This window comes from Scardinius erythrophthalmus (assembly GCF_964197995.2).
Source record: "Scardinius erythrophthalmus genome assembly, chromosome: 8".
NCBI lineage: Eukaryota > Metazoa > Chordata > Actinopteri > Cypriniformes > Leuciscidae > Scardinius > Scardinius erythrophthalmus.
The window spans coordinates 6,884,654-7,028,832 of NC_138228.1; the positions used below are offsets into that span (position 1 = coordinate 6,884,654).

Sequence of the window (144,179 nt, forward strand, 5' to 3'; positions counted from 1 at the left end):
GTCAATTAGAAGCACTCACTTCCTGATGGTAGAGCGTACTGCGCAGACTCAAACTGAGCTTGACGACGTGGATGTGACGTGAGCAACCCGTCTGTCTTCTAGTAGCTGTGCCATGAGATATCTGAATCATTCCCTTCCGAAACTTGCAGAGACAGAGAGTGTGAGTAGGAGGTGTCCATGAGCTAGGAGCAGGAGCAACTTTTGCTAGGTATTGTGATTAATTAATTTGTCATTTTGCCTCCACGTCCCCCCGATTGCCTGTGAGCTTCTCCTCCTGTCCATACGGTAATTTCTCTACTGTGCGACAGAGAGTTGTTAGCCTAAATTGTTAGCCTATTTTTACAAAAACTGCTTCTATGGGGCCATAATGTAAAATACAAAGTAATGGAGCCTTTTATACATTTTCGTGTTTCTTTAGAAATAAATACTGGAAAAATTGAGTCTTTAAATGCCTCAGATGACAGCAAAGTTATTCGCTGTCAAAGTGACGCCAAAATGAATGGGAGTCAATGGAATGCTAACAGCAGGTGATGGTCTGCTAATCAATGGCGGCGCCCGGGAAAGCTTAAATTTTTCACGAATGATTGCCCCCCTGCTATAGACTGAACACGTAACATGCATGCGCATGACGTCACCATTTTTATAAACTTGTATTTTTGTAGTTTACACGTTGAAACCCCTTTTCAAAAGTTTGTGTTTTCAAGCACCATAAAAATGCTACTGTCGTGTTCCATTTATAATTGAAAATGGTGACACCGTTTAAAATAAAAAACTTTTGCAAAAAGGGGTTTCAAAGTGCAAGTTTTTGAAAACAGTAGGCCTACCGCTATTGTCTCCTTGTCATAGTTGTTGTGTGAACATTCCCTTCATGTTGACATGGATGACGGTGAATTGTAGCCTAGAAATCTAGACGCACCCTAGCGGCAGCAAAATGTATTTTGCAGCCAGGGTAGTCTAGCAACTCTCCGTTGACTTTCGGAGCTGTAAAAACCTAAATTGGGTCAGGCCAATCACATTGTGTATAGAGTAGGCGGGGCGGGCTTAACATAATACGAACAGCGGTCTTTCGAATCGGCTTTGGCCGCGACTCTGGAGGACATGGAGTTAAGTTTTTCTTTGAGAAAAGAGCAAAGAACGGCACTTAAGTCATTCTTAAAAAAGGAAGATGTGTACGTAGTTTTGCCGACCAGATTCAAAAGTTGAATCTATCAACTAACGTTAGCTCCGCTGTTGGGAAAATGCTCTGGTTGGTTGAAGCGCTGTCCTATTGCGTGGAGAGTGAATTTGAAAGACAGCCGTTTATCCCGCCCCTCGGATTGAGCTGTGTCCTATGGTGAGTTGCCAGACCTAACATCTTGCTGTAGGTCTGGCTTGCCAGGCTAGGTGAATTGAATATTTTAGAAAATATCAGACTGCTGGATCGTTTCATAAGTTTTCTGTCTTTTCAAAATTGATCTTTATCAGCTGTGTCACTGTCACTCACTTCAGTAATAAAGACACCCACACTGAATTAAACCACAGCTGTCGTTACTAGCCTGGGAAAACCCAGACAACGTCCGGCAAATTCAGATTTGCTCGAGAAGTAGTCTGGCAAAGAGCTCATTCAAGCCCATTTCCATGGCCTAGAAATCGCGGCACCAATCAGAAACGTTGAGGCGGGCTTTACACAATGACGATCGCTCTGATTGGTTTTAGGTCTATCTAATTGCCCAGAGGCATTTGAGCGACGTCCGTTCAACTTTTAAATGCATTATTATATTCAAATTGCAAACACATGAGGACAGTCTCCATGAAAGACCCACTGGCAGATGAACGTGCTACTACATTTCTCTCCGAAACGGTAGGAAATTAAATTAGATTTAATAGAGGATTTTGACTGTGACACGATGATTGACAGGGCAGTTTACGTGACAGGATGCACGCGACAGATCCGTCCGATAAAGATGACGAAGTAGTAGCCTATGTCCCAAAGCTTGCCTACTTTTTTGCTACACATTCAAAAGTAAATACCTTTTCTTCACAAAAAGAGTACATACTTTTATGGCGTAGTGTAACTAAGGCGAATTGAGACGCGGCATATGGCTTTACACGATGACCATCGCTCTGATTGGTTTTAGGTCTATCCAATTGCGCCCAGAGGCATTTGAGCGACGTCCGTTGGTGACGCCCCTTTGGAAATGAGTTATTAATGAAGCTTTGCCAGACCATAACTCAGTTACTACTGAGAATGGTCTGGTTTTAACCAGGCTAAGTCGTTACTATTGTCCCTGAACAAAGCTTCAAGACATATTTTATCACATGAAAACTACATTTCGACTTATCTTCAGCTAGAATTAAAGAATCTAGACAGCTTTAACGGTGCAAGTTTGAACCAAACAGGATTTTACTGTCTGATATCATAGAAAAATACTTTTTTTATTAGTTCTTCAAAAATAAAAATAAAAATAAAATAAAAAAACACTGTTGCTGCTGCTTTGAAGAACCCAGAAACCAATACACTGGTTCTGAAGAAATATCATGAAAAGAACCATGAAGCCAACTCTAGAGCCTATATTACAGCCAAACATGATTTTGTTCTAGGCTAAAATGCAAAGAACCAGCATCCTAAGAACCTTGAAGAGGGAATGTAAAAGAGTAGATGTACTTGAACAGTAAAAGCAACTAGATTTATGTTTTCACAGTTAGATGTTTCTTCTCAGCTTTTTGTTTAACATAGCATGTTTAATGTATTCTCATGAACGTTCGAATTGCCATTTGCTGGTTGCACATTTATTACAAGTCACTTAGGTAAGAATCTGTTATGAATATGAATGTCTGAATATGAATCCGTTAACAGAATGGTTAGAAATCATCATATAGTTGTTTAAACCTTTATCAGTATAATAAGTTTTGGTTAAATTATAAATGAAAACTAACACATTTGAGCTAATTAAAAGAAACGAGGGGATTGTAAATAAAAGCAATATGTTTTTTACTGCTCCACATAAACCAAAACAGACAACATAATGACACACAATACAATATTATCATATATCATGCACAACAAAAGAAAATAACAACTTATCCTTTCTTCTTTTCTCAAAAACACCATGGCAATCATGCATTTAAATAAGGGTTTAACACTGCAAGTAACCTCTCTTCTTTAGATTAATGTCAACAGTTCATATAAATACCATATCATACTCACATAATTCAATAATGTATTTCGCCCATGTCTTATTCAGCTAATATATATAATGGATATAATGAGTAAATTTGGCTAAATGCCTACATACATTTTAAACTGCAAAAACATCAGGCACTGTTTCTCCAAGACTCAATGTGTACCTAATGTTTCCATTTGTATGGAATATGAAAGTGCAGCTATGGTTCACTTACTGGCAATGATACGCGCAAGTGTATAGATCTTCACTTCACTTATGACAGATTGACAGAAAAGACTCACTCCCCTTTCGTTTCCCTTCTGAAGTACACATTCTCGCAGGGCTATTACATTGATTTACTGAGCTTGAAAATCTGGGTCATTAAGGCCTACGTACACCCTGCAGTGACACGGCAAACACAAGAAGCACAACTACAGGATGTCACCTGACTCTCTCAGATATACAATCTCAAACATGTTGATTATTACGTATGATTCAAGCACTGTCAGAACACATAACATCACATCAACAGAGATGACAGTTTTCACCTGACATTAAAAAAAGAAAGCTTTACAGTTTGTCAGTCTCCAGTTGGACTTCAATACCCTGTGACAAAAGAAGCACCTTCCCTGAGAAGTATGATGTAAACACGTTCACCACACGCTCATGCATCCAATCTCATTTTAAAGCTAAATAGTTCTCTTTGTTGCAACTGCAAGGGACGTGATAGTATGTGTTGGCCAGAGTACAACCTTTTTCTTCATTAACATTCGTCGGTATTTGCATGTAAAGTGTGATTCTATATTTTACGTTATTTGTACATTTATTAAAGTATTGACAGCATCTAAAATTCAAGCATTGTGTGTGAACAGACTGAACTCATTTCAAAGTTTTTTGTAGGATGTTTCAAAAACGCATTACTGTTCAAAAGTTTGGAGTTTGTAAGTTTTTTTTATGTTTTTGAAAGTAGTCTCTTATGCTTACCAAGGATGCATTTATTTGATAAAAAAAAAACAGGAATAACAGTGATATTATGAAATATTATTACATTTTAAAATAACCCAGTCTTCAGTGTCATGTGATCCTTCAGAAATCATTATAATATGATATAACATTTCTTAATATATTCAATGTTGAAAACAGTTGTGGTGCTTACAATTTTATTTTTTGGAAACCATTTTCCCCCAGGATTATTTGATGAATAGAAAGAACAGCATTTATTTGAAACAGATAAATTCTAAATGTTTTGATCAATTTAATGCATCATAGCTAATAAAATTAATAGTTTCTTTTAATTTTTTTTTTACTGACCTTAAACTTTTGAATAGTATTGTATATAATAGTACATTGTGACTAAAATTATTGCCAGTGCACATTTATCTGCCTATTACGTTTCTATAATATTTTGAAGAGATTTATAGGGGTGGGCTAAAAAAGATAATTAATTGTAAAATGTACTGTACAATACATTTATAAAACCATTCTGTAAAAAATATGATTAATAAGTTATGACAAAATATGTTTTATATTGCTTTAACTCATCAAAATAAGTTAAGCAATTAAGTTACACAAGATTCAATTCATTTTTTAATGTAAGTTTAATGTAATTTAAGTTGAAATGACTTAAAAACAAAAGTTGATTGTACTTTAAAAGTTAAGTTTACAGTGTAAAAGAATTCAGAAAGATTTTTACGTTTAAAATGCTGCATGCGCATACATAAATACTTTTAGATTTTAGATGCTGTCATTACATCCATATTGCACATAACAGCCTATATGCGAGCAAACGCCACATACAGGGCGATGCAATTGATCCCCTGGCCACATATGAATAAATATAGATTCTTATGAGATCAGGCTGCCCTGTAATAATAACACAGACTTCAAATGCAGGATTCTGTGATTCTGAATCTATTCAATAAAAAGTCTACACATTAACCGATACCATCTTGAGAGGCTGGGTTAGGATTCCTGAAATGGTCCTATTGAATGTTTCCAATTAACACCAGAAAACTATTCAAAAACCATTGTGCATTAATTTGCATTTGTAATATCTCAGAACGCTAAATTCACACATCTTATTTGTTTGTAGATGAAAGTAATTTCCTCACTAACAAGCACTCCAAGAGCGATGCCTTTTATGATAGCAGGTGGAGATGCTGAACTACTTGAATTTGTACGAGATAAAACCCTTGATGTAAATGACATTTTCAACAAAAGCCACAAGTAGCAACGTTCTAATTAATCTGCAGAAACAAAACATGATTAGCATATTTATCAAAGATAAAATGATTACAAAACGTAATCACCCGAATCAAGAAAATAAATAGGTGTTAAATATAACTTGAGTAATTTACGCAGCTCATCAGTGAATGTGTTGTCTCATTGTTATTGTGAGCAGACAGCCAGTACAAGACTTGCCTTGTCACATCCGTATCTCTAATCAAATGACACTTTCAAGGCTGAATTGGTAGGGTTGCCACTATTCCTTGTTTTTACGGTCAGCTGGCTTCTTATCTTCCCCATCCACCATATTCTGCTCTGGGTCAGCTCTTGGACTCGTCTGGGTCACTCTTTTCATGTGAAACGGAGATGGTGAGCATTTCAATGAGCCCGTCAGGATGGAGTTATTTTCGGACTCTGTGAGTACAGCCGCGTTGCGACAGTAACGCTTCAGTCCTTTGCGAAAATGGATGGTGAAGACGCCATAAGTGATGGGATCCAGAATTGCATTAAAAAGTCCAAATATAAACAGCATGTGAGTCAGTGAGTGAGAAACCGTTTCTTCTAAATCATCAGGAAGGAACCAGTACCAGAGACCCAGCAAGTAGTACGGTGTCCAACAAACTATGAAAGACGTCACAATGACTATGCTCATTTTCAAAGTCCTTATACGGGCCTTTGGGATGTTGCTGTTGGAACGCCGTAAGTGGATTTCCTTTGAAGAGACTGTAAAAGCGAGAAGATTTTTACAAATGTGCAGTAAATATATTGTTTTTTTTTTACGTTTTCTGGACTTAAAGGGATAGCTTACTCTAATATTAAAATTCTGTTATCATTCACCCACCCTCATGTCATTCCAGCCCGTTCTCATCCTAGGGCGTCATATACTGACGCTTTTGACATTTCGTCTATATCAAACGCACATGGCACCCTTTAGCGTCAATATGAGACGCAGATAGAAATGGGCCAGAAGGCGCCTCCTAGCGGTCTAACCCTAACCCTAACCCTACACCAGACCTAAACCTACCCATAACCGAACAAAGCTCTGTGCGTCTCATATTGACGCTAAAGGGTGCCATGTGCGTTCGATGTAGACGAAATGTCAAAAGCGTCAGTATATGACGCCCAAGGATGAGAATGCGTCATTCCAAAACTGTATGACTTTTGTCTGTGGAGCTCAAAAGCAGATATTTTGAAGAATCTTTCAGCTGAATATTATGACTCCCTATAATGACATGATTGGACCCCATTGACTCTTAGTATGGACAAAATAACTTCCTTTTTGTTCCACAGAAGAAAATTATACAGGTTTGGAACGGCATATGGTTGAGTAAATGATGTCAGAATATATATTTTCACTTCATTCAAATGCACAATATCTTATTTTTTACTCCATTTCAGGAAAACATGTCATAGATTGTTATTTTAAGTGAAGAAATCAAGACCAGGTGGCCTGTTACACGAAGCTAGTTCAACAAACTCAGAGTTGACAAAAGCAAACAAATTCAACCCGATTTAGATCAGGTTCTGTGGGTTCACAATGCTCGCTATAAATGTTCTTTGTCAATTCAGGGTTTGATCCAGAATTCAAAGATTAACTCTGGAGCATGTGAACCTGAGAGTGTTGCAAATCACATTGAATGTTTCATCTGTAAATTTGACTGATACGACTGCAGCAGTTATCAACTCGATGATCGAATAAAAACACTCCATGATCCGTCTGGAGAGAGATAGACTTTGCTTGGAGTAATATTTTATCAGGGTATTACATTTTAGTCATTTAAACACGACATTTCTGAAGCGCAGTACTTTGAACACACTATTCGTATGGTGATGGCGCCATTAATGCAGTATGCAACATTAGCCTCTTTTCAAATGTAACTCCACTTACTGTTTCCTTTGGACATCCTTCGGGAGATCTCCACCAAGATCCTCGTGTAGCAGCAGATCATGATGGCCAGAGGTATCAGGAAGAGGCAAATGAAAGTGAACATATTGTAAATGGTCTCCTGCCAGTGTTTGACAAAGCTCCCACGGGTGGTGCACTGAGTGAAATTGGCTGGCACCGTGATGGTCACATTGTGAAACAGAAACATCTGTTGGGGAATTCAGCAAATCAGCAGATTACAATGACAACTACTGTACTCTATCAAAAAACTAAGAAACAATTACACACTAGCTCGATTTAGAAGCTGTCAAAATGACTAATTGGTTATTTGGGAAAATTAGCCCCGAACTCTAATTGACTATTCAATGCTATCCACAGCCAACTAATCAAGTGAACACTGTCAGCGTTGCAAATTAGATGTGGCATATATCCCCTTCAGCTAAAAGCTCAGGATTCAGTCAGTGTTCCCAGGATCGCTCTTTTGCAGAACATTTCATAAATATTATGATGTCTGACTACATATTCTATCTATGACAAGGAGATTGCCAATTGACAAATGCAGACTGGCATACTGACATACAAGCTAAAGCCATTTGTCTGTTTGCCTCAGAAGTGATTCACAAAAACAACTGGAAAAACAAATGACAAAAAAATATCAGTTTTGGCCCATTGTGACCTTGTATCTTCAATCATACCTTTCTGAAATGACCTCATTCAAACACAATCTGCTGTCGTAATGTGTTTCACTGTGGAGTTTTGGTGCTTGTAATATGGCCTCATTCTTTTAGCTTGCTGCCTTCTCCAAACTTGTAAGCACACTGATTTTAAATGCTCCACTTCATCAGGAGAAGCAAATTAAAGAAGTCTCTGCATTTATTACTTCAACTGCACAGTGTTTTAAAATGTGTACGCCTCCTCTGATTGAGAATCAGCCCTTATTAACAGCCCTCATTCCACAGTAATTCTTGCTGCAATCATCTTGAACATTTCAGATCTTGTAACTGAAGGTCGCAGAGCGTTTTCTTATATATTATGTTTAAATATCATTTGTGAGCTGATTTAAGAATGTCAAATTTAAAAACATCTAATTGACTTACAAACTGCATAATTTAGTGTGTGTGTGTCTCTGTGTGTGGTTCAGGTATACCCTACATCATGTGGACAAAATGTCCATAACATTTTTTTTTGGTCCCCATCAGGAAAAAAAAAAAGCGTAATCATACTAAGTTATGTTTTTTTTGAAAATCTAAAAATGCATAAAGTTTTCTGTGATCGGTAGGTTTAGGGTAAGAGAATAGAATATACAGTTTGTACAGTATAAAAAACATTATGTCTATGGAAATGTGAACGTGTGTCTGTGTGTGTGTTCATGTTTCTCTATCCCAGTGGGGTTTCAACCTGAACCTGCGTGTGTGAATGAGTGTCGGTAATGTTGAGTAACGTGTCTCCGCACCAGTCATTATGTAAATCTGAGGTGAAATTAAAGGGCTGATGAAAACGCTCTCAGTACTGTAATTGCTGAACTAATCTATGAACATCTATGAATTTTGCAACACTTTATAGCTCTGATTCTAATGTTACAACTGGTCTAGGGAGAATACTGAATACGTTACTGATTTGAAACGTGATTGTCGATATGATCTAAAAGACAATCTGCCAAGGGAAAATACAGTTGTGTGAATATGTACGGGACACAAAATACAGTAATACATTAAATGGATAGTTCACCCCAAAATAAAAATTCTGTCATCCTTTACTCACCCTGATATTGTTCCAAAGAGGAGACAATCTGCAGATTTTTCAGTTTGCAGAATGTAAAAGCAGTACCATTCATACAACCATATATGGTTTCCTTGTGTGAGGGACAATAAGGTTCGCTATTTCCTTCTGCCATGGCTTTCATGTCTTTTATGATGATTTTAATATGCGCATATTCAAATTTGGTGCATTCTGACGTATGTAGAGTATGCTATTAGATTAGTGACTACAAGGATGTTGTGAAGTGCCATTTAATGTAAATGAGATCAAAGATGGAATGAATGTGACTAATGATTTAAACACACACACACACACACAGTACTTGACGAACTTGAAACAGTTTGGACATTACTTCGTCTTTCGTGTTCCATGGAAGTAAGAAGGTCAAACATGAGGGTGAGTAAATGATGACAGAATTGTAATTTTTCGTCCGTTTTAAAAACTGCATATAGCAGACTTCAACAAAAAGAGTAAAAAATTTTGAATGCATTTTTAATTTAGAGTGAACGCATTTATGGTTTAAAATCTGATTAAATATGAACAAATATGAATATTTCAAGTCTAAGCTCAAGAAGGCAAGTAGTTCAACTGCCTGTCCTTTTCATTTTGATCTCTCTATGTGATTCAGGGTGTTACTTACGGCAGACTATGGGGGTTATTGTGAATTTGAGTAATGCACCGAGATAAGACACAAAGAAAAACATGAAAAATCACTCAAGCAGCTCCTCACCTGAGGGAGAGAGAGTACAAAACTCATCACCCAGGCCACACTCAGCATTACTTTGTTCTTCTTTTTAGCCTTATTGATGGCCAGAGGGTTGAGAATGGCCGACTGCCTGTCCAGGCTTATGACCACAGTCACGAACGCACAGGAGTACATAGCCACGAGCTTCAGGAACATTAACAATCTGCAAGCCAGGTCCCCAGCCAACCACTGAACGGTAATGTTCCAAGCAGCATCCACCGGCATCACGATGAAAGTCACCAGCAGGTCGGCAACGGTGAGGTTCATGATTAAAATTCGCACATGGGATTTGCGCTTGTTATTGGTGCTGGCAGCCCACAGCACTGCGAGGTTACACACAGCTGACACTGCGCAAAGAGTGAAGGTAATTGTCACCCTCACTTTCGCTGCCATGGAAAAGGTGGGCAGCTGCAATGCCGCTTCACCTGTGCCATTGTTACACGTGGGCATGGTATAGTCACAACTGTCGTTCAGAGCATCTGCAGTCAGCTCCTGAAACATGATGTTCTCAGATGTTGGAGAGCTGTCATTCATTACTAAAGAGCAAAGGTGTGTGTTTGCTGCATTCGTTCGGCTACCTGCTGCACAATGAGGTTTACAGACTATCCATGATGATGATGTTGATGATTCCAAGGGAGTGATAGACAGTGATGGAAAAAGCTCCTTTATTTGACAGTTCTAAAGTGGGATTTAAAAAGAAAAGAAAATTTTAAGCATTTTTATTCAGATATTAAACTGGCAATTAAGGCCAGCCCATCAGCATAATGCATTTTACAATTACAAAAATTGCCATTATAATACCATCATAATGCAAGTTTGATATTGATTAGGCTGTGTTTAAATGCATTGCTAAAACACTATGCAAGCATGCATTTTTTGATGGTTTTAGAATAAGCATTAAAAGTCGAAAACATGTCCCAATCTACTCACTTAACAGTCGCAGTATTTTGATTTTTTTGTTTCTAATTAAAATAATTTTCAGACTTACCTGATGCACTTCTGCTGTAATGATCAGAGCATTAAAATAAATCCAATGACCTTGAAATAAGTAGTTGTTTGTTCATCTCACTGTCTAAAAAAACCTCGGTTATTTTATATCATCCATATATTTCTAAAATCCGATCTTCAAGTTCAAATGTAGCTCTTGTCAAACACTTCACAGACAGATGGGTAGTTTGTCATCCAACAAGACACCTGTTCGCAAGGTGACATTCGTCTTGGTGAGAGAGTTATTCAGCCTAATTTGCAACTAAAAATGCACCAACCTCCACTTTTTCAGATAGCGGAGAAAGTACTGTTTAAATTAACGAAAATTCTGTAGAAAGTAAGTTTGAGACAATATTAATCAGTATATCTCCGACAGCAACCTCAGTTGGAGAGTGATGTGTGAATGTCCGCGCGTCTGCTGCAGCGCGCGCCTCTTCAATTCCCTCGCGCCGAGCGTCACGTGACAACACCCCCGCTCGCTCTCGCTGCGCGTGTCAGTTTGAACTGTCATCATGTATCATCCGTAGGTCAGTTGTGTTGCCGAACTTCCTGTGATCCATGTTTAGCAATGTATGTACATTCACTAATTTCAGCTCAACCAGAGGACGAATTACGGTGGTGTGGGACGGGGTGAGTTTATCTAGGGATTTGATTCCCTCATCCCCGAAGGAAACAAAGTTCTTATACAGAAGAGTTTTAATTATTCACACTGTTTCATTAGCATTTTCAAACCTAATTTTTGTAAACACAAAGATTAGATTACAAATTGGTTAGCGCATATTTTCACGCTGTGCAAAACAAATGTTCACAAATCCAATTCAATTCGCGATAACCTTGGAGGTTATAAGACCTTATTCAGAGCAGCGCCATGACAGGTACGAAAGCGAGGCTCAAAGATGGCAAAGGTCTACAATACAGGCTACTGTAACGGTTCGATTAAACTGTGTCCCAGTTCGCCTACTTATACTATGCCCTAAAATTATGCATCGTTTTTGTGAAGAAAAAGTACGTTAACACTTTATTTTAAGGTGACATAGTTACATGTTACTACATGTACTGTAACTATTTACTGTAGTAATAACAGTAAATTATGCATAATTTTCAAGTAGTTAACTACCCCTAAACCAAACCTAACTGTAACTCTATAAGTACATAATTAATTAATATTACTCAGTAGCCTACTTATTGAGTAAGTACAATTTAACTACGTCACCTTAAAATAAAATGCAACCAAAAGTAGAATACATATTTTGTGTGTAGTGTGTAGCAGAACAAGAGGAAAGAGTTGTCCCAAATTATGCACTTTATACTATAATGCACTTATGCACTACTCAACCGTGTATGAACTATAAGTATATACCTGTAAGGCTATAAGGTTAATTTGTCATTCTGATAATACTCCGCTTCATAATTAAAGCTGCAACAGTTGAGTGCATGAAGTGTTCCACACTAATTATAATTTCAAATACTATTTAGGACGGATAGTATGTGAATTGGAACACAGTATTAAAGGGATAGTTCACCCAAATAAAAATGAAAGTTATCCCATCATTTTCTCACCCTCAAGCCATCCAAGGTGTATATGACTTTCTTCTTTCAGCCAAACACAATCGTAGTTATATTTAAAAATATCCTGGCTCTTCTAAGCTTTATAATGGGAGTGAATGGTTCCCTAGATTTTGAAACCCAAAAAGTGCATCCATCCATCATAAAAGTAATCCATACGGCTCCATGGGGGTAATAAAGGCCTTCTGAAACAAAGCAATGCGTTTTTTGTAAGAAAAATATCCATATTCATAACTTTCTAAACTATAATCACTGGCTTTCGGTAATGGCCATACGCAAGTCGAGTTCCAGCGGAAGAGTGACCTCTGACCCGATGTATATACACCTAGGATGGCTTGAGAGTGAGTAAATTATGGGATAATTTTCATTTTTGGGTGAACTAACCCTTTAAGGCCCACACCAGTAATGATGACGATAAAAATATAGTTCTAAAAATCATTCTAAATATTAAAGAATAGCAGAGTCCACAACTATAACGATAACAGCACAGAGAAGAACAATTTTTTCTTGTTGATAAACGATAAAAACATTGACAGCCAATCAGAATCCATCCTGCTTTAAGAGCTCAAGCATTTATAGTGGCATGCAGAGGACAAAACTGCAGTGCGAGCTTATACAAAACAGAACGATAGTGCGTTGTTGTGGATGCCAATAAAATTATCGTTCTTGGTGTGAACGGGGCTTTAAACATTGTTTTAAATGTATAAGTCTATATTACAGTTGATGTTTGACAAACCTACAGTTTATGGAAGAAATTACCTATAGAAAAACAGACTGACCTAAGCCTCTGCTGTGTGACTATATGGATAAAAGCTTTATATTCTTAGGCATATTTGTGATGCAAATGTAAATCTATATTTCACTTCACTTCAACAATTATAATTCACAATTATAACCCTTTAATTAATTGTATAACCAAATTTTAATTATAATTTACTCACTGAGGCGTGATGTGGCTTTTGCATTGCACTCCACATTTATGATGAAGCAGGTCTCAACATTGGCACCCAGAATAAACGCAACATTTGATTGTGTAATGAGTACGGTGTGCGCTCCTGATTAATATATCTCCTAAGCGTTAGCATGACAGTAATTGATTTCAGTGAGGCTTTGTATTAAAGAGAAGGTATGAGCACTGTTGCTGCAAGGGAATTTAATTTCATAGTGACCTCAAGGTCCCTCCCACCTACCCAGACCTGGAGACAGGAGAGGGTGCTGAGGCAGAAGTCAAGCTCAATTCAGCTTCAAGAGGGTGTTGTAGACAGATCTGAGCTTTGGTCCGAGCTGGCCCCATTTCCCTGCTTCAGGGAACTGAGCTGTCTGACACATCAACACAGCAACACATGCGGCCCTTCCCTGTCTGCTCTCATTAAATCTTGCCATGTATAAACAATCACACAACCCCTCCTTCCCAAACCTACTCAGGTATAGACATCCTGTCACCGGGGAGAAGAGAAGAACTTATTAAACCCCTCTCCACATGTATAATATGCTTCGCAAACTTGCTTTGAGATCAATTGCAACCAGCTGAGAATTTGAAGGACAAGACTTTTGAACTGCCGTGTTCTGGTAGAGTATTAAATTGGAAGATTGCCTGCTATAAGAATGGGTGCTTTTGAAAATATTGTATAGCTACCTTATTCTTATTCATATTTCCTATAGAATATATGAAGAGTTCAGATGCAAAAACCTCTAAATGCCATCTGAAATTTCCTCCTAGAATGATCATTTTTATGAAGCTCGTATATTTAAGTTCAGTAATTTAACTTAAATGGCAATGAAAATTACCTATTAATTGCTATTTATGTGAAATTATTTAACTTAAATATACGAGCTTGATAAAAATGATCATTCTAGAAGAAAATTTCAGATGGCATTTAGAGGTTTTTGCATCTGAACTCTTCATATGTTTCCTCTAACCCTCATTCAGTGAGGGCAGAGAAAGTTAATTTCCTGAAACCTCATAAAAGGAAAGTTACCCTTACAGCAATAGAGGAGCATAAATTGAAATGAGCATTACTTCCCCTCACATTTCTATTGGGTAAGAGATTGCCCCAAGAGATATGTTCGCTATTTTGGTCTGTTCAAAGAGAAAACTTAATCAGTCCTTACTTTAATTGTGAATGAATGTACAGAATAAAGAGTCATGCATGGCAATGTTACATAGATAAAAATGCAAACAGGAACTTGCAAGTAGCCTATAGTTTTCACAGTCTATGTTTTCCATCCCCTTTGTGTTCCAAGAGTGCTGATATAACAGTCCAACAGCAATCGGACTATTCACATTTTTGCATCAGTCTGTGCATTAGTGGTGGGGAGTTTCAGTGACTCCTTTTGCATCCAGCAAACGAAAAACTGTGCCACCATTTTGCAAGTTTCATGGGAACATTACTTTCGAATGTTATCTGAACCATTTAAAAAAAGTAGTTAGTAACATTTAAAATTAGACTAACATCCCAACTAAAATGTTTCAGAAAAAACATACCATGAATGATTAATAAGTAACATTTAAGTTTTGTTAGGATTATTAAAGACTAAATAACTTCGAACATTCTATTAATGTTACAGGAAGAATGTCTGTCCAAATCTTTAGATAATCTTGCCAGAAAGTAAGCCAAAGCTCTAAGAGTTAAATCAACAGATGCGGGCATTCATAAATACGTAAGATCGCTGTGAAAATACAGACCGGAAGACAAAAGACAACGAGCGCAGAGCTGAAAAGGGGGGGGCTACATAAGATCTATAGCCTAATCGGTGTTGTCTACAGGGGATGTGGCTTGATAATATTGGTGGGATTTTGTGCAGCACAGCGTGATGTGACACGACAATTCCCTGACAGTAAATTGATGCCTAGTTCTATTTAAAGGCACACTATGCAAGATTTGTACCTTAATATAACAGCTTCGAGATCATTTCGATGGTAAACAAACTGGTAGGAGGGCGAATCATCCCGATAGCAAAGCGTGTCCGAAATCACCCCTATACCCTTAAAGGGTCATTTCACCCGTGGAGACATGAATGTGTATTGAAAGTGGGTCATTTATGTAGAAGAAATGTGAAATTATTTTTGAATTTGGAGCTTTCTAGACTGAGAAAAGCCAGAAAATGTATTTTTGGCTTATGTGGATGAAAGACAACAACTCCCAGAATGCACTTGCTTCGCTGCCCTACAAGGCCACTCCCAAGCCACGCCTACCGGGAAGACAGCACAGTTGAAAACAAAAACATCAAGGCAAGGCTAGGCTACGAGTGAGTCTCCGTGACGAGTTTGCCCAAAATGTCCGGGATTCGGCTTTTGCGTTCTAGTCGCCATTCATCATGTTTACTGTGGCGAGCAGGACGAGGCTGAGGGGCGCGGGAGAACGGCGCGAGTGATTCAGTGATTACTGACGACCGACACCTGTGAGGCACTGTTCTCGTATCTCGCACGGAGGAGCAGGTATTTTCTTAGCAATGGTAAAACACACATCAACCGATCACGCCACCGGCCTCGCGTCTTTCAACCGATCACACCACCGGCCTCGCGTCTTTCTCCCGCGGCGCTAGCCTCGTCCTGCTCCCTGTATTACTGTGATTACTGATGAGCGCGCCTGTGAGATGCACCGGTCTCATGGGCTATCTCTCACAGAGGTGCGGGTATTTTCTTAGCAATGTTAAAATGCAAATCAACCGATCACTTGTTTAGCATTCATGTAAACATTACATTCAGATTCACCAATCGGGGTGAATTCAGTTAGATTGAAACAAAAGGTGAGCATGTAAACAATGGATGGCGACCGCAGAAAGCAAAAGCTGAATCCCGGACATTTTTGTCGATCTCGACGGCCGGACATGTCCGGGAAATAGAGTATGGTAACCCCTACTACTCAGCTTTCTTCGTCCCTGTTTTCTGCAGGTTTCTGCCGTTGAAATCAAACGCACTCGCACTGATCTGTGATAGGTCTGTTAGCGCATTAGGTCCAACCCCCTTTGGGCGGGTTTGAAAGGGTGGATCTAGTGCTTGTAGTCTTAACAGAAATCCCCCCCTCATACACTTCCTCCTACAATGACGCAAATTGACGATTTTTGCGTCATTGTAGGAGGAAGTGTAAAGAGGTAAATACAGATTTCTCTCGTCTCGGGGGAAAATGAAAAAATGTTGCATGACCATTCAATAGTATGACTGGGTTTCTAATAATGCAAAGCTTAATGCAAATGGGTGAAGTGTCCCTTTAAATAGAGTACTATTTGAGGGGACAGTCATTTGTACTGGTGTCCGAAACCATAGTGGACATCATCGAGTGCATTCTTTCAATCCCACAATGCACTGCAATAACAAGTGTACAACCGATGTACGCTCAACGGCTAAAGAATACCCACAATGCACCGTGACTGTCGTGCCAAATGAATTCCCGCGTCTCGCCAGAAGATGGTCCCGCAGCTGAATCAGCCAACCATCCATTTTCCAAACCGCTGGTTCAGTGTGGGGACAGCTTAATAGCCTATCATTCAGGTATGAGGTATGGGTGGAAATTCATGCTTTTCTATAAAAATCATGTTTTCATATGATTCACATCATACAAATTATATTCAAACAAAATCTTTTCTTCTTTTTCTTTGATTTTCTTTGATTGGAGACAAGTGACAAGTCTTAATGAGTGAATCACTGAATCATTCATTTGACCAATTTTTTGGTTAATTCAGGAACAAAACACCCAGTACTTTTTGAATGCATCCGCTGCGGCTTTGTTTGGAACTACAGTATTTTCAACGTCATTACGTCTAAAATGTAAGTTACTCCAAATGAAATGAATTTGTATTAAACTGTTGTATAAAAGCAGTGTCACGCAATCCTACTGTGTCCTTATCACTATAATAACTTCTCAGAAATGACTTGATTTGATTTACTCTGACATTACATTTTGTAATCTTGTGTATTATTGGCAGATCCTGCATCCATAACACACTCTTTCTCGTGTGAAATTGCTTCATATATGAATATATTGTCTTATTTATGCCTTTATATCCTGTGCATCAAACTGAAGCAAATAACCTGTAAAAGCAATCAAGTGTGTGCAATCACTTGTGTGCATGTACAGTTTCATTCTCATTTGTTACAGTTAGAACAACTGAGTCTGTCATGATGTTTCAACAACAGAATTGTTTGAAATGAGGTTGAACGTTATTGTAGTAAAGGTGACTTCACTGTCAAATATTCTGACTTGTCCTTTGCACTGAAATAATACCTGTCTGCATAATCAGCATGCATGCAAAAAGAAAGCACAAGTCTTTAATTACATAACATATAATATATGTTCTAGAATATATCAGTACCATGTTGGACTTTTATGTGTTTGTGTGTTTTTTTTAATCCATGTAAATTCATGTTACAGTTCCTTTTTTTAAGTTTACATGGATTAATGCATATAAAACAACATTTACCCTAGGCTATCAGCAACAAATGCTAATATATTTTTGCATGTACATTAACTACATTATATTAATATATAAATTTATTTAAAATGTTACATCAAAGTCTAACAGTGTATGCCTTTTCACACACTTTAAGACCTCATTTAATGTGAAGAGCTCAAAGAAAAGCAACAGAGTTGCTGGTTCTGACATTATGTGTATGCCACTGCTGGACAATGTTACACACTATTTTAAAGTCATATTTCATAATATTGATTTTGATTAGTTTTAGTCCCCATGAACTCAAAATTTAATTTTTTTGGCTTTTAGTATGAATATGTTTGCCTTACTGTTATCTTTAAGCTAGTGTGCTCCAAAACAATTCACATTCAGAAGCATTAAGCATTCAATTCAATTCATATGTATAGCAGTATATGTATCCTTTCGGCCTAATAGGAGAATGGTAGGGTTGGGGCGATTTGACAGCTGATCGCAGCACTATGGCTATGTGGCCTGCCTGAACTAACGCTGCGCTCGATTTTACATCACAGCTCGGCCAGAGCCACTGAGTTCGGTAAAGCCACAGTTTCCTCCTAATCTCTGACCGTTTCTCCAATACATTATTGCTCGGAAAGCATGCTCAAACTGTTCGCAACCACTCACCACTATAAGCATCAAGCATATTACTGTGCACGCTATGGCTGTCGTCTTCTTTTGTTTCAGATTACCGAGGCTTTCAAGTCCTAGCTGTTATGGACATCACTGATCCTCATAGATAGGCTACAGTATAGACGTCCTGGGATTTACTGCCACGTCTACATGTTAACTCAGTTTTGCTTTAAAGACATTACTAAAGTGTCTTAATCGTCTGTATATCACTCAAGCTGATGGTTCTATGTGGGGTTAATGCTAAAGCTCTGTATGTTCATTAATTATGGAGCAAGAGGAACCATAAGGAACCATACCACCAAAGATAAATTGTGTTTTAATAAACTCAAAGTAACATGCCAAAGGGGTCCTGTCTGAACTAAAGGCTATTGGCTATTTTAAAAAGGGGGTGGAGCTGTTCGATCTTCCTGTTTCAGTGGAAATTACGTTAGCACATTGAATAATGCTGTACGTTTCAAGAGACTTCCGTCGGCCTTTAAGTATGCTTGCCTTTCTCGCCTCCTGGGTAAATAGAAGGCTGATGCATATTCTCATAGCTCTTGTGTCCAAGGAACCAGAAATATCAAATGCTCACAAATATGAGTTATATAGGCATTCATGTACACTGGGTAGGCAGAACATTAGGAGGATAAGCACACAGCGTAAATAGGAGAACCCATCCAGGCAAGACTGCATTTAAAGGACAAGGAGCACTCATTCACAGCCTAAGATTTTTGACCGTTAATTCGCGTGTGACAAAAATATGATTGTATAAACAAATAGCTTCCTGAATGGCATCCCCTATACCTGAAATTGCAGTTTGTGAAGCTCACAGTGTGCAGTTTGTTCTTTAGAGACCTGGATACAAAGGTGATGGTTAAATTATTTTGTTTCAAGCTGTACTTAAGCAACTGTAATTATCTTGTATTGAGCTACATGGCTTTTAGCAATTATCCTCAAGTGTTTGTCTTTCAGTTTCAAGAGATTCGGAGAATGATTTCAAGATTGTTCAACACAATATATTTGCCATTTATGAGACCAAGGCAAATGAAATTCTGTCTTATTCTGCTTTATCTCATGTGGATCAGATCTAGCTGTTACATTTGTTAAAAATGTAAAACGTACATTTTCACTGACTGACTCTGTCTTGATGGTGGTATGGAAATGAAGACCAGGTGGAAGTGGAAAGCAGTCAAGTAGGTTGAAACATGTTTGTCAGATCTAGTTAGATACACTTCCATATGATGCGTTATGAAGTGTGAAGGCAGATGTGGGAAAAGTCAACACCAGCAAGAGAGAGTGGATATGGCATTAATCAAGAGTTGATCCAGTCCATCTGATGCACCTCTTCTATTCTGAAAGCTGAGAGAGGTTTGACGCCATGGCAAGGTGCTGAATGTAAAACCTGAGATAATTGGCTAAAACATGAGTCAAAATCAAGCACAAGCACATCAGCCTGGCAAAACAAAGCAAAACCTTTGTCAGAGCAGAGGAGAGAACGCAGCCTGAGTGAAGAACACAATCAGCTTGCTTGAAACAAGCACAACCGAAGAAGACTTCAATTTTTAAAGATATTTCAGCCTATTTAATCCCAATTAAATCCCTTGCCCTACAACAGAATGGGACATAATAAATGAAGGGTGAATGTTTCACAGAAATGAACACATGGATGTTATACTTGCGTAATATCATAGGTGACAGGTACACACACACGAGAGGATATTAATATTAATGTTAATCTGACGATATTAATATTGTCAGAAGGTGCTGATGATGTAGAAGTTATACGGTCCACCTACACAGAGGACTTGGAGAGTTGTAATGGAGTTCACGTATAGAGAGCCGTATTTTTTTTAATCTTGTGTTGTAATGCTGGGGTCAAAGAGAAAAACACCCTGAACTGCATGTTGAAGTGCACCGTTCGCCCTAACAAGCAGGAAAAAGTAGAACTTAAGTCTTAAGAAGACTAAAATTAGAAATGTACTACTAGCTGCTATAACAAGCAGCATTTTACAAACACAATCGGAAGCAGAATGGCATCTCTCCAATAAATTATTTTGCAGCAAAGGGCACAGTGTGAAAAACACCAGCTTGTTACCAAATAACATAAACCAATAGATTTGAACTAACATTTCAAGAGGGTTTTTTTTTTTTTTTTTTTTGACTGTAGTTAGAGTAAATAATAAAAAAAAACAGCTCCAAATCAGCATTTTAGAATGATTTCTCAAGGATGTGACACAGACGTCTGGAGTAATGATGATGAAAATTCAATGTTTTAATCATCAGCTTTTGCATAAAAGATTTGGTTAGGAAAGAAGATATCAAAACAGAATCAAATAATCATGTAATTAAAACTGTGGGTTCATTAAATGATTGTGTGATTTGGCCGAGACAAGCTCACAGTCTGCATTTCAGTTCATTTAATTGGGCTCACTTCTCATTGCAGTGCTAGAAGAAGAAAATACATCTCTCAGAGGAGGGCAGCCACAAAGTCAGGTCTGCAAAAACTTGTACATCCATGGGCAGCCCCATAAAAAAAATATTTTAGTCCTTTTAAACCTCTTATGATGTCCTCTGTTGACTTTATCAAGCTCAGACGTCCGCAGGTGAAAACACTGGAGAGCTGCTTTATAGTAGAAACTGAAGTGTAATTCTCATTTAAAAGCAACACTGACACTGTTTGTCATGTTTAATATTGTAAATCTGTTTGGTTTAAAGCAATCAACCGTAAAAGAAAACTGTATGTGAGAAAGCAGCAGTTAAAGGGATCCCCCAAAAAAGTTTTTTTTCATCAGTAAATCATATATGTGAATAAAAGTCTAAATTAAATCTGTTCATCATATAAAGTGATCGTGTCTCTTCAGAAAATTTGGACTAAACCGCTCAATTAATATGGATTAGTTTTACCATCTCTTTATGAACTTTTTGAAACGTCAAAGTGGTAGTTGTGTAGCTGTCGATGGAGGGACAGAAATTGCTCTTCATTTGTGTTCTGAAGATGAATGAAAGTCTCACAGGTTTGGAACGATATGAGGGTGAGCAATTGATGACAGATTATTTTATTTTTTTGGGTGAACTATCCCTTTGACTGCTGCTTTCTCACCTCTGTCATTTTAGTTGGGGCCTTTACCCAGTGCTAATTAAGATTTTTTTGGGACAGAATTGCTTTCCGTAGTGGTTTGGATAGAGGATGTTTATACCTTTCAACAAGGACTTCCGCTCAGTTAGTTTGTGCGACCTATTTGTGTTTCATATCCACTTCTCAATAACAGCACTTACAGTTGACCAGCACAGAAGGAGGTCAGATATGTGTGGGGAAGGTGCATCCCATTATAGTGTCATGTTGAAAAATCTTTCAGCTCTTTCGTAATTTCATTCATTAACAGTGCATTCCAGAGGGAGAACAATCATGTTGTTACATGTTGTGTTGTTTCAAAAAGAAATGGTTAAAAATAACTACTTCAGAGCCTTTCAAAGCATCTTTTTTTGACAAACCACACCCAGGCTCACAGTTTGCCTAATGCAGTGATTCCCAAACTTTTTCGGGCCCCCCTTTTGTAGAGACAAATACTGTATTTTCAATGTTTAAGTCTCAATAGTGAATCCGAAGGCGAGATATACCTCGTCATATTTTCTTGTCTTTTCACCACACCGGATGCGATGGATGCACCGCGCCGCAAGCGACAAAGCGAACGTTGCAAATCCATTTGTCCTTTGTGTCAGAGCGCTGGAATATATCAGAAAGAGAACAGGGCGTCAGTTATTGTCAAGGAATTTCCGCTCAAGTGGGAGTCATCTTGAGGTAGGCCTAATAAAATGTCACATTAAAGGGATCATATTATGCGATTTCTTGTTTTCCTTTTTTTAAGTGTGTTATGTAGCTGTTAGTGCAAGTATAAGATCTGCGGAGTTACAAAGCTCAAAGTGCCAAACCTAAAGAGATATTTTAAGTTAAAAATACTGAACTTAAGTAAGTTAAAAGACTTCAAATTTAAGGCTCAGCCACGCCTTCCTTCCTGAACTCTTCGTTCAAACACGCCCCCACAAATCTATGTCAGTATGTGGGGGCAGAGTTTCATAACACCACCCAAATATATATGCAAAGAAAGAAGGCGTAACTTTTATTCTCGCTGTATTATTGTTGCCGCCGGCACCGCCATGTCCTGGAGATGCTGTTTTCCGTTGCGAAAGTTTACTTTATTTGGCCTTTCAAAAGAGGACACAGTTAGAAAACAGTGCGTAAGCTTTATTTACAACTCTGTTCCAGAAAAGTACAACCAAAATATTTGACTGTGTGCTGTGCATTTTTCAGAGGGCTGTTTCCAGAGAGAATAAAGGCTCGTTCACACCAAGGATAATAACTATAAAGATAACGATAAAGATACAATTCTAAAAATCGTTCTCCATATTAAAGAATAACAGAGTTCACACCACAACTATAACGATAAAGATATGAGGAACGATATCGTTGGGATCACTTTCAGAACGATTTTTTTACAGCTGTCAAACGATAAAACACTGACAGCCAATCAGAATCCATTCTAATTTAAAGGTCTCGCGCATTTAAAATGGATCTGGATCATCCGGGCGTGCTTACAATAAAAAGACCGTTATCGGTCGTTGGTGTGGACTGTGGACGCATATATAGTTATCTTTATCGTTATCTTTATAGTTATCGTGCTTGGTGTGAACTGACAGTAAAATGACAGTATAAGTCAATATAATCAGTAAGTATGTGTCCCCAATGAAATAAAACCTTACTAATCTGATATGATCTGGTCCAGTCCATTTTCTGGATCAGATTCGGGATTGAATTGATAAGGTAGTTAGTACCGACCAAGCGTGCTGCACAAGCCCTGAAAAGTGAAGCTAAAGCGTCTCGATCGATTTAGTCTCTGATTTGAACGCTCTGTTTGAAGGGGCGTGTCTGCTGTGAGACTTCAGTGTAAACGCCCACTGCTGTGATTGGCTGACATGCTTGCATATGAAATATCTAGCATTACATGTGGAACTCTCTCGAATACTTTTACTATTACAGCTATTATACGTTTTTACTATTACAGCTATCGAGATTAACGAATCGTGAGAAGTTTAAGTATTTAGATCTATTCCCATCACATAAATCACGTACAGTAAGATCTTCGTTGTGCAGTGTGACAGCGTCATTGATTTCGTAACGAGTTTTGGCAAGTGTCCAGATAAACTCACGCTGTGTGATTGACAGCTTGGGCGATTGGAAAGGGATTGTTCTTTGATCACTGTCTGTATATATATTAATCACAGTTTAAGTAAGATTATTTTCATCCTACTAAGAGAAACGACGTGAAGTTGATCGTTTAGTCACTGGCTTGATTTACTGATGCATAAACAGTTTTGAACGACTTTGAGAGAAAGATTATCTGTCTGAACTTGAACAATTACACATCAGAAATTCACATAACCCACTAATTCTTCAGAGGCTCGGATGAAGGAACTAAAAAAATACTTTTGTGTTCATTTGTACATCCAAACACTGAGCAACTGCCATGCTTCGCTCGTTTGCAAGCCATGATGTCTCTCGAGGAAAAAACAATATCGCGCCCGCGCAGCTCATTTTCTCATGGGCGGGCCAAATTCTCTTTGCGGGCAAAGAAGAGAAAGGGGAGGTGACCTTTTGAAGATTTGAAGGTTGAAGATTTCTAGATTCGCCCGTCTGAGCTTTCATTTTCTCAAAAATACCCAGGGCTTGGTTTACACCAATCAAAACGTCTAGCCACTGGGGGACCATAGGCAGGCTAGGGAAACTCATATAAAAGTTAAAAAACCTCATAAAGTGAAATGGGACCTTTAATGCTTTGGGAGCTGATGTTTCAAATATGGTAAGGGGCATGACATTTACGTTACGCGCTTAAGGTTTTTGGGCCAATCACAATGCAATGGATCACTAGCCAATCAGAGCACACCGCACTTTTCAGAACGATGAGCTTTGTAAAAATCGACGCGTTTCAGAAAGGCGGGGCATGGAGGAGCAACAATAATGTACAGTATGTGTAAATATATTGACTTTTTTAAACCTAAAACCGCGTAAACACATTGCATTAAACCACATACACAAAATAATGTTCTTTTTAGAACCATCATATGACCCCTTTAATATTTTGTGTACAATTATTTACTCCTTTGTGGCAAGTAGCCGAATAATAAGCGGGATAATTACTTCTGCATATACACACATCTCTGGTTCTGTAAACAAAAAGTTGTGAAATCCTTGATCTCTGGGGTTTTCTAAAGTTTTTTCATTTACCAAACTAACATACTAGATAGATGTATGTGTATATTATAGATAGATGGATGGACGGACGAACGGTCATTCACTTCCAGTCATTTTACCTGTACAAAAACTGTCCATTATGCTGCATTATATTGCAAACTGGTACTTAGCAGATTATTTTAACTTATTATCATAATAATAAACACACTGGTTTGTAGCACATATATGTTTACTATTTAAATCACCCTTTAACTATAGCAGCTAAAGAATATGGAAGCTTGTTTCTGCCACAGAATGAAAAATAAAAAAATGATTTGTAGGGTGTCCCTTCCCTTATTCAGAAAGGTAATCATGAGTGACTCCGTTGTGGCCGAAGTGGCTTTTGTAACTCAAACAAGAGCCAGTACCACCATATGACCTTTTATTTTATGGTTTCCCTCTACTGTAAGACTCTTGTGGTGTCCTATTATGGGAAAGTATCTGAACAACATGCAGGAGATTTATTTGTAATCACTGTGATGACAAAACATCACTTTATTTCTGTCCCTGGGGGGACCATTCATCAAAAGCAGGACTCTTTTTCCAATGTTGTCCTTGCTTTCTGATGTCTCCATGTGTTTCATTCAACTCTTCCTTACAAAAATACTGCAGTGTGTGAGCATAATATACTGTGCACATGTTTGAACACACACACACACACACACACACACACACACACACACACACACACACACACACACACACACACACACACATATTTTGAATCAAAGGCTTCTGTCAGATCTTATACAGCAACATCAATAAAATACAATTATTTTTTTTTTTTTTAATCACCTACAATTTACTGTGGTTATTCTTCCTTGAGAGATCTGAAATTATGTTGTTGAAAAGTAGAAAATTGCTTTGTATACAATAGAAAGTGTAATTACATCACAACAGGATATGAGCTTCTTTATGTTCGTTTTCACACATATGTGTTTTTATGTATTTTTGCTTCAGTCAGTGCTAGTCTTTTATGCCAGGCAGCACATGCCATTCAAAATTTTTTATATAGTCACATAACGTAGTAATTAGAAACTCTCACGACGAAGAATTCTTCAAGTAGACAGGCTTTAATATCAAATACTCAGGAAACAGGATAAAAGCAGGGGAAAAACCACATTTACGAGAACAGACCAACTGAGGGAGAACACATGGACTAAATACATGGAGCTAACAATGGAGCTTGGTGGAATAATTAATGAACACAGGTGGAGACGAATTAACTAATCAACAACAGGGAAACAACACACAGAGGGCAGAACTAAAAACACATTATATTATATTATATTATATTATATTATATTATATTATATTATATTATATTATGTCTGTGTACTCTATTCTGATTGGATGGAATCTGATTGGTGTGTGTTCAAACCGTGCAGGTAGTCTATCAGGTAGAGTTGAAGCTGATACAAATAAAAATAATCATAATTTTAACACTTTCAGTCAAATTTTGTGTTGCTAACATCAATCCTAGCTTTAATTTTTCAGTGTTGGCAACAATGGCAAGTGACCATGGTGTAAGAAGGATAATTCATGGCTAGGTGTGAATTTCAGGATTTTAATGTACAACTTGGAGGCAAAGAACCACCTGACATGAAGTGCATTAAAATCGTGAAATGCACACCTAGCCATGGATTATTATACCTTCATTATTTTATTCTTGTGATTATTAAATGGACTACGTCCTGTAATAGATTGTTTTATTCGTAATATTTTTTACATTAACATTTTTAAATGACTCCAGAAAGAAGATTTCCAAATAACATTTAGCCACTGACATGTGGAGACTGCATTTTGCTTTATTATTATTATTTTTATTATTATTATTTAAAGGGTAACTCTCACCAAATTGCAACCTAGGGTCTTTTTGTTAATCTACACGAGTCAAACATTCGTGTAAAAGCATACAGTAATTAGAATGGAAACGCCACTTTTAAGATTGACCATATATTCGTTTTCGGTCAAAATGCCTTTTGAATGGGAGTGCTTGGGGCACTACAATGATAGCATCAAAATCGCTATTTTTAAAACGCTAAGAAGGCTTGACACAACATGAAACTTTGCTTGAAGTATCACCAGGGGCTCTACACATGAACTCGAGCATTGAGAACATTGTTTGTGTACACAAAGTTTACTAAAAAGAAAGGTTTTGTACGACTCACTTTATCAGTTAGTGTTTCCGGTGGCTGGAATTTTGTCAGTCAAAAGTAGTCGATCTCCGAATGCAACTTTTGACTGACAAAATTCCAGCCACCGGAAACACTAACTGATAAAGTGAGTCGTACAAAACCTTTCTTTTTAGTAAACTTCTGCGTTTTGACCGAAAACGAAAATACGGTCAATCTTAAAAGTGCCGTTTCCATTCTAATTATGCTTTTACACGAATGTTTGATTGGTTAGATTAACAAAAATAGCCTATAGGTCGCAATTTGGCGAGAGTTACCGGTAAGCACCATGGCCTTAGTAGGTACCACACAAACTTTGGCATATTCCGCATAGACACAAGTTCAAATCCAGTTTGCATCACTTGCTGATCCTATTCTTCTCTAATTCCCTTCTCCATTGTCTTATCAATAACAAATGAAGGGATAGAGACAGAAATAAAGAGAACAACCTTTACAGAATATTGATAGTGTTATCAACAGCCTTAACATGTTCATGGATGTATTTAAAAAAATAATAATAACATATTACATCCTATATGTGAAAATCAAATTTTTTATGTTGTTTATATGTCTATGTGGTGTTTTTAATATGCTTTAAGACAAACCATGTGCATTTCATAAGTCAACACCATTGCTGTTGATATGAAAAATCGGGTACTATAGCAATTTAGTGGGTGAATTATGCTATATGATGTATATTACGTTGTTATGATGAACTATATGCCTTTCTTCTCTGACGTTCTAAGCTGTTCACAGTGTTTCTAAAGATGCTGAATTTTTAGAAGGAAGCTGTCTGACTCTGAGATGGCGAACGGGAACATGGTTTGTGTAACATTAGCTGTTTGATAACGTAGTCAAGCAAAAGGCTAATCATATTTACTACCGTTATGTGTCCGACGTTGTAGAGAGCGATACATAAGACGCATTACCATTCTGATACATCGACGAACCCTTATGAGTGGAAGCAGGGCTCATTTGCATATGTATGGGTCTGCGTATACTAAATGAAGCAAGGGTGTAGAGTTACATTCAAGCTATTTTAGGCATGAATAAAAAAAAAATACATTTCACAGGGGTGATCAAAGAGGAGTTTTAACGGATACAATTATTGACTACAGGGGCACTTTAAATGAAAAGAAAGAACTGTTAACATTGTATTACAGTCAATTGAGCGCAACAAATGCAAATATAACTCATTATAATCAGTGATGCTGTCTACACTGGATGCAGTGCAACACGACACGACAAATCCCCAACAGTAAACTGATGCAGTCAGCCTCAAGCTGTTGTGGCAGTAGCGTTCGGTGTAGACTCGGTGAAAGGGTGCAAAAATATATGATATAAATAAACAGCCCAGGGTGTAGCAAAAAGTGTGCACCTAAGCTAAACTGTCATGACAAATAACTGTGTATAAACTAGCAAGACATTCATTTGAAGATTTAGCAGAGTTGCAGTACAGTTTAAGTGTTTCTGGATAATGGAGGGGGTTAAAGGTCTTTTCAGAAAGCAGTAAAATATATTGAAAGCATCTTCCCTTGGAGCATGAGTGGTTTTGATGCACTAAATTGCTGTGAGGTACAAGGTGTTCCATTATAATCAATGCAGACCCAAGCTACAATCATAAATCTAAGGCTTTTAAGAGCTGGAAAACCAAAAAGAGTATTTTTTTTTAACTGTATTCTGGATGTATGCCAGAGAAGATCATGAATAAAAGTTAGAGTAGAGAACTGAAGAGGGGATTTAGGAGGGATTTAGAATAGGACCATTTGGTAGAAACGTGAAAGCATTTAAAAATATACAGTATTTAAATTTGGATGACAAGGAGTACAGCATAACAACAGTTGTTAGAAGACCTGGTTTTCTACCCTGCACATCATATTGCTGTTTAGATCCAGTTTAAGAGACTCGCCTGAACTGCTGATGTTGCTGGTTTTAGGACAAAAGGGCAAAAAAAGTGCAGACACATAGCAGAGGCATTAGACAGGCATCACAAAGAGTCAGTGTGGAAGTCAAGCAAGGTAAAGGTTAGATACAAATCAAGTGACATTAGGACAGAGGGACAGACATGGAGAGAAAAAGAAGGGACACAGATCTTGACTCAGATATCGGGGAAAAAATCTATGTGCTGGCTTCAGGAAAAATTGCATGCAAGTTACAATAACCTTGAGCTATTGGAAACCCAGCTTGATTTTGTTGCAAATAAACACTGTTTTTGTCAAACCTTCCATTGTAGAATGAATTTCATCAAGGAATCCTCAGAAATGACAGCTTTGCAGACTTTAGGCATATAAGTCAGTTTATTATTCTTTCAAGAGGAAGATTCATGCATGTCTCCTCACTATCACTTCCCAATGGCATGTCACCAATCCCCCTGCCATCGCCAATTTTACATTGAATCCATACCAAAAGAGTGATTTTTATTACACATTTGTCAGTTCTCTGGTATTAAAAGACAAGATAATTACAGGTGTAGCAAATTAGCTCAAAGGGAAATATGAATAATTAATCATAACTTGTTAATTAATTATAAATATTTAGATCAGTTAATCAAATTAACTTCATGTACTGAATTAATATTACCATCAATTAATCTGTTCGTCCATCAAACAGTCAGTATTGATCGTCTATCAACTCTTCAGAAAGGATATTTTCCATGGCCATAGAATTAATTAATTAATTAATTATAAATATTTGGATCTGTTAATCGAATTAACTTCATGTTGCTGAATTAATATTACCATCAATTAATCTATTCATCGAGCGAACACTCCGTATGATCGTCTATAACTCTTCAGAAAGGATATTTTCCATGGCCACAGAAAAATAACTTTCTTAGCATGTAGCTGTGATCATAATCGTAAAATTGACATCGATTTATAAGCAGACCAGAATCAACTCGCGTGAATGTGCACAAAAGTTTTATTTAACTAAATCACGAACACATATCTAATCTAAACAAACACATACACACAATCATGCACACGTGGTTAGAATGGAAAGTGAAAGATACAGAAATACCGAAACAGAACAGAGGAATGAAGCTATGTAAAGAGTCATTTAACAACCTGGAAGAACCATTAGTTCCTTACTACAAAGCTCCTTTGTTAACAAAGGGGTTCACAACTTTAGCTAAACGGCGATTTAGTATATTGCACGACACTTGCATTTGCCTTAGCTGTAGAAGAGTGTCTGGACATAGAGTCGCAAGGAGAAAGTGTTGATAGTTCGGTCCGATAGTGCTGAAGTTGCAATCGATTTCTTCCGCGTTGAATGAAGAAGCGATGGTGAACTTGTGGAGTTAGTTCACTCTGTTATGGTTGAGGAAGGTACACATGGCTCGATGTGTGTGGAGCCTGTCGGCCATTGTGAAATTTGGTGTACCACAAGGCTCAGTACTAGGACCGTTGCTGTTCACTCTGTACATGCTACCCTTGGGAGATATCATTAGGAAGCATGGCATTAGTTTTCACTGTTATGCTGATGATACGCAGCTCTATATTTCTTGACACCCTGACGAAACTTACCAATTCACAAAATTAACGAAATGCATAGCTGATATAAAAAACTGGAACCGGGAACACTCCCCATAAATCCTGATGTACTTGTTACATCATAAGAAGGATGGCGTCTACGCTAATATTATTCTCTCTATTTATCCAGATCTGATGAAGGACCTGCGCCTGGACGCGATGACAACGCAGTCCTGATGTGTCAACCAGTCCCTCCCCTGTGAAGGCTTCCTTCCCTTCCCTTTACCTCAGTACAGATAAAATGGGATGATACGGGATAATACCGGTTTGTGTGGCTACGCAGACGTGACAAAAAATTCTGTATTTTTAAGGCCAGACAAGTAGTTTATTGAGGGTTGATTTGTAAATAAGGACTACATGCCTGCACACTTAATATATTCAAACACGCATACCTTTGGACTAAACACGTAATGCGCATATGCGCGACGTCTGCATTTTCGCTGGTTTGCGTTTGACTTTGAGCAGAGCGCGTTAAGGATTTTCCTGTTAGAATGGTGTTGTGTTTGCGGCCCCTATGCTAATAACTAATGATCTTCGCAACAGAAGTGAATCAATCAATCAAAACTAACTTTAGCTGGACGATAACTTTATCCTAGAGCTGTTGTAAAGCCTAAACAATCTGTTACGGTAATTTCCTATTATCACTAAAGCTGCTTTGAAACAATCCATATTGTTAAAAGTGCTATATAAATAAAGGTGACTTGACTTGACTAGGCTTTTTTTATGTTCCACAGAGTTTTGGCTTGACCAATGAGAAAAGTTCAAAATTTTTGGTTTGAAAAGCTGACTCATTTGGCGTAAGATGGCAGTTTGTGTCCATTTATACTCTGATAAATATAACAAACACACACAGCATTATGAGAAGGCGAGTTCCACCAAAGTATGAGTCATTAAACAAGGGATAATTTGATAGGAGACACCACATCAGGCATGCATAGCACTATACAATTTAAAAAGACAATATACAAACAGTATAAATACACAAAATGTACTGGGGAAATGCATGTTCATTCATTGGACAGATTTGTCAGAATTCCATTTCTAGGAATTCCAGAGAATTCCATTTCTATGGGACTGCATGTCAGTTTCTTGTAGCCTGTACTGTTCTCTCATTGAGAACAATCAATGTCCCAAGTGTCTTTGAAGTGTATGAGTGTAGCAAAAGGGTGATAATTCACAGCGGGGGAATCAGACATCATGTAGCCTGCCTGGGTGAGGGGTTTGAAGATTAAGTGAAACAATAGTGTGTTTGATCGCTCCAGTCGTTACACAAGGCATGGAATGACAGTTAGCATTGTTTCCATGACAACATTTATAACATCAAGCAAGGTAGTTTTCATGTAGTATATGGATGATTATAATGATTAATAATTGGTTACATATTTCTTTTTCAGCTTTATTTTTTTGTGTTTTTTGGCAATAAAGAATTGTCAGCTAAGTCCTATAACAATGTTTGTTATTATTGCTGTATGGATGTACTGTATATGTGTGTAGATAGATAGATAGATAAGTGTAATTCTTTAAAGCATAACATGTTTTTATAATATAACAAATACTTTTTAAAAATGTCTTAAGAAATATATTCATGAACAATTAAGTGGCCTTTTATTTCATTCACATTATTTTATCTGCAAGTACAATTTTTATATACCTTTAAGATTTGAAGACTACTAGTGCACATTCAATAAAATTAAGCACACATATTTTTCACAAGAGAAATTACAGTTTCCTTAAAGTTTGTGCTCCTTATTGCAGGTTATGTGAATGTTATGTTGTTTAGTGTGTACTGATTCTGCCTGCTGACGACCTGACGCATTTTTCATACTAGAGACTCTGTTGTTCTTGTCTCTTCTTGTTTGGCATCTGGGCCGTCCACTTCTCTCTCTGTCCTGATGTCTGATCCAGTTTGCTGTCTTCTCTCAAGACAGAAGCGCACACCCATGCCTGGAATGGAAACGCTAGTGTAATCAAATAATATTTTGTAATTTCCACACTTTATTAAGTAGAAGTGAACCGTTCAACTCTGCAAAGGCGATAAGAAAGGTGTTTCTATCATATTACAGTGATTTTAAAAGATGTGGTGATGGAGTCTTTCAATGGTGGACTGAAGTAACCTTCACGTTTAGTCTGAGTTTGAGTTTTGTTTGAGCTGTATTCTTGGGGCCTATAACATGAAGCCGGTTTAGGTGGATAGCCAGATATGTTTCAGCTTAGTTAATGACACCATGAAAGTGGCTCAGCTTTTAGTGGTGTTCATCGCCATTGTTACATGTTCAAGTCTCCTTATACCTACATTTAACTATATAAGCTAACTTTTCAACTTTCACTTGCACAATATATTTCGTCTTGCTGTGCAAGTGCATTTATATATTTTATATTCTTCAATCTTTGGCAGAATAGAGAATTGAGTCATGCTGACTGTCGTGAAAAGTGAATTGCATCTTTCAAGGCATTTGATTGGCTGTTTTCTACTGATGTCACTTTCATGTGCGCACACTCCGGATCAAAGCCTGAGTCGACAGAGAAAGCTGATGATCAAAGTCATGGTACCAACGAAGCTTGATTGGATTGGTTTGGTTTTATCAACTTGAAACTAATCCTGTAACCCCAAGTTTGCCCCCAAACTACCATCATGGTATGAGCAGCAGATTTTATTCTTTCCTGTTTTGTTTCCTGTGCTAGTATTTGTTACCAAGGTTATTCATTGTTTGATTAATGCACTGCACCTGTTTCTCGTTTCTTTTCATTGGTCTACGTTTGTATATAAAGCCTTGTGTTTGTAGTGTCCTTCGTCTGATCTTCAAAGTTAAGAGGTTGTTCTTTTTGCTGAGTTTTTGTATTTTGAGATTCTGAGTTTGTCTTTATCTCAACTGTTGCGACTAGATCCAGCCTTTATTTTGAATCTCAATATCTTATTTTTATCTTCAACCAGCCGTGACAGTAACAGTAAAATAGGACTTTTCTTTGTGTACACATGAATATACTGTAGATAGACAGGGTCACCATGATTTTGCCAAGAAAGACATGTTCCTTTGTCAACATATTGTAGCCGGGCTTGGGGAAAAAGGAGAGAAAACACGCAAGTTGTTAAACCCAGAGGGTGTGCTTTATTTCTTGTGCAAAAAGTGAGGATTGAAGGAGTATTGGTGCTCTTGTGCTTCTGTTGTGAGAGTGCTGGAGAAAGTGGAGTGAAGACGGCAAACTTCAGCCAGACAGCAGGGAGTTAGCTTGACCAGCAGAGAGTTCTATCAAGGCTTCTAGGTTCCTTCTCATTAATCACTCTCTGTAAGAGAAAAGGGTAAACAGACATTAGTGAATGGAGAGCATAAACTCTACTGGCCTTTCTTCACTTGTGTTTATATGGCCGCAGTGATGAGTTGGTCGATGGCCGTCAGGTGTGTGCATTGATTGCTGGTCAGCTGCTCTGTATGTGTTGCCTGGGGCGATTGATGTCAGGATGAAGGGAGATAGCTGTCAGGTGTGTGTGTTGATTGCTGGTCAGCTGCTCTGTGTGTGTTGCCAGGGGCGACTGATGTCGGAACGATGGTAGTCCGCCACATTATATTGTAATTATTTAGTCCTAACCATATCCCTACCCCTAATTCTAACCCTACACATAATTTATCACTAAAATCAGTGAGAAATGATAGGTGAATAACACTGATGTTGAAGCACTAACCTGATGGTAAGCCTAAACTTGACATAAACTGTAAACCTTTCCCTCAAATCTGATTGGTTGTTTGGAATGTTGGTCCAGGATCAAGAAAGACGTTGATCCAGGAACATGTTGAACTTGGTGAAATCACGACAGACAGAAAAACAATTTGTACAAAACAAACAGGGCAGAGGTCATGATGAGATGGGATGTTTGGAATAGAGACTGAGTAGTACTTACCTGGTGATTGTAATCTCTGGGGAAATGGGTTTTTATACCCATACAAATATATATATATATATATTGAAATATATTTTAAAGTGTCAAAAATATATGTGGCATATATTCCAAATACATTGAAATATATTTGCATTGTTGTTCACTTATATTTATCATTTTGAATTCTGAAATATAACAAAAATATATGATGTTAAGTGTGAAATATTTACATTTATAACATGTAATGTAAAATATGACAAAATATATTCTGAAAATATATTTCAAATATATTTCTTTTGTGTATGGGTAAGAAGATATTACCACAGAATACAATGCCCTCTTTATGTCCCTCTATTATTTCCATCATCAGAACTTTCTCACCCACTTACTGTCCTCCTGTCTCCCTCTCAATGTAGTTTGTCTTTTTTTATTTAAAGCTCTCAGAGAGTTCACTGCAATCCACCCTCCAAGAAGGTGTTCACTATTCTTTGGTGAAAACTAGAAAACAAGCAAATGACACAATATCAATTAGGTTTAGTGTATGTGGAGGTGGGCGATGCATAGAGGCTTAATGATGAGAAAAAAAGCCTAGAATTCCTGATTAGTTCCTCTGACCATGAAATGAACTACAAATGAAAAAATTCCCGTTATATTTTTTTGCTCATTATCACCAAGGAGTGGGTTTCAACCTGCGGCTGTGCGGCAAATATAAATTGTGATTTTTTTCCGATAAACACGGCCATTTGTAATTTGAATGTGTCTGGCTCGTTATGCTGCCTGATATTGCAAACTGGTATTTCTTACCATTTTCTTTAAATGTATATAAACACGCTTGTTTGTAGCACAAACAGTTTTACAGTTTACTGCACTTTGATGCATTCTTCTCGTTATTTTACTATAGCGGCTAATAAATTGGAAGTCTCGCACATTCACAGAATACACCTTACGCCGTCGGTGTATGAATGAGTGAATGAATGGGTGAATGTGAGACAACATGTAAAGCGCTTTGGTGGCCATGGGTCTGTTGAAAGCGCTATATAAATGCAGTCCATTTACCATTTACTTCCGCATTGAAAAATAAGGTGGATTGGTGACACTTTCTTTTTTCAGAGAGGTTTTTTGGTTTTTAAAGGAGTAATTATAACTGTACATCATCAGACAGCTGCTACTCAATACTCAAGGTTGATAATTTGCACAAGCCGGATCCTTTGTGGCAAACGCCATCCTCCCATTTCCAGCACCTGCCTGCCATTAATGCATAAAACTGCTGAATAGTCATTATAAGCAGTGAAATTACCATTTTCAAAATCTATTACTTGTGAATTTCCAGCTTTGAAAGTTGCACTTTTCCTCACATCCAACACATATAGCCTAGCAGTAATTTTGTGATATATTATTATAATTTTAAACAACTGTTTTATGTTTCAATATATTTTAAAGTTTTATTCTTGTGATGGCAAGCTGAATTTTCAGCATCACTACTCCAGTTTTCAGTCATCACCCCACAAAGAAAAGGCAATGAAATCTGAACAAACCCTTTTTTTTCTTTCTTACTGTTACAATACAGGTTTCCCTTAGTGTTACGAAGCCAATTATGAGCAGAGAATCAAGACTGTATGGGTTTATATTTACATTAAATTGGCAGCACTAAAAAACTAATTACATTCACACAGTGAAACAATTACATTTAAATTGTTAACATTATTACTTGAAAATACACAAACAGTGGGAACAAGCCTGGGAAACCCTGACTTCTGTGTAAGATTTTCTCCCATCTAGCGGTGAAATTGTATATGACTACCAAGTGAATATTACTTTCTATCCACTCTTACTCCGAGGGCGTTTTAACTCCTACGGTGGCCGTATTATTTCAAATCTGCCGGCAGTCGCGAGTAATCTCCCCCTCGCATTCGTCACGGTGCCACTGAGTGTAAAAACGCTAAAGGCGAAGCTTGAATTTCCAGGTATGTCCCTCTTTGGCTAATGTATTTTCAAGATGGAGGCGCAACATGGTTGCCGCCATTCGAGCGACTCGCCCGTATGTATTCTAAATGGCAGATTCTACGCTTACGAGAATACTCGATTAGTTGGTAGAAGTAATTACCCTTTAATGAGCACATATAATTTTGAAAGAACAAAGTGTTTTTTTTTTCTAAGAATCAACTTAAAAAATTACACCGTGTAGCTTTAATATAATATCTAATGCACTTCATGTTGTTGATAACAAAGAATGGAATATATTTTCTTTCTCTTTTAAATCATTATGATATAAGATTATATCCTATTCAAATCAATGTGCTAAACGAGTTTGGTCAAAAGTAATCTAAAAGTAATCAAAATAGCTAGATTATTACCTGAAATGTGTAATGTAATGGATTACGTTATTAACTACAATATTTGTCATGTAATTTGGCATCAGTAATGGACAACAATTTGTAAGAAATCTACCCAGCACTGTAGTGTATTTACTGGGAAATAAACGTCCCAAGTATCCTGAATTAAAGAATGAGAAGCAGTTTAATGAAAATCTTGTCAATCATGTTAGATTTGGGCCAAATTTTTCATCCGTGTCCCAGATTATATATAATGACAGACTTATTTTTGATGCTCTGGGGGGATATTTTCCCTGCATGCCAACAGCCTGCATGCCTCAGGACTTGCTGATAAAAGTGCAGATCTTAAGCTCTCCGGTATCAAGTAAAAAAAAATATTCAACAGCTAGATTGAAGGAGAGGGGAATGGCAGGCCAGGAAGGTAATCTGTGTGAGGTGAACCTCTCATATATGATGACTACATGGTGAGGGCAGATATGATCCCATAGGGAGTGTGGTATGGAGTACTGTGTTGTGTCTCTAGTGGTAGGCATAAAAGGTCATGCAATGTACTGCAGAATTTCAGAAGGAGAGACGTGTCATTTATGGGCTTCTTGTGATATGGCGTTGACGGATCCCCTGCTGACTGACATGAGCTGTTCCGCTTGTTAGGCTATGTGTTATTTCTAAGAACACATCATCATTTGCCAATACCGTATGGACAATTTCACCTTCACCGTTTTCACTGTGGGGCTTATCCTTAATGATGCTCTAAAATCTGTAAAGGAACATCTAAGAAAATGTTTTTTGTTGTTGTTGGTATTTTGTTTATATAAAGTTACCCATACACTGTATGAAGGATCCAGATGGACAGATTTCCCCTGGCTGCACATTGAAAATTCTGTGTAGATGCACATTTCTGTGTTCTATATATGGCTTCTGTGGTACGTTGCAGTCATATGGTGTAATCTCTCACATCAAGGGTTCAGAACTGGTTACATTGAAAAACTTACACTGCATTCACATCTGTTGGCGTCAACGCTTGACGGAGGGCATGTCTGAAGCTTGGTGCTGATGCGACTGCCATAATGACAACAGCCAATCACATTACTTTTCCAGTGTTGCATGAACGCAATTGGCTAGCGTCTGCGCTAGGGTATTTGCATAGGCGATCTGATGGGCTGACGCCTGCATTGGTGCTTGAAAAGTAAAAAAAAAATCAACTTCTGCTGCGAGCAATGCCAGTGACACGACACGACGGTAGGCCTACCCACAATTCAGTTTGGCAACGCATGATGTCACCCATTCAAAGTAAATAAGAAGCGTTAACGCAGATGGCCCGAGTGAATGCACCGTTAGGCATGGGGTCATTCTTCACTTTTAATTTGTAGCTGCTGTTCAAATGGTAGCTTGGCCATGATTAAGGTAGTTGGTACATTATCAGCTGTAGCAGTTCAAACTAATATCACCTAATCAGGGTTTGAAATTAACACCCGCCAACCCGCCAAATGCGGGTAAAAATCAACTGTGGCGGGTAACGGTCAAATCACTAGCCAATTTGGCGTGATACTTACTATGTTTACTCACTTTGCTGGGCAAGTTTGTGTAAGCTAAATCTGCGCAGATTTAGTGCAAATACTCAACTCGTGAGTCATCATGATATATGAAATACAGCGTGAACATCTTAACTTGAACATCCCCGTCACTACGCAACAAATAACGGGGCGCTTGTACATTTCCACTTAAACAATAGCAAAGATTGAAAAGCATCTGGTTAATAGAAAAGACATTGTTATTTTCCTGCATCCTACTTTTTTTTTTATGTTCTTTGTACTGTATTGATCTTTCCACCTAAAATACATTTTTGGTAAAAAATTATGGATTTTATTTGAATAAGAAATGAATGTATGAAATCCAATTTTATAATATAAACTGTGACGTAGTTAATCTAGTTTATCTTTTTTTTCCTTTTTTTTTTGGCTATGTTCTGAATGGCCGGTATCTTCAAAATTTAGTAGCCAAATTGGCAGTTAATTTCAAACCCTGCACCTAATGTACGTTTCTACGATGATTGGTTGATATATACCAAGGGAGGCTTGACTGAAAGCGAAATACTCGATGGTGATTGGCTAATTTTTTTTAACCAAAAGTATCCAGCTATGGATTTGCCTTCTCTATCCCCTCAGACTCGCCCCTCAGCACAGTTTTATATTGGCACATTCGAGGAAGAGTAGCGGTGGTTCCGATGGTAAAATTACATAAAGAAAATACAAATTCTGTGACATGACATGAAATGAATAACTGGAAATTTGATTAACTTTAGTCAGTACTACTAGCCAATTTTATGAGGGGAAAAAAGGATTTCACCTGTTTGTTTAAAACCATTACTTATTAAGGGCAATCATTGGATCACATTTATGCCATTAAAAACTTCCTTAAATGTACTAAAAGAATCACTAATGAAAGGGTTATAAATTCAATTAAATGATTCTCATCCCTAGTCAGACTAAATGATTTTCGCAGTGCAGTGGACCCATAAAAAAGCAATAATTCAGATATGTCAATTGAAATGACATATTTGTGATATTTGAAATTTGTGCATCAATCACACCACTCTTTCTGGTAGACTTTCTCCTATGGCTGTTGTAGATGTGAGATAGAAGCAAGATGGCCCCTCTTAACCCCTGCTTTGTTCGCTTCACAATAGTCTCGAATGATGGTATACAGGAGTTTAGTGAGTCACATCAGCTTTCTGTGCCCGTGGGAAGCAAGCTCAGAGGTAGGTTTGTATTAGCTTCATTATTATTCAATGACAAAACTGCTCTGTTAATAGGCTTGCAGTCATCAGATGACCTCTCTTTGACAGCAGCTGTGACTTGTATATTCCAGGAAAAGTTGTTGTTTTTTTTGTTCTATATTCATATATGTTCGTGGAATTGATAATTGCATTGATAGGCAATCACTAAATACAAATACTCTCACTGCGATCAGATCCTGGATTACATTTTTATTCTATTTATATTATTTTAGTTATCAGTTCTGCACATTAAGGTGTTTCATGTTACATTTAATGTAACATTGAGTATACAGGTCCCAAAATGCCATCTTGTAATGCCTTAAAAAGGTAACTGCAACAGTTAATGTAACAGCATGTTTTTAATAAACATTCCGTGTTTGGTGTTGGAGGTTACGATGTTCAAATAGCTAAAGATAAAGAAAACTGGCTTTTGCAACCTTACTGACTAGAAGGAGAATTCTCCTTGACAGGTTGTCCCGCTCTTGTACCAGTAAACACACAATCAGAGAAGAGATGTCACTGCAAGCAGGAGGGGAGTTATTTTGATTAAAGATGTACAGATGAATCATTTATAATAAACACTGCAATATTCAATTTAAAAAATGTAATTATCCATTTTGATTTCATGGTGACTTTAAATTAGTTTTCCCCAAAATCATCTCTGTTTTTAACTCTAAGCTAATGCTATTTTGTATCTCCAAAATCAGGCTTTCAAATCAGGCACAAAAAACATTACTGCATGTTTTTAGACTTTAACTGTGACGTTGAAACAGTTGAATTCCTCATTGATGGGGACCGTATAGGATGCTCTCCACAATGCAGCTGATTTCAGGTTGTAATGTCCTTTGTGGGAATATTTGAAGAGTTCAGATGCAAAAGCCTCTAAGTGCCATCTGAATTTTTTTCTAGAATGATCATTTTTATCAAGCTTGTATATTTAAGTTCAGTAATTTCACTTAAATGACAATTAATAGGTCATTTTCATTGAAGTTAAAATAAAGTAACTGCGGCGTATTTTGTGCTGAAACTTCACAAACTTCACAAATGCATTCTGGGGACACCCAAGACCAATATTAAATCTTCTAAAAAGGGGCATAATAGGTGCCCTTTAAGCCACATTAAAGGGGTGGTTCAGGATTTTGGACATCGGACCTCATTTCCAAGTTTGCCTGGGTGTTATTTATCAGTGGAGACAGTTTTCACCCAGTCCTCCCAGTTGCATAGTTCGCTGGTGCTAGGCTAGCGCGAGTCAACGGTAACTGCTAGCCTGCCATTAAAACAGTTTTACCCACTCCACAGTACACCAAAAGCAAATAAATTATAACGCCAGACTATCGATGTAATGTCTGTTGAGAGAATAATGTTAGAAATCAAACTACCCTTTCATCACATTGCAATAGTTATACTTTGTTCCCTGTATTTATTAGCACAGTCTTCAGCAGCGGCGGAATGATATTAAGTTAGGCAACCGAGACTACTACTAGCAAGCTAGACGTCCGACTGTAGTCCGCTTCTGTTCTGTTCTCTTAGAAAGAATGTGTCAAAAATGACACAACCTGTGTTAAATCTTAACACATCTGTGGGTGAGCTCCAGGACTACTAGATTTGTGTTAATTTCAACTCATTCACTGTGTTAATTAGTTTAACACACTAAATGTGTCAGAAAGGTTAACATAAAGATGTGTAAAATATGTGTAAAAGATGTGTAAACATGTGTAACATTACCACATTATGTGCTATCCTTGGCTACACACACTGTGTTAAGAAAGGTATCTAAAATCTTAAATCCTAAACAAAATAAGCATTTGACAAAATAAAGTCTGTGGTTGATTATCTTATTTATTATAATGACTGGCATATAAACAATTAAATTCAATCCAGAATAGAACAATACAATTTAAATCAGTCAAAAAGGAAATGTCCAACATAGGATAAAACAGTTATTTTCTCAATCTCATTAGGTAACATGACACACTTCCCCACCTTCAAAATAATTTCACTTATTTCCAAAACATTTTTGGCTTAATGTACATTGGTGGCCAAGTTTAGAAAATATGAAGCATTTAAATGTTTTTGAAAGAAATCTCTTATGCTCACCAACTATTTTATTTGATACAGTAAAAACAGTAAATATTATGAAATATTATTACAATGTAAAACAGCTGTTTTCTATTTGAATATATTTAAAAAATATTTTATTCATGTGATCAAAGCTGAATTTTCAGGATCATTACTCCAAGTTTTCAGTGTCACATGATCCTTCAGAAATCACTCTTATACGATGATTTGATGCTCAAGAAACAGTTCTCATTATTATTATCAATGTCTGGACCACCCAAGAGGACGTTTGACTGACATGTGACGCAACCAATCACAGTTCGTTTTGTTCTGCGTCATGTTTAGGGGCGTGATAATATATGATGTTGATGTCCCTACAATAACAGACTGGCTGCATCTAATAAATTATTCATTCAAGAACGTTAAACAATGGAGCCGCGAACTTCAAATACTTTTGAAAATCCAGTGTTTAGTTGATCCTGGTAAGCGCTCATTGTCACAGTTGTAAGCACAATAGCATTCTTCTTCCACGAGGGGTTTTGGTGTCACGGCATTTGTTTCCAGGTGAACCGATAAAGAACACGACACTCACATCTCCCGAACATCCTGTAGAATTCAACCAATCAGATCGCGACTTTGAAACTCCTGAAGTGTTTCCAGAAAAGTGTGACATATGCATCAGTCCCCTGTTTCCTGGATGCAAACGTGTCCACCAACACAAATGTGCTCAGTTCTTCTTCAGAGAAGATCGCAGTTCCAACACTATATAAAAATATAATAGGGAGAGAGAGAGGAGAAAATTACACAAGAATCAAATTGTTTTTAATCTCCATCATACTATAATTCAGAATATATATATATATATATATATATATATATATATATATATATATATATGCAAGTAACACCCTTTTGTCAGCACATTCAAACATTTCAGTTGAACTGTAAACTAAATTATGCCAGATTAAATTTTAATACTTACATTTCCTTAATTCTCTCCAAAAATGCTGAGATTCGTAGGCTTAACTGCAATCAGGGATTTAGGCTAGCCAATTTCAACTTGTTTGCAGTGAAGGGACAGCTGTTTGAAACAAATACACAGTAAGATACATGATGCAAGAAATCCCCATGTGATGATCTTTTTCTTTCCCTCAGTAGTTAACCTACCTGTGCGCTGATAGGCTATGCTTATTAGGCACCTTCCTGGTAAGGTCGGACTCCTTGGCCTAATAATAGATCAAAAGAATGCAAAAATAAAAACTTAAGTTGTTTAGAATGCTTGATTTGATATGAATTAATGATTTAGTGAGTTTTACTGCAATGCTTACCTGAATAAATTAAATCTGGTGAGACTGAACACGGTGGTCGGTGGAAAATGGTCCATCTTCTGATTGGTTCATTTGCTGTGTAATAAATATTAGACATAATGCAAAGGTCACTTATTTGATATAAAGTTAGCACATGTAACGTTATTGTATGCTAACAGTTACCTAGCCTGCACATCACTCAAGAGCACTTATGACATATTGCTAATCATTTCAGCAAACTTTCAAATCCACTACTACGATTACATTTTATACGTAACGTTAATCAAATTAATAAAGAGTAGACGATTTTTAAAACACCCTTACAGATAACATTTTGTGTATTGTAAATCGAGTAGCACTGTAAGTTACAATCAAGGTGCGGTCACGTTTAGCTACCATTGCTTGGCGATATTTTGCGTGTAAAATCCATTAATAAAGGTCTCTTCATTATCTGGAATTTCGTGTGAAAGTGGAAAAAAATTATGCCGATTTTGAATCGGGGTTTCCACGCAAATTCGCAGCATTGATCAACATAAAGCTGCTTGGTTTAGCCGTGCTTCACCTAACTTTAACGTTAGCTGCTAAGTTACACTATTCACAGTAGTCGAATTTTTTGCCCGCAAAATCTCGTCGTAACCTAGCTTTTAAGCCAGTATTAAAATAACAGTAGCAGGAAATATTGTTTTTGAAAATGAACATGAGTAAAAAAAAATAATTCAAGTACAGCTTACCTCAAGAACCTTCAGCATCACCGGTGATTCGGCGCGAATCATCTCCTCCCTGGTAAAGAGGTGGTTTTCACGAACAGTTTTGACGCGAGGGGTAGTCGATAACGAAGTGCATGTACATGTTTTATTTTCAACAATATATAGTAAAAACAAAATAGTTGCTGTCGTTAACAGACTTTTATCTACTAACGTTACTGAACTGCAACTGACTGGAACTGTCTGGATTATGTTCACTCAAAAGTCACCTTATTGGTTGGTTGGTTCAGTTTGACTATCTAATTTAAATAACGGTCGCATTATAAAAATTAACACATTAAAGTGTGTAAGCACATCAGTCTACTCATATTGTGTTAAATGCTTTGAGTAAATACCCAAGTTGTGTAAACTTTAAACTACACATGGATATGTGTAAAATAGATCATTTTTTTATACACAGTTTTAGTTAATATTGACACAAAATGTGTAAATTAGAGTGTTACACATAATTTGTGTAATTTTTCTACACATTCCTGCAAAGTAAAATTCCGCCGCTGCTGAGAAACTAGTTCCTGTAAATGTAATGCGATCATTGAGATGCAAGAGTAGTTTGATTTCTAACATTATTCTCTCAACAGACATTACATTTATGTATGACCTACTATTTATGTGCTTAATTTAATGTTAAAAGCAAGCAATGTGACTTTGAATAGCCTACCATTTAGTGCTCCCAGCTTTGTAGCTGTAAAAGAAACAATGGATAATTCACCTCAGATCTCGAAATTAAATAAGTGGAAACAAGAACGTTCAAACTGTGAACAAACAAGTAGGCTATATTCTTTGTTACGGCCTAAGCCTTATGAGTGTTGTATTTGTATTTTGTGTATCTGTTTCTGTGCTCTGATTAGTTTCTTTCTCTTGTTCGGCTCCGCCCCTGCGCACCTGTGCCCCGTTGCTCTAAAGGCTCCTGTTGAGAATACAAGCGAAGTGTGAAACCGAATAAGGCACGCAGCACGGCTGTAATTAGACGTGTATAATAAATGTTTAAACTGCACTTTGCCTCGCGTGTCCTTTTATGTTGCTTACCCCTTTTCCAACGAGCATTTTAAAAACAGGGGTTCATAACATCTTTGACAAAGATTGTTTTAGTTAGGCTACTCAGTAGCCTATGTATTTAATAATGTTTAAATGGTGTATTTGTGAAAAATGTTGTTCTCTCAACATAAGGATGACGTTACCTCGACAAAATGATTTTGTGGCGACGACTTACCACGTTCCCACGAGTTAATATGACGTTCCCACAAATTAATATCTCGCGGCCACAACAAAACTAATGGCGCTTTTCCATTGCATGGTACGGCTTGGTACGGTTCGCTTAAATAGTACCACGTAGGTTGAGGATCCAAGTGAGCTGTACCGATACTAAAATGTGATGTGTAAAACACTGATTGGTCAGAGAGAATCGTCACTATCAGCGTCATTGGATTTGCGACATGAGACACCAAACCCTCTAGAAACAAACTTGCATCCATCCACATGGCGAGAATCGATATGCTCCATTGCTTCTGTGTTGTGGGTTTATTTGTGTCGAGTTTGTGATGATGTCATGCAACTATAACAATCAGTCTATAATCCCACCCACTTTGAAGCGGTACTAAACTGCAGACTGGAAAAAGCAAACCATGCCAAAGTAAAGCTAGCCGAGTCGTACTACGCAGTGGAAAAGCGCCATATGTCCCCTCCCGGTCACTGTAGCTTTAATATACACGATAAAATCTTGACTTCTGTAATGTTACATATTTCCTTTCATAGAAATTTATTTCATAGAGAAAAAAAGTAGGATGTGATGAAATGACGAAGACTAATAACTGAAGCAAATCTAGAACATTCTATGTCAGAATGATTTTAAGGCTTATGTTTGTTTATTAAAGGTGATGCGCTATGTCTCCAAGTTACAGCAACAATGAGCAGTGTGTGAGAAGACAGACCAGCACACAGTGTATTTGTTTATCATTTAAAGGGACTATGTGTAGCTTTTTATGTATTGTATTATCTAAAATCAATATTTTTATTAATAAACATGCCCTCAATGGTGTACAAATACCTATGCCAATGATCAGACTAATCCTCGTAAACGAAGAATTTATTATCTTTATATACATGGGATGGGTAGGTCCACGGAGGCTTCCATGTAGTTCCGCCATCTTGAAAAACTATAATAGCAGAGAGGAACAAAAAGTACTAGGCCAACGCGTTTCCACAACGCGTTTCGTTCAGAGCCAGCGTCACGTGACTGAAGTCAGCAGAAGCGGAGGAGCAGAGCAGTGAGAGGCGCTTGTCACTGCCCCGGTAAGGCTGCACTGTACGGTTATTTATACACCGTTCATTCATACATATGCTGAGTCACAGGATGAGTCCTCGTCGTCGAAAAAGTCCAAAATAGACCGTAAAAGGAAACGTGACCGGAGATTACAAAAACAAGCTAACAAGCTAATGCAGGAGAAAGCTTTCAAAAGAGACCCTGAAGTTGCCTGCTTTCTTCTCGACAGGTAAGTCAATGTTACGGTCTTAATTACAAGCTTTTTTTTCATTGCTTGGCTGTGTACTTTATTATATAGACAGTAGAACATTTATAGTTAAAAGTTAAACAGGCTCTTTGATGAATAAAGTAACGTTAGAGAAGGCTCTGATGATGATGATATCTAACAATGCACGTACTTCAAAAAATATAACGAGTAAAGAAGGCATTACTACTAATTACCATAGTTAATGTTTTTCACAGTCAGTAATTCATACTGTAACATTCTTTTTTTCGTTGTTTCAAGTTTCATTTTGTTTTAAATAACAAACCTGTTCACCGAAGAAAAACTCGAAGTGCTATTATAAGACATCCTGTCATAGCTTTTTGGTACATAACGGCTACCGTAGATGCGACGCGCATTTGAAAAAATGAGGCGCTGGAGAGCATTATTCGTTTGAATGCAAAATACAATTTCACCACTAGATGGGAGAAATTCCTACACACAGTCCCTTTAATATTTGTTGAATTATATTATTTTATTGTTTCATAATTTATTTATTTTTTTATAATATTTAAACTGTGTTTATAATTTTAGTTCTGTATCATTAAACAACATTATCTGTGCGCCTTTGGGATCTCTATTATATTCACACAGTCCTTTGGACACAAAGATGTCCGGTGAGAGATGTTGATAGAATATTTAACCCAAAATGAAACCACACTTGTCTCTGTCAAGCTCCAAAAAGGACAAGAAGGCACACTAAAAGTGGTTCTTACAACTCATCTACTGAAAATATAAAAGTAAAAAATAACCAGTGTCAGTGAAAAATTGGACCATTTACATTTTTCGATGAGAATTTACATCATGCATTTGACATTTGCTACAGTACAGAGCTGTGTAACTATCTCTGAGTAAGGTTGATTAATTCATTCAAGTTATTAATTCGTTTTTTTTATGATATCGCAAATTATGAACCCTGCAAGGTTTTGTTCAGTTTCTAACAATTTGGTGTGGCAAGCCGAATTACTTTTTGACCATGAACCGTTTCACAGACAGGAAAAGGAATGTGAAGTGACCGTGTTATGTGCAATTTAGGGAAGGTTTTATCTGAAAGAGATAGAGCCACAATATTAGAACAGTAGGAATAATAAAAAATGAAATAATTCAGATAATGGTGATCAGAAATTCAGAGAAACAAAGTGAACACTGCGCCTGATTTTGGCAACAATTTTACCATCTGAGGATGGCTCTGAACTCACCCTTTGGTTGTCAGCTGATCAAGGTGTTTGCAATCACAGCATTCTGATTGGTTGTGTTGTTGGAAGCAGCATTGTTGATGCTACATGAATGCTTGAATATTTGTTTACACACACACACACACACACACACACACACACATGTATAATAATTCACATTGTGGGGGGGGGCGTGGGGTTCCCTCTTGGTAGAAATTGTGTTTTTAAAAAAAAAAGCTTGAAAAAACTGGAAAAAAAAGCTTGATTTGGTATCGAGTGACTTGATTGGAAGTAGCAAATAGAGGTGGGCACATTTGCACTAATGGCTTTGATACGCCACTTAGATTACTGGAGAAAAGCTTTCTGCTTTCAACAGTGTTAATAATAGTCAGTGATGAGCACCTTTTAGAAGAGGGATAATTACGGAGGTTTCTGTATTTGAGAGTGTGTGAAGATTTCTCTATTATGTGCATTTTATAATAAAGTTTACAATAAAGTATAGGACACGCTCATTCAGTTGATAAAGATGAAACAAAAAGCTACTGTTTATTTTTTCTCAATGTTCAAATGACCAATCATTTCAGCAATAGCCTATGTATTATTTTCATAACAGGAATAATTATAGCTGCATTCGATTCTGCCGTATTTATACACACATATTACTGTTCAAAATGTTGAGTTTTTTTATGTTTTGAAACGAGTCTCTTATGTAATTTAAGTAATAAAAAAAAACCTATCTATTTTAATATATTTAAAAAATATAATTTATTCCTGTGTTGTCAAAGCTGAATTTTCAGCATCATTACTCCAGTCTTCAGTGTCACATGATCCTTCAGAAATCATTTTAATATGCTGATTTGGTGCTCAAGAAAAGGTCACTTTTTACTTTTTATTTCATGCCACTTTTAAAATCTCTTGCGGTACAACAGATCAGCATAAGAGTTGACTAAGATGCAGTACACAGCATTTTCTGGATGCCTTTGAAATGATCATCCTGCTCTTAATTCTTGTCTTGCAATCTACTTTTCATCTCTATGGTATGATAATATTTATCAATTTTTTCTTCCTTTGATCTCCCACCTCTTCTTTGGTTTTTGTGTTTTGTGTATCTGTTAAGCTCCTTGGTGAGTGTTGTTTCGTTTCGAGTTATTTTGTTGCCCTTTCCTTTGGCGTTGTCTCTAATTTGATCAGCATTGGTATCACTTATTGATAATATTGGCCTTAAATGGTATCGAACACTTTATATACAGTCTTCCATATCTGTGTTTATTGGCAAAAAACTGTTTGCTTTTCTCGCCATCAGCTCCCACTGTGGCTGATCCAGGGACTGTTAACACATTTCAGATGCTATTAGAAACACGGACAGCTGGATCCACATCATTGAGAGAGACACAGTCACACACAGATTGTGTGTATCAGCTCAAGCACTCCTGTTCACCTCTGTCACGATGTGTCCCTGAAATGCATTTAGATTGGATTGACACATTTATTACAGGCAATCTAGCAAAGTCTAAACTAATTAAAGTGTTCTGTGGATAAGATAATCCTTAGGAGTCGATCCCAGATTAAATTACTAGTTCAAGGTGTTTTCCTTTCATATATATGCAATGCAGTGAGTCATAATTACCAAGCTGAATCACACTGAGGGTTTTTTGCATGGCTGTATTCATCATTCAACGCATTTGAATATTATTGAGCTGAACTATTAGGAAAGGTACAGTTTTGATAACCTCCTCAACAGTAATGAAATATGAAGGTTTTCATGATACTAATAAAGCACTTTAATATAATGCAAATTAGCTAAATTTTTTTTATTGGAAAAACTATAAACATGGTTATTATTTAAAAAAAATAATATTAAACTAAAACCATAAAAAACTGTTTTGATACTTTAAACAAAAAAAGTAAACTGAAATAAAATCAATTATAAAAAAACTTGAAGGGCCTTAGAATTTGCATGTATTAATGCTTTTTTTTGGCCAATGTGTTAACAGCTTGTAACGAAACTTTAAAAAAAAAAAACAAGACCTTCCCCCACTTCCTTTGCATATTTTAGTATCACTGATATAGTTTTTGTTAGTATTTTTTTTCTGTTTTCAATTTTTATTAGTTTTTCTAATATTTTTCTATATAGATTTTATTAACATCTTAAGCTTATTTGGTTTTAGTTATTTTAGTATTTAAACAAAAATTAGAAATGTTGCCTTTGCACCTATTAAATAAAATAATTTTAAAAGGACTATATGTTTACTGAGCAAAATTATAAACGCAACACTTTTGTTTTTGCCCCCATTTTTCATGAGCTGAACTCAAAGATCTAAGACTTTTTCTATGTACACAAAAAGCCTATTTCTATTGTTCACAAATCTGTCTAAATCTGTGTTAGTGAGCACTTCTCCTTTGCAGAGATAATCCATTCACCTCACAAGTGTGGCATATCAAGATGCTGATTAGACAGCATGATTATTGCACAGGTGTGTCTTAGGCTGGCCACAATAAAAGGCCACTCTTAAATGTGCAGTTTTATCACACAGCACAATGCCACAGATGTCGCAAGTTTTGAGGGAGCGTGCAATTGGCATGCTGACAGCAGGAATGTCCATCAGAGCTGTTGCCCGGGAATTGAATGTTCATTTCTCTACCATAAGCCGTCTCCAAAGGTGTTTCAGAGAATTTGGCAGTACATCCAACCTGCCTCACAACCTCAGTACATGTGTAACCACACCAGCCCAGGAGCTCCACATCCAGCATCTTCACCTCCAAGATCGTCTGAGACCAGCCACCCGGACAGCTGCTGCAACAATAGGTTTGCATAACCAAATCATTTCTGCACAAACTGTCAGAAATCGTCTCAGGGAAGCTCATCTGCATGCTCGTCGTCCTCATCGGGGTCTCGACCTGACTGCAGTTCGTGGTCGTAACCGACTTGAGTGGTCAAATGCTCACATTCGATGGCGTCTGGCATTTTGGAGAGGAGTTCTCTTCACAGATGAATCCCGGTTTTCAGTGTACAGGGCAGATGGCAGACAGCGTGTATGGTGTTGTGTGTGTGAGCGGTTTGCTGATGTCAACATTGTGGATAAGTAGTTAAGATAGCATCTGATCAAAATGATATGAATATGTTTGCACCAGCTGCGATTCACCAGCATCATGTCGACAGATGAGGTCGTTAAAATTACACTGTGATGACAGTTTGATAAAGTAAATTTGAGACTATAGATCTGGCTATGTAAGACTATAGTTTGAATTAATCTCTTTGCATAGCTACACATTAAAGGGATTGTTCACCCAAAAATGAAAATTAGCCCATGATTTACTCCCCCTCAAGCCACCCTAGGTGTAGCTATGAGACATTCTTCTTTCAGGCGAATACAAATCAGAGTTATAATAAAAAAGGTCCTGGCTCTTCCAAGCTTTATAATGGAAATGAATGGCTGTTTATGTTTTGAAGTCCATAAAAGTGCATCCATCCATGATTTAAAAAAAAAATGCCATTCACTCCCATTATCAAGCTTGGAAGAGCCAGGACAATTAATATAACTCTGATTGTATTCGGCTGAAAGAAGAATGTCATATACACATAGGCTGGCTTCAGGGTGAGTAAATCATGGGCTAATTTTCATTTTTGGGTGAACTATCCCTTTAATAATACAGTACAGAATATATCTTTTGGCATTATCCTGAACAACAAGCAGTTTCATGTGTCAAAGAATGGAAGAGAGGTTCTCAGGAGCGCGCGTAAAGGTCACATCCTTTTCATCGAAAATGTCCCGAGTCCTTCACATGAAAAATCAGTCTACAACAGGCTTTTCACTGCTATGAATACACCAATACATCAATCACTCATACTTATGTGAATCTGTTTGGCAAAACTTTATTTTTAAGACAATTTACACTCACAACTGTCAGCCTCTATAAACATTTCTCTTTGTGAAAATATCTCAAATGCAAGAAAGCGAATATAGAAAACATTCCTTTAATGTCCAAAAAAAAACCTTCAACCATCGTTTTATAGTATAATTGGCTCATTTTGAGGGTGAATGCTGTAGAAGCTGGAGAAACTCTGACATCTAGTGGCAAAAATTATATAGCGAAAGGAACAGGTGTTTGTGGAACAGAGACATCTAGTGGTTCTAGATGTTATTACATCACAGAACATACTAGCGGAAAACGTGCAACATGAGAGTAAAAAAGTAGTTAGTGTTAACATGACCTTAATATTTAGGCTTAACGTGCTGCATATTTCCATGAAATGTAGCCCTGTGGTGGTCACATTTCAGCCATCTTTGACTTTGCAACCCACTATCAAATAGTAGACCACTGCATTTACCCTGCTAAAAAACAACAACAACAACATCCTAAACCAGTTTAAGATGGTCTGCTGGTCTTAGTTAGCCTTGTTAGGCTGGTTTGTTAACTCTTCAAATAGTTTTCATGGTAAGGCTGTGGAGACCAGTTTTTTTTTTTTTTTTTTTCTATCTGTTGAATTGAGTTCAGTTTGACATGGTAAATACAGACTTTGGGATTTAGCAATAAAAATCACATTTGCATAATTTCGGGAGAGATTTTGAAATCATGACAGGGTTGCCAGTGTTCAGTGGGTGTAGTTCATTTCAGACTCGGAGTAGAACTGTGATTTGTTAATGTCAGTCTTATATACTGAGCTTTACTGTGAGACCTACACATTCTTTAGCCTACTCATGATCTAATAATTCTGTCACGAGACAGTTGTGTACATGTGGGATTAGACCAGCTAAAGTTTCTCTCCACATATTTCACTAGCTCATTGAAGACTATTGGAGATGGCGTCTGAAAAAAAGGACACCGGTGATCAGGTACTGTTTTAAATTTGTGACAGGCGGTGTCCTTCTGCTGATAGCTCAGTTTTTCTTTCTTAAGGTTATCGTCTTTCACTTTTTTATATGAATGCATGTGTATGTCTTTTTGAGGGTCACTGCTGTTTATCAGCAGCTATGAAAAGGTAGGGGCTAAAAAAGTTAAACTGGATTCAAACTGGTAGAAAGCTAAATAAGAAATATCGTTTATATGCATGATTGTACTGTTGTAATGCACTTTTTCATGTGAGAGTGCAAAAGTGAACAAGAAGCATGACAAGTTTTTCCTTACAGAATGTATTTCTTCGAATCCTCAATCTTCGATCTGTCAATGCTGCTGTCGAATCCATTGAGAAGACGTACATCAGTACGAAACAGTCTCATTCCATCATAAGGTGTGTGTGTGGGCTGTATGAGAAAGGTGTGAGTAGGGCTGGCAGCTTGGCTGTATGGAGTTTGCAACCTGCCCTCGATTTACTGGAGCCCCAGCGTAAGTCTTCAAATCTTCTGTATTATTATTATTATTATTAAAAGTCATTATGCTATTAAACTGGTTTAATCCTCCTAAAGCATTAAAAACTTTATACACCTTTTGCATCCCAAGGTCTGTTTGGACCCGGTGGAACATAAGCTTATAAAACGGTCAATGCAAGAAAATATATTTTATTTGAATAATATATTAGCCTACATGAAATTTATCAGAACATATAACATTATAGTTATAGTAATATTAGTAACCAAACATTATTACTCTGACATATTTTCAAACAAAATATATTCATTTTACATACTCTTTTACATTCATATAAAATGTAATGAATATAATGAATGAATGATGATGAAAAACAGTTTGAATCTCATTTTCTTTCTGTAATGTTTCATCAATACCTGTAGGTGGCAGCAAAGTGAAATGTGTTTTTTCTTTTCTTTTCTTTTCTTTTCTTTTCTTTTCTTTTCTTTTCTTTTCTTTTCTTTTCTTTTCTTTTCTTTTCTTTTCTTTTCTTTTCTTTTTTAAATTTAGTCTTGGTCTATGAACAAACACATTAAGATTATTATTTTATTTTTTTGTCATTTTATCTTAATTTCAGAATTATTGTGTGTGTATGCGCTAGCATGTAGTTTATAACAGAAATGCAGCTCCAGAGGAAGGAAAAAATGTGTGTGAGTGTAGGAAAGAAGCTAAATGCATTTTACAGAAGTAATTTGAGACAAATCTAACTAATAGACGTTAAAAAACAGCATAATTTCATGTGTAAAGCCACAGTTCACTTTCGGGTCAAAACAGACCTGAACGCAAAATGTGTAACAATTCAGTTTAAATGGCTATATCTCCTAAATTTTTTTGTTAAATAATATGAAGAAAAAAAAAAAAGTGTATTTTGACAGTCTTAACACACTACTAAAACCGAGCAGCATAATATCTTATTTTTGTATTGCAATCAAGTCTGTTTTAGTGAGACCCTGCAAAATAATTAATCTGGTGAGCCTTTAATGGTCTTAAAAATGTGGATATTGATGCTCCGGTGGGGGAGAGTCTGTCTTCTGACATGTCCACTATAGTGGATGCTGTGCTTTCAGGTCAATGTTAATCTATCAGTTTAGTGACCTGTTTATTGCACTGCATGGATGTCCCTTACTTGACAAATTCATTTACATTTAATAGTGATCTTAATTGATATTAAAAGATAACAGTAACATATCATTTATTTAACTTGAACAATACGCTACTAATAAATATAAGTGCTGTTCATTTTTTCCTGTTTTTCCCTCCTGTGTATTTTGAACAAAAATATTTGTTACATGAATTCAAATACAAGTTGAGAAATGCAATGCAGCCAGGGTTATAGACTGGAATTGCAAAACTGAACTCTGGTTTGTGATCAGATCAATAATTGGGCAATAATGTTAAATATTTGAACTCTTCAAGGACCAACTTGAGCATTACACAAGACTAATCTGCCGAGAGACGTAATTACATGTTACTAGCACTCTGACTCACCAGTGATTTCCTTCTTGTAGTGAGCTAATGGTTTGATATTTTGTAGTCTGGTATAATCCACATTCAGTATATGTAACTGCAGCATTATCAAAATTTGTCTGTTATAGATAGGCCTACAGTATTTAAACTAAATATGTTGGTTTTGTTGGGAGTAACAAAAAAATCATAGATCTGAAAGAGCCATTTTCATTAAATGAATCAGCATATGCTTGCAATAATGAAAAATGTGTTAGTAGCCTATGTTTGAATGTTTCACTCTCAAGTTATAAAATGTAAAACACATTTTTTTTTTTTTTTTTTATTCATAGTTGTAGCAGCCAATTCAATGGCCTGCAGAGGACTGGACCGCCTGGAGGAGAAGGTACCGGCCTTGCAGTCTCAGCCTACTGAGGTAATGTGGTTAAAACTGCTCACTAAGTTGTTAACTATTCCCTTTCTGTTGGCAGACATTTAAAATGCCGGTACTTTGTTTGCTTGTCCCACAACAGCTGGCAGCAAATATCAAGGAACTGATGTCTTCAACTCTGGAAACCGCCAAAGATGGTATCACCTGTCCGATCAAACAAACTTCTAACGTTGTGTTGGGCAAGGTATCTACTGGGTACCAGCAGAGCAAGAATGCCATAAGGGATGGCATACAGTATGTCCTTAACAGCAAGCTTGTGTACCTGGCCGAGCAGAGAGCCAACAGGGCTCTAAGTCTGACGGAGAACCTGGTCGAATATGTCCTTCCTGAATCTTCAGCTGAGACAGGTATTCAAATAATGTTATATGCTTATTAAAAGAAAATCATATTTATAAAATAATTTCAATGCGGCAAAGTGCATGTGCTTTTATAGCTAGACACTAGATGTCAGCGAAACGTTATTGTTAAAGTCCTGGAACATGACTTTGTATATGTGCATTATCATTTAGACATATTTTTCTCTCTATTATTGAACCATGTCTGTATGGAAGGTCATTACTGTTTTGGTAAATCATTATTATGAAACAATGACAAAATGACAAAAAGTGGTTGACTCAAATTTCTAACATAAAAAGTAAAAAAATAAACTTTTTTATGCCATAATTATCTCATAAATTTTTACTTTGATGACATAATTTCGATTCTCCAAAGCATTGTTCTCTTATGTGGCAGAAATATGCTTCCATAGTTGAACCATGCATTCAGCAATTTTGTCTATTCTGTTAAATGTAAATATTGTCTTTGCAATTCTATTTTTCCTATCAACTATAGTCATATAAAAATGTTTTATTGTGTTGTGGACTCTGTTGTTGTGTTTCAAGTCATAGTCACAGATAAAGTTAATATAAAGTTCTGGATTGAATAAGTGTTGATCTAGTCTAGTGACTCATTGCCTGGAAGAACTACTATACAGTAGTGTTGTTTCCTCTTTGCTCTCTATTTATTGTAATATTTCATCTTTAAGCGTCCACCGTGTGTCTGTTCCTCTACAGAGATGTGTCCGGAGGCACGTGTTCACATTCATGGCTTCAAATTGCATCATTTGTCAATAGGATGTTTTAAAGAGGGTGTTTCATCACATCATAATTTAGCAACTCTTCCTGTTGTACTTCACTTACTAAATGGTGTATATATATATATGTATATATATATATGTATGCATGTATGTGATTACTGAAAATTAAAATATAACAATAAAAGCTGTTTCAAAATATAATAGTATGTACATAATATTAAAATAAGACTGAAAAGGAGAACTGTCACCTCTCTGAAGACAAAGTGTGCATTAGATGTGCTCCTGACCAGTGTTAAGGGATGTTACTTTTAAAAGTAATGCGTTATAATTATGCATTTCTTTATGAAAAAAGTAAGTCTGCGTTTTAATGGAAAATATTGTATTCCATTACTTTTGCTCTACTTTTTCTCACCTAGGCTTGGCTTGCTTGCTTGTTTTTTAAAGCTTTTGGCACATTTAAAGGACCTTTCACACCAAAAGCGTGAAAGACTTCAGCTTTTGGCCCAGGATCAGAGAAATCTTTTAGGATTTTCAAAATTTGTCTCAGATGGCCGAATCATAGCCAAAATCGAACAGTGAACCCGGCTTTAGACACCTTTCTGCTCAGAGGCAATGATTCCTTTAATTGCTTAGAAACAGAAACGTTTCCTGTGTACAGCTCTTTTTGGTTATCCTTTGTTTATCAGTGTCTGTAAAAGTGTGTCAAATGTGGTAATTCCTTCCTCACGAGGCCCTAAAGAATCAGCACGTTGCCGGTTATTTCTATCCCAAAACAGTTTTCATGGTTGTGTCTTTCTGGGGCCATGTTTAATGGTACATTCAGCAGAGGGAATCTGTTTAGTGTGTGTTTTGTCTGCCTTTGTAAATTGAATTGGATTGCATTTAGTGTTGGTTATAGAGCGAGAAGGCCTGAATGCTTCTGTAGCCTGGAGCTTACTGGTTATGTGTCATAATTACATTGGGTGATGTTTGTTCTGTTTACATAGAGGAAGTGCTTCCTGAGGAATTTCTCTTTTTAACCCTTACATCATCTATGACATGAAGATTTAGTGCTCCCGCCATCTTTTTGTTTTTGTCATTTTCTAGCCCGGAGGAATTCATTTCCCCCACTATATCGGAAACTGGTGCTAGTTGTTACAGTGTTGTCACATACCGGGTAAAATGTGAAGCCTGCACAAAACAATTCATGGAAAAGCAACAGTGTAAAAGAAAATATGAAAAAAAAAAACATGAATAAAATCATAGCATTGTTATAGTTGACAAAAATTAAGTAATTAGTAATTATTTAAAATACAGTAAAAACAGTAGCAATGTGAAAAATTATTACAAGTAGAAATAACAGTTTCTATATTACATATTTTAAAATGTAATTTATTCCTGTGATCAAAGCTGAATTTTCAGCATCATTACTCCAGTCTTCACTGTCACATGATCCTTCAGAAATCATTCTAATATGCTGATTTGATGTTCAATTATTAATAATTGTTATATTATTAAATAATATATATAATATTATTTCATACAGTAATAATATTATATCAAATGTGTTATTAGGATTCTTTGATAAATAGAAAGATCAATGAACAACCTGTATTTGAAACAGAAATCTTTTGTAACATTATAAATGTCTTTGCCCACACTTGATCAATTTAATGCATTCTTACTTTTCTTTTTATAATCTTACTGAGTACTAACCCCAAACTTTTAAATGGTATCAAGGTTTCCACAGAAATATTAAACAGCACATCCATTCTCAACATTGATAATAATAAGACATGTTTCTTGAGAAAATCAGCATATTCAGCTTTGCCATCACAGAAATCAATTACATTTTTAAATAAAAAACAGTCATTTTAAATTTACATCATGTTTTTACTGTAGTTTTGATCAAAAATAAATACAGCCTTGGTGAGCATAAGAGACTTCTTTCAAAAACATGTCAAATCTTGCTGAACCCAAACCTTTTCAATAACTTATTCTGTCTGTTCATTCCATTGTTGTGTTTTATTTCTGCTGCTTAAAGGAACTGTAAGCGCTCTGTGATCCTTTTCTACGGAAGCGTATTGCATTCACATGAGAAAAAAAAAATCTACTCTGTTTTTCTGAATTAATGAGTTAATTGTCTCAGAATTACGAGATAATTTTTCATGAAAAAAAAAAGTTTTTGCTCTGTTTTTCTGAATTAACGAGTTAATTATCTCAGAATTACGAGATAATTTTTCATGAATAAAACGTTTTTGCTCTGTTTTTCTGAATTAATGACTTAATTATCTCAGAATTACGAGATAATTTTTCATGAATAAAAAGTTTTTGCTCTGTTTTTCTGAATTAATGACTTAATTATCTCAAAATTATGAGATATTTTTTTCTTGAAATAAAAATATTTGCTCTGTTTTTCTGAATTAATGACTTAATTATCTCAGAATTATGAGATAATTTTTCATAAATAAAAAGTTTTTATTATGTTTTTCTGAATTAACGAGTTAATTATCTCAGAATTATGAGAATTTTTTATTTAAAAAAATTTGCTCTGTTTTTCTGAATTAATGACTTAATTATCTCATAATTCTGAGATAATTAACTCATTAATTCAGAAAAACAGAATAAAAACTTTTTATTTATAAAAAAATGATCTCATCATTCTGAGATAATTAAGTCATTAATTCAGAAAAACAGAGCAAATATTTTTATTTCAAAAAAACATTATCTCATAATTTTGAGATAATTAAGTCATTAATTCAGAAAAACAGAGCAAAAAGTTTTTTTCCATGAAAAATTATCTCGTAATTCTGAGATAATTAACTCATTAATTCAGAAAAACAGAGTAGATTTTTTTTTCCTCAAGTGAATGCAATATGCTTCCGTACTTTTCGCAGTCACAGAGAGTGAGTGAATAAGATGTGTGTGTTTGAATCTCTATAAAAGAACATGAAAGCAATATAAATACCACCCTTCCGCTTATTATGTCCTCACATAAGATTTTTATTTTATTTTTTGCAGAGGATGATGGGAGTATGAGAGAGCAGGAGCCTGATGTTGGATCAGGTCCCAGTTTCAGCAGGCTGAGAGCGCTGGCCGACACCATCTGCAGACGTGCCTTTGAGAAGACCGCGGCACAGCTCCAGCGCTCCAAACGTCAAGGTCAGGAACTGGTCACACAGATCCCTGGCGTGAGTCCCCTGGTAAGCAGCAAACAGTATTCAAGTGTTAGTTTGTCCTTCCAACGAGTACAAAACGTGGCTTCAGTGTTGAGCACATGCTTCCTTTTGAAGTGTTTGAAGTGTACAACTCTTCACAGCCTACAGCAAATTAAGGGCCCTCGTTTTGGAAACCACAGTTGTGCATACCGCTCGCTCAATTAGCACACTTAGTACACCAAATTACTACACACTGCAAATCCAGTAGACTCAAACAGAGAGCCCAGTAAATCAGGCACATGCATTTTATTTGCATTAAAGTATATACAAAATCTATCATCTTTACTAAAACTAAAAAATGTATAAGCAATAAACAAACAAAAAAAGATGTGTGTGGTGTAAATGTTGATTTTGTGTTCTTTAAGGTTGAATATACCATGAAGACAATGAAGACTATAGGAGGTGTGATACTAGGACTCCCGAGCTCTATAGCAGCATTTCTGAAAGATGGGCAACAGCACGGTCCTCAGGAGGAGATGACCAGTAATGAGCACGAGAAGCTCCAGGTAAGTGGATCTTTTCAGCATCACTAGTTCTAGTAATGTAAGATTGTAAATATTTGCCACTTACATAAACTTCAAATATTGACCTTTTTAGCTTCACTTCAGTTCTTAATATTTTAACCAAACATTTTCTGGCTAGCTATTTATGTCCTGCGATTATACCATAAACATTCATACGCCTCATTGAACTTCTAAATTTCACTCTTTGACCTAGATTATTTGTTTGAGTGTGTAGGCATATATAGTCTTAAAGGGATACTCCACTTTTTTTGGAAATAGGCTCATTTTACAACTCCCCCAGATTTAAACAGTTGAGTTTTACCGTTTTCTAATCCATTCAGCCGAACTCCGGGTCTGGCGGTATCACTTTTAGCATAGCTTAGCATAGATCATTGAATCGGACAAGACCATTAGCATCAAAATAGGTAAATAACGCAGCGCCTGAAATAGGTCTAATAGGTTAGACAAACTTAGTCCTGGTCACGTTGGAAGTTACTGAGCTGGGGACTATTTTCAGGCGCTGCTTCATATCATTACGCCTGCTGGACTCATGGTACGGCAGCAAAGTTTCTTGATTATTACGCAGGAATGAGAGTATAGTTCCTAGCCATATCAGCCTAGAAAATCGCAACTTTTCATTTTCCGTCGGTCTTAGTACACGATGTAACTACAGAAGAGTCAAGTTTTAAATAGGAAAAATATCGAAACTCTTTGGTCATTTTTTTGAGAGAGATGCTAATGGTCCTGTCCGATTCAATGATCTATGCTAAGCTATGCTAAAAGTGGTACCGCCAGACCCGGAGATCGGCTGAATGGATTCGAAAACGGTAAAACTCAACTGTTTAACTCTGGGGGAGTTGTAAAATGAGTGTTTGATTTCCAAAAAAGTGGAGTATCCCTTTAAGGTGCGGTCACATTTACCATTGTAAATGTTGCCGGTGAAACTTTTTAAAAGGTCATTTTAATAGGAATCTGTGCAATCAGGGTAGGGTTGCACCAGCCGTTCGTAAGTTCTTTCTTAAATTGGAACGTAAAGTCCACACTAGAGGCTTAGTAACTACTAGCTAGTTTGTAACTAACTCTGAACTTTATTCCGTTGCACCATTTGTTCGTAAGGCAGAACGTAGCTAGTAGGTCGTAAGCTCTCCGTAAAGTAATGCGTAGTCGCATAATATGACGTTTAGCCTCGGTTATCCAATAGCAGCCTTCAAATACGTGAGCAGATGTTGTGTTGAAATGCTGTGAATTTCAGTTTATCCTTCATTATTTTGCCTCACGTTACTAACGGTAAAAATAAGTTTCCATTAAATACGATACTTGAATAGCATAAGTGTTTTTATATGTAACATTCAGAAACTGTATTGGAAATGAAATGAATAAGGATCAATAAATAAATATTGATACAAAAAGCATAAGAGATTACGTTTATTGATTATGACTGATATTTCACATGGACATGGACCGATGCACACAGCGACGTGCTGTTTAGAATGGGTTTGTGTTAAAGATAGCCTCTAACAAAGTAATCTTTTCACATAATGTTCTCTCTCTTAAAATGTAAGCGAGTGTAAATGTCTGCATTATCATATATGTATTAAGAATTGAAGTTTGTCAGGTAAAAGAAGAGCTTATTGATGCAGTTCAGTGTGTTTGATATTTAATACATATATGATAATGCAGACATTTACACTCGCTTTGAAAGTGACTACTGTGTGAGCAGTGCTTCATACACCGCTACACTATTGACAATGGACTGTGGACCTTTTTTACCAATGTCACCACACCTTTAAAAATGCATTGTCAATGGTCATTTTTATTGATGGGCATGGAGATTTAAGCAATATTACATAACACTTTCATTTGCAGTCCTGGCAGGAAACCATTCTGTGGTATATTATATTATTTTTACTATACATTTGGAGAGTAATAAACAGATCTCCATAAAAGCGTAAGAAAAATGTTGGATTGTTTGTTTGCTTAATCATCCTTGCACACCTATATTAAGATGCTATTTTTTCTTGCAGAGTAATGAGCTGCCGAGTCTGGTCCGTGGATTAGGGCAGCAGTTACTTAAAGTCAATGAATCTGTATTGGGTAATGTAAAGAGAACCCCTCAAACCAGTTTCAACTTGGCTAAGGATGGAGTCAACATAGTCCTGGGTTCCTTTGGCGCAGTCAGGGAGCGAGCGCTGCACAACCTTTCTTATTATGGGCTGGTGAGTGAGTCTTCAGGTTTGATTTGATTTGGCTCCTCACGTGCTTTGACACGTCTGAAATCTAGTTCACGTGGACTCTTCACATGTGAATGGACCTTCTTTAATACATACAGACACAAACAAACACACACACCTCAACCTCATCATCACCAACGCCTGCTGTGATCACACACACAGCTCTGCATAGCAGGGGAATATTTCCTTCATGGATTCTGTCTAGACTGAGAGCGGCATTGAATTATTTAAAAGTTAATTAAAGAGGTTCATAATTTAAGAAGTTAGTCATTTTACTTCACAGAGCCGAATTTAAGCATAGTTCTCAAATTTGATTAGTCGAGTAGCCGAAATACAGTACAATATCGTACTTGGATTATTCAGTTATCTGGATTTTACGGTTGATGATTTTACATGATTGTTGGGCTCTTCGAAGCTCATCCCGGAGTTGCTGTCATGGCAACTGGTCCGTAAACTCGAACTTTCTCGGGAGGAGCTTATTTTCTGTCCCAGCCACTGCTACTTAATTACAAGAGTACCCTATTCCCTATTGAACCACGGACAATAGACACAGCCAGTTTTACTCATTGAGAGATTTATTAGTGAGAGAATAATGCCATTAGAAAAATGTTCTTGACCCTTAAGAAACTTTAATGCTGTCACGCAAATCTGCTTCACAGGTCAAATAAAATGAATTGCTAATAACAAAATTGAACTAAAAATGTAAAGCTTTTACAAATAGGCTACTAGAAATAGTGAAATAATGGAAATAAATGTAATCTTAATAATTGTAGTCGCTTGGCTGTTTCCTTATAAAGCTCCAGAAATGTTTTCGTCAGGAATCGGTTCTTTCTTTCAGGAGACATGCACTTTGAATTTTGCAGACATTTTACATTTGCAAACAGCTATGTAACTCACTGCATGGAAGATAATATCTGAAAAAGCATAATAGGAGCACTTTAAGTCTATAGTTCAATAATTGGTGAAATTGAATTGATACATTTTAATCCTATTTTATAGTTTATTGTCTAGCGGGTTAAGTTTTACTTTCTTTGAGAAGACAGGGCACCCGGCGCAGCACAAGCACGTGTGCAGACATGTTTTCGACCCATTTGTGAAGTATTGTGTGAAGAGGAGATGCACACATAAGGATTTAATCAAAAACAGACGAGTCTAGATTATAGATCTGATCTGACTATTTTTGCAGGCAGACGAGGGGCTACTGTTCACTCTCAGAAAAAAAGGTACAAAAGCTGTCACTGTGGCTGTACCTTTTCAAAAGGTACACTTTTGTACCTAAAGAGTGCATATTAGTCCCTCAAAGGTACATATTGGTACCAAAAGTGTACATATTAGTTCCAAAAGTGTACATATTAGTATCTAAATGGTACATTTTTAGAGCCTTTTTGAAGGGTACTGTCCCAGTGACAGCTTTTGTACCTTTTTTTCTGAGAGTGTTCCTGTCTGGGTTTAACAACTTTTAATAATGCTTTAAATGTAAGTAGTAATTGAATAACAGGTTATTTATTTTAGTTTCTTTCTTTTTTTTAATTTATTTTATTTACTATTCAAAATAGGGTCAGTAAATTTTTTTTTTTTAAAGAAATGCATACTTTTATTCAGCAAGAATGTATTACATCAGTGGTTCTCAACTCCAGTCCTCGGGACCCGTTGCTCTGCACATTTTGTATGTCTCTCTCTTATCTGACACACTCAGTTCAGTTCATGGAGTCTCTCCTGACAAGCTGATGATCTGGTTCAGGTGTGTTAAATAAGGGAGACATACAAAATGTGCAGAGCAGTGGGTCCCGAGGACTGGAGTTGAGAACCACTGTATTAAATTGATCAATTTCAGTTTCACAGTTTTCAACATTGATAATAATCAGAAATTTTTGTTGAGCACCAAACCAGAATGATTTCTGAAAGATCATGTGACACTGAAGACTGGGGTAATGATGCTGAAAATTCAGCTTTTCCATCACAGGAATAAATTACATTTTAAAATAGAAAACAGTTGTTATTATTATACTGTAACTGTGGTGTACTCAGGAACAGGCTGAAGATGAAATAATAATAACACTCAAGAATCAGCTAACAAGCAGGGAAACACACGTTAACACGACAGTAGATATTACAGTGACCGGACAAGGAGTGCAGGAGAAGGAACAACTCGAGTAGTGAACACTACAAGGATAACCACTAAACACAGCTGACGCACATTACACAATTAATAATGACGGTAACCAAGGAGACAGACGAGTAGGGGAAACTGAACAAAGAAACACGCTGAAAGTCCGTGAACAAAACTAAACTGAACTGAATGTGACAATTTTTAAAATCAAATAAATGCAGCCTTGGTGAGCAAGAGACTTTCAGTCTTACCAACCCCAATCTTATAAACTGTAGTGTGCATTTATTGTTTTTATTATTATTATTATTATTATAAATTTTATATGTAATTATTTATATTAAAACACTAGTGTTTGTAGATTATGAGCATTTGTAATTACTATGAGATACTGAAGTTTTAATTTGGTGCAACGTGCATTGCATAACAAGTCTAAGGGCCATGTTTAGAAATATGTTTGGAAATCAGATCGGCCACTGGCCTTTTTAGGCTCCACTGGAGATCTCAGGAATGGCACAGGGATATTGGATTACTGGAATTTTTGAACAGTTACAGTGCTATGCATAAGTTTAGACACCCATAGTAAAGTTGACTAAAAAGAGGAATAAAAAATCATCTTTTGGAAATTGAACTTAATGCCTTAATTTAAAAAAATAGGAAAAATCCAACCTTTAAGGGCACCAATTTTCTTTGTGAATGAATAATGTATCGTAAATAAATAAATGTTCTTCCTTAAAATACAGGGTGCATAAGTTTGGACACCCCAATGTTAAATTCCCATAGAGGCAGGCAGATTTTTATTTTTAAAGGCCAGTTACTTCATGGATCCAGGATACTATGCATCCTGATAAAGTTCCCTTGGCCTTTGGAATTAAAATAGCCCCACATCATCACATAGCCTTCACCATACCTAGAGATTGGCATGGTTTTATTTCAGTTAGCCTAATAGCTGGTTTGATTTGCATTGAGAGATGATCTTATGGAAAGTACTCCATGCCAATCTCTAGGTATGGTGAAGGCTATGTGATGATGTGGGGCTATTTTAATTCCATTCCTATTTTATTTAAATTAAGGCATTAAGTTCGATTTCCAAAAGATGATTTTTTTATTCCTCTTTTTAGTCAACTTTAGCATGGGTGTCTAAACTTATGCATAGCACTGTAACTTAATTCTTTGTCATTTTTTATTTTTTTGCAAGAGGGTCCACTTAAGTGCCGAGTGTTTTATAGTTCACACATTCCAGACTCCCGCAAAGCTTGACAAAGTCTTTATGTGAAAATCAATGTAAGATTGTCACAGTGTGCCCTCAATGGTATTTCATATTTTAAATATCATGAGGGCACACTGTGAAATTTGTATATACTGACTTTCATATTGACTTATTTACTTTAAAATCAGACTCTCCGTGGTCTGGTAAATATTAATATTAAAAAGAAAATTGCTTTTATAAGAAGCTAATCTCTTTTGTTGTCAGTTATCTTCAGTGTTATCCATTCATCAGTTATTATTATTTTTTCTATAGAGTCCATGGCAAACATGTAGGTAATGACAATGCCAGATAACCACATATCCGAGAAGTCAGTTGACGTGGAGACACATAATTTAAATCGTGACTAATCAGTGCGTTCTTGGATGTTCTTTTGGTGACTTGTCAAACGTGGACGGATGTTATTCGGGGAATTGGGGTGTACGAATGACGTTCTGGCATTGTCTAACTGTCCTCGGCCTAACCATAAGTCAAGTTTATGCTTATGCTTTCATTGAAATATTAACAGCAGCTCAACTATTTTTAACACTGATAACAATAATAAAAGTTTATTGACCAAAACAGCAAATTAGAATGATTTTTGAAGGATCATGCGACACTGAAGACTGGAGTAATGATTCAGCTTTGCATCACAGGAATAAATTACATTTTATAAAATATTAAGATATCAAACAGGTATTTAAAATTGTAATAATATTTCATAATATAACTGTTTATTACTGTACTTCTAATCAAATAAATATAGCATTGGTGAGCATAAGAGACTTACTAAAAAATCTTCATTAAGAAAATAATACAAATAAAAAGAATATAGAATTAATAGAACAAATTTGATTTTAGTGTCAAGCTTCCCTGAGCTTAAGCAGAATTGATTTTATTTTGACGATAATGAAGTCTTTTTTATGTTTATGTAACTGCTCTAATGCAGGTCAAACTGAAATGTTAAAATGAATTCAGCCATAAAATATTTATTGCAATACATTCTCATTCTTTATCATTCATATTTTGAATAATTGCACAGTTGGCTTTCTGTCACTGCAAAATATATTATACAAAGACTCCCTAGTTTCACAGACACGGTTTAAGGCTAGTCACTGACTAAAACTCATGTTTGATGTGTTTTAACTAAAAGCAGCTCGCACTGACATCAAAATATGTGACAATGTGTATACCAGATGAGATCAGAGAGAAACGTAATGAATCATTCAAAGTTCCCCATCGCTCTTCTTGCCATATTGGTCTGGGATTCCTTGAAAAACAGCAGGCGAGTCTTGTTGGAAGATGTCCACCAGTACAAACCCTACTGGTTGCTTCTGGGAAACAAGGTCTGATATTGTAATTAGCCACAGACCGTTTGCACAAACATGTGAAGTGAAAAGACTGGGCACAGAGGTGTCGATTACATCACAATACCCAGAAAGCAGCTGGAAGATGACGTCTGTCACACAGCGAATTGCACACAGGCAATTTGACTCAATGCTTGTGAGTGCAGTTGCATAATGTCAGGATTCGATCACTTCAGTCTGGTTTATTCTCAGATTGGTAACAGAGCCCTGACTCTCAACTGTATTGTCGTTTTGTGTTTGCGGTTCAGAGTTAGCTTGAACCGTGCGCTCTTTTGTCAGTGTAATACGTTGTATGTTCGGATCCTGACACTTCTATCTAGCTCGGGTTCGGTTCAGTGTTGGGGTTCGGACATTCATGCTCCATGTTTTGTCTCTTGTTGCGAGGCACGGATTGAGTGTTCATTCACTCGCTGTGTGCTCTTGTCTTGTGTGTGCTCTTGTCTCGAGTGCCTGGTTTATGTTTTCATTGGCCAGGCGTTCTTGTGTTGTCATTTTCTACGTAGCATGTGTAACAGAGGCCAGCTAGTGAGAGTTGTGGGAGTAAACCTCACTCCCCTGATCTCAAGAGGTGCTGTAGTGACAGATGTTAGACACTGTGGTCTTTAGCCTCTTTGTTAGAGCGCCCGCTTCCCATGTCGGAGACCTGGGTTTGAGGCCCGCACAGAGAGGTGCAAAACAAGTGCTTTGTTTGAAAAATTTATTTTGACAAAATAATACTATCCAAAAGAGTGTTCACGTAACAATTTCCGGTCTCGAGTCAACACAACACGCATGCTTTGTTGTGCTCCCCCTACTGGATCGCAGGTCAATATTTTCACAAATAAAGTGGTAAATTATGTTTTTTGTGCGAACAGAACACTTGTGTTGCTTCCTAAAATTGAGGTTAAACCACTGGAGGCACATGGATTACCTTAATTATATCTTTCTTATCGTCTGGACCTTGGAGGTCTGATGGAGGGACTGAAAGCTCTCGGATTTCATCAAACATATCTTCATTTGTGTTCTAAAGATGAACAAAGTTCTTACGGGTGTGGAACGACATGAGGATGAGTAATTAATATCCCTTATCCCTTACCTGAAACCTAAAATTCACAAAACAAAACAAAAATTCTGGTTTTTAATCCTTTCCCCAGTAATTAACTAGCAAAATGCATTGATTTTGCTTTAGCGTTGTATTAAAACACATTTAGAGAGTTTTGGGAACACTTGATTGCCTTGGTATCTTTGTTACACATATGTTGTTTTAAAAATGTGTGTAGACTGAGAAGTGAGTCATGTCTTACAGATGATCTTATCATTCTATAGAGATCTGGGTTGTTTTGTCTGTTGTTGTTTTTGTTCATGAGCTATCTGTAGAAGTGAGAGGGAGAGATACGTTGACGCTTGCGTCTGCGTGTTTTATAAGGATCTGGGTGAGTTTAACTGAGTGGAAAGTCTGGAGTGGAAGATTTCTGATAGCACCACAGTGTTAAGAGCGAAGAGCGCCGAGGCCACACGTTACTTCACGTTCTAGCAGTAGATAAGGTGCTCTTCTCTGCCTGGCTACAGATCATTTCACAAAAACTTTCTTTGGCCTTTCTTTTCCAATTTTTGTGCCAGAACCACTCATTTAGGCGCTGTGCCATAAACCTTTGCCTAGTGTACGATTTTTTTTTTTTTTTTTTTTTTTTTACTTGGTTTGCTGTTCCAATTTCTTTACCAGAACCTTGCCAGTTAGGCCCCTGTGCCATAATACTTTGCCTTGTCTTTATACCTTTTTCTTTTTGCATTTTCTTTTTGATTATATTTGGCTGTGTTTTCTTTAATGTTTTCCGATATCTCTTTACACAAGTAGAAAGAAGAAAGTCCTACAGGTTTGGAACAACTTGAAGGTGAAATAAATATTGACAGAAGTTTCATTTTTGGGTGAACTATTCCTTTAATGAGGTGGATCTTAAGCCTTCACTGTTGCTCAGAGCTCAGTCACTTAGACTTTGGAGGCAATGGAGGTCAGGGAACGTGACAGAGAGTTGTAATTGGCCACAGACAGACCCATCCCTCCCTAATTAACCCCTGGCCTGGGACTGTTTGGGATCCCATAAAATAGCAAGACAAAAAGAGGAGACTCCAATAGGTCTGGCACCAAAGTTACTCTGCCCTAGAGCAGCTGGCTGTCAGTCCACATATGGGGAGATGTTGTGTGACTTGTTCCTTCCTGATGGTATTTTCAGGGACTTTTTGTATTTTAGAGAATCGTTATTCCCCAAATACTAGGTTTACAGTGTTATAGTCAAAAATGATTTTGTGTTTGAAACTAGTAAAAGAGACAGGCCAACCGCATTTAGGCCTAGCCATTGAAAACAAAGCTATTATTCCACAATATTCCACATACAAGTCCTCATTGTGAAGTACAGTACAACTCTTTGGCTTTCATTATCATTAATGTCTGACAAAGAATATGTTTTTCATTTCAGCTGTACAGCTCTAGGACATTTGCATATTTTTTACTACTCATGCGTTCATGTGAATGAACAGTAATTGACGGCCAAATTCCATAATCTCTGCTACCTTTGAGATCCTTCACATGTGGAAAACTAAAGAATGGCTTTTGTTTTCTTTCATAACAGATTCCTAGGCGATCTTCCAAGCCAGGAGGTTCCCAACTGGCTGGGAAAGATGGAGCAGAAGAATGTCTGAGTGGCTCCCTGGCGCTGGAGTCCAGTTTAGGAGACCACATGCACAGTCCCAGTGACAACTCTGAAATGCCACCTCTTAAGACTAAAGAGCCCAAAGAGATATCGGAGGAAACCCGTCAGCTGAAGAAGAAGTTAATAAAGCAGATTCCTATGCAGCAGAAAGTAGTTCTTGGGGGTAGCAACAAGAAATCCTCCAACCACTGATCCTCTAGGAAGAGTCTGACAGATTACACCAAGATCTCCTCCTCCTCTTCTAACATTCACACAGTGCCGAACGGCAGGAACGGCGAGTGAGAATGGAGCGATGGTTTTTAAAGTCTCAAGTCAGTGACCTAGTTATACATGTGGAGGCTCTGAACCGTTTTTGCATTTATTTTCTATAATAAAGCAAATGTATTTTGTTGTGCACATAAATCATTCTGGAAAACTAATATACAGTACTATTGTTTAAAAGTTTGCGGTCAGTAAGATTTTACTATACTTTTTTTTATTATCAATGTTGAAAACAGTTGTGCTGCTTCATATTTCTGTAGAAACCGTGCTTTTGTTCAGGAGTCTTTAAATGACGGTCAATAGAATAGCGTTTATTTTAAAATGATAATATTTTAAAACATTATATATGCCTTTACTGAAACTTTTGATCATTTTAATGCATCCTTACTAAATTAAAATATTGATTTTTCAATAACAAAAAATCTTCCTGACCTCAAACTTTTAGCTATAGTGTAGCTAAGAGAAATATCTTTAGTAATAATAAAATGTGTGTTGTAAGGAATATACAAATGTTTTGCATTATTTGTGACTGATTATATAATACTAACTGTAATTGCAGAGATATCATTAATGACACAGGGCAAATCCAGACTAATTTTCAATGATATTTTATTGTATCAACAGTCACAGCAATTGGTGATCATACATTTTTTCCAAAAGATTCCCTTGCAAAACCAAGATGTGAGGAATGAGATTTTATCATTACACAACAGGTTCATTAAACAAAAACTGCACAGTTGTGACTCATTAAGTACCAGTATAAATTATTTGTCATAATAATTTTTTGTTGTTGTTGTTGTTGCCATGTCACTGCCTCTATTAGTTTTTGAGTGGACAATGTGCTCGATGAAAAAGTCCTCAGTTTTTATGTAATGACAGTTACAGCAAACCATTACAGCAAAGGTTATTCAGTTCTTTTAGATGATTTATGCAACACATACAGCATAATAATTGAAGAGAATAGCCTGTGACTGTTTTGAGCCTGACTTTTTCCATATTTTAATATGAATAACAGGAATAATTACAACATTTGCTGAGCTAATCCTCTTTAGTCATTATATCAGAATGAAAGAGCAGATCAAAATGTTTACATGCATACTTGTAATGTCTATGTGGTCTATAAATATATGACAAATAAATACACATTTATCTGTCAGTTGCACACCATGTATTCACTCCATTTGTTTCACTTTATATTTCTATTGGCAATCTTTCATCCACTGAAGTTAACATACTTTGAAATCGAATACATGATTTTGGTGTAACAATGTATTCAATACAAAAACAGCATATTCATATGCTGATGATTGCTCTGTGCATTGGCATTCAAGTCTTTATGTGATTTATTATATTTTGTAGCACAATTACACAGTGTGGTCTGTTCTTCATAAAGCACTTGACCAGCCTCAGAAAATAAGCTGGGAAAAAAACACATTGTGCTGTTATCTGAATGCAATCATCAAAACGACCTTGAGCTGACGACAACTCCTCGGAATGATAATACTGTGGGAGACTTATGTATTTGATAAATGTAGCAGAAGACATTGTCGTCTTGCGTCTGCTTATATTTTTAGAACACAGCATTGAATCATGAATGACTCCCACGGCCGTCATCACCAGAGTGTTTTTACCTGTTTTCAACACTCGTCGTGATTATTTGCAGAAGCACTGAAATCTTTCCTGCTTAAAGTAAGCAAATGAGATCATACTATGGAATATTAACTCCACTTTTGATTGCTATAATCTGCTACCACATAGCATCTTAAGCATTGTATTGAGAACTCTCCACCTTCAACACATTCTCAATGGATGCCATCAGTTTAGCAGACAAACTAAGACAATCTCATTGTGGAAGGTCCAGCTGTAGTCATGTGAGAGATCCCGGACTCTCATAGGAGCCACAGCAATAGTTCGTCCCTCTTGATGGTTTAAAATAGGTCGTATCAGACCACATTTAGTAAGCTTTATTTCCAGAGCTCTCGCCAGCTTCACAACGAATCCGTTCGCTTGCGGGTGAACACTGCAGACATGCTCTTCACAATGCCCTTGATGCCTGCTAACTTTTTCACAGACACCCTGGACTCCCTGATGCGATCCACCAGCCCGTGGAAAACCATGAGGACGCTGTGGTAGTTCTCAGCAGCCGAGACCTCATAAAACTGACAGTCGGCAGAGAGCGCCAGCAGCCTGCCCTCCTCGCTGAGGACCGTACGGCGATGGTGCAGGTCTCTCTTGTTTCCCACAATAACTATGGGCATCTTCTCAAAGCCCAGAAAGTCCTTAGCGGTTTTGATTGTTTGGATGAGTCTGGAGACTGCGTTGAAACTGGCTCGGTCACAGATGCTGTAGACCAGCACAAAGCCATCTGCCCACTGGACTCTTTTCTCACACATCAAGGATTCGAAGGACAGGTCCTGATGAGAAGACAACCACCACATATTTATTCAACATTTCAGATGGTTTATTTATGATTTTTTATTGACTAACAGTAGATAACAGTAGAAACCAGCCTAATCTGAATTGATGGTCTTAGCTGGTTTAAAATGGTTTCCCTAGCCTGACAAGATCCTAACTACTTCTAAGAGTGTGTTCACACTTGTAGTTTGGTTCGCTTGGTTAATTTGCTCCGGACCAAGAAATAAGGTCACCAATTTTGAGATGGAACTTCTCAAACATCCAAAACAATGCTGTGTGCTGGGCTAAATGCGCTTGTTGTATGTGTCTAGCCTACATATGATGGTATTTTGACCATGCTAACTTGTGAAGAGCTAATAAAATGTGTAAAGAATTTAAAACAGTGGCTGGAATCCCTCCATCAGCGAGGAGATTCGGTTCTGATGCCTATACCCTTGACGAGTTATCAGCTGGTTAAATACCATCATATGTAGGCTACACAAATACAACGAGCGCATTTAGCCCAGCACACATTGTTTTGGATGTTTGGTAAGTTCCGTCAAGACCGTCATGAAATATACGTAATTAAAGCCGACCAATCAGGTTGTGAATATCCTAATGCCTTTAGGTTCTGTATCTTTAGTTTTGGTGTTAAAATGCCAATGTGAGCGTTAAGCAGACCAGGACTAAATTGATTTATTTTTTGGTCCGGACCAAACTAGGCCGGCTAAGACCAGCACGTCATCTTAGAGGTTTATTCTGTTTTCTTCACTGGGGGTATCTGAAAAGATTAAATAGTTGACAAAAAAGTTAACTTGAATGTTTACAACAGTTTCTGAAACACTGAATCACCTGTGAATATGGTGCATCCCATATATTCAGAGTTTGCTCTCGTCCATCCACAACGACATTGTGAGTGTAAAGGGACTCTGTGGAGAAAGCATAGAAGTTAGTAAAAATGTAAAAAAATGTTAAAGGTAATGTATTAGTGAATAGGGCAACATACCAATATCCCCATATTCCCCGATGAATCTACGAGTCAGGAATCGGACGATAAGTGCTACAAAACAAACTTGTATGAGCATTTGCTTAGTTATATGGCAAGATGTTAAAAAAGTTACAAAAGATGACTAAAGAAAATGAAATGCATTTTATGGATGTATATTATAGTATATAATAATAAAAAAAACTTACCAGATTTTCCAACATTGTCTGTGCCGAGTACCACGACGTTTGCATCCATTCTCTGTCCGTTTAGTCTAGTCATGTCCTTCAGAAAGATGCTGCGAGTCGAGTGATCCGATCTGGCGCGCGTCCGCAGAGACAACAAAGTTGAGGAGAAGGCGGAGCTTAGACGTGCTCGCTCCCGTGACGCTGATGTTCCCGCCGGTGAGTTTCATGAACTGAAAAGTCTCAAAACAAACACATCAAATATCCTTTTGCATGACCGTTGGCTTGAATGATATAAAAGAGATGAATGACGATAACTAAAATTTACATACTTTGCTTAAACGGAACTGTCAATACTTTTGCTGTCATTTTGTTTACATTGTTCAGAAATTGAACCTGTTTTAGGCCACAAGGTGGTGCGAGTAGGCTATTGAGGGTTAGAAAACAATTGCTTTTACTTTTATGTGAAAACACCTGGTAGGTTTTTGTATATAAACTGTATTAGAGTTCTGAGTCAAAAGTCACAGGCCTATAATAATGTTTGTGTATTCTACAAATTAAATCTAAAAAAGCATCATTTTGTTATGGCTTGCTATTGTAGGCCTATTTTAATGTCCTCCTGGGACCCAGGATAGACTTAGGTCCACTCTAGTGGACATTAGGCTATATTTTAGTGAATTTCTCTGACACCATACATGTCCTGTAAAGAGCACATTCAGGACTTTTCAGAGATACCAAATGTTTGGAGGTTTCACCATGAAAACAACTTATCCTTGGTCTTTAAAAATGTCTGACATTAATTTAGTGATCAAATATAGCACTCTAATGGAAATATGATAATATATTGTAATTATAATTTAAATCGGACTACTTTTCAAATTGTATTTCATAAACCAACATCTCAGGAAAACGTTAAATCATGTTTATCAGGCATTTTGGGAGACACAACAAGTGAATATGGAAATGAGTTATACATCAATATTCCTATGAAATATTAGATATTATTATTAAAATGATTCTAATTATTACTCCAATTATTACACTTCTTTTTTCATTAATGTTGCTCCAAGAACACATTAATGTGCAAATTATATACAGTGTATAGATACATTTCATTAAATGGGAATATTAATTTATGGCCATTTTACCCACATATTGCATAAAGTATAATGGTGTATCAATTCATTCCATTATATCTTTCATAACATAGTTGAGAATCATCTTTATACAAATTTTAGTTAAAATAAATCTTGAAACCCCAACATTTATTGGTGATTGAAAAAAAATTCCCATTGTTTTTGCCTATACATATAATTTCATGTCATTTTATTTTTTAAACAACTGAGCCCTGGTGTCCACTACAGAGGACATAGCATAACATATGAATAAAATATCATTTTCAAAAATGTTTTTTTACCATTTGTTTATTATGCTCTAAACAATGTGATGACATGGAAAAAAAACTAAATTCAAAACATATTTTTTTCTGGGTCTCAGGAGGATATTACTGTGGATAAAAAGGGAATACAATAAAAATACTTTCCCCCTGGGTAATATGATTGAAATGTTCAATATGTTATTATAGCCAAGGCAGGAAACAGAAGTTGTGTTGTTGTTTTTTGTTTTATTGTGACGTATATCTGGCGTCTTAAAAAAAAAAAAAAAAAAAAAAAGATTAGGGCGGGACTTGATTTTGTCCATCAGGAATTGATTGGATGGTCATGGTTTGCTATTGGTGGATCTCGTAATTGACAGGTTGTCCCGCCCTCACGAAGAGATTTCGCTGCAAGAGGGAGGGGAAGTTATTTTAATTAAAGATTACGATTGCATGTGAATTTAATTTAAAAATATGCATGGATAAATAATTTATAATAAACATTATAATAATATTCCATAAAAAAAATTAGAATTGCCATTTTTATTTCATGGTGAATTTAAGGCCCATTCACAACAACAACGATAACCATAACTTTTTTTTTTTTATCTTTGAAAAGAGAATAGTGAAGTCCACACCATAACTATAACAATATGGACACAGAGGACCAAAATCGTTGGATTCATTTTCAGAACAGTTTTTTTTTTCTCGACTGATGAATGACAAAAACATTGAAGGCTATTCAGAATCCACCAACATAAACGAGATCAAGCATTTAAAGTGTCAGAGACATAACATCACAGTGCACTTATGATAAAAAGAACGTCTTTGCACATTGGCATAAATACTAATATAGTAATTGTTGTTAGCATTATTGTCTTTATTCTTGTTGTGAACTGGTCTTAAAGTCACCATGAAATCAAATTGGACAATTTTATGGAATATTGCTGTGCTTATTATGATTTATCCATGCACATCATTTAAAATGAATGTTCATGTAATCTTTAATCAAAATAACTTCTCCTCTCACTTGCAACAAAATCTCTCCTCTTCTCTGATGACATTTACTGTCGTGAAAGTGAGACAACCTGTCACTCACATAAGATCACCGCAATAGCAAACCACAATGATCCAATGAATTCCTGGTGGACAAAATCAGGCCCCACCCTAATTATTTTCTAGAAGTTCGTGAAGCTGTTTCAGTTGGATGTTCTGTTTCATGCCGACTTTAAAGTTATGTACTTATTTAAATAACTTTACCCTATTAATTTTACCATGCAAATACTGTAAATGCACTGAAAAAGCCAGCTGAAGTTTGAACTAAAATAAATGTGTCTTGTTTCATGATACTTAAACGATCTGTGGATCACCACTGACATTTTTTAGTTTGATAAAATCATTATGGAAAGGTAAAAATGAAAATGTATTGTCCATATCTGGCCACTAGAGTTCAGTGTGATCAAAACAATTTGACAGTGTCCATGACAGAATTGGCATAGGACGAAAAAAGTCTACAGAACAGTGTGTGAGGTCGTCTCATATGATGTGTTGTTGACTATGAGTGTTTTTGTGTCATTTTTCTGAGTACAAGACAATAGAAAAAAAAATCTCTCCATCAAATTCGTCAATAAATGTCCCTAATATTACCAAAAATCAATTAAAATACAAAATTGATAATAATTATAGTTTTTATTTATTCTAAAATAGCACACTGAATCTGTTCTGTCTAAATTGCGCAGGGATAAATATATGCAAACAAAATTTTGAATGAATAATAATAAGCATTTGTATGCTAAGCAGTGGCATACTGATGAAGGTGCTCATCGAGTTTATAGTTTGTGTGGCTGCCGTGCTGTGTCCTCAATAAAGATATGAGTGGCCTGAAGGAAGCAGATCCACGATTGATTTATTGTGGGTTGGTATAGAACAGGCTATTGTTTGAGTAGCTGGGATCCTTAACGATGATTTTATGCTTACAAAGGCTGCATTTATTGGATCAAAAATACAGTAAAAACAAAATATTGTGAAATATTATTACAATTTGAAATAACTGTTTTTTATTGGAATATATATTTTAAGTATAATTTATTTCTGTGATGCAAAGCTGAATTTTCATAATCATTACTCCAGCATGATACTGATTTGGTGCTCAGTTATTAACCATTATTAATGGTGCTCAGACAATTATAATGTTTCAGTGTTTGAAAGGTTTCCACACAGGCACTATTTACAGCATCCCATCAGGTTACAGCCTGGCATGGGAGAAGAACTCAGGACAGCAGAGACGTGCAGCTGTTTCTTATGCTCACCCAGGCTGAATTTATTTGTGAAATATAGTAATAGTGCTGGCAGAGGTGTACTGTACGTCAACAACTTCACCAACATGAAACTCAACAGTCAGCGATTTACAAATAGTTATACATATGGAGTGTTTTTGCATCTATAGTAAAGCATAGTTATTTTGATGTGCATATCATTCTAGAGGATTGATATACACTATTTTTGAGAAGTTCGGGGTCGGTAAGATTTTTAAAAATGTTTTTTAAAAGAAGACTGTAAAACGTAATTTATTCCTGTGATCATTACTCCAGTCTTCAGTGTCACATGATCCTTCAGGAATCATTCTAATATGCTGATTCGGTTCAAGAAATGTTTCTTTTTGCTGTATTCCAAACGTGTCACACATACACTGATCATCTGCACATCTGCCGTCCCGAGTTCTTCTGCTCCCATGCCAGTAATCCGACTTGATGGGATGTACTAATAGTGCCTGTGTAGAAACTTTTCGTTAGGGGGTCCTCATAAACTTCCCCTGATCCTGAAGACACCCTGCTGTACCACCCAGCCTGAGCTGGTGTGTGTGATTCATGTCATCCGTGACTGAAGTGTGCAGTTTCTCACATGTACCAGAAATTAATATTATATGTTGATTAATATTACTCAGTAATGACACCTTAGTCCCCTTGGACAACTTCCCGACCTAAAAATGTTGTGGGCTGGGCTAAGTTCGACTGGTATCCAGGCTAACCTTATACTGTAGTAAGGTACTATAAACTATTACTCTTAGGAGTAAATAGGCAGTGATTACATGTAATCTGGTTCATTTTAAAATGCTCATAGTCAGATTACAGGTGCTTTTTTATGGATTTACATATTATTCACACCATGGCGGTAAAATTTTCCTTTCTAAAAAATCCTATGTTGGATGTCATGCCGTTTAGCTTTGACTATATTCACAATAATGGCCATGTAAATAATTTGTGATGCTTCTAAATTTGGGGACAAAAGCATCTCTCAATTAATCCAGTGACCTTCACTAATTATTGATCTGGAGCTGCTTTAAAAAGTTCATGCCACATCACATGTTTCATGTTTTTAAACCATGAATGGATTATAGTTATGAGTAATTAAGGCTAACATATGGAATCGGTCAAAACATGGTATGGCTGGTTAATTATTCATCATAGCTAATTAGCAATTTATTATTAATGTAACATCCCTTCATTTTTTATACTTAATTATTATTTTTGGATTTTTAAAGCTATTTATTTTTGTTTTGTTTTTTTACATGCAATTGTAACTTTTTAATCTAAAAGAGAAATGTTATCTCAAATGATATACTTACTCATGTTATTAACTCCATACTGACCTCATAAAAACATTATCAACCTAATTTGAGAGATCCACAGCTTAGTCTCACCTGAATTGTTGAATGTTTCCATTTTTAGCCATCTATATTTTAAAACAAATCTGGAAAAGTCAAAGCAATGTCAAGAAATGGGCCATATGAGCACATAGACAATGTGACAGCTCATTACATGCTTGACAGACAGTAAAATGTGGTTCTCTGTTCTGCCCTCTCGCTGCAGGGTTAGAAGAGCACAGCGCGGAAGGCCATTACCATTCTCTTAGGACGATGTTTTAATGTCTTATGAAATGAAATAGAGATATTGTATGCTGGTGGCACCAAAGGGAATATAGATAATATTATATGTACCCTAGGGTCAGTTCCTCAATTTCTGAGCTGTCAGGGGTTATATTTGCTATAATTGCCACACACATGTGTGAAATACTGCAGGAGTGTCTTAGAAACATCATATATCCTGCACATGTGAGCTAGTGTAATTTACTTTTACTCTTTATGAAATACATGTGTGCATCTATGAATCAACTTTAGGTGAAGGCTGAACTTAACACTTATAATGCAGTTATATACATAGTGTGTTAATTATTATGATCATTATTATTATATCGTTCATCGTTAATATTAATGTGATATATCTATGCATTTTATTAAAAAATATATATAAATAAATTATTAAACAATATATAGTATTGAACTATAAATATTGTAGTTCAGCCCTCATATATGCTATAGACGTTGGAGTAACAAAGAATTCGGAGTTACAAATCTTTATTAATAAACCAAAAGGCACACGCAGGATATCACTGGGAGGAAAACGCAAACAAATGAGAACCGACAAAGAACAACTAAAACACAGGGCTACAAATACTGGGTTAGAAAAAAGGAAACCAAACTAGACACAGGTGAAACTTATAAGTAACCAAGGAAACCGAAACTAAACAGAGCAGGTAACAGGAACTAAAGGTGACGATACACAGGGCAACTTTTTGAGCAATATTGCTGGGCAATGTTGCTATCAACGGGCAACCAGATGAGACACAGGGCCCACGACCGATCTAAATGATCCAGATAGCAATTTATTGCCCATTTTCAATGGGAAAGTGCCCAAGCAACAATCGCTCGGCAAGATTGCCCAGCAACATTGCTCAAAAAGTTGCCCTGTGTATCATCAACTTAAAGGAAACAAAACAGATGAAGTGTACCTAGAACGGAACATAAATCTGACAGTAGTTATTTAAACTTAAAGGGATAGTTCACATCGAAATTAAATTTTGGTATGTTTTGGCTTACCTCAAGGGCATCCAAGATGTAGGTGTCTTTTTTTCCGCAGTAGTTTCAATTTTTATATTTTTAGGTCAAACCGTTCTTGTCTGTCAGTCGTATAATGCAGGTCTATGGTCACTGTCTCAAAGAGCATGCACAGAGTCCAAATTAAACAATTCCCCATCGTAAGTACACATTGATGGCCTAAGACACGAAACGAGCGGTTTGTGTGAGAAAACGACCAGTATTTATATCGTTTTTACCTCTTATACACAGCCACGTCCAAGTGATCTGAGACTGGTGCATATATATATACACTAGATGTCGCCTTGTCTACGGCAGTTCATTGGAATGAATGTCTTTGTAACGAGGTATGATGTTATGGGAAGAAGGAGGCGGGAACCGGCGAACATTCAACATATTTTAATGAAAAATAAAACAAATACAAAATGAAAGTAAAAGCCAGCAGCCCCTCACGGACGACTGCTGGCAACACAAACCAAAAACAAAACATCAAATAAAACACAGGCCTGTCCTCTCTCGCTCTTCACTGTCGTCGCTCCTCCTTTATGCCTCCGCTCCTCCGTGAGAGATGCGAGACCGGAGCGTCTCACAGGTGTGGCTCATCATAATCACGCCACCGGCCTCGCGCCGTCCTCCCACGGCCCTCGACCTCGTCCTGCTCGCCACATTCCCCCATCGCCCCTCGCAGGCCGGGGGGTACCACCGAGGCTGCGCCTACTCCCCCCCCCCCCCTCCCCGGGGGGGACCGATCACGGCGGCTGCGGTACCTGGGGGTATGGACAGACGAGGCGAGAGTACAGGAGACGGAAGCATGAGGAGCGACAGAGACGAGAGAGGGGAGAGAGAAAAAAAAAAATCTTGATCCGGTTCCCGGACACACTGCCGCTCGGTCCTCAACCAGCTGAGAGTCACTCGCGGTGCCATGCGATGGTACTGGACATCCGTTGGGGAACAGCTAGACGCTCCATTCGCCTCCTGGCGGACGGCGATGGCTCCTCCGGTTGAGGGCAGCCGGCAGCGAGTCTCCCGTTCCCTGCTCCGCCCCCATCATGGCCGACGGCAACAGGCTCCGGCCCACGGCAAACGGGACTCCTCCGCTCCCTCTCGGACGGCAGCCACCCCTCCTCGACCCAGGAGCACGGCAGCGAGCTCGAGCTCCGTCCCCCCAGTTCTTCCATCGCTCCAGCACCATCGCCTCGGGCAGCAATCGGCGGCCATCGCTCCCTCGTGCTGCCCGACCTCCTCAGCACCGCGATCCCCCCCAGCGAGGGCTCTCCGACAGCGTGTCCCTCCTTCTTCCCGGGTTTCGGCACCTGTGTAACGAGGTATGATGTTATGGGAAGAAGGAGGCGGGAACCGGCGAACATTCAACATATTTTAATGAAAAATAAAACAAATACAAAATGAAAGTAAAAGCCAGCAGCCCCTCACGGACGACTGCTGGCAACACAAACCAAAAACAAAACATCAACTAAAACACAGGCCTGTCCTCTCTCGCTCTTCACTGTCGTCGCTCCTCCTTTATGCCTCCGCTCCTCCGTGAGAGATGCGAGACCGGAGCGTCTCACAGGTGTGGCTCATCATAATCACGCCACCGGCCTCGCGCCGTCCTCCCACGGCCCTCGACCTCGTCCTGCTCGCCACAGTCTTTAAGGCGACATCTAGTGTATATATCTATGCACCAGTTTGCGTACACGTCACACACCAGGATGCGCGCGCGCCCTCAGATCACTTGGACGTGGCTGTATATAGAGCTGGTAAGTCCCGCCCATCTGTAAAACCCCAAGTGGACCTCTAGGTTGAAAAATCGTCAATGCAAGTGAATGGGAGAAAATTATTATTTTCTGGTCCCGTTTGAATTGTGCCATGAATGTGAACATATGTTGTCTGTGAATTTTTTATATAATTTTTCATGTTACGAGTTTGACAGTATATGGTATGATTCTTCGGCTATCAGTTGTGGAAAAGACATAACGAGAAAGACTACATGTCGCCTATGTGACGTCACCCCATAAAGTTGACTTACCCGTGGTTGTCGCCAACCTCAACGATTTTGTCCTCTCCCTGAAAGAAGGCGGTGAAGTGCACCAAAGACACAGCCATGTTTAGCGGGATCCATGTGCGAGTGGTGGTGACGTTTCAAACGCGTCGAAAGCAGTGAAGAGTTGTAGTCCACAAAGTGCTCTCACACAAAGTCTAACCGTATCAAACTTCTACCCGTTAAATTGTAGCATTCTTTACACGAAAAATTATATTAAAAATTCACAGACAACATATGTTCACATTCATGGCACAATTCAAACGGGACCAGAAAATAATTATTTTCTCCCATTCACTTGCATTGACGATTTTTCAACCTAGAGGTCCAGTGGGATTAGCGGAAGGGGTGGGACTTACCAGCTTTATAAGAGGTAAAAACGATATAAATACTGGTCGTTTTCTCACACAAACCACTCGTTTCGTGTCTTAGGCCATCAATGTGTACTTACGATGGAGAATGGTTTAATTTGGACGATGGGGAATTGTTTTAATTTGGACTCTGTGCATGCTCTTTGAGACAGTGACCATAGACCTGCATTAAATGACTGACAGACAAGAACGGTTTGACCTAAAAATCTAAAAATTAAAACTACTGCGGAAAAAAAGACACCTACATCTTGGATGCCCTTGAGGTAAGCTAAAACATACCAAAATTTAATTTCAAAGTGAACTATCCCTTTAAGTTCCACCTTGTGTGCCGCACATGTCCTGAAAAGTGCAGCCAAAGCATTTCTATCGCCCCCTGGTGGCTGGCTGCAGTATCGGTCATAAACCTTGCCCTCTCCATGTAATCGAATGGGAGGCGAGCCAAACTAAAAAATCAACTTCAAATACTTTTTTTTTTCCAAAGATGGTCTATGCGTTATTCACACAATTTTTATTTAATTTTCTTTACAAAGTCTCATGCATGAGACATGCATCACCGTCCATTTTATATTTCATGTAATTTTACTTGAGAGCATCAGTTTTAATAAAACAACATTTGAGAAATTGTTGAGAATTAAATTTTATAACAGACATCAGACTAATGATTCGCAGTGGTGGATTTTGCATGAATTTTCATAGTTACAAACCCAATACTCCTAAACCTCCACTTATTGTTGACATTTATTCATGTAAAGTAAAGCAGCTGAGTCTCTGTGTGTGTTTATGCAAATTAACCTCTTCATAGACTAATAATCTAAACCCTCTTCCATGTTTGATAACTCCAATCTTTCCTGATTCAAGCTTATAGCATACTGTGTGAGTAAAGGTGTGGGATTAGACCATTCTTGTAGAAAGCCTGTCTGAAATTTACATTGGATTTGCAATTCCTCATACAGATGAACTGTCCAAAAGAGCGACTTTAATTACTTACAGCTTCTTGTATGCATGAAACATTATTATGTTCAATTCATTTAAAGTCACACAATCGGAGAGAATCAGTTTTGCAACTGTGACACACAAATCTAAATGTGAGGGAAACACAACAAATACAAAATTTTACATTTTGAATTTATTCAATGTGTCTTACAAATTTATACAAAAAAATTATTATAATTGCTTTTAAACACATGCATTTGCATATTAGACTAATCAAATAGGTCAACTTGGTTAAAACTGCTGCATGTCTATTACATGCTTATTACAGCAGTGGCACACATATATTCACATTCAATTCAATTTATATTTATTTGTATAGTGCTTTTCACAATATATATAGTTTCAAAGCAACTTTACAGAAAATGCATGTTTCTACTTTACAATTTAGAGTAATTTGTTATCAGAGTTGACTGTGTCCAAGTAACGTCCATATGTCCAGAAATGTACAGTTCTAAGATAATGCGTAATAAGTAATTGAGTTAGCTAACATCATGTATTCATTTAGGCAGAGACAATGATCTCATTAAAGCAGTTATTACAAGCTGTGATCATAATGATTACAATATATAGAACATTTAGCAGTTGTGTATGTTGAATCATAGTTGGCTTCATCTGAAGTCCTCGATATCTTGCTATCAGCCTTAGCACATTAGATTTGATTTGATTCGATTCCATTTCATTTCAGTAATACCCTTCATGGTGAGGCAGAGGTCTTCAGCGCTCTACAATGACTGTTTCTTCCTCTGCAACCCAGATGTGCTGTTGAATCCCATAGGAGGCCGGTGGAAGAGAGAGAGGTTGAGACACTTTGATTCCCTTCTTGCATATTCATGGATGGTTTTCAGACACGTCAATTATTCAGCTGGATGGATTTTCTTAAGGAACCTCCCACTGAACTGCTCACCTTGAACTGTGAGTGATTTAATGCCACTTCAGTAGCCAATAGGATAATCTTCAAAGGAATGTGTTTGGCTCTTTCTGAACAAAGGCCGCTGAATCTCTTTTTTCTCATCTCTCTTTTTTTTTCTTCAAATCATTCTGCTATTTTACAGTTGGTTCATGGTTGTCTTGCAGACATGCCATGTGGAAACATGAGTTAATACCTGTTTGTTATTGCCGTGTGATATCAAGTCAAGCTCAAGGCAAAATTCACTATGCAAAAGATCGTCGTTAAAAAATATGTTAATTATTTTCAACTAGCCCCACCCAGCAAAATTGGCTCACAATGGTGTTGGGGCTATCCTACAGTTTTTACTCTAAGGAGCTATACTTAATAAAAAATCAACGTTTTTTGAAGTTGTAAATAAAACAAAGATTATTGGAGTATGTTTTTACAAGAAAATACTACTTCAGTCTTTCTACTTCAATATTTCATAGTTTGATTCAGTGATTTTAAATAATATTTTTGTCTTAAATACTGTAAATAAATTTTTTTCAGTGCATAACTGTATGACTATTGAACACTATATGGAATCTTTAGGGGTGCAACAGCTTGTCACCGCAGTGCAAAAACATTCTAAATTTCTAAGTTTAGTAAACTTGAAATGTGAAGTTATATTAAGTAATTTTGATATTTGAGTTATCTCAGCAAATTAAATCTGGAAGAGTTATTCTATTGTGAAATTTTAAGTTGTGGTAGCTAATTGAAACAATATTTTTATTTTACAGGTGGTAACTTTAAGGGACAACTTTGTATGTACAGTACCATTGATAAAAGACAAAGCTGTCCCTAAAGATGCACATTTTTGTGCATTTATAGAGTGGTGCAGGTATGACGTATTTTTGTAGGCCACCCGTTAGCATCACCCTGGTCGCCTTGACAAAAACCCAGTTTTTATCATATTTTTTTTTTTTTTTATTCTTTCACAATCTTCACAAATTACCACAACTTGAATATAAGCATAAATACAATTGACAAAAAAATACAATTAAGTAAAAAGCGAAGCGCTGGCTATAAACAAACTACACCACGATCAAATGACTTCAACATCGCCATATCTAAGCTTCCGTCAACTCTTTCAGTCTTTAAAAAACAAAAAAAAGTTGTGAAAGCGGACTAGTTTTCCTTTTTACCTGTTCGGTCTGATGGCGTTTAATGTCCCTGCAACTTCTGGGGGCCAGTTGCATAAACATAGCCATTATGTTAAGACTGTGTCTTAAGAACTAGTATGATCAACTAGAAGTTAGTTAGGGGTAATCAGTCTTACTGTTCGGTGTCAAATTAGACCAATCTACGTTTTTATGTTACTGACTTTAAAAAGTTATTAACAGTTTTAAAGAATAAAATTGGATGACTAACTTGTAAGACTAGTCTTAACAGTTTATGCAACTGGCCACAGTAGTTCTATTTAGCCACTTGTTAGAAACCGCCATTTACAAGACCAGTAAAAGCTTTAGCAGTAAAGCTTCACAAGAGATGTATTTTTGATCGTAGAATAAAAGTAAAAATATATTAAAGGAACACTCCACCGTTTTTTTAAATAGGGCTTATTCACCTTTCCTACATTTAGATAGGTGGGCAAATGCATTTTTGTCTCAGTGCATGCGTTGTTTTAGTTTGACAGGGTCGGCGTTAGCTTAGCTTAGCATAATGAATGGAATCCTTTGTTGCCAGCTAGCATGTCCTGAGTAAAAGTGATATAAAAAAAAAAAAAACCTAATTACTTCTTGTGGCCTGCGTATTCACAACGAGTACAAATAGCGATGCAGATTAACACTAGGCGATTTCCTAGGCAGATATTGACTTGGGACTATATTAGGGGGAAGCACAGGCGAAGCACTGCTACTTGGGCGCAGAGATATCACGCCCAAGTAGCAGTGCTTCGCCTGTGCTTCCCCCTAATATAGTCCTTAATATATGAGTCAATATCTGCCTAGGAAATCGCCTAGTGTTAATCTGCATCGCTATTTGTACTCGTTGTGAATATGCAGGCCACAAGAAGTAATTAGGTGTTTTTTTTTTTTTTATCACTTTTACTCAGGACATGCTAGCTGGCAACAAAGGATTCCATTCATTATGCTAAGCTAAGCTACCGCCGACCCTGGCAAACTAAAACAATGCATGCACTGAGACAAAAATGCATTTGCCCACCTATCTAAATGTAGGAAAGAAGGTGAATAAGCCCTATTTCAAAAAACTGTGGAGTGTTCCTTTAAGCTTGCGTTCACCACAGACCATTATTTCAAGCATTTAATCAAAAACCTATAAAAAAAACCCATGACTTCAGGACGATGGAACAAAGTGCTATTAATGCTAACTCGTTTCCTGGTTTCGGCCTACAAAAAGACGTCATCCCTGCACCACTCTATTATGACAGTGAATAGACGTGCGTTTAGCGATCTGCCTTGAGATGGAATAACCACTGTCCTTTGTGAGACACAGCTTTCATTAGACATCATTAGACATCTGCGGAGGAACCGTTACAAAAGGGAAAGATGAGACCATTACTTTTTCATATTCCCCTCAGGAAGGAAACGCTTGAGCTACTTTGCTGTAGAGCCACAAGCTGTGCACCGAGAAGGCAGAATCAAACTCCCCAGCCTTTCACAAACAGCTGCTTGTAGTGCCACTAGATGATTTTTGGTGGGAAGGGGGTGGAAACTGCTCCTTGCATTTCTCAATGTGCTTGAAAATGTTATCAGTTCAGCGTTAATGCATGTCTCACTTTCCATTACCCGTCCCTTTATCGCTGTGTGTATATCAACGAGAAACTGCCGCTGAATTTAAATGAGACGTCCTGTTGCTTGTTGCTTATGTCTGTTAGTGGGAATTTTCTGAAAGGGTAATTTGTACTTTTCATCCCTTGTTTGGAAGGGATGAACCTTTTTTTCTCTCATGACTGAATCGTAAAAAAAGAAATATGAACACTTTATAATAAGGTTCAAATTCGTTAATAGTTAGTAGTACGTTAGGTATCAAAAAACTAATTATGGACAACGATTTTACAGCATTTATTAATATAGTGTTCATTTAAATATTAATCATTTGCAAACTAATATTCGTTCATAATGTTAACTTGACATGTTAAATATAGCCTACATTGCAGTTCAAAAGATTTATTTTCTAAAGAAATTATTGCATTTATTCAGCACAGATGGATCCATTTGACAGTAAAAATTACAGTAAAGAAGATTAAATTGTTACAGAAGATTTCTGCTTCAAATAAATTATCTTCTTTTTGGGGAAAAAAAGATATCCTGGAAATCACAGTTTCCACCAATGTTTCTTGAGCATCAAATCAGCAGATCATGTGACACTGAAGACTGAAGTAATGATGCAGAAAATTCAGCTGTGACATCACTTAAAATATATGGTAACACTTTACATTAAGGTTAATTAGTTAACATTAGTTAATGTATTAACTAACACTAACAATGATTTACAGTATTTATTCATCTTTTTTAATGTTAGTTATTAAAAATCCTGCTCATTGATTGTTCATATAGTCACAGTGTAACTAATGTTAACAAATACAACCTTTGATTTCAATAGTGTAGTAAATGTTGAAATTAATATTAACTCACATTAATTAATGCTGTAGAAGTATTTTTCATTCTTAGTTCATGTTAACTAAGGTTGTTAACTAATGAAACCTAAAACTTATAATAATTTAAATTATAATAATATTTATTTTTAAGTTTTACTGTTTTGTTCTTTTTTTTTTTATGTGGGTGAGCATATGAGATCTGGTTACACTTAATTTTACAGTGTCCTTACTGAATGTTACATGTACTTCATAATAATAACAGAAAATTATGCATAAATTGAGTACATGCAACTAACCCTAAACCCAGCCATAATCCTAACCCAACAATATACTAAGTAGCCTACATGTTGCTAATTAATATTACTGAGTACTTAAATGTAAAATTACGCTGTAACAAGTTAAAGTGTGACCAGAGGTTCTTTCAAAAACATGACGTCAGGATGTCAGATTGTAATAAAATGCTGTAGATTCCCCCACTTTAGTCTGTTATAAAACTATTATAGCATGAATATGCAGCCAATCGATTGTCGGTTTAATTTTCGTTTGTCTGTTACTGTGATTTCATGCTTTGCTTTTATATGTGAGCTGAATTTGACTCTAGATATTTGGCATATGTGCATGCTTGAGGGAAAAGAAACAAATGAATAATTCATGGGATAAATATGGTAAGTGCTTTCAAATGGTCCCTAAACGCTCACCAAAGCTACTGCAATTCCCCTGCTCCCTTACTTAATACTCACTCGTATGTGCGTTTCATGCTTGATTGATTCACTACAATACTAGCATTATTTTATTATTAAAGGGATTGTTTACCCAAAAACATTAATAACTCACCCTCATGTACTTCCAAACCCGTAAGACTTTCATTCATCTTCGGAACACAAGTGAAGATCTTTTTCTCTCAAAATTGCTTTTATTAAATCTGAGAGCTTTCTGTCCCTCCATTGACAGCTACGCAACTGACACTTTGACGCTTCTAAAGTAATAATTGAGCGGATTAGTGAAAATTTTCTGAGGAGCCTTGATCGCTCTATATGATGAACAGATTGAATTTAGTTGTTTTTTTCACACATAGACATTCATCAACTCACATCAGGTGTCGTAAACTGAAGCTCGAGCATGTTCGCTTGACGTGCGAGAACCAATGAGATTCATTCTTTTGTTACGCATCACGTTTGAGCTTCAGCAAGAACCAATGAGGTTCATTCTCGTGTGTTAAGCAGGTTCGGTTGAGCTTCTGTTTATGTTCACTGATCAATGTTCATACTGTATGTGAATAAAAGCCTAAATTCAATCGGTTCATCATATAGTAAAGCGATCAAGTCTCTTCAGAAAATTTGGACTAAACCTCTCAATTCATATGATTATGTATTATACACTCTCTTTATGACCTTTTTGAAGTGTCAAAGTGGTAGTTGCGTAGCTGTCAATGGAGGGACAGAAATCGCTCAGATTTCATCAAAAAGATCTTCATTTGTGTACCGAAGATGAATGAAAGTCTTACGGGTGAGTAATTCGAATTTTTATTTTTGAGTGAACTATCCCTTTAAACACTGTAAATTAACGCAGACATGCAAAATGATGAGGTCAACACACAAGCTTTAAAAACGGAGGGAAAATCTTGTTCACATTGTTGGAATTGCGAGATCTTTAACAGATCACTCGGAGACTTTTTTCCCTTTTAACGTGCCAGTAAAACTTGTGACCGTGTAAACAGGAATTGGCTGGACGGTTTCAGATTTATCTTTCTCAGGTCAGATGAATGCAGGAATGCATTTAGCAGTGCTGTTCATTATAATGTAGAGTGGAACAACTTTTGTATTTTCTACATTTCTCTCAGAGGACACATTTACCCTATTTGAATTGCAATGTCCCTGACTGTATCCACAGAGAGAACTATTTAACATTTATAAATATCTAGAATGTCACTGGTTGAATGAGAGCCGAGGCAGTTGCCATGACAGAAGGGCGAGTACATGTCTGGCTTGCATTGTTTTAAAAGACAAATGAAATCAAGGAGCCTTTTCCTTCTTTAGAGCTGCACAGGATGTGAGCCAATGGGTGTATGCAAAATGCCAAATACAAACTAGCAAAACAATTTCAAAAACAAACTACAGGAGTATTTTCTGACTATGCTGAAAGCATATAATAAGTTTTAATAATAATAAAATGTATTATAATCTGTCTTTTTCTGTGTCATTAGAAAATGCAACAATATAGGACACACAAACCAATACATAGACACGCATTTGTGTCCTATATTGTTGCATTTTCTAATATATATAGATCATTAAAAAAATAATAACATATTTTGGGGATAGTTTGCTAAAAAAAATTAATTCTGTTTATTTACATTCTCTCACCCTTAATGTCGTTTCAAACCTGTATGACTTTCTTTCTTTTGCGGATCATAAAATATGATATTTTGAAGAATGTTGCTAACCAAATTGTCAGTAAATATATCTAAATAACAATTCAGAGACAGCTTCTAAAAAGTAGTTTTAGCCTGATGTTTATGTGTAATAAATTCTATGTTGAATCAAATACAATATTTATCTCTAAAGCTACTTTTTGTAATGTCTATTTGATGCTTTTCTCATTTAACACAGTGATGCCTTTAAGTTATCTTTGGGAGGTAAATTTGATGCGATTAATTTACAATTAATTAATTAATCTTCATGTAATTAATCTTAATCTCATGTTATTAATTAGATTATAAATTTTAATCACTTGACACACACATACACATACACACACACACACACACACACACACACACACACACACACACACACACACACACACACACACACACACACACATATATATATAAAATTTACCCTCAAAAGATCATTTAAAGTCATCATTGTGTTAAATGAGAAAAGCATCAAATATATATTACAAAAAGTGGCTTTAGAAATAAATATTTTATTTCATTCAACATAGAATTTATTACACATACACTATAGGCTTCTTGCCTCAATACTCTGGCCTTGATGATTCCAGGTAGCTTTATAGCACTTTTCAAGTTGCACTGCTTACAACTGTGTCACTTTGAGTAAAAGATGTGGCTCCTGTCATGACCTGACAGAAATGTATGTTTGCCCTTCAGTGCATTCTTGTTTACCCATTCTACCAATGGGTTTTTAATGAATTGAGAGGTGGCACGGCACCCTGTCTCCAAACTGCTGTCACAGTCAGGCCTGTGAAAGCACCGTCAGCAGCTTTTCAACTCTAGCTCAATTTATTGGGGTTTTCCAGAGCGAGACCCTCTGAATTGCTAAACATGCTGTTTATTTTCTCCATCGCTATCCATGATGGTAAACTCACCGGTCTATGCCAGCAGAAAGAACAGAGGCCTTTTAGTGCATTTTATGTGCTCTTGAAAGGAGGTTATGGCATTGTCTGTCCCTTGCTATAAAATCAATCACGCCCATAAAGCTGTATCAGTCAGGGAGAGGACAGCATACATATGTAGTATCAAACTCTCAGAATAAACTTTAGATCTTGTCAGTAATAACAGTATGATTTGTCTGAACTGTTTGGTTTTCTCTCTGTTTTAAAGGGTTGTTATGTAGTACATTTTCATGCTCCATAATATTTGAAATATAGACTAGATACAATTTTTATTCAAAGTAACATATCTTTTTATCACAATGTCTTGATTATATGTATTATTGTGCATATTCACATTACAGCATATTTCTAAAAGTCAGGTATACAGTTTTGATAGGAATTACATCACACAAGCCCAAGCATTTTTAAGGTTTACGAAGGTTTTCTGAAATGACCCACATACTTACATAGATTAAGTTTAGTTATTTTATTACTCTAAGAAAAACGCATTCTATATTGACCCTTAGGGCTTTTGACTCAATTTAAAAGAACACTTTATGCCAGAAATCCATAAAATGACGGAATGATGGCCATAATGGGAACCCCGAAAAGTTCTAAATATGAAGCGCCTGACAGAACCCTTTAAGATTCATAGAACCTTTTCTTCTAAGAGTTGAATCACAACACTAGACATTTACTAGACAAGTCATTTGGATCTACATACCCTTATGAATTTTTAAGCAGCCTATTGCTTGCGCTTTGGCACTTCTCCATTTTGAACTCTTAATTACAGGTAGAAATAAACTACCAAATTTCAATCATTCCGAATGGCAAAATAACTCCATGTGAAAAGTTTAAGATTCCTGTGAGTAGGCCCTTGTGTGAAGATATTTGATAGCATGTCTGTTTATTTCTTGTTGCCAGCTTTTACAACGCCTGGGTGGGAAAGTTTAATTAAAGGGATTATTTACCCAGTGAAATTTAAAACTGGGGATTGATCCAGCACTTGCAGTATGGCAATGCTAGAGTGCAGAAGCACCAACGGTGACAGCTCAGCGCTAGTCTTTTTCCACCAGCTTTTCATCATTCATGAAGTTTCATTACCCAAATCTTTTAATCATAAAGTGCAATTTTAGACTGTCAGTGCTTGGAAATCAAAGCACAAATCACACTCATGAGAAAGTGGCCAGCTAATGATCGCTAATCCTGTGTCACTTATATGGTCATGATATAAAAATCTGGATTATTAAAGTCAGCTTGCAGTGTAAGGGACAGGGCATTAGATCAGTGGTGTTGGGCTTTAAAGGCTGTCATTTTGAGGACAGTTTAGCTGTCAAACGATGCATCAAACCAAGTAAATCGCTCCCGGATATGGATGGTGATTTGTGTGCTAAATTTGCAATGTGCAGAATCTGCAGACTTTTGCATTATCTGTCCTGATTTAGAGGGATATTCTGTGGATTGGGTTTAAAGTGTGTTAAATGAAGCTACTTGATAATGTTTGCATGACAGATTGACCATGTAATACCTTAAAAACTCAATCATTTTCTCTGTAAGGAAATTGATTTTGAACAATAACTTATAAACTTTTAAAGACAGCCCTGCTGTGAGCTACAAGGTTGTTAATTGATGATATTTGCTTCCCGTTAGTGACACACTACATTACCCATGAAGATGTAAAATTCCACCAATCAGAGAGTCTAAAAAATCTAGCTCCGCCTACTCCCATGAAGCACTTCGAATGTAATCCAGTTGATCTTCCTATGCTCTAAAAATACTAAAAAAATAAAAAAGATTTATACAAAAAAAAAACAATATATATATATATGTATATTTGTATATTTGTATATATATGTGCATATTTTACTTTTTTAAGCAAGTTCATAGTTTTTACTTAAAATCAGCCTTTTAAAAAGAGTATACTTGTATATTTCTTCACAGTTTTTAATTCGATTATGCCGTTCACATTTCATGTGATTGTAGTTCTTCACTGATTCACAGCCCTATTTTAAATATGAGGCAGTTGTAGTTGCTGGTGGTTTGTTGTGTTTGTTTGTCGCAGAAATAATGCTCCTTCCTCCCAACTGGTAACAAAATTAATAACTTGAACAGTCCAGAAGAGGGATTTGAAACTAATGCCACATGTCCAATAACTTCAGTTGCAGATTTCATAGAAATAGGAGATTGGGAGGATTATGGGAATATGTGGCACTATGACATGTCAGTCTGTTGCTGCGCGTCAGTTTATATTCATGTTTGTGCTATTTGTTTTGCTGCGGCTTTTCTCTCTCTCACTTGCAGATGGTGAGTTCACACATAATAAATAGCTTTATTAGACAATGGCTAAACTTGTCCGGCCCGTTTCGTAGCATAAAACCGCACCTGTAGAAGAGTCCTTGTCACTTCTTCAACACTGGTTCACTGTTTTGCTGGTTTACTGAGGGAATCAATAGGCAGAGGCCTTCCCATCTCTTTTAAGCTTGTGTTGTTTGCTTGCACCAGTGTGTGGCTTTATTGTTTTTCCCAGAAGTAAAGGTGCAGATCCTGCTCTGAGTCAACAATTTGGTATGCATGGTAGGAGCTTCCAGGAAAGCAGTTTGTTCCAGTTTATTGAACCCCTGAATACATACATAACACCCACAGAACTACCGACGCCATTTTGGATTGTGAATGTTTAATGTCATTCTTTCTTTCTGAGAGCATGAGACAGCATAACCCATCACTTTACATGTGGAAGGCTCTATATTTGAAACCCTCTCGCTGTAGTGCCACTGAGGTTTTAAAGCACGTGGTCTGTCTATTGATACTGGGGTAAAATTAGATGGCAGAGGTCTCAGTGTGTGTGTGTGTGTGTGTGTGTGTGTGTGTGTGTGTGTGTGTGTGTGTTTGTGTGAGTGTTGAACACAGAACAGATACTGATGCTCTATTAATAGCTAGGACAGTAAAACTAAAAAAAAAACGTTGCCTGACATTTTCTCAGTCAACATCTGCTAAGCCTTTAAATGCCAGTGTGATATCTTTATAATCATTGTTTCCCAAGGGTGCTGTTGCTTTTTTGCAGAGGTATTATCATGTCTTTTTGGGAGTACAAGGCTGGACCCTGAGGTTATTAGACTTCTTGTGTCATTTTTTTTTTTTTGTATGGTATTTTTGAAATTTGTGTGTAGTGTGTGTACCTGTTGATTTTTCTTTCAACACTCAGACGCATGAGGAGGTTCTAGAGTGGCATAGACTACATATTGAAGTACAAAAGGCAGAAGCTAATCAGCGTGATCTACTTGATATCATTCTTTAATAATTGTGAATTCTTTGCATTTATATACTGTATATATGTGTGTGCACAGAAAACGTTCTCGTGCACAGTTTCCATCAAATTCGCCATTTAATATATTAATATATATATATATATATATACAGTGCTATGCATAAGTTTAGACACCCATGCTAAAGTTGACAAAAAGAGGAATAAAAAATCATCTTTTGGAAATTGAACTTAATGCCTTAATAAAAAAAAAAAAAGGGAAAAATCCAACCTTTAAGGACACCAATTTTCTTTGTGAATGAATAATGTATCGTAAATAAATAAATGCTCTTCCTTAAAATACAGGGTGCATAAGTCTGGACACCCCTATGTTAAATTCCCATAGAGGCAGGCAGATTTTTATTTTTAAAGGCCAGTTACTTCATGGATCCAGGATACTATGCATCCTGATAAAGTTCCCTTGGCCTTTGGAATTAAAATAGCCCCACATCATCACATAGCCTTCACCATACCTAGAGATTGGCATGGTTTTATTTCAGTTAGCCTAATAGCTGATTTGATTTGCATTGAGAGATGATCTTATGGAAAGTACTCCATGCCAATCTTTTTAAATTAAGGCATTAAGTTCAATTTCCAAAAGATGATTTTTTTATTCCTCTTTTTAGTCAACTTTAGCATGGGTGTCTAAACTTATGCATAGCACTGTATACATTTTCTTTTCTATATTAATGAAACTGCCTTCCAGCAGTTAGTATTTTGCATAAAACACATGCACACCTGGTCATTATAAGGGCTTTCTATACAATCTAACCTCTCTCTCTCTCTCTCTCTCTCTCTCTCTCTCTCTCTCTCTCTCTCTCTCTCTCTCTCTCTCTCTCTCTCTCTCTCTCTCTCTGCATTTGATGAGTTTACTTTGTGACCATTAAAGTCTGGACGTACTACATTTGTCATGTTGACATTGTCACGTGACCTATAGAAACAATTGTGTAGCTTAACTGCCATTCCCAACTCTTTTCCATCATGGGATAGTAAGCGGTTACACTTTATTTGAATGTGTCCCTGATACAGTGTAATTTTAAGTACTGAGCAATAATATAGGCTACTTAACTACATGTACTTACTATAGGATTAGGGTTTGGTTTAGGGTTAGTTGCATGTAATTATGCCTAATTTATAGTTATTACTACAGTACATGCATGTAATGTGTAACATACTACTCTTTTCACATACTGTTTTTCGCCTACCACGTATGTAGGGAAGTATGCATATATTCAGTGTTGATTCAGTTCCGTTGTAAAGATCATCAATTATTAAATTAGTTAATTTCATCTAAATCAGTTCTGCAAAAAATTATGCCATTGTCCAGCTCAGTTCAGTTTCTAATACAACAGCATCAGTACAGTCAGATCAATAATATTGTTAAATATTAAATGTCCCCAAATAAGCAAGCCAAAGGTGACAGTGGCAAGGAACCCAAACACCAGGCTCAGTTCTTCTCTGGCCAATGGCCAAGTCAAAATTCAGATCGGAATATAGATTGGAATCGGTAGCATTTCAAATATTCATCCAGTTCCAGTTTCAAGACACAATATTTGTTTCAAAGCCACCATAGCATGCGTTTTTTACCTACACATGGTTTCATTTGGTTCTAAATTTTTCACTATAACTTGTGAAAATGTGGCTTGCGTTCATGATCAATGGAATCTAGGGATCTTGCAACAAGGTATCTACTAAATGCTGGCATCTGGAGACATCACATATGTTCTGTCTCCAGGTGAAACTCCAGCCTGCTGGCTAGAGTAATTATGTTGCGCCACAGGTCAGATTCCTCTGCACCTGCCTGATAGCTTTAAGTACAGCACTGAAACATTGAGAAATCTAGACCAGGCAGTGTTTGTCTCATATATACAGTCTGCGCCCACAAGCCCATGAGTAAGACTCAAATGAGGCACAATGATGCCAAACCATCAATTTGTTCCTGTTATAATTTGTTCCCATTTGTACCAAAACAGTGTTGTTGCTGCATTTATTTGAAAACTACAGTGCCACTTTTCATTATGAAGCAAAAGACAGGCCATTTAATTAAATGTAAATTGATTTTAGCAGTGGGAGCCTGTTTTTCATTTGTGCTTACCAATAAAATATAGGGCCACTGGTGTTGTCATAATATCATGCAGTTTGTGCACCATAAAGCACATTAGTATAATGAGCTAGCCTTCGTTGTGCATGGAGAAGTCATTAGAGCTGACAGAGCCCGCTGACTGCCTTCCCCATAATGTGTGCTGTCAATGAAGTGCTTAGATATGTACTAATGTATCTGGAAACACATTGCATTCTTCTGATTTTGTTATCTCTCAACTGCCAACCTGTAAAATATTAAGATATGACAAAGTCTATTGAATGTTTCAATTTAAATGTGAAGATTCTATAAATATAAGAAAACCTATTGGAATTTTGCTGTTAAATAATTTACTAATCATTTAAAAAAAATGCTGTTCAATAATATTGAATTGGTTACATTCTGAAAAGGAAACAGCATCTGTAAAAATATGTATATATCAATATGTGCAGACATAATATAATCAGTTCCATGAGACCGGAAGCATGTCAAGTATTTTGTATCTCTTTGTTTGTATAAAGGGAGTTTCCATGGAATGCGGAGTGGAAATAACTTCAGGAGAGCAGGGAGTGTGTGTATCTGTTATTTTGGTCACTTGGCGGTCATAATTTTATGCATGGGTCTTTTGATACAGTGCAGAAGCTGTTTTTTATGTAATGTAATTACATAGACACACCTTTAATTCCTTAGGAGACATCAGTTTCAAATCACAGACTCAGAGCTGGTCTGATTAGTATATTGTGCATTTACTGAGATGTAGTGGTAATTTGTAGGTTAACTAATGTATATGTTGACGTTTACATCACATAACCAGCTCTAAATGTACTGTATAGGTTTTTTTAGCATAGTAAACTTTCTCAATAGGAGCACTCGGGTACGAATCCCGTAAAACATGAGTCACGATTAACAAACTCAACATTAAATGGCATGGTTGCTCAAGCAAATGCATTTTTATCTCACGTTTGCTTTTGACAAAAAGATTTAGTGTATGTGGTAGGCTATACAGGTTGCATGCCATACAGCAACCAACTTATTAAAACGTTGCCAGATTCGCGTTCAGATTCTGTTTCGAAATGAAACTAAAAAAGCCTCTTTAGCACTCATTTCACGTCTGTGCAAAAAGCAACGTAATGTCGTTTTGCAGAAATTTCGCCACTGGCGACATGTTTTTCCAGTGAGCCTTGGTTTCACTTGTGTCTTTTTAGTTGAAAACACTCTAAATCTCACCTTTCAGGCTGATCCAGCGAATGTGCATAAGCATTCAAGACTAGCATTCATGACTTTATGAAAATGGCGGTAAGCTTAGCTTAGCATTCTGCCTTAGCATTACAGTTTCTCCTATTTATTTTTATGAGTGGCCCATGTAAAAACCTAGGCTAATTGTTGATAGTAGCTTTTGCAATATCATTTCTATGATAATTTTAATCTATGATAATTTTTTTTTTTTATCACATTGTTTCTCAAATCCACATGAAAAATGCATGGGCCATATGGAACTTTGTCAGAGGGGTTGCTTATACTGTAAAGATGCTTTTTTCCCCCTAGCAAGTCACTTTAATGCATGTTTTGCATCTACTAATGGATGCTAACATGTCAAGTCTCTGCCTAAACTATGATTTAGAGTTTTTTCCATGATGCACTATGTGTGCATGAAAGAATTGCATGGTGAATCTATGCATATGTTATGCAATTGGGCTTTTTTTGTCCTATTAGGGTTGAACCCACAGTGGTTTAATCAGAATCAGAATCAGAATGAGCTTTAGTGCCAAGTATGTTTACACATATGAAGAATGACAGCGACATTTGACGGTAGCCATTGACTTCCATAGTAGGAAAGAAACAATATATGGAAGTCAATGGCTACCATCAACTGTCTTAACTTACCAACATTCTTCAAAATATCTTCTTTACAACAGAAGAAAGAAACTCATACAGGTTTGGAACAACATGAGGGTGAGTAAATGATGACAGAATTAAAATTTTTGGGTAAATTATTTAACTATTCGACTCTTTACCATTGATTCTACCTAAACAAGACATCCATGCATGTTAAATAATCATAAAAGTTGAGCAAAGAAAACAGGCCTTAATAACTTAACAGCTGCTGTATGTTTGCCATGGCAACAAAACACAACAGTGTGTGAGTGTGAAAAGCATCAGCCTCATCTCTAGCACTGTACCTAGAATGCGTCAGAATCTCACACTCTTCTTCCTCAAAACTCTGACCAGAACAGTGTGTTCGCACTGTCCCCACAGCTGAAAAAAACAAAAACCTTGTCCCTCAAAACTTTAGCTGAGTCATGAAGTAAGCTGTTAAACATGTTAAGTTGACTTGAAATTAAATAGCTTAATATATTTATGATGAATCATCTTCACATCCTGTTTGATAATAATTCAGCATAAAACGTTACAAGATTGCAAACCCATTAGGCAACACTGTATGTGAACTGGTTATACAATCTTACAACGTAGGCTATCACTATGATTCCACTGAGAAATTAGTTCAAAAGTTTAGTCTACGACGTATCCCCAAATATGATCATCCTCATGCCAGGGACCCCAGTTAAAGACAGCTATCATCATGTATAAAGGTCAAATTTAGACAGTTTAGACTAAAAAAAATATATTATAAACACACGAAAAATATTATTTGGAAAATGCTTAGTTTTTACTTGCTAGTTCTGGTAAATGTATTAGTGTTTTTTTTTTGTTTGTTTGTTTTTTATCAACATGCAGTGTTTGCAATGTCCCTTTGCAGGCACACCACATGACATATCCAAACAAATATATCTTGTTCTTCTAACCTCAACTTTTAATTTAATTTGTGCTTGCTCAGTTTGCCTGTACTTGATAGAGTTCTGAGCAGAAACATGTAGATGGCTGTATGACATGTATGGCCACTATACTTGCGCCTGTATTAGCTGTTTCAGCAAGTACGTGATCTTAGACAGCTTTAAATGCAGCAGCCGCAAAAGGTCAGTTTAAGAGTGATGTAAAACTAACATTTTTTTATTATTTATTTAAATCTAATTATTTGAAGTCAAAAGCATTAATTAATTTAGCCAATTTTTGTATCAACACTTTTCTATGTTTAGACACCAGTTTGGAAACCCATGGTTTAAAAATGAAAAATTAACAGTTGTCTTTATTTATTCATGTTATTTCATACCCATACACTGTTAGTGTTTTTTTTTAAAGCACCAAACATTTTTAAAACAACAACTTTTCCTTGAAGAAAATGGCCATTAAAAGTATGTGTACTGTAAATATGTTTGTACTGTATGTTTTTATTGTATCTAGGCCTATGTAGGCATGTTTGTACTTTATGTATGAACTGTAGTATGTACTGTAGGCTACTGTATGCATGTGTTTAATTAATATATAGGCCTAAGTGTATGGGTTTCCACAGAATTTTCAAAATGTTGCACTAATGCCTACAGGTCACGGTGGCAAACAGAAATCGCGTGTTACGTGATAAAATCCTAGTTATTGACATTTATTGATCATTTTATGTTGCATTAACACATCAAAAATATATCACAGAAATCGTTATTGTTTTGTTTACATATTTAAGGTAAGTTAAGAAAAGCTATATCGCCAAAAACCAGTGTTGTGTTGCGCGTAACGATCCGAATTCACCCAGAAAATTACTGACATGAATGATTTAAAACATGTTTTTGCCATTCAATGTGCCTTTATTTTGAATATACGAGTCAGTAAAGCATTCAGCTGATGCCTGCATCACAGCGCCTCTACCGTGTGTCTTTACTGTGCAAGACCGACCGGTATGTGAGAAACGCTCACATACAGTCATAATGACCGAGGCGGAGAATCAAGCATGCGGACTCGAGCGATGGTGACGGAATACGAGCAAACACTACGCGACGGGAGCTCGGACAGTCTCAGAGGGAAAGAAACATGTTTGGAGTAAAAAACAGCGACCTTTTATCCTCCGTTTCCGCGATACAGCGCATAGGAGGAGAGTTTAGTTCGTCTTCATTCATCGGCGGAGTTTCAATGAAAAGTCTGTCACACGGCACTGAGTCTGACTGTAAACAACAGCAGTTATAGTAGCTACATTACAGATATATCAAGACACGCTTGGTTTAGCGTTTATTCTCCGTTTACAATAGTTTATAGCTGCGTTTCTTGGCGGTTGGACTGTTCAGGATGCTGGTGAAAAAGCAGAGGAGCTCCGAGGACCCTCAGCAGGATGATAAGAAACCCTCGTGTTTCTCAAATATTAAGATATTTTTAGTGGCGGAATGTGCTCTGATGTTGGCACAGGGCACAGTGGGGGCATACTTGGTAAGTAAATCGATGCGTTTCATTTGGCTTTGGTTAAGTTATACACTTTAGGCTCTGGATATATGTTTGTTCTTATTGAACTTACAAAACTTGTTTGACTCAAAGTTTGACTCGTCGTTAATACGTATCTTCAGTCTTCATAAGTGCAGTTTAGTGCATGAAGCGTGACGGATTTATCATAGCCTAATGAAGTGAACACATACAGTAGTGTTATAGTAGCCTAAAGCATAGCTGCCTTAGCAGTCATAAGATTAGCTGTCAGGCTGTGAGAAATAAGATGCCTGGCAAGCTGTGGGCTAGTATGACAGAAAAGCTAAGGCCTATGTGGATCATTTTAATCTCCATCATCAATATAAAACACCATTAATCGATATCACACGAGCAAAAAGTACAGTTGGAAGGTGAACTGCTGTAATTCTGCGGCAGGTGCCTTCTGATATTCGCTTCTGATTGCGCGTGACATTGCTTTCAACAATTCTATGAAAATTAATCTAGAATAACTTGTTTCAGACAACTGATAGTTTAGACATTTCCTTCCTGCCAACGAAAATAGTTCCCAAAGGAGCATTAGCATCAAGCTTTGTGTGTGAAGTTCTGTACTGTACTGTAGCGTTGGCTATATGAGTGGAACGGAGAGAGAGTCACTTTCATTAGCGACTGTAAAGTGTTGCTCTAGATCCACTCCTGGTTTTACATTTATTGCACCAGCTATCTCACTAGACTAGAGAGACCCGCTCCTGTGATGGAGTAAAAAATACGCTTCGATTGTAAAAAAAAAAAAAAAAAAAAACACATTGTATGTATAGACTATTCATAATACAGCACAGCAGATTATTGCTTTTATAAAAACATTACTGCATAAAAAAGGAAACTTTTATTAAAACGTTATTTTATTAGGTGGCTTACTATACCTCAAATATACAGTCCCTGACAAAAACAGTGTTACTATGAAGCTAAAATAGTGATGGATGCTGGTAACAGAACTATCTGTTTAGATATCTGAGAGATATTTTTGATTATAACCTTTTTAATATTTATCTTATTGGAACCCGATAATGTCAAAGTCTTTATCTTGTCATTATGTATTTTATTAAATGGCATCTCAAATATACCCCTAACTAAACAAGTGTTACTATGCAGCAAGATAATGTCAATATGTTGGCAGTTATTCAAGATTTGATTGCTTTTGACAACTCTGCTTATAAATGTTAAACACAGCAAAGCTGCTTTGTGGTTGTCTCTGCTTTGTGTCCGATGAAAATTCTCACATTGCTTGGTGTCGTGAGTTGGATACCTCACTATATAGCTTCTTTGATAAGGATGAGATTTGTCCAGCCATGTCCTCCGTACCCATGGGACGTCTCTGATGTCTGTGCAAGCTCAGACCATATTTGGAAAGGAAACAATCATTTGCTCTGTGCCAGAAAGCCACAATACATCATGGGAACAGTCTCAAAGGGGTGCACTTGTTGTGGACTGGATTTGTTCCCAGCTTATGGAAATTGTGATGTTTGGAAACCAAATCAACACTCTGCAATTTAAAAAAGAAAAAGAAAAAAACTTTGTGGGACTGGAAAATGTAGAGATTGCCCAGATTTATTTTGACAGATAAATAGGGCATTAAACTAAACTTATCCTCCCTGGGGTTTTTCCATAGACAAATCAGCCATCAAATTGCTTCAAAATATTTCCAAATATGTCTTACTAAAGCAAACATGTGTGTGAAACAGTACAAGTTTGTATACTTCGAGTGATTGTTTAACGTCTAGGTTATTTATACAGAATGCAAGAGATCAATGAAAATGTTTTGTTTAGACCCACTTTTATTTGTTCAAGGTTAAAAATATAATACAGTTTATCAGCATGCAGGTCATGTTGTACCATTAGAAATTTTCCATGTAATATTGGACTGAATCATTTAGATTATTTCAGAAGCAACTGTAATTCTTGTCCATTTTGAGATGGAGTCTCCACCCTCCTTCACAGAATGACTCAGTGACTCATTCCTGGACATTGTGTCAGTTTCCTAAGTTTAGCCCCAGCCCTGAGCTTGACTTTGGCTGTCTGGACTTTCCCCATGTGCTAAGAGAGCTAGTCCTGTGTCTTTTTTTTTTATCTCCTGAAAGCTCTCACAACTTGTGTTAATCTTTGCATAGCTTTCAATATGCATATAGTTAAGTAGCTACTCTGACTGTGATGCAAAATGCTGGGACAGAGTTTGCAAATGTCCATTGGCAGGCATGCCACGTGACATATCCAAACAAATATATCTTGTTCTTCTAACCTCAACTCATTTAATTTGTGCTTGCTCAGTTTGCCTGTACCTGATAGAGTTCTGAGCAGAAACATGGAGATGTCTGTATGACATGGCCACCATACTTGCGCCTGTAAGATTAGCTGTTTCAGCAAGTACGTGCTCTTAGACAGCTTTAAATGCAGCAGCCGCAAAAGGTCAGTTTAAGAGTGATGTAAAACTAAATGGTGCATTGTAAATTATATGTAGTCTGTCTATAGTTAATATTCTTCTGTTAGGAATTAAGAAAACTATTAACTACTCAGCATGAAATGAAAATTCACCCTGTTTATTTTCTAAATGCATATTATATATTTTATTATGTACAATTCATCTGTGCATATTTCATTTTTTTATTTATTTCTCACCTCATAATGTTTAATCATAACTGGATTTTCCGTTGAAAACTTCAGACTTCTCTCTGGTATTTAGGACTTCCCAAACCATGTAGTATGTTAAAGCAACAATAAGGAACTTTTCCTCTTCGGCCGCCCTACAGGTTGGAAGCGGAATTGTCCATTACCGCTGTCGTAAATAATTTCAGTCTACTGTCGCACGCATGCTAGCTGTTTATGAAGCACCGGCTTTGGAATGAACGATGTCCACAGACAAGGTAGAGTATGTTGCATGATTTCATGAAATGATGTATTGCGACATCAGAAACGAAGAAAAACTAAATATTGACTATTGTAACGCTTGACGTAAAGCAAGTCAAATTTTTAGTTTTCTGTCTCATTCGAACTACAGAAACGCGACCCGGTTTGGCAAACTTGCATAGTGTGCATAGATATAATTCAGAAGTGCCTTTCACCCTGTTACGACTTGATGAACCACTGATATGATTTTGGAAACATTATTTTAAGGTATAAAAATGTTCCTTAGTGTTGCTTTAAAACCCACCTCTGCAAGCTCGCATTCATCTGCCCCAACCATTGTCTGGATTTTTGCAAGAAATCTGCACGATCGAGAGTTTCGCATGAGGGTAAAAAAGTTCCCCATGAAGATTTGAAAGATAAAAAATGTACTTCTGTGTAAGTGTTTTTTCTTTTTCTTTTCTCTGGGTTACCGAGATGAGTGATATCAAAGTCAAGTCATTTCACTCGGCGGCCATCTTTAAAACGCCTCTCGGCTCCTATCTCTTTGAACGGGGAAACATCAAATTCTCCAAAACTGTTCTCCAAGCTTACGATTAAATTTCATATTTGAAATCTGTAATCACCAATGAAATCTGACAACAACTGTCTCATAAATTGTTTCTAAACGCTCAAATCATGACAGAAAACAACATTTTTCAGCTGGATCAAGCTAATGCGGATGCGCAGTGGAAGTGCTCGTCTGACTGTTTCTATAGGAAACGGAGCTTCTGCCATATTGAGCGTTGCACATTTCCCCATTCAAAACAATACGAGTTACGCTGACGCGCGTCTTGTGTTATTATAGTCTTTGGTGATATTCAGCAGGTCATGTGATCTCAGCATGGCGGCCTTCATGGGGCGACTCACTCCAAGGTAAATTAATCAGCTTTTGTAGGATCCTAGTATGAGCAGACGTTTCATCTCATGTGAGTGCACTTAAATATGTTTTTCAAAAGTGCAGTTCATTTCTGTATGGGTGAAATGTTTTAATGATGAAAAAGAATGTGTTTATGTTGACAGTGCAGGACTCAAAATCAATCTCCGCCTGACAGCAAACAATGGGCTGAACCTGTAAATGACATCCCTCGTTTATATTCCCATCACGTTTTCTTTTGAACTGTTGGGATGGATGCTTTGAGCAGTTATACAGCCAGCTATCTCTCATTCTTTGAAATTATTGTATTCAATAATCAGACATGCTTTGTAATAATACCAATATTATAACTGTTTTGATTTTCTTACTGGTACAGTCTTCTGCTTTAATTTGTTCTAAAGAACATTCCCACTGTATATAAAATCAACAACTGTGGTTTATGCCATACAGAATAACTAATTTATCAAAAGTTACTGTTTTCTATTGGTCCACCATCTCTTCTCAGAAATCTCAATTCATGGAACGTACTTCTGTTGTTCTGTATCCTGTCATACTGATAAGGCAGTGCTGCGCCTCTCTCATGTTCAAAATCAAACACAGATTGTTGAAGGATGCCTGGTAGCCGCACATGTTCTTGAAAACATTTCACGCTTGAATGATGCAGACTGGTTGTTCTGCACAATTTGTCATTGCTTATTATGTAAGCTTGACTTGACTCAACAATAACATGATAGACACTTTTGTCTCATTGTTCAATAATTCATCGCCTTGCTATAATAATGGGGTTTCATGCTGAAGGATTAGAGGGCAATGGGTGTGAGCATGTCAGGATGGAGTCAACAGAGATTTGGCATTAGCTGATGCTGCTGACTTGTTGAATGTGTCTTGGCATTAAAGTTAGCAGCCTATGTGCCCTATTGCAGTGGAACTGGCACTGATGTATGTATGCAGTGAGACCCAGCTATTTAATCAACAGGTTTCAGCAGGTTTTGCACAGACTCTGAGGCAAGCAGAAAGTGGAGGCAGGTGGGGGATGTGGCCTGTCCTGTCCTTTTGCTATGCTTCCAGAACCTGTAGGCTGGCAGCCTGGCATATATCTTTGGGTCTGGCAACTGACCAGAGCCAGTGTGAATAGTACAAAAGCACACACACACATTTTATTAAACAGGAATTAAAAAAAAAAAATTCTGTTTCACATAAAAAGAAATCCATTTCGTTGCCCTTATTGGTAAAGATTTAACTGAGTGCATGGACAATGCACTTTATGTATACACTGTCCCAGTTTAACTTAATGTTGTCACATTTTCCTGGTTAAATAAACATTACTTTAAATTACATTATATCAAAAAAGAAACCAAATATTATTTTTTTGTTTGTATTGTTCTATTTATGAAACCCAAGTATGAATCTCATCAAGCTAATGTTTTAAAGGCACACTATGCAAGATTTGCACCTTAATATAACTGCTTCGAAATCATTTCGATGGTAAACAAACTCCTTGTAGGGTGAATCATCCCGATAGCAAAGCAGTGGGGGGGGGGGGGGGATGCCGTTGGCAAAACCAGCAATGCAGGTTTGAGAGGTGGCGCCCCGACAAGTCTTTCGAGAATCACAACTTGCTTTACGGCACGACGTCACATACATCAACAGCATGTGAAGCAGCCTCTATGAAAGACACTAGCACGCATTTCAGACGTGAATCATGGCAGAGTCGACGAACAAAACGAAGAAAGAAAAGCGCGGTCGGAAGAGTGCAGTTACGTGCGTGAGTGGCATTTACGACAGTAACGTTAAATACAAGTACTCCACAGCGACTCTAGGGGTCGCTGTTTGAGAAAATCGGAAACTGCATTTATTCCAAAATAATAACTAAAGGAAGGCAGTAACAATTTAAGCAATTTAATGTTTTTGGATATTAAAAATCCAATGTTAAAATGAGGGGGCCACAACACCACTTTTTCCAGAATGAGTCCAATACCGATACTTTCATTTTTAGTATTAGCATTTAGTATCTATACTTGTAGTTTCAATGCATTTTTAAAAATAGTGGTCTGAGAAACCAAAAGAATGATTTGGCTTAACAAATAGATATTTCCTTCAGTTATTTTCATGCCTAATTATGCATTGTAGGAAATGTTTTGTAGGAGCTGCTGTTACTTTCATTATTCATATTATTGCTCTATCATTTTTTATCTTTAATTTAATAGCAGCACGGTGAATATTTAGAGTTGCTCTAGCGGGGCTCAACCAGTCAAGATCAGTGAGTGATTTTCTCTTTGTCTTTTGTTGTTAAAGGAGAACTCCGGTCAATTTTAACATTGAGCTCATTTTTTGTACATTTGTAGTGCTGTCAATACAGAGAACAACGACAAAAATCGGTGTTGCCTACACCGTGTTATCCTCTTTTTAAAATTTGCACCCTGTTGACTTCAATGGGGCAAGTTTTAAACCAGCTTTTAGCCTCTTAACATCCTTGATGTGTCATTACAAGTGCACAGCTAATGTGAGTGATTCCTTCAGAATGAACGCGGGTGAATCTGACTGCAGTAGATGTGAAAGATATTAATAAAAATGATGTTATTTCAGCCAGCACACATACATGTATTTACATCCTGTTTTCGGTCGAAGTCCACAGTAGTCGATTGTCGAGTTCACACGCGTGATCTAAACCTATGCGCGTGAACTCGACAATCGATTACTATGGACCTCGACCGAAAACAGGATGTAAATACATGTATGTGTGCTGGCTGAAATAACATCATTTTTATTAATATCTTTCACATCTACTGCAGTCAGATTCACCCGCGTTCATTCTGAAGGAATCACTCACATTAGCTGTGCACTTGTAATGACACATCAAGGATGTTAAAGGAGCTGTATGTAAGAAATCTATTTCAATTAATCATAAAATTGCCCTGATGTGTCACTAGACATTAAGAAATCATGTTCATTTCAAATACTTATATCACTGACAACAGTAGTATGGCTAGGATATTGTCATTTAAAAAGTGGACTTGCAGCCCTCAACTGATGTTGATGTTGTCATTTTGTGTTTTGGCCTGAGCGCCTCCCTCCACCTATCTACCAATCACGAAGTCAGTAGTGTTTCGGGATCCGGGTTGCCAGCTTTGCTCTAACCTAACCTACCCTAACTCTAGTCGGATAAAAATGTCTAACGTTACTAAATCAAAAAGACCTCGTTATAATTCAGAAATTCGTTGTGACAAAGTCCGAAATAAAACCAGAATTTGTATAGGAGATGCTTTTGAAAGATGGAGACGGCTGAAAACGGAGAAGAATTTGAACACAGACGCCAACGTTGCTAATTTTCTCCTAGACAGGTAAGATTCATCTATGCTTGGCTAACTTGTACTGGATGTCAATGGACATTTCATATATTCATGACAGTCGAACAAAGTTATGCGTGTTCAAGCAACGTAACGTTAGCTCACATGGACGTATGCATTTGCAATGCATTATAGGAGCCCGTTTCTCTGTCATTATGCTGAGACGCTGATGAAAACATTAGCACGACCATTATGGCAATTTAAAACGTAATTGAGACAAGCCTAACTTTACCTCAGAAAAAAATATTCGTCATTCGTTCTTCACGTATATCGTGGACTAAGTTACACATGCTGCAAGTTGACCTGTATGACCATTGCTAATGTAATTTAGTTACTCTAACAATATTTTCTGATGGGACTGAAAACAACCCTGTGATAGCCATTGGTGATATTGAATTTGTCCCGTGTTATAATTTCTGTGGCAAATGTTTATTCTGTTTTTAGCCTATAATATGACAAAAACTTTAGCACTTGTAAATCAAGGTTTTTTTTTCGTATTGAAATTAAGGAAGTATTATTTTGTTGTTTAAGTCTATATGTTTTTTTGTTTTCTTTTACTATTATCCTTTTTTTTTTCTCAGATTTTTTTTGAATTGTAATTGTATTTATATGTTCAAAATAAAGAAATCAAATCAAATTAAATATCAAATCAAAAACGCTTATCTCTTCAGCTATTATGGCCCCAGCACCTCAACAATTAGTAATTTTTTAAAATAAGTAATTACTCATCAAAATATCTCTCATAAAGCATAAACACAATTAACAGAAAAAAAAAAACTTACTGTGTACGTCTCGTCATCACTTGCCATTGGAAGCTCATTGAAGCAGCCTACGTTTCTGCTGAATCCTGCAGCTTATCTGGCAACCTCGAGTCAGGGGGGAGGGGGAGGGGATACACGGCTCTACAGTATTTTTAAAGTGATTGCAGTACCAGTTTTGTCCACAATCCTACATACGGTACCTTTAAGAGGCTAAAAGCTGGTTTAAAACTTGCCCCATTGAAGTCAACAGGGTGCAAATTTTAAAAAGAGGATAACATGGTGTAGGCAACACCGATTTTTGTCGTTGTTCTCTGTATTGACAGCACTCCAAATGTACAAAAAAATGAGCTCAATGTTAAAATTGACCGGAGTTCTCCTTTAAGATCAACCTTGAGGACAAAGGTAGCAGAAGGTTTATTAGGCTGCTGTCACTTTAAGAGCTGCACATATCCAACATACTGTTGCACATGCTTTTTCCTTTTAACTGTTTACATTCACTTATGACAAAACCTAGGCTACTATGTTTCAAAAGGATAATTGCCTATACAGGCATTTTGACATAATTTTGTGCGAATTTGTCCACATGTAAGAGAACTCGGTTCAATAGGCTGTTCACGCGCTGTCTGAGAAGCAGCTTCTGGGTGCTACAGTTTCGTTCATATTTTATTATGACACACACAGTATATTAAGACAGAGCTTGTATAGGGGTCTTCTCTAACCCTTTTTGTTAGAAAGATATTCAAAATGTAAAGCATGATTATGGACAATGGCCAAGTAACTATGATATTCAAAATGTGTCAACAGTGTGCATGAACAGTATTTGGTTTCTTGCAGTTTATCTAGGCTAAGTCATACTGTATACCAGCTGTTTAACAGTGAGTGTGATGTATTTAGCATTTTTCATATTACTAACTGAAACACAAGACAACTTTTAAGTCAGGCTTGTAGTGGACTGCAAATGTGTCACGAACATCAGTTCTACACAAAACAGAGTGGTCTGTTAGACTGTCCAAGGTTTCCAATTAAATTGCACCAGGCTAACTACAGGAAACTGAGTTAGAGCAAATCAAATTAGCAGAGAGTTATGACAGCAACATCACTGCCCTATGTATAAGGCTCACATTAAACTCGTTATTCACATCAGCCATTTTAACTGTTAAGGAATATCTTCCTCTGGACAGAATGTTACAGTTTTATGCTATACAGATAATTTGGTTACAGAAATTGTGCTTCACACAGTTATGTCAATCCATTCGTTGAACTGTGTTAATCAGAAGTTCAATTATTCACAAAGAGGTCTATAAATAACACTGGATAGACTGGTAAAGACAACCATCAAGCACAATTACAGTGGATGCTATCCTATTTGGACAAATGTATTAATTGAATGTACATTCTTCATCTTTTTACATGGCTAGTTACCAAATAAATACATTTATGATTACCAAAAAAAGGAATAAATTAACTGTAAAAATATATATATATATTTTAGCAGTAAATTATCTTAAGGCTTTAGCTAAGAAATGTAATTAATTGCAATGAAAACAAGACAAATATAATAATTGTATTTATTTATGTTTTTCCTCTGAAACCCTCCACCTCCCCCATCTCCACCTGCCTAGATCTGCAACGGGATTTATGTATGTCTAATCTATTAATGTAGGAGCAGCATATCTTACATGCTCACAGCAGCGTCAATGTATCTATTAGCAGCAGCAGAAAATGGCAACATTTAGCTATCTAACATCCGTTGATATACAGTAGGAGAAAGGAGAAAGCATTGTTATGTTTCCATGGACAACATAGTGAATATTGTCTTATTCGTCAGATTGAAATGATCTCTATAGTCAAAGGAATCTGTCGTGCAGCAAGGGGAGATTTGCAAAGACCATGTGCAGCATCGGAGAGAGGCCTGGAGTTGGCTCGCTCTAGAGGAATAGGATTATAGTAAAGAGCGTGGCCTCAGTAACATGCTCTTTTCACAGCCATGGCATATTTGTTGCCCCAGCTCAAAGCTGCTTCATTAAAGTCCTGTGGTTCCTCTTCAAGGCTGCCTGGTGGCATTATTTCCCTTCCACCAGCTATTTCTGTCATAGGCCTTGATAATTAATGTGTGACAAGTAGCATGTTGATGATTGAAAGAATTTGTCTAAACGATTGTTTTACTGTGTCGTTAGTTCTCTTCTTTGACATGGTTTAATATCCTTTTATTACACCCTTGTTGGAATAGCTGTGTTTGGTTTGATTTTATTACTTTAATCTGACTTGTCATTTCCATGTAGCATGCAGCGTAACTGTATCTCATTTTGTGTTATCTTGTGTAAATATTAGCAAATATAAAGACAGTTTCTTCACTGATCTTTACCGCCATGTGTTACCTCTCCAAGATGACTCTCAGTTTAAATTAGATTTGTTGTTATGTTGTTTAAGGTGGAATTTGACCAATATATATATCAATATATCAATATATATCAATATCAATACCAATATATATATATATATATTAGGGGTGGTGAAAAAAATCGATTATTGATTAATCGCGAGTATGTTATGGACGAGTATGAATCGATTATCAAATTTTCAAAAATCGATTTTTTATAAAAAAAAAAATTAAAAAAAAAATCCACTCTGCGTGCATTTAGAGCATGTTATGTTATGAGAGGCGAATCACAACTACTTCAGAAAACCCAGCACAGTATAGGAACTACCAGGCAGTGACGTATGTGTACGCTGAAATAAAAAGTATTTCACCTCAGAAAAACGGACGTTCCTGTCCTGTCAGCCGTTATACTGTACTCGTAGCGCACACTCTTCAATTGCACGCGCAAATGCGGAGGGGCGCGCCGTGTATCGCTTCACTGTATAGTGCAAAGTGCAAAGGAAACTACGAGCATGCAACGTTGTTCGTTGTAAATTAGTAAGTCATGAAATAAAAGTAAAATACCAATAAATCACGTTACTGGTAGGCTACGTCATGTGTTAGCTGAGAAGGATTTGCATGCAGGCATGATTTTCATTCTATTCACCAGGAGCAGTTTCCATGTTTCATTAACAGTTCTTGTTAGTATTGTGTATTCACCATGGTAACTGTCGTTTCAATATTAACGCCAAAATGCCACTTTATTTTCACTTTGTGTTATTTTTTATATTTGTAAAATACTGTGGTGGCTCATACCAACATTGTATTAAAAGCTAGTTTGGTTCAACTTGATGAGTCACAACACAATGTGATGTATTCATTTCTGTGTTCTACAGAACATAAGCTACATACAAATAATTCTGAAGTTATAACTACACGACACAGAAAGTGCTTTGAGTTGTTACTCAATAAAAGAGTTATGTAATTCAGCAGCTGACTTTTTTTAATACTGCAATCACTTAGTGTATTTTTATTTACTGTTGTGAACTGGAAAATCAATAATCGCTAATCGAAAATCGTTAATAATCGAAAATCGACTGTAATCGAATCGGGACTTCAATAATCGTAATCGAATCGAATCGGGAAATCAGACAGATTAACCACCCCTAATATATATATATATATTCTTCTCCTCTTCATCAAAGAATCCTGCAAAAAATGTAAATGAGCAGCAAATCATCCTATTAGAATAATTTCTGATGGATCATGTGACATTGAAGACTGGAGTAATGATGCTCAAAAATTCAGCTTTGCCTCACAGGAATAAATTACATTGTAAAATATATTAGAACAGAAAACGGTTATTTGAAATTGTAAAAATATTTCACAGTATTACTGTTTTGACTGAATTTATGATCAAATAAATGCAGCCTTGGTGAGCATAAAAAACTTCTTTAAAAAAATGTGTGTATATATTTATATACTTATATATATATTTACCTAAAACTCCAATATTGTAAGATTAACATTACAGTAATTCTTCTGCTTTGTTTATTTCTCAGGTGAGCGTGCTGACCACACTGGAGCGGCGCTTCAATCTTCAGAGCGCTGATGTGGGCGTCATTGCCAGCAGCTTTGAGATCGGCAACCTGGCCCTCATTCTCTTTGTTAGTTATTTTGGTGCTAAAGCCCACCGTCCTCGGTTAATTGGCTGCGGAGGCATTGTCATGGCTTTGGGAGCGCTGCTCTCTGCATTACCTGAATTCCTCACAAGTCAATACTTGATCACAGACACATGGAGCAAGGAATTGGGACGAGACGTGTGCACCAACACCTCTAAAACCGATGAAACATGTGGGAATAGAGCCAACACCAACATGATGTACCTGCTTCTGATTGGAGCCCAGGTGCTGCTGGGTATCGGTGCAACACCTGTTCAGCCCCTGGGTGTGTCCTACATAGATGATCATGTGCGAAAGAAAGACTCCTCTCTCTATATAGGTAAGTAAGCATAATGTTTCCTACGAGCTGGGGTTTTAATTCATTTAGTTTACATAGCCACAGGCATCAGTTTTTACACAAGTAAATTGCAACAGAATTATTTAAGGAAAAGCATGTATCTCCTCTAGGGCATAGTAAGTAAAAAGTAGATGATTATCAGGGTGATTTTTTTTGTGGTTTCAGGCCTTCCGATGGCAAGCCAAAAACCACTGATGTGTTAAAGTGGAACAGCAAATATGAAAAGGTTGAGCTGTTGTGTGCCAGAAAGCAGCATGTGCACAAAAGTCAATAAGAAAAAAAAAAAAAAAAAGCATGTGCGTGTGTGCAAGCGTGTTTTGTTTTATATTGTTTGTGACCACAGCTTTCACAATTATGATCAGCAGGTGAGCAGCGCTGAGAGGGTTTTAAACATAATTACTTTTATTTTGTATGTGTGGGGAAGAAGGTCATGGAAAAAGAGCTTGACACACAATATAATGACTTCTATGGGAGCAATGCACATACACAGTGTATAGTCTCATTTACACTGCTGTTTGTGGTCAGTAAGAGTTTTTTTAAAGAAATTATTACTTTTGTGGCGGTAATGACTTTCACATTATTAAAAAAAAAAACTATTTCAGATAAATGCTTCTCCTTTGACATTTCTATTCATCATGGAATCCTGAAAAAAACTTTCACAGTTTCCACAAAAGTATTAAAGGGATGGTTGATTATGATTCCACTTTTCTAACTTTAGTTAGTGTGTAATGTTGCTGTTTAAGCATAAACAACATCTGCAAAGTTGCAATGCTCAAAGTTCAAAGCAAAGAGAGATATTTGCTTTTAAAGAAATCATTTTTTAAGGACTACAACAAACGGCTGGTAGGGACTACAGGACATTCTTGCCGGGTTAGTGACATCACCAACCGTAAAATTTACATAAACCCCGCCCCCGGAACACGATTTATAGATTATCAAGGCAGAATATGCTAATCAATGACTAGAAGATAACTACACATAAGCTACACAAATTCATCAACTAACCATTCAGAAACGTCCTGTTGCATTCTACATGTTGTCACCTCTTCTTGAGTTTCTCCATATTTGTCTGACTCCGGTTTGAACATAAAAGGCTAAAAGTTTTAGAAATTTTCAGTGCATGTCTGTGTGAGGTAAAAGGATACAAGCTGTTGAAGCTCCGCCCTCTGTGCCGGGAGCAGCAGCTCATTTGCATTTAAAGGAACAGACACAAAACGGTGCGTTTTTGCTCACCCTCAAAAATTGACAACTTTAACATGCTATATAAAAATAGCTGTGCAGGTGTTTTGAGCTAAAACTTCACATACACACTCTAGGGACATCAAAGACTTATTTTACATCTTGTGAAAAGGGCATTATACCACCCCTTTAAGCAGCATAACTGTTGACAACAATGATAATAATAAGAACTGGTATCTGCATTTGAATTATTTTTCAAAGGATCATTTTGATACTGAATACTTGAGTAATGGCTGCCATCGCACGAATAAATGGTATTTTAAAACATAATAAAATCTAAAAAACAGTTACTTCAAATTTTAATAATATTTCACAATATGATTTTATTTTAGTTAAATAATATTACAATTTAATTTAAATTTAAAATGTAATTTGTTCAAATAAATGCAGCCCGAGTGGGCATAAAACGCTTAAATTTTTTTTTTTTTTTTAATCTTACTGACCATGACTGAACTTTTGAACAGCAGTGTGTGTACACCACTGATCTATATAATGAATATAAATCCAGTCATTCTACAAAGATCAGTGGTGTATACCCATTCTGGGACTTGCAGTTCCAGATAATTCTGATAGACAATCTTAGAATCTTAGTAAATTAAAAACAAGACAGAACATGATTTTACTATTGTCTTCAGAAGAAAAGCATGTGACTGAAGCTCACTTTGTCAGGGTAACAAGAACAAGACAAATTTCATGTTCACAAATAACAAGTAACATATCTCATAGGTAAAGCGAATCTTATCAAATCACACAGATTTTGCAGAAGTCTCAAAGAAGCCGGGCCTTGGTTTGTTTCACATGCATGCATCTCAGTGATGAGGGAGAGTAGATAAGTGCTGAAAAGGAGAAAGTGTCCCTGTTTGATGCTGTGATGCTTCACAGGTTCCACGTCGAAAGGGATGTGGAATTAAAATGATAGATTTTATGGCACAGGTGAAATATATGATATGTCATTGCATTAGATGCAAAATATCACATCTAGTGACATTTGCAAACAAACGATCATAGCATTTTCATGTTCTGCTAATACTTGACAATCATCATTTTGAACATTTATAATTTAAACTTCAAGTTCTGTGTGCTTATACTGTCCTGCTTTAAAAAATAAATTCCTCTTGCTTTAATAGTTTGTCATGTAATTTATCTAAAACATACATTTAAGTTTGACATAAAGGTCCACTTCTAATACAGTTTTAGAGTGTTTAAGGCATTGATTGTATTTTTCTGTAAGGTTTATTCTCAAGTTGTGTAAGCTGTCTTTCTTTTCCCATTCATCTCTGTTTCTTACCTCAGCTCCTGTTCAAAGTTCAAACCAGCATTTCAAAAGGCGTTTTGGCAAGCGTAGTGCTTGTTTGACAATGTGCAGTGCAGTATAGGAAATGGACACACACTGATTTCAGTTTGCGAGCTCAGAGGGAGATTTGGAGCTGTGCTTCCCTGATAAGCCGCACATTAGAGTTTGAAGGCAAACAAGCAGCGTTTCGTTTGAGAACAATGTTGTATTGTAGTGGAGGCTGCACTCAGCTGATCGTCTAAATCCCTGTGCTGCAGGCATGGCATGTGCTGCATGAATGGGCCAGATTGTTCAGACATCACCCAAGTTTTTTTTTTTTTTTTTTTACACGTACTGCTAATATATTCTCCATTTGCAACATAGCTTGTGTAATTGTTTTTCCTCTTGTTGTTCAGTGTCGTTTGCAATACTGTGTCATTAGTTCTCTTCTTTGACATTGGTTTAATATCCTTGTATTCCACCCTTGTTGGAATAGCTGTGTTTGGTTTGATTGGGGATTTGATTACTTTAATCTGTCATGCCATTTCCATGTAGATCTCATTTTTTGATCTTGTGTAAATATTAGCAAATATAAAGACAGTTTCTCCAATGAACACATATTTAAAATAAACTAGTCGATCTCTAGAAGTCTTAACAAGACACAGTGGTGCAGAAAAAGCACATGAAGCGATGCTTTTTGATCTATCTTATTAATGTTTGTGGTTTATGTCACATGTTTGATGGTCTACCATTTGGCACAGATAATTATAGAGTAGCTGCTGTTAGGTTAGCCTTCATTCAGTGTTTGAGAGAGCTCTGGAATAGAGCCAGATGATTTATTGAAAATATTGCATCCTTTTCCTGCTAATTCAAAATTTAACTCTATACTGCAATGATTTTAATTCACACTTTTTTTGGTAATTAAGTCTCCAAAAGATTGACTAAAATACTAATTTCAAGACGTGTTAAGGCATTTTAATAGCTCTGATAAACTTTGATAATAAATTAATAAATATGTGTTTTATAATATATAGGCTATATATATATATATATATATCATTCAAAAGTTTGGGGTCACTAAGATTTTTTAAAGTGATTTCAAAACTAAACATTTCAGATTTGTTTTGCATTTATTTGATCAAAAATACATGTAAAACAGTTATATTGTATAATTAATTCTTGTAATGGTGAAGCTGAATTTTCTTTCGCATCACAAGATGTTTCAGAAATCATTTTAATATTCTGATTTGGTGATCAAGAGACATTTCTTTTGTTCTTATGTTTTTTTGTGGAAATATTAAGATAACATCTTTACAGGATTCTGCATTCAACAAATGAACATCAATTGAACAGCATTCATTTGAAATAGAAATCTTTTGTAACATTATATAAATGCCTTTACTGTCACTTTTGAATTAATTTATTTTACGCTTGCTGAATAAAAGTATAAATCTCTTTTACGGACCCCAAACCTTTAAATAGTAGTTTATATATATTATATTGATTAAAATACTATACATTATGAATTTATTTATAGATATTATTCAGTTAGTTTAAACATAGTCAAATAAGTTCTATTTTGTTTATTATTTATATGAAAAAATAATGAGAATATTTCTTTAGCTGTATCACCCAGCTGTATTCTGTATTCACATATAGGCCTTATAATAGCCTGTTACCTTTCAATAACCCTTTACATTTAATGAGCTCAGACAGACCGCATAATTGTGTCTTTTATTGCCTGTCAGCATCATTGAATGTGGCTTCCAGGCAAGGGTGCAGCGATTTGTATTATTTTGAAGCACCCCCGGACGCCGCCATTGGCTAACGGAACCCCACCTGCAGTTAGCATCCCATTGACTCCCATTCATTTTGGCGTCACTTTGACAGCGAATAACTTCACATCTGAGGCGTTTAAAGACTCCATTTGTCCATTATTTATTTCTAAAGAAACACGAAAATGTATAAAAGGCTCCATTACCTTGTAGCTTACGTTATGGCCCTGTAGAAGCAGTTTTTGTAAAAGTAGGCTAACGATTGCGTCACAGCCACGCGACTCTCTGTCGCACAGTAGGAAATTACCGTATGGACAGGAAGAGAAGCTCGCGAGCAATCGGGAGGACGTCGAGGCAAAATGACAAAGTAATTAATCAGAACACCTACAAAAAGTTTCTCCTGCTCCAAGATCATGGACAGCTCCTACTCACGCTCTCCGTCTCTGCGAGTTTCGGAAGGTAATGATTCAGATTGATCTTGGCACAGCCACTAGAAGACAGACGGTTTGCTCACGTCACATCTACGTCGTCGAGCTCAGTTTGAGTCTGCGCAGTACGCTGGACCCCCAGGAAGTAAAAGTTTCTAATGGGCTTCACTTTGTCTCCGTTGAATCCAATGGGGTCGCTGTGTCCATTTCTTTTACTGTCTATGCTTCCAGGTCAGGCTAAACCCAATATTCTTATCTGCACTCCTGCGGCCTGAACGTCACATTGCACTCATGTGTTTCTATACGCCTATGCACTCTCCACAGTGAAAAGCCTTTATTAGTGAAGCGTACTGTGAGACCTTATTGAACATTTTCATTAGTAGATTCAGTGTTGTAACGCTCTCAAAAAAAGCAGGAAAGAAAAGAGTCTTAATGAAAGATGTTTTGTTACACACTTTCGTTTTCGGTGTCTCTGTTATTATCCATCAAGTGCTATACTTAAAATAAGTGCTAGCCACTAAATGGAGCTTTTATCCTCAGGAAAGCTGTTTGAGAAATATGTTAATGTTGGATGAGACAATTAGCACCTGTTGGCCATAGCACGCAGAGAAATGATATGATGCATCTTGTTGCATATTCATATGAAGTTGTTTATCGAAGGATAAGCAACTTCATACGAATATGCAATAACAGGATGCATGCAGGAGTTTTCTAATAGTGAATTAGGGCAATTTGTGTCCATATCGTGTATACGTCTTTGTATACCCAAATACGAAAAGTATGTTGCTCTGGTGTGTGTTGTTCTGGGAAATGTTCTGCTGGGAAACCCTGGGTTCGGCCATTTGGCCATTTGACATGTGCCATACACATTTTTGCAGACCAGGTATACCCCTTCATGACAATGGTGTTCCCTGGTGGAAGGGGCCTCTTTCAAAGATTAGTCAGGAGTGGTTTGAGGACCATGATGAAGTGTTCAAGGGTTGCCCTGGCCTCCAAATTCCCCAGATCTCAATCCAATTGTGCATGCGTGGGATGGGCTGGAGCAAAAAGTTCGATCCACGGCGGCTCCACCTTGCAACCTACCGGACTTGTAGGATCTTAGATACCACAGGACACCTTCAGGGGTCTTGTAAAACCCATGCCTTGGTGGGTTGGTGCTGTTTTGGCAGCACACGGTGGACCAACTACATATTAGGCAGGTGGTCTTAATATTTTGGCTCATATGTCCCTGTAGCAGTCATTTTTAAAGGATTATTTTATGTACAATCAACCATCCTGAATGGCAAGTCAGTATGGAATACACAAGCACTTTGTTTTACACGTGTCTGTTGTTCATATGACTGACATGGAGGATTCTGGAGGATCTTTGTAGGAGTGGAGACGTAATTACAGAATGAGGTAGGAATGCTAACCAGCCAGCCAAGAGGTTGGTCTGAACTGGCCCAGCAGCACATGCATACCGCACAGCCCTATGAAAAACAACTCCCACGGGGGGAGCTTGGCTTTTCCTGCTTCCTTACAGTAAGCCTCCCACAAATCTGCCCGCCGTGCAAAGGGCTTTTCATCAGCAAACGCACAGATTTAAGCTATTAGGTCACTATTAGCCCTGCTACTCGTTTTAGCTGTTGAATACATGTATGCGGAGCGGTGTGTTAGTAGCCACCTTTAATAGGACCAGAATGCTAGAGGTCATCTGTTACACCAACAACTGCATCAAACATACTTCACATCTCGCAACTGCAGCTCTATTTATCGTCATGTTGACTTTTTATCTGACATTGTGACTTTATATCTTTTAATTGCAACTATTTCTTATTTATGACTTTTTAATCTAATAATGTAGTATATCTATGAATTGCAACTTTGATTCTCAAAACTGGGACCTTTAATATTTGTTTTTTTGTATTATGACTATATCTCAAAATGTATCTTTATATCTCTCAATTTAAAAATTATTACTATATCTCACTATTGCAACATTTTTTCATCTCCCAATGTGACTTATTATCTCACAACACAACTGCACATCTTTTTATCGTAATTATCACTTTATATCTCAAAATGATATCTCACAATTCCAACTTTTGTTTCTTGCCATTTTGACTATGTCTCACATTTACAATAATTTTTCATAATCAAGACATCTCATAATGTCTGTATATCTACTCAGTGTTGGGGGTAACGCATTACAAGTAACGTAAATTATGTAATCAGATTGCATTTTCAAGTAACAAGTAAAGTAACATTACTTTTGCTGTGAAAGAACCTTTCCATTAGCCAAAAATAAAACTTTTTTTATTTGTTTTTAAAAACAAACAAGCAAGCCCATCCCAGGTAACGCAAAAATGACGTAACACATTATTTTCCGTAAAAAGTAACTAAGTAACTCGATTAGGAGTAAAGTAAAAAAGTTATGCATTACTTTTAAAAGTAATGTTCCCCAACACTGTATCTACTCTATCAATTGCTATTTTAATTCTCATAACTAGGAAGTCATATCTTGCCATTGTGACATTGTTTTTTGTATTGTGATTTTATACCTCAAATTATGACTAAATATCTCACAAAATTGCTTTATATCTTGCAATTTCACGTTTATTATAAGTATGACTATATCTCGCAAATGCAGCTTTTATTTCTTGCAATTTTGACTTTATATCTCACAATTACAATCATTTCTTATAACTATGAGTTTCTATCTCAGAATGTATTTATATCTCTCAATTGCAACTTTATTTCTTGTAATTGTGACTATTTCACAATGTGACTTATTTTTTTTGCATCGTGACTATATCTCACAATTCTTTATAATTCTGATTTTATATCTTAGATGTCTGACAATTACGACTTTTTTTTGTCTTGTGACTTTATCTCAAAATGGAACTTATATCTTGCAATTGAAACTTAATTCTTGCAATTTTGTAATTTATCCCACATTTTTTATTAATATATTCATATTATCGTGATTTCATATCTCGCAGTTGCAACTTTATTTCATGTAATTGTGACTTTATATGTGATAATGTGACTTTATATTTCACAATGAGACTTAATATCCTGTAGTTGTGACTTAAGATGACACTTTTTAAAGCAGATCTGCATGTAAACAAAGCATTTTTTATTTGGGCATTTGACTAAAGCATTCAAATACAGACAGGACTCAAAATGAACGCTGTTCCCAGAGCTCCTGTAACCTTTTGCAGTCCGTTTCTAATTTTGGGTCTTCCCACAGGGGCTTGACTGCAGGAATTCACAGCATGTTCATACAGGGATCAGGGTATTGCCATGACTTGAACGCCACCGAACTGGCTTTCCATGCTTTACAAGCTTTTACAGTGTCAGTAACATGATTCCTGTATGTTGACTCAGATGATTGGATTCCTGTAGCCCAAAGACAGTGAGGGGACAGCAGCTGTAGACAGAGCTTATTCAAACACATTAGCCCGCTTATGTTTGAATATTACATTTCTATGAAAATCCATAAATTCACAGAAATTTCCAGACAAATCTGAACTGTGGGTTCTGAAACTCTGATTTGCTGATTAGAATCAGCAAAACAGGAAAAAATCCTTATACTATAGGGTTCAGGAAGACAGAAGGTAAAATAAGTCAGCAATAAAAAACTGAAATATGTCGTTTTATGTAGTCAAGTGCAGACTGTAACTATCGGGAATGCTGTTTGTTTTTGTCTCTGGTTAGGAAGACTTAACCCAGACCTGCTCTGGGCTTCGTCACACCTCCCAGGCTGAAGTAAATATGACAGAAAAGTGGCTGATAGAGGCAGGAGAGACAAAGTTCCTGCTTTATTCTGCTGGTTTAGATCCAGGACACTGCCAATGTCTTTAAAATACAAAACACAGTCATCATATTCACATTGTGAACATTTATTATTGACATAACACAATTTGTTGAGGCATGTCTAATTTACATAAAAGATAGATTTTGTGCCTTTTGTTAAACATCTAACACGTGTGTCCTTTTTAAATAGTAATCATTTTACGTGTAGGTACGCTCAGTACTTTTTGCTAAATACAAAATACACTGCCCGGCCAAAAAAAGTTGCAGTTTGGATTTAAATAGGCAAATGCTTGGATGATTGGATCATTATTGCAGTGATTATTATGTTTTTAGCATGTTATATGTTTGGCAACAGTTCTTCTAACCCTAATTGGAGTGGAGTGTGTAGCTTTTCTTAAACAACCATGTAGGATGACACATCATGGTCATATTCCATGACAATGTCAAGATTCATCAGGGTCAAATTGTGAAAGAATGGTTGAGAGGAGCATGAAGAATAATTTTTTTTAAACATGAATCGGCTCCTCTGAGTCCAGAGCTTAAATATATTGAAAGTCATTGGGATGTGCTGGAGGAGACATTACAGAGTGCTGGACTCTTGCATTTTCAATACAAGATCTTGAGCCCAACCATTCTTTCACAGTTTGAGCCTGATGAATCTTGACATTCTCATCCTTAAATATGACCATGATGTGTCTTCCTAAATGGTTGTTTAACCCTCTGGGGACCAGAGGGCTTTTTGCTGTTTTTTGTTTTTTTTTGCAATGAAAATAAACACTAAATGCTCTGTTAATTTTGATCTTTCATTTTCGTGTAATACATCAATCGATCCTGTTCAGTTTTATTTTTTTTCTGTATACTCATAATAAAAATAAAGTGTTTTGCTTTTTGACAAATAAAGAAAAATTAACATGATGCGATTTCTGCCTTCTCTCTGTCAGTAAACTCCCATTTGAAACGCGTTCGAAAATGATCTATAACTCCGCGAAAATTCAGTCAAACAGGCAAACAGACCCACGGGCATAAAGCTTGAGATTGCATCTTTTAAATGAAGTCATTTATATAAAAAACAAATATTCTCAGCTTCTGTAACCTGTATAAAAAGAGAGCGACTCCAGTCGAGCTCATTACGAGCTAATTCACAGTAATGTGACCACTCCCCGGAGAGCGCGTGCTATTCAAACGCAAATTCTGAGAACCATTTCACACCTGTGAAACGCCCACATCAGCTGTAAACAAAGCGCGTCGCGATCGAGTGAGGCATAATTTAGCCTACCTTATGGAGAAAAGATGTTGCTGATATGAGGAGCAATATATCCTGATATGAGGAGCAGATTCCGCTGAGGAAAGAGGTAGGCTGTTTTCTTTTCTCACGTGTGGAATAACGTTATGGAATAACGTTAGTGTAGGCCTATGTAAACCGCAAAAAGATGACTCGCCTTTCTGTGAGATGAATGAAGGGGACATATTTGTAAAGACTGTTTAGCCTAAATATGAATCGCGCGTCTGTGTGTGAAAGAATAAACTGCTTTGCTATAGCCTACTGAGATGAGTAAAAATCGACTGGAATATGTTGAAATAAAATGAAATAAAATGTATTTGTATAAGCAACGTATTAAACTGCAAATTAGCATGTATATGCCCTAATATTTCATAAAAACAACGTTACAGTCAGTCACTTGTTGACTAGATTTGGGTACAGTTTTTAGGCTACTGTAGAATATACTGCCACATCAAATAAGCTTTTGTTTAGCAATTGTCTATATTCAAACTAATGAATACATATGATAAAATGTAGGCCTATAATCTTTTTTCTTTTTCTTTTTTACAAAGAAAGAGTACACTTGAAATATTGTTGAAATTGTAATTATTCTTGTAATTGTAACATTTTTAATAAAATAGCAAAACATATTTACAAGAGAGATGTAAGCGAAATCTTAAATGGTCAATATAAGTCTACTTCTAAATACATCTTTTGTCCTTGCATTGTGGCTCAGTCAGTGTCACACCTGAATGAATGGCTAATTATGCAGAGTCATTATGCAGAGTGGGTGGGACATTGAAATCTAATGTGTAAACTACTCCTCCCCCTCGCATATTGGCTTTCCAAGCAAAACCTGTTTTACACCATTTAAATCAATGTATTTTTTTTTGTGAACGATAAAGCAAGACTATTTTAACATAATTTTGAAGCTAGAACTCAAAGGGACAACATCCATTAGTCAAAAGTCTTGTGGACACATATTTAATATGTGTTTTGTGGTCTTAATTCAGCAACTTTCATTTTATCCAATAACCACGCATAAACATTATTCTCTTAAAAAAGGGGTGGTTGATTGCTATTTCACTTTTTTCATTTTAAATACTGTGTAATGTTGCTGTTGGTGCATGAACAGTATCTGCAAAGTTGCTGCGCTTAAAGTTCAACGTAAGCGGAGATATTGTCTTTTAAAAATCAGTAAGTTTAATGCCTACAAAAACGTCTCGAATGGGACTACAACGAGATACTTCCCGGGTTTTATACGTAACTAACCCATACATTTACATCCACCCTCCCTCCGGAACATGTTCTGCTGTCGAAGAGGAGGAGTTATAGTGGAGAGCTGTAGCTGTCAGGTCTTCTGTGTTCAGGCTTCCTACAGACGCTGTAGTTCGTCAACAATGGTTTAAATTTAAGTTTGGTTATGTTCCTGACAATTACAATCGTAGTTTAGCTCTCTGTGCTGCACATTTTACGGAAGACAGCTTCTAGAATCTACACGAGTTCAATGCCGGATTCAACAAGAAACTATTACTACAACATGAAGCAGTTACAGCTTTAAAACCAGAGGCCACAACCTGCAAGTAAGGTTTAATCATTTTAAATGTATTTGCCTGTATAATTTAAGACGTAATGTTTTAGTTTTATCAAGGATGTAAAAAAATGCCAGCGCTGGCTTTAGTATATGACAAACGCGTACAAACATTTTGGACCCGAATTTGTAATATGTACAAATTTTGTAAACGTATTTTCCATGTATACTTTATGACGTAATTTTTTGATTTGATCAAGAACGCAAACCAATGCCAAAGCTGTTTATAGTAGCTAGTTAGTTCGATGCTATTTTGTGTGTATAAGACAAACGTGTACAAACTTCAAAAAATTATCGCAACAGCAAACTTCAGCTGCTGTTATCACATGTACACCTAAAGAAAACGACAAACTGAGTAAACTAAGCTTTGTGAATAGTTAAACGGTTGTTCATTCTATCAATAAAACAATATCTTTAAAAAACGGTATTACTCAGTCATGTATTCAGTTATATTAAATGTTTAATCAGGGGGAAAGCGTATCTCAAAAGCTAACAAACAGCAGTAGCATTTTCAAGTAACAGCGTATGGAAATTCTTTGAGAGAATAATAATAAAATAAAATAAATTACCATTCAGAAACGTTTAGTAAGAGCCGTGTTTGCGGAGGTTCTGCTTGACTCTCTTCATCACCGCTCTCTGGGTCTGATTCTGGCTCAAACTGATGAGGCAATATTGACACCATTACATTTGACCGGAGCACATGCAACTGTCGCCCGTAAAGGTAATGGGCGTGAAGATTCCGGACGCAGTTTAGCCAATTACAACACACCGGCCGAACTAACCAATCTGAGCTCATTGCCTCTTTCTGAGGGAGTGGTTTCATAGAATCAGGAAGTCAAGCGGCTTACAATAAAGGTGAAATTTATGAAAAATAAGGCGTTTTTTAACAAACGAAACACGAAGACATGTTATATTGCAGCCCATAAACACAATCAAGCAAAGAAAAAAGGCAGTAAACCACCCCTTTAAAAATACAAACATCTACATACACGTTGCTCGCATATTATGGTAGCCCTGTTTGTGCTATATAGAGTGAATTTACACCTTTGCCATTAACGTCTTTATAAATAACTGAAAAAAGCACAAATGTCAAGGCATGTCAGAACATCTCAAGGACCCCAAAAACAGCCTGGTCCCCAGAGGGTTAAGAAATGAAAAGCTACACACTCCATCAATTAGGGTTAGAAGAACTGTAGCCAAACATATAACATGCTAGAAATAGTAATACTGCAATAATGATCCAATCATAGACTCTTAACCATTTGCTTAATTAAATATAAACAGCAATTTTTTTGGGCCGGACAGTGTATTTATTTACCCCTTAAGACATGAAAATGAAAGCTATTAAATATACACATTTGTCATATAGTTTGATATAGGACGTTTATACAGCGGTATTAGAAAGTGAAAACTTTTGTGTGATCCGTGCTAAAAATCCAATATGGCCATTCCGGTCAGCGCAACATACACAAAAAAATCCTGAGTGCACTTTTAAAGTCACCATAAAAACAAAATGAACAATTCTTATTTTTTTATGGAATTTTCCAGAATTTGTTATAAATGATTTATCTGTGCATTTTTTTTACTTTAATTTCAAATCACTGTCATCATGGTAATAATGCTGTCCATAAATCTTCAAAGGTTCAGTTGCTTCTCTCTGAAGTCAAAGATACCCATGATAATAATTAACATTAACATTGTTAAATGCAATAATGTACAATCTTTTGCACATTGAGCTTTATACTGCAGTGTCGATGTTTGTCAGAGTGATGATGTTTATCTGAAGCCACTGAGAGATCTCAGATGCATCCTTAAGAGACACTTCAGCATGCCTTCATGCAGTGTTTCGACTTCACCCCCTGCCGTCAGCCACGCATGCTCGTAAGCCACTTAAACGCTGCGCATGTAATGACATCTTGAAGGATTAGATTCTAAATGGGTTTTTCCATCTCGCCAATAAGCTCCGTGCCAAGACCGCGCCTTACCAACTCCTGTTTGTTTAATTTGAGAACAATGAACGTTGTCATCTCTCTCTCGACGGGGGTGAGGGAACAGACTTTATCAGTCCTCGCTCCAAGACAAACCTATTCTTTTCAGTCTCCTGTCAGCTCCTGCATTATGCAAGATAAATGTAACCAACCCTCTCTTTAAGTTAGTCTCAGGTTCTTTAGCTCTTACTTTTTCTGAATACTTGACAGTGCTGTCAAGTTGATTAATCGCATGTAACAAACGTTTTTTTAAGGAATATATATATGTGCATATATTATTATATATTATATATATATATGTCTGTGTGTGTATAAAAATACTGCATACACACACACACACACACACACACACACACACACATACACACACACACACACACACACACACACACACACACACACACACACACACACACACACACACACACACACACACACACACACACACACACACACACATATAATATATCTAAATATAATATATACACACACACATATTATGTAAACCAAAACTTTTATATATTGCATTATAAATGATTTGCATTTAGCTACATATTATTTAAAGATTTCTATATATATATATATATATATATAGAGAGAGAGAGAGAGAGAGAGAGAGAGAGAGAGATAGTTCCATAAGTTTTAAGTGACGTGGGAGGTCAAACGAGGACAAAGCAAATGATCTGCGACTCATATGGACAGAGCAAATTATACATGAATGTGCTATATTTACTACAATGTTTTAGACAAAACATTTTGACCTACAAGGAAATATTTGTGCTGCTTAATTATCAAAGATGCTAATACTTTTTGGGGAGAGTTGTGTTATAAAACCACTTGGCTCAGTAGGTAATGTGAATGATGTCTGTATGATGCAGACAGATACTAGCAGAGAAGAGAAGAAGAGATGTATGCTACTTAGAGAGAAACTAATCACGTGGGCAGAAAGTGGCGCTAAGATGATTATGTTGAGGAGAGTGTGTCCAACCTTTAGTGAAGCCCGAGAGAAGGCACTGCCTTTGAACTTGGATGAAACTGTGATTAATTTAAATGGAACAAGGGCAGACTTCAAGATGAGCTTTAAGACTGCATTAAAATGAGGCTGAGTAATATCACTGGAGTCATCTGGCGTCGCTCACTCACTTAATCCTATCAACGGTCAATCCTGCTCGCCAATCAGACTAAACAAATCCTGGGTAATAGAAAAGAGCTACTTTCCTTTCCAAACAATCGACCACAAACTGCCATTCGGCCATGTAGGGAGGAACAGGAAAAAGCATTTGAATCGCAAGAGCATGTCGTGTTCAATACCCACTTAAACCATTTAATTTGTTATTAGTTATAATACTGTTTAAAAAAGAAAAGCATATTTTCTAAAGAGTGTTAAAAATTCTTGCAAGACTTTCCACATTGATTTCCATTAATTTCTTCCATCCTACTCTACTAGCCATCGTAGGAAACAATGTCAAGTGTTGTTACATGCAGACACAAGCCAGACTTGCTGGCTGATTGTCTGTTTACATGCTCTATAATGCTTGAAGCCCTTTCCAAAATGTTTTTATGAGATGTGATGACCTACAGTAGTCCAGAAACCCTCTTTGTACGCTTTAAGCAACTCCAATCTAATGAATGTCATATTGCATGAGGATTTTTTGCATTGGCTTTTAACCATTAACTATGAACATGTTCTACTGACGTTTAATATCCACAATATGTCCAAATGCCCTTTGTCTTAATTATGAACAGTTTTAGTATTTATAATCAGTGGTATTATGTATTTTGTGAAGTTTAACGTGCATTATGTGCATAAATGTGTGTAAGAGTTACATGTCAGGGACATGGGATGATTTATTTTATTCTCCACTAATGCATATGTCGACTAAAGTATTCTTTATAAGGAAGGATTGTGTAGCATGATGAATACATCTATTCTGAACATCCATTTTAAACATGAACAACATGTTTCTCTACCTTGTAATAATAACGTAAGTTCTTTTGGTCAGCATAAACGGCCAGTCTTTGTGTACGAACTCAGAGAAACCTGGGCATGAAGACCTAGGGCCCTATTTTAATGATCTAAGCGCATTGTCTAAAGCGCAATGCGCAAGTGCACTTAGGGATCCACTTTTGCTAGTTTAACGACAGGAAAAATGGTCAGCGCACCCAGCGCATGGTCTAAAAGGGTTATCTCTATTCTCTTAATGAGTAATGGGTGTGTTTTGGGCGTAACGTGCAAAAAAAACAATCAGTGTAATTTCCCTTTCCCTTTAAAAGCCAGTTGCGCTCGCGCCATGGTGGATTAATCTTTTACATTGTAATCCTTTTATTTTTAATATTTGGCATGTGTTTGTGCTGCTGCGCATCCCTGTGTGTTTAATAAGCAGAGTGTACGCGCATTGTGGACCATTGTATTGTGACCCAAAATATTGTGCCATTGACTTTAGACCAGGTTTTTGTTGGTCAATGGCGCAGTCTATTTCAGTTGCCTCAAAATTGCAACGGGTCAACAATGCGCCTGAACGCACCTCGTTTTCAGACTAGCTTGCCCATGGGCGCACAAATAGGCGCAAATGCATTTGCTATTTAAACAACCTGGCGCAGGATGTGAAAATGTTAACTGCGTCAGGCTGAAACTAGCAAAAACACTGCTAGTCGTGCTTGGAGTTGCATGTATGATAGGGCCCCTAGTCTCCTATGACTTGACATATGTGACCCTGGACCACAAAACCAGTCATATGGGTCAATTTTTTTATATTGAGATCTATACCATCTGAAAGCTGAATAAATAAGCTTTCCATTGATATGGTTTGTTAGGATAGGACAATATTTGGCTGAGATACAACTATTTGAAAATCTGGAATCTGAGGGTGCAAAAATATCGAAACATTAAGAAAATCGCCTTTAAAGCCATTTATGTTCGCGACTGTGCTGCGTTCACTCACAAAAATAAATGTTTTATATATTATCGGTAGGAAATTTACAAAATATCTTCATGGAACATGATCTTTACTTAATGTCCTAATGATTTTTGGCATAAAAGAAAAATGTATTATTTTGACCCCATTTATAATTATTGCCACAAATATACCCGTGCGACTTATGACTGGTTTTGTGATCCAGGGTCACATATAATAATGAATAAGAGATATTTTGGGGGAAACTAGTGTTCGCTACCGTGATTCAACAACAACAGGGATAAAAAAATTTAGAGTCTACCTAACCTAAAAAACCTAACAAGCTAATTTTGAGATGCTCAGCCTAAATTGACTGATTGATTGATTGTTTTTTTTTGTTTTTTTAAATGCCTGTTGGTTTGATATTTTGTACCTTGTGCAATGACATTGATATATATTTTTTAGTCTGACTGAAGTGCCCAAGTACATTATGTGACTAGACAGACTTCCAGACACAAATCACAGATTTTTTTTGTAAGGTGAACCTACAATATAGGGCACTTGGCCTATGTGCAGCTACATCACAGGAGATAGCATTTTGGAAAGTTCTAAAATTGAACATGTTTCAAGCGGGGCAGCTCTGAATATCTCATGAGGTCCAGAGAGCTGAATCTTGGTGGTCCTCAAGCTGCATCATCTTCCACTACCTCACCAATCCCCATGACCTTGATAGCCTGTCGCTGCTGAAATCTGGGTCACAAGACTGGGTCTCTGCTGTTTACAAAGCGGATTTTTTTTTTGGTGCTGGTGAAAAACATAGGGGGAGGGTGGCATTATAAAATACAACACATCATTGGTTTGTCTGATCTGCAATCTGGCCTTGAAACTATCGGATGGAGATGCTCAGTGCCTCCTAAGGCACGACATCTCTCATTGTCTTTCACTGGAACATTGGCACTTCAAATCAGGGATGATTTGATTAGAATAGCCTGTTCTTACAGATTCATGCTGCCCCTGGCATTAGTGTAAATACCTGGACTCATTGATTGAGTGGTTTGTAAGTAGTTGCTCTCTAAACCCGCTTCTGTGTGTTCAGCACTTTTATTTGAGGTGCCGGACAAGATTGTCTAATTAAATGGGTGTGGATCAATATGGGTTGGCTATAATTATTACATTCAGTGTTCTCTTATTTTATTGATTGGTAGGAGATGCCCCCCCATTTTGATATGCTCTGAAAGAAACACAGGCTCTTTGTTCCAGAATGGGATTGCACATTATGCACCTCTGAGATAATACACAGCTCAGGTTTCCTACCACAGTCCAATTTATCCACAGTTTAAGTCAATAGAGAAGTATTTAGAGTGATTGAATAAAATCAATATTGACCATGGCTAAATTGAAATATGAATGTATTGAAATATTGATCAGGCCAATAAATCAAGAATACTTTGGCCATTTTGGCATTATAAAAAACTGAGATTCTCTGTCGGCGGCAATGGCCTCGTGGTCAGTGTGCCGACATGTAGTGCCTTTGCGCTCGGGCGGCCTGAGTTCGAGTCCCGGCTCGTGGACCTTTCCCGATCACATCCCCCGTCTCTCTCCCACCTCGTTTACTGTCATCTCTCTACTGTCCTGTCACAATAAAAGGAAAAAAATAATACACTTCGGATACACTTCCATTGAAAAAATTGGGTCTCTTATGCTCACCAAGGCTGCATCTATTTTCTATTTTAATATATTTTGAATTGTAGATGTCTTATTTGTTTTCATTAAAGTACTATGGTTATATATAGCCATTTTAGCAGTGATGTGCCACACTCATATGTAGATATCAGCAATGGCATCTGGCAATAAAAATCCCATATCAGACCCCATTAGTCAGGACATCCCATAGTATTTACAATTCATCCTTAATTCAGTTCATCACAATCATGTTTATTTGAAAGCTCAGTACTGCAACTTTATACCAATACTAAAGTTTATACTTCGCAGATCTGTTCTGTTTACCGCTTCCCTTCCGGACGCTGTACAATTAGCGCCTAATTCAGATAGCAGGCATGCTTTGCTCTAAGGGGCTTCTTTATCCAGTGGCCTGGTTCCTCTCTGAATGCAGCTTGGAAGTCTGGAGACCCGCTGTTGGCACCGTCATACTGGTAATTAGGCCAAGGCACATGCTGAAGAAAGGTGGACCAGCTGTAGTCAATACTCCTCCAGTGCAGCTGCTGCTCTTCACCAATAGGCCCATGGAGACTTCAGGCCTGCTGCTGCTTCAAGGCCTCGGTCTGCTTATCTGCTCTCAGGGCTCTTTGTGTTTCTGGCTCTTAGCCCAAAGGAAACATCTGACACAGCAGCCCAAGTATGCTAGTTGTGCCAGTGGCCAAGACATAACTGTTGGCCTTATCTCTCTGTATATCTGTCACTTCATCTTTCTCTGTCTTTTCCATTTTTTGTTCTCTTTCTCTCTCTCTCTCTGCCCTTGTGCAATATAAACAGTTAGACAGGTCTGTTTGCAAACATGCCAGCCCTGGTTTTATAATTTCATCTTATTTGTGGTTATGTGAAACTGCCACAAGCTACTATTATACAACTGCTACAAAGAAAGTTCAATGATGCAGAAGATGCAGAGAAATTCATTATCAGTTCTCTTTTACTGAACCGCATTTAGACAAACGAAATGTAGTGCTTGACCATCATCATTGATTGGTTAGCATGGTTCAGTTTTTTTGTATTTATTTCAATCAAAATTTTTATTTTTTTGGAAGGGGGAGGGGTGTTTGTATTGTTTTTGTTCGGTTTGGTATTTAGCATTCGGTTTGAGGGATTTATATAGAAATTGATCAACTGACCGTTTTCTCCACTTTTTATCCCTGGAAAAGATTGAATCACATGGTATGACTCTTGACCACATCATCATTCACAAAAAAAAAATCATTTATTCACATTTAGCCATCTGTTTGAACATATAAACCTGCATTTTGTTGGTTTTTGCCACCCCAGGGTAGTTCGGGATCTTTTGAAGTGAGTCAAAGAAAGAGCACAGTTGCAGATTTCTATCTTTCTTCAAAAGGCAGGCTTATCTTATTCCTGCGAACACTGACTTAAGGTTAACATTGGACTGCGATGTTGGTGGCACACTGCGTCTTTTCCAAGTGTGTATGCCAAGCTGATGAAGATGTTGGAGATTTGTAATACTGATAAGCCAGGATCAGCACGTAGCTGTATTTTTTCAGTCCGACTGATTAGCTAATATGAGCTATAGTAAAAAAGCAAATCAGGGTTCGAAGCAGGGTATTTACAATAGTTTTTTTTTCCTCCTCTGGACCATTTAGAAAGGTTTAGCCTATATAGTAATGCTTAAAAGGGTGCATAGTGTTTTTAATAATGTTTTCTTTTTTAGCTGATCCATCTTCACATAATCACATTATATTTTTATATGTTGTTCAAACATATCCTGCTTATATTTGCATTCAAAATATCCTCGAATGAAACACTCAGGCTGGAATTTAATAAAAGAATAGTTTTTGTTCATTTTAAACAGTGTTTGCTTTGGATGCGCAGAGCACTTGTGGTCCTAACCATATCTTCTGTCCTGGAAAGACCCCATTTCTCAAGTATAATTGCTGTTACTATTATATGCTTGCCTGCAGCAATATAGACTGTGTGCTATTTGTTGCGGTTTCAGGCTACAGTGCTCAGCACTGAAGTGGCAATGCATTAAAGAGCCATCAGCTTTCATACCGAAGTCTAATGTGAGGTCTCGACCTTAAAATAGGTTTATATCCCACAAAGACATTAGTCCAGAAATGTTAAACTGCATGAATATTAGATAAAGAACAGTATACCTTAGTATATGTAAAAAGATTTCCTAATGCTTAAGTCTCTGGAATATACAGTACATAAATTTCACTAAACAGTTATTAGTTTCTTGGTAATATTTCCTGGCTTTTACTGCACAATATGTTGCTTCTTTTAGGATTAAAAGTGGTCAATTTTAAGTATTATGCAGTATGTTGTAACGCGTGCATTTTGCTCTCGGCTTTGTTCCCACATAATTGGTTCAGGAAGCACTATTTGTTTGCTTGGCACTGTCTTTAAGTTTATAACAGTAAAGCATTTAGCTAAATTCGGCTCCTGCTTTCACTCTCTTTGGCTTTGTGATGATTATTTAGGTCAATATGGTGGAGAACAGAAACATTGTCGATTTAATGAGGGGAAGTTAATTAACATATGATCCCTGATAGCCCACAATGTTCCAAAAAAGACACTCGCTCTAAGCGTCTTATGCTGCCTCATAGTTGAGATTGGTTTTGAGTCACAGTAGAATATCCAACTTGTTGTTTATTGCCAACTAATCTTGTCATGTTGCAAATACTACAGAACCTTATTTTGTTAGATCTTTAGATCTTCATTTTTGACCTCTTTTAACCTCCTTTTAAAATACTAAATTGTTGTCGTTTCATGTCAGATGTTTCATTACAATTCACCCATGGCATAATCATCAGCAATAATGAAACACAGCATAATCTATAAGCATCTACTCCCATTTTGGCTGTTGGGAGGACCCTAAATTCTGTGGCTCAAATAGATTAAAGGATTATTTGACTTATCAAAGCTTTTTTTGTCCTCCTCATGTGTTCTGTATATAACCATATATGGGTGTTTCTTCAGATATGGCCAAAACAGTCTCTCTATTTTATTTAGGCCTACTTTGTACAGTAAGTTCAACAGTGTGTAGATACACTACCATATCATGATCTGAATGTTTTTGAACCATGAGGGTTGCATTTATTTGATCAAAATATGTATTGATGTATTGTGTTTAATGGAATTCTGATGTGATTGAAATGACGGTGGTGAATAATTACATTTAAAACGTTTTTGGAATAAATAGCACATGCTCTTTTCTTGCTAAGGTTAATTTAATAGCTGTCACTTTATGTTTTATGCACAAAAGTGTTTCAGTTGTAGTGTGATCTTCATTTAACAAAAATAAAAAGCTGAAAAAGCTGTTAACAAAGAAATGTTAAATGTTAATAAATAACAACCAGCTGTTAGCTGAAGTTGAAGAAACACCCATTTTTAGCCATATATGTGCTGTTTTTACTTTTTCTGATACATTTATATCCATAAAGACACTTAAGCCATAATATCTTGTTGTCTTAAAGGTGCAGTAAGTGATTTCTGAGACACTGTTGATATTTGAAATCAACCCAAACAATCACACCCCTCCCTTCATTGCTCCGCCCCCAAAATGCACAAACACGCAATCCAAGAGTGGATGTCTCTTTATTATGGCTGAACTGAAGCGAAGCAAAATAATGCTTCACAAAAATAAGGCAAAGAGGATAAACGACAAAGGAAGAACAAAAAATAAACACACACCCGCATTAATATTCGAAAAGTTAAAACAAAACGTGGGAAGTGACCTGAAGCATGTCTTCCCAGGACTGGTTAAAGAGGAGCACATTCAGTGACCCCTCGCAATCTCTCGGGTGGACAATAAACTCTGATTCCCCTGCGGAGAATACATTTCTATTTTGAATGCCAACATTCATTCCTCGCTGTCGCTTTGATAGTATGAGGCATGTCGATCAAACACTGACAAGCAGTGGACAGGTTCACCTTATCTGACTAGAGAAAAATAATCTGTTGTATTTCAGATCCATGTTTTGAGTCACGTGACAAGCTATAGTTGCATAAACATACAATCATAATCATTATTATCATCTGTGGGCATTCACATTTTTTTTATTTATAGATGGCTGACTCATAAATCTTTAAGCATCAAACAGCCTGGATAGTCTAAAATAGAAATCCATTTTCAGATAAAACCAGAATGTGTGTTTGTCAAGCAGGTTGTGAATTATATAATCTGAGGGATTGCTTATGCCTTTTTTCACTACGTGTTCCAGATGCCAGACGGAGAAAAGGTCTTAGACTAGGAATTTGAGAAAATTCCTCCCATGCCCTGGGAAAACCAAACAGTTCTAACCACTTGGACAGAAACCAAAAGCCTCCTGGCCTCTGAACGTCCCTCGAAAAAAATGTGTGTGTGTTTTTCTGTGCATTTGTGCGTAATGCACCATAGGGAAAGCACATATTTGCATTGGTTTCACCTTAAAATTATTTGTTTGCACTGGGTTGTTGGGTTTGACCAGTTTCGCTTTGACATGACTGTGGCTCCATTACATAAACAGATTTTCTTTATTTATACATATAGACTTAGTTTTTTTTTTTCAAAAAATCTAGTACAGTCTTTGATAGGTTTGTCAAAAACACAGCGTCAACATCTGAGCTTAGATTCAGATTGACAGCCCTCTGGTCAGTGGCGTGTAGCATTAGTCTGTGAGTGACAGACAGTTTGATGTATTTGAACAGCAGGAGAGACATCAAGAGAAGGGACACATACATTTCAGGAGGATATCATATAACAATTGTAAATGTTCTGTATTTTTGCTTTTATGATACTTTTTATTACTTCATTATTTGTTCATTCGTTCTTTCTTTCTTTCTTTCTTTCTTTATTTATATACCCTAATTTATGCTACACCTGTTTCCTCTTCAACACTCTGCTTGCCTAGTTTCTCAGGCACATCTTTTAAAAAAATTTCTCAAATTGACTCAGAGTTGCTTACTAGGGAGGTATCACGTATGAAAGCCACCATTTGCACGGTTGATCCCCTCCCAACAAGCTTATTTAAATCTTGTTTTAACTCTTTGTGTCCGGCTGTTCTCAGCATTATTAATGACAACATAATGTTGACTTGGACAATTTAGATCATTATCGCCTCATATCGAACCTCCCCTTTCTGGCAAAAACACTAGAATGAGTTGTGGCTTTGCAGCTACACAATCATCTTATTGTTAATAATCGTTTCGAGCCCCTTCAGTCTGGTTTTTGTAACCTCCATAGTACAGAGTCAGCTTTGGTCAAGGTCACCAATGATCTGTTAATAGCTTCAGATTCTGGGTCTCTCTCCATCCTTATATTTCTTGATCTTAGTGCCGCTTTTGATACTGTCAATCACAACCTCTTACTCAGCCGACTTGAAACTGTCTTTGGTGTTTCTGAGACTGTTTTGACCTAGTTTAGATCTTATCTCTCTGATCACCACCAGTTTGTTTTTAAGAGTGGTTTCGGGTCTCAGATTGGCTCTGTCACTACTGGTGTCCCTCAGGGTTCAATTTTAGGCCACTTACTTTTTCGCATTTATATATTTCTGCTTGGATTGCTCTGAAGATCACATGGGCTTAATTATCACTTTTATGCAGATGGTACTCAGATTTATGATACTCAGATACTCAACCTGGTCAAAACGTTGATGTTTCTTTTCTCTCACATTGTATTTCTGAGATAAAAATATGGATGACCCAAACATTTTGTGTCTTAATAGTGATAAGACAGAGGTGTTACTTAATGGCTCTCCTCATCAGCTTCATAAAGCTGGTTCACTAATGTTAACCGTTGATGGCTCTGTTTTGGAGTTCCAAACTAAATAAAAAAAATGTAGGGGTTATATATGATTCGAGTTTGTGTGCAATATACTGTTAAGAATTCATTTTTTCATCTCCGAAATATTGCTAGACTTCGCCCTATGCTATCCTTTCCTGTGACTGAAAGGCTTATCAATACTTTTTTCTTTTTTTCCCGCATTGACTACTGCAATGCACTTCTTGCTGGGGTTCCTAAAACCACACTCAACAAATTGCAATGTGTGCAAAATCCTACTGCTAGGATCCTGATTGGAGTCAGAAGAAATGAACACATTTCTCCAATACAGAAGTCCTTGCACTAGTTCTGCGTTGATTTTAAAATCCTTATACTCACATATAAGGCACTGAATGGTCTGGCCCTTCAGTATCTGTCTGCCCTTTAACTGTATGTATTCCTAAGCGTTATTTGCGCTCCTCTCAAGCTGGTCTTTTGGCTGTTCCACAGACACGTTTGTGATTCCTTCTCATATTAAAGATGCACAAAATCTAAGCATTTTTAAATCCAACCTAAAAAGGCACTTTTTTAGGTTAGCTTTTTCCTAATGGTTTTCCAATGTGTTTTTTTGTTTTTTGTATGCTTTGTATTTTTATCTGTGTATTTTTATTATTTTTATTATTATTATTGTTTTTTTTTATTATTATTTATTTTTCTCTTTGTATTATTATTATTATTATTATTATTATTATTATTAACATAAAAATAAGTTGGACATTCTTCAAAATTTCACCTTTATGTTCATGGTTGGTATGCTAGTCTATACATCAATTAGATTTCTATGTAGATTTACAATGCATGTGCTCCTATCAGTGCTACTTAAAGAAAATAGTGTCTATCTTTGTTTATACATACACACACACACACACACACACACACACACACACATACAGTGCTATGCATACGTTTAGACACCCATGCTAAAGTTGACTAAAAAGAGGAATAAAAAATCATCTTTTGGAAATTGAACTTAATGCCTTAATTAAAAAAAATTAGGAAAAATCCAACCTTTAAGGACACCAATTTTCTTTGTGAATGAATAATGTATCGTAAATAAATAAATGTTCTTCCTTAAAATACAGGGTGCATAAGTTTGGACACCCCTATGTTAAATTCCCATAGAGGCAGGCAGATTTTTATTTTTAAAGGCCAGTTACTTCATGGATCCAGGATACTATGCATCCTGATAAAGTTCCCTTGGCCTTTGGAATTAAAATAGCCGCACATCATCGCATAGCCTTCACCATACCTAGAGATTGGCATGGAGTACTTTCCATAAGATCATCTCTCAATGCAAACCAAACCAGCTATTAGGCTAACTGAAATAAAACCTTTTTTTTTTTAAGGCATTAAGTTCAATTTCCAAAAGATGATTTTTTATTCCTATTTTTAGTCAACTTTAGCATGGGTGTCTAAAGTTATGCATAGCACTGTATGTATATATATATATATATATTAGTGCTGTCAGTTAAACGCAAAGCAAACACATTTTAACGGCGTCAATTTTTTTATCGTGAGATTAACGTTCTTTTTGGCCTAGCAAACTTTGCAAAGCAAATCAAGTTTATCAGACACACTGGCCATCTGCTGCTATCCTGCTGTTTGCCTTTGAAACTGCTTGACCTGAATTTCTTACTATTAGTTTTCTTCTGTTAAGAGACTGACTGACTCTCCTTCAGCATTTAGCATCAGTCAGTAGCTCTAAAAATATATGATGGTCTCTTACGTTTGAGAGTGATTTCATCCCTGTTGTTCATTGGTTGAACTGATGCTGTTACAAGTTGCAGCAATTTAGATTTCCCCTATACAGAAAATGAAAGTCTTGCGCACTGACATTCTGAAATGGGGAACAGAAAGTGAAAATTTGAGTCTCACTACATGAAGTCCCTGAACTGATTTTATGTTGGTGTAATTCTTACGTTCCTTCGGAGCAAAAATGTCTAGTCCAATCGCTTCAGTGTCACTGTGGATGTTTTTCTCAGTCTGTCAGCAGACTCTAAAGGGCACAAGTTACACACGGGAAAACTGAACAGGAAAGCACTCATTCACTTGCTCTTGTTTGCTTTCCATTTTTGACTACATTGAAAACATTCATGTATAGGTCAGACGCTTGTCACCAGAGGGTTATATTTCTAGGCAACAGTTTGATTCCACACAATTTAGACTATTGTTTTTGAATGAAGGTAGAACACATTGATCAGTGTGTACATGTTTATCTGTTGACTGAATGCTTTTTAGCACTATCAGTATATCAGAAGCAACTGTGCATGCTTACCTGTGTAATTTTGTGGGAGTGTGCGTGTGTGTGTGTGTTCATGCTGTGTAAGCTCAAGTGGAATTATACACAGGTGGAGTTGCTTTGTAAGCTCATTCTGGATTATACGGTATAGGTAGGCCTACACAGCAAATTCTGGTCTTTGGAATAAACTCCATGCGAGTTAAAATCAACTCAATTTGAGTGTACATGCGTGACCATCAAATAGACTTCAACGCAGAGTTAAAATAACTCCGCTCTTGGTGTTGAATTTTTAACACTTTTTCAGATTTAAAATATAACTCTTTCTGGAGTTAAAATACAAATCATACAGAGAGTAATTGTAACTCTAAAATTTAGTTATTTATAATATGAACTCCTTAACAGTGTCAAAAATCAACGCTTAAAAAATATTGCATTTAACACTTCTTAGAGTTAACATATATTTAACATAATATAATGTTTTATGTGAAAATGATATACTGAACGCCATACTCTCAACTCAGTGCTTTTATTTGATCAAATTCATACATTGGTTTAAAAATTCCATGTATGGACACACTTTAAAATAATATCTGTCATAAAATACTGTAAAAATCTAACAGCAAAACATTTACATTTATGCAGCTAACAGAGTGCCAACTAAAAAAAATTAAATTGTATAAAACAATGTCAACAACACATCACTTCATTATATAAAATCAAGACTGCAGGATTATATAGAAAAACATGTAGTGCAGTAGGATTGTGTAACCTGAGATAGACACTTATACATCAGATGAAGTAACAATGAACAACTTCACAGTGAACTCATTTAAATGGGATTTGAACAGCTTGTCAAAAGCACCCAAGGATGTACATGACTGACAAGGCAAGAGTTTTTTGTCCAAGACAATGTAAAAGGTGAAAACCTGTGCTTTCGAAGTCCCTGAGGCAAGAAGGTATAGCTGAGGGTTTCCTTCAGTGGTCAGGATATGATCATCAAGGCTTTGGAATGACTTGAAACACAACATAAATGTCTCTTTATAAACAATTTGTTTAAAAATAGGCATTAACTACAATATTTGGAGTAGGATAGTGTTGTCTTAACAAACCTTGTGAAATTTCACCAGATTCCACCAGTTGTGGAGTGAGAAGATGCAGCAGGACAAGTAAAGAAGCCATGTCGCTGTCCCATTCTGGAGACAGAAAAAAACGTAGTTGTTTCAAAGTATGTTTAGGGCATCTCTAAGTTAGCCCTGTGAATTGTGTATCATAATATATCAAAATGATGAAATATTATTGGGGTAGTTTTATTAGTAGTTTTTTATTGTGTGCTGGAGAGCAAACTGGATACTGTACATGCCCAAAGCCAAGGGGACTTACTCTTACTATGTTCTTACATGCATCATGATTTTTTTTAATGTAAAATTTATGAAAAGCATTCACAAAGCATGAATTCATGAGCTTTCATAATAAATTACATTAAGAAATAACTGTGTATTAAGTGTTTTTAGCAGACTTTTTGGGAAATAATCAATAAAAACTTTTTAACCAGAAGATTGATTGGCTCAAGTAACAACATTACTATTTTGATGATGACTGTACCTGGATCATCAGTAGTGTCAGATACTTCATTCAGTGCAGCTTTCAAAAGCTGTTTTAGGAGAGCAGTCTCTTTAAGGTTCCTCCTGGCCTCCTGGATGACTTTCTTTAAAGAGCAACTTGCAGGTTAGAATACCCAACAAGTCAATGTATAGAAAAATAATGTAGGAACTAGATTTTCTTTAAAAAAAAATTATAAATATGCTACAGTGGCTTCTGGAGTCGTTTTTGTGAGAAAATTTTACTTCCGCATCTGAAAATGGGCGTGACGGGCGAGAGTCGTGACGTAGCACGAGGGAGAGCGGTCGATTCACACAACAGGGAAATATGGATTGCAATGACATTTCGGACGCTGAGGAAATTGTTTACGGACCACAGCCATACAATTATGAGCCTGCTAGGCTGCCAAGAGAGCAGGGACAGGCCAGGATTAATGTTAGACAGAACATATTGGAACTTACAATAACAGAAACTAAGCTTTGATCAGGCGTTTGTCATGCTCATTAATATCCGCCCAGACTAACGTTACGTGATATAACTTAGCAGTTTCTCATGGAGAGACAGAGAGATATTTATTCATGATACATTTTTTGTTCCATAGGTGCTTGTGTGGGAAATGCGAGGCAATGTTTACAGCTGAGGAAAGTCAGTGTTACAGGGAGGTGGATGCATACTGGGCCTTAGTGGAAAATGCCAAACTTCCATGGTTGCAGTTAGTGTTACTACAGTAAAGCCATGGTGAATGTTGCTGATCTGTGGACACTGGATAGTTCGTTCATTCATTGCACAATGTTTATTCCTGGTTTTCACGTCAGCGCTGTTTGATTCGTTAATAACGGAGAAATGTGAATATTTCTCACTAGATCTCGCAGCGATGTTATTACTTCAGTGGCGAACTCTTTATTTACCTCGCAGTTAGGCTACAGTGTTGCTTGATCAGGCTCGCGCTGCACTGGTCCAAACTGATAAACGGTCCACACAAACACAATAACGAGTAACTGTTAGCTCAGTTTCGTTCCGCTTACATTGCGTTTGCCAGTTGATGTTGTGCTCGCGCCTACATCCAGCGGGAGAACCCGAAGATGCGTACACTGAAGGAACCGCACTAGCTCTGAGTCTCACCCGGTTCTTACTTCGGTATCCCATGTTGAACTCCTTCATATCGCCGGGACGATAATCATCCGATCTGAAGTGAACGCTACACACGACCGCGTTTTCCGAAGCCGACGCGGAAGAGAAATCCCGTCTCTTCACCTGCACAACCCGCACCCAGGCACAAAAGATAGCACCGTCCTTTTTCCTGTTAGGAAACCGGTGGACTCGATGTCCTGACAGGCTGGAGTTTTTGCAAGCTCCACAAACACATACATTTACCATGACGATGATAAATTGAAATACAAAAACTACTGAAAACACACTGTCTCACGACCGCTCTTACTGAATACCAACCTACTCTGCACTGAGCTGCGGCAGAGCACAGCACGCGTCTCCCTCGTGTGACGTAAAATGACGCGATGTTGAAAAAAAAGCGGCTTGTACGCATAGACAGTATATAAACTGGACACAGCGACCCCATAGGTTTCAACGGAGAGAAAGTGAAGCACATTAGAAGCCCTCATTTCCTGATTGCCAAGCGTACTGCGCAGACTCAAACTGAGCTTGACAACGTGGATATGACGTGAGCAGCCTGCCTGACAGTTGTAAGTTTTCTAGTAGCTGTGCCAAACGAAATCAGAACCATTCCCTTCCGAATCTTGCAGAGATGGAAAGCGTGAGTAGGATCTGTCCATGAGCTAGGAGGCAGGAGCAACGTCATGACTCTCTATGGCCTTCTCCCTTGACTTTATCGGACTTTATGCCTCCACGTCCCCTCGATTGCATGCGAGCTTCTCTTCCTGTCTCTACGGTAATTTCCAGAGAGTCGCGTGGTTATGACGCAATCGTTAGCCTACTTTTACAAAAACTGCTTCTACGGGGCCATAACGTAAGATACAAGGTAATGGAGCCTTTTATACATTGTCGTGTTTCTTTAGAAATAAACCATGGACAAATGAAGTCTTTAAACGCCTCAGATGTAAAGTTATTCGCTGTCAAAGTGACGCCAAAATGAATGGGAGTCAATGGGATGCTAACAGCAGGTGAAGGCTTGTTAGCCAATGGCGGCTCCCGGGGGTACCTTCAAAGTAATATGAAACGCTTACCCACTGCTTGTACGCAAGCGGGAAGGAAGTCGACCGGAAGTTGAAGTCGGCCGGGTGCCGCCATCTTGAGCGGAACTTCACTTGCGTTAGCAATCCCATTGACTTCCATTCATTTTGGCGTCACTTTGACAGCGAATAACTTTACATCTGAGGCGTTTGAAGACTCCATTTGTCCATTTTTTATTTCTAAAGAAACACGACAATGTATAAAATGCTCCATTACCTTGTAGCTTATGTTATGGCCCCGTAGAAGCAGTTTTTGTAAAAGTAGGCTAACGATTGCGTCATAACCAAGCGACTCTTTGTCGCACATTAGAGAGATTACCGTATGGACGGGAGGAGAAGCTCGCTGGCAATCGGGGGGACGTAGGGGCAAAATGACAATATAATTAATCAGAATACCTAGCAAAAGTTGATCCTGCTCCATGCTCATGGACAATTCCTACTTACACTCTCCGTCTCTGCAAGATTCGGAAGGGAATGATTCAGATTTCTCTTGGCACAGCTACTAGAAGACAGACGGGTTGCTCACGTGGTCCGTGTAACGCTTTGCTCGGTTTGAGTCTGCGCGTCAGGAAAGGAAGTGCTAAGAAATCGCTAAAAATGGGCTTCACTTGTCTCAATTGAGTCCCAATGGGGTCGCTGTGTCCATTTCTTTTACTGTCTATGCTTGTACGAGCAGTCAAAGAAACGCTCACTTTATCTACTAAATTGGTGTCATTATGTCGTTTTAAAACATTTTAAATCCTGCATTATCTTTTCATATGGTATTTTCATACACGGTTATATATTCATTTAGATTTTTTTTTACCTGCAAGTTGCTCTTTAAAACTGGTGTTCCATTTTTCCAGGAAACTTAAAGCAACCTCTGCTCCAAACATCAGTAAGAAGTCTTGCAAAATCTAATTAAAAAAGGAAAGACAACCATTCAGACATCTAATGTAATGTAATATTTTTGATACAATTTTCATAATCACTGTCATCCCTGCTGGCTTTGACGAGAGAATTTGCTTTACATTCACGTTGCACTATTATCAACATCGTGAACTGACATTAAAGAGAAAACATGTAATTTTTGTTAACTGTTATGTTAGTGTGATTGAAAATGCAAAAAAAATAAAATAAAAAAATGTTTAAGCTGAAAACTACGCACTTTTTAACTATTCACTAGTCTAAAACGTTTATCATTACAATTCAAACCCGTTGCAGGCCAAACGTTACACTTTCACGGCTCAAATATATTATTATCCAGGGTAGACACTGCAGTTAGGACGTCTGTAAAACAGGCATAAAGTTCCATGGCTGTATAAAGTGTATTACCTCGTCGGCATTAACGTATGGAAGCTCAACAGAAGAAGGTTTCTTGAGTTGAGTCACCATTTGACGGCAAAAAAAAAAACTAATTTTCAGAAACACGGTGTGAAAGACGGTTAGCCTATCTAATGTTAGTTCGTTTAATCGAGGGGAAAAAAACTCACAAAACAGGCTAACAGCCACTCAATTCAAACACCACGTTCGCCACGGTCATTGACGTTAGTACACACACACATATAATGCAACAGCTACGACAAAACGTGTTTCTGTCAGAAAATATCGAACATTTTGAAAATATATATATATATATATTGTAATAAAAACGTTTTTACATACCTCACGGCGGATCCATTAGGCCTTTAGTGCTGCACCAGGGTCGTGACTCGATCGTGTGGCGCACTTCTTAATATGTAACTCCAGATGTAGTGTTAAAACACGCTTCTGAACACCATTGAATAAACTCCAAAATACAACACAAACAGGGAGTATCCCATAACACAAACTGTAGTCAGAGTTAAAAAATAAACTCACAAATCTAACTCTTTCGCACTTTTTTGCCTAACTCTGGATTTTTCAACTCCATAAATTTGCTGTGTACTAAAAAGTCTGTTGGAGCAGGTTATAAGGAGCATTTAAAAAAACTCTTGACCGAAGCTCAACTAATTTATTTGTACTGTTAAGAAGTTGTAGAGTGATCTTACTTTAACAAAAAGAAAAAACTGAAATCTGTTAACAAAGAAAGGTTAAATGTTAAACAACCCTATGGTCAGAAAAGTACCTGAAGTTGAAGATGCTTGAAAAATCAGTTTTGGGTCAATCCAAATCATAGTATATAATAACACTCTGTTTTTGTTAGGGTTGCACTGAAATCCTGGCCAATATCAATAAGATATTGACTGTCGATAACCTTTAAATGCTACATATTAAAAATAAAATATTTTTTTGTCTAAA

At 36.9% G+C, this 144,179-nt stretch overlaps 4 protein-coding genes and 1 long non-coding RNA gene across 7 annotated transcripts in view; 2 read left to right on the forward strand and 3 right to left on the reverse strand.

Moving 5' to 3' along the window:
• Window positions 1–5,625: 5,625 nt before the first annotated feature.
• On the reverse strand, window positions 5,626–10,291 carry gnrhr4 (gonadotropin releasing hormone receptor 4; the record flags this gene model as incomplete). The annotated part of the gene is made up of 3 exons (XM_081372719.1): window positions 5,626–6,092; window positions 7,258–7,462; window positions 9,743–10,291. 3 exons carry the CDS (start codon window positions 10,289–10,291, stop codon window positions 5,626–5,628), a joined length of 1,221 nt encoding a protein of 406 aa, XP_081228845.1.
• Window positions 10,292–33,965: 23,674 nt separating this feature from the next.
• Window positions 33,966–70,226, forward strand: plin1 (perilipin 1). Of its 3 annotated transcripts, XM_081372813.1 has the most exons (9): window positions 33,969–34,027; window positions 51,934–51,986; window positions 52,281–52,476; window positions 54,294–54,376; window positions 54,474–54,738; window positions 58,467–58,648; window positions 59,029–59,169; window positions 61,191–61,382; window positions 68,724–70,226. In XM_081372813.1, exons 2-9 carry the CDS (start codon window positions 51,954–51,956, stop codon window positions 68,994–68,996), a joined length of 1,365 nt encoding a protein of 454 aa, XP_081228939.1. In that variant the 5' UTR covers window positions 33,969–34,027; window positions 51,934–51,953; the 3' UTR covers window positions 68,997–70,226. The 3 variants fall into 3 exon arrangements, with proteins under 3 accessions (XP_081228941.1, XP_081228939.1, XP_081228940.1); XM_081372815.1 differs by lacking the exon at window positions 61,191–61,382 and having other exon boundaries at window positions 33,966–34,027; window positions 68,724–70,225; XM_081372814.1 differs by lacking the exons at window positions 33,969–34,027; window positions 61,191–61,382 and having other exon boundaries at window positions 51,732–51,986.
• Window positions 70,193–72,826, reverse strand: LOC308694958 (ras-related and estrogen-regulated growth inhibitor-like protein). The gene is made up of 4 exons (XM_081372817.1): window positions 72,654–72,826; window positions 72,466–72,519; window positions 72,312–72,388; window positions 70,193–71,479 (listed from the first exon to the last, which is right to left on the reverse strand). Exons 1-4 carry the CDS (start codon window positions 72,724–72,726, stop codon window positions 71,054–71,056), a joined length of 630 nt encoding a protein of 209 aa, XP_081228943.1. The 5' UTR covers window positions 72,727–72,826; the 3' UTR covers window positions 70,193–71,053.
• Window positions 72,827–99,334: 26,508 nt separating this feature from the next.
• slco3a1a (solute carrier organic anion transporter family member 3A1a) overlaps window positions 99,335–144,179 on the forward strand; it is a 69,643-nt gene continuing 24,798 nt past the window's right edge. The window contains exons 1-2 of the mRNA XM_081372812.1: window positions 99,335–99,851; window positions 111,683–112,121. Coding sequence (XP_081228938.1) covers window positions 99,714–99,851; window positions 111,683–112,121 — 577 coding nt within the window. The 5' untranslated portion in view covers window positions 99,335–99,713. The remainder of the gene's footprint in view (window positions 99,852–111,682; window positions 112,122–144,179) is intronic.
• LOC308694959 lies at window positions 138,626–141,550 on the reverse strand. The gene is made up of 3 exons (XR_014030651.1): window positions 139,717–141,550; window positions 139,224–139,307; window positions 138,626–139,127 (listed from the first exon to the last, which is right to left on the reverse strand). It is a non-coding gene; the product is annotated as an uncharacterized lncRNA (long non-coding RNA).

Excerpts from the sequence above, each read along its gene's own strand:
- plin1 (XM_081372813.1), top strand. The coding sequence starts at position 51,954 with ATGGCGTCTGAAAAAAAGGACACCGGTGATCAG. Across the intron at positions 54,377-54,473 it reads TGCAGTCTCAGCCTACTGAG|CTGGCAGCAAATATCAAGGA; the intron begins GTAATGTGGTTA and ends GTCCCACAACAG. Across the intron at positions 59,170-61,190 it reads ATGAGCACGAGAAGCTCCAG|AGTAATGAGCTGCCGAGTCT; the intron begins GTAAGTGGATCT and ends TTTTTCTTGCAG.
- LOC308694958 (XM_081372817.1), bottom strand. The coding sequence starts at position 72,726 with ATGACTAGACTAAACGGACAGAGAATGGATGCAAACGTCGTGGTACTC. Across the intron at positions 72,389-72,465 it reads CGGGGAATATGGGGATATTG|AGTCCCTTTACACTCACAAT; the intron begins GTATGTTGCCCT and ends CTTTCTCCACAG. Across the intron at positions 71,480-72,311 it reads GGGATGCACCATATTCACAG|GACCTGTCCTTCGAATCCTT; the intron begins GTGATTCAGTGT and ends TCTTCTCATCAG.